The sequence below is a fragment of the Thalassophryne amazonica genome, chromosome 9, assembly GCF_902500255.1.
Source record: "Thalassophryne amazonica chromosome 9, fThaAma1.1, whole genome shotgun sequence".
NCBI classification, from domain to species: Eukaryota; Metazoa; Chordata; class Actinopteri; order Batrachoidiformes; family Batrachoididae; genus Thalassophryne; species Thalassophryne amazonica.
In genome coordinates, this window is record NC_047111.1 from 83,059,463 (window position 1) to 83,203,641 (window position 144,179).

General features: G+C 43.1%; 4 protein-coding genes across 6 annotated transcripts in view; 1 reads left to right on the forward strand and 3 right to left on the reverse strand.

The window, feature by feature from the left end:
• Nucleotides 1–500: 500 nt before the first annotated feature.
• On the reverse strand, nt 501–41,513 carry si:ch211-117m20.4 (sushi, von Willebrand factor type A, EGF and pentraxin domain-containing protein 1). 2 transcript variants are annotated; one of them, XM_034178578.1, is made up of 5 exons: nt 41,094–41,513; nt 21,586–21,753; nt 10,811–10,978; nt 798–998; nt 543–715 (listed from the first exon to the last, which is right to left on the reverse strand). In XM_034178578.1, exons 1-5 carry the CDS (start codon nt 41,188–41,190, stop codon nt 702–704), a joined length of 648 nt encoding a protein of 215 aa, XP_034034469.1. In that variant the 5' UTR covers nt 41,191–41,513; the 3' UTR covers nt 543–701. The 2 variants fall into 2 exon arrangements, with proteins under 2 accessions (XP_034034468.1, XP_034034469.1); XM_034178577.1 differs by having other exon boundaries at nt 501–998.
• Nucleotides 41,514–42,307: 794 nt separating this feature from the next.
• On the reverse strand, nt 42,308–77,906 carry hinfp (histone H4 transcription factor). The gene is made up of 10 exons (XM_034178575.1): nt 77,896–77,906; nt 64,370–64,591; nt 60,536–60,762; nt 60,224–60,335; nt 59,989–60,141; nt 59,140–59,217; nt 50,067–50,187; nt 49,842–49,980; nt 43,176–43,300; nt 42,308–43,086 (listed from the first exon to the last, which is right to left on the reverse strand). Exons 2-10 carry the CDS (start codon nt 64,503–64,505, stop codon nt 42,711–42,713), a joined length of 1,467 nt encoding a protein of 488 aa, XP_034034466.1. The 5' UTR covers nt 64,506–64,591; nt 77,896–77,906; the 3' UTR covers nt 42,308–42,710.
• On the reverse strand, nt 66,065–97,760 carry dpagt1 (dolichyl-phosphate (UDP-N-acetylglucosamine) N-acetylglucosaminephosphotransferase 1 (GlcNAc-1-P transferase)). Its single transcript, XM_034178576.1, has 9 exons — nt 97,335–97,760; nt 95,926–96,043; nt 95,627–95,840; nt 73,283–73,429; nt 69,586–69,670; nt 69,302–69,490; nt 69,098–69,185; nt 67,161–67,316; nt 66,065–67,060 (listed from the first exon to the last, which is right to left on the reverse strand). The coding sequence occupies exons 1-9, from the start codon at nt 97,487–97,489 to the stop codon at nt 66,995–66,997; spliced, it is 1,218 nt and encodes a 405-aa protein (XP_034034467.1). The 5' UTR covers nt 97,490–97,760; the 3' UTR covers nt 66,065–66,994.
• A 2,829-nt stretch (nt 97,761–100,589) lies between these two features.
• Nucleotides 100,590–144,179, forward strand: part of c2cd2l (c2cd2 like) — a 152,565-nt gene continuing 108,975 nt past the window's right edge. For both annotated transcript variants that reach the window (XM_034178579.1, XM_034178580.1), the window contains exon 1: nt 100,590–101,037. In XM_034178579.1, the coding sequence (XP_034034470.1) occupies nt 100,669–101,037 (369 nt within the window). In that variant the 5' untranslated portion in view covers nt 100,590–100,668. The remainder of the gene's footprint in view (nt 101,038–144,179) is intronic.

The window sequence follows — 144,179 nt, forward strand, 5'->3', positions numbered from 1 at the left end:
CCTTTGTTTCAATTGACATCTCTCGTGTTGGAGCCATGATTCATGTCAGTCCACTTGGTGCAACAGCTCTCCAAGGTGTGATCACTCCTTTTTAGATGCAGACTAACGAGCAGATCTGATTTGATGCAGGTGTTAGTTTTGGGGATGAAAATTTACAGGGTGATTCCATAATTTTTTCCTCAGAATTGAGTGAGTCCATATTTTTTTCCTCTGCTTGGTCTAAAAAGGTAACCGTTACTGACTGCCACAATTTTTTTTCTTCATTTCTTATATTGTTTCTTAAAGCCAGAATGTTGCCATTTGAAATGACTTTAGTTTTGTGTTATGTCTGTGATCTGCTTTTTTCTACAAAATTAAACAACTGAATGAACATCCTCCGAGGCCGGTGATTCCATAATTTTTGCCAGGGGTTGTATATGCCGTACTCATAACTTATTTGATGTACGCCCACATATGCCCAGCGTTTTTAATAGGGTCGGCATGCGCTGGCTAAATCATCAAGGTGTGACAGGGATATTAAATTAAACACACAAGATAGTCCTTTCATAGAAAAGAACAACTCAAATTAATTCTGCAAAAATCCACATTTTGGCCAAAAAGAACAATGTCATATAACAGAAGGAAAAAAAACTTTGTAAAGCACATCTGTCGGTTTCTTTCAGCTGGTCGCTCACTCCATCCAAACGGCAGTGTCGAACAGTTTAGCCCACAGATACTAAAAATATAAAGCCACAAATATTAAGGATTAGCATTTAATTGAAAGACAACCTTGCAACATCCTTCAAGATGCTTCTCACCACAAGATGAATAGCAGTCACAAATGCAGGGGACACACTGTGCAAAGAAACGCTGCCAGCTTGTCTGCTTTTTCTTACAGTTGTCAATGCGGATGCATCCTTGTTTAGGAGGTCCAGAGTAGCTCTTGTAAGCACAGCTGGAGGTGCAGGAACCATTGAGTTCTTTCTCACTGATTTCAATGCGGCCTCGCTGACACATCCCTACACACAGAAAACAACAAAGTACTGCACACAAGAGGAGGACAAACACATTTTAGGCAGAATGCCGTTACTTGGAAGAGGAACAATTCAGTATTTGGCCAAAGTCCCCCATATATTATGCTGATTGTACGTGTGATTTGTACATGCAGGTGTGAACAGAAAATTGTGGGCATTGAAACATGAGTTTCTATGATGATATGCCAGACAGAGGCAATTTCAGTGAACAGTACAAATCACTGCTGAAATTGAAGTGCAAGTGTAATTATTACTTCAGACCACAATGTGTGCATAAAAGTGAAATTAACCATTTCTGGAGTCAGATGGTGGCTTTTTACACTAATTGTCATGTTTGACCTTGAGGTCCAAGGTCAAATGCAGTCAGGTTAAGGGAGTCAGGATGCATGATTTCTTACAGGTGTTCAATGATATTTGAAGAGATAAAGTGACAATCTGGGGTCAGGTGTCTTTGTCAGCCATTACCTTGGATGGCCTTGAAAATCTGGGCCAAGATCATATGCCTGGAAGTCACATTTGTGTCTGCGTGCAATATATGGTGCATTCAGAAAGTATTCACAGCGCTTCACTTTTTCCACATTTTGTTATGTTACAGCCTTATTCCAAAAGGGAGTAAATTCATTTTGTCCCACAAAACTGTACTCACAACACCCCGTAATGACATTAAAAAAGTATTTTTTTTTTTTTTAATTTTTGCAAATTTATTAAAAATAAAAAACTCAGCCTCAGTCTTCTTGAATATGATGCCACAAGCTTGGTGGCATCATATTTTTGGGCAGTTTTGTCCATTGCTCTTTGAAGCACCTCTCAAGCTCTATCAGCTTGGATGGGGAATGTCGATGCACAGCCACTTTCAGATCTCTCCAGAGATGTTCAATTGGATTCAGGTCTGGGCTCTGGCTGGGCCACTCAAGGACATTCACAGAGTTGTCCTGAAGCCACTGCTTTGACATCTTGGCTGTGTGCTTAGGGTCATTGTCCTGCTGAAAGATGAACCGTCACCCCAGTCTGAGGTCAAGCGCACTCTGGAGGAGGTTTTCATCCAGGATGTCTCTCTGTACATTGCTGCATTCATCATTCCCTCAATCCTGACTAGTCTCCCAGTTCCTGCCACTGAAAAACATCCCCACAGCATGATGCTGCCACCACCATGCTTCAGTGTAGGGATAGTGCCTGCTTTCTTCCAAACATGACAGCTAGCATTCACGCCAAAGAGTTTAATCTTTGTCTCATCAGACCAGAGAATTGTGTTTCTCATGGTCTGAGAGTCCTTCAGGTGCCTTTTGGCAACTCCAGGTGGGGTGCCTTGTGCCTTTTACTAAGGAGTGGCCTCTGTCTGGCCACTCTACCATACAGGCCTAATTGGTGAATTTCTGCAGAGATGATTGTTCTTCTGGAATGTTATCTTCTCTTCAAAGATGCTGGAGCTCTGACAGAGTGATCATCAGGTTCTTGGTCACCTCCCTGATTAAGGCCCTTCTCCCCCAATCGCTCAGTTTAGACAGGCAGCCAGCCCAAGGATGAGTCCTATTGAATCCGAACTTCTTACATTTATGGATGATGGAGGCCACTGTGCTCATTGGGACCGTCAAAGCAGCAGAAATGTTTCTGTACGCTTGCCCAGATGTGTGCTTTGAGACAATCCTGTCTTGGAGGTCTACAGACAATTCCTTTGACTTCATGCTTGGTTTGTGCTCTGACATGTACAATCAACTGTAGGACCTTATACGAGGTCTGTCCAGAAAGTATCGTACCTTTTTATTTTTTGCAAAAACCATATGGATTTGAATCACGTGTGATTGCATCAGCCAAGCTTGAACCTTCATGCGCATGTGTGAGTTTTTTCACGCCTGTCGGTTGCGTCATTCGCCTGTGAGCAAGCTTTGAGTGAGCAGTGGTCCACCCCTCTCGTCGGATTTTTATTGCGAATAAATGTCTGAACGATTTGGTGCTTTGCTGCATCAAATTTTTAAAGAAACTGTGAGAGACCTCCACGTGGACACCATTTGGAAAATTTAGATGGCTTTCAGCGACGATTTTATGGGGATTACACAGATTAAGGAGTGCTCCAGCCGGTTTAAAGACCGCCCACAGTGTCTGAGAGCGCGGCGCGCTCCGAGCGCCTATCGACGGACTCAAACCCCACTCAAACAACCAGATCATTTCCAACGTGAAGGCTTTGTTGATCCGGGACGTCGTCTAACTTTCACAAAAAAGGCGGAAGACGTGGACATCAGCACTTTTTCGGCACATTGAGACAGACGTGCATGGCGCAAAGCACCACCGTGATGAAGCCTCACAGGACATGTTGAGGCATGTCCAGCTCATCCACAATTTCTTGGATACTCACACGACTGAAAAGCAACCGGAAGTCGTCTGAAAGCCACCTGAAAGCCGTCCTGTGAGACCAACATGGAGGTGGTTTTGTCCCACGCCATGAGCGGCACGGTGGCGCAATCCTTCGCTTCTCTTTCCATGAAAAAAACTGTAACGGTACAACGCTGTGGGTGATCTTTAAACTGGCTGGAGCACTCCTTAATCTGTGTAATCCCCATAAAATCGTAGCTGAAAGCCATCTAAATTTTCAGAATGGTGTCCAGCTGGAGGTCTCTCACAGTATCTGGAAAAATTTGAGGCAGCAAAGCTCCAAAACGTTCAGACATTTATTCGCAATAAAAATCCGACGAGAGGGGTGGACCACTGCTCACACAAAGCCTGCTCACAGGCGAATGACGCAACCAACAGGCATGAAAAAACTCGCGCATGCGCACGAAGGTTCAAGCTTGGCTGATGCAATCACACGTGATTCAAATCCATATGGTTTTTGCAAAAAATAAAAAGGTCCGATACTTTTTGGACAGACCTCGTATGTAGACAGGTGTGTGTCTTTCCTAATCATGTACAATCAACTGAATTTACCTCAGGTGGACTCCAACTAAGCTGTAGAAACATCTCAAGGATGATCAGTGGAAACAGGATGCACATGGGCTCAATTTTGAGCTTCATGGCAAAGGCTGTGAATATGTATGTACGAGGTCTATTAGAAAAGTATCCGACCTTATTATTTTTTTCAAAAACCATATGGATTTGAATCACGTGTGATTGCGTCAGACAAGCTTGAACCCTCGTGCGCATGCGTGAGTTTTTCCACGCCTGTCGGTTGCGTCATTCGCCTGTGAGCAGGCTTTGAGTGAGGAGTGGTCCACCCCCTCGGCGGATTTTCATTGTCAGGAAATGGCGGAATAATTTGGGCTTTTTTTCCATCAGAATTTTTTCAGAAACTGTTAAGAGACTGGCACCTGGAAACCATTCGAAAAATTTATCTGGCTTTCGGTGAAATTTTACGGGCTTCACAGAGAATAAGGACTGTTACTACAACTTTAAGGACGGCTTTAAGGACGCTCGGCGCGCCGCGCTCTGTGCCGCCATCGAGAGCCACAAACCACCGGATCACTTCTAAACGGATGGCTCTGTGGATCCGAGACCATCGTGTGCACTTTCTCTGGTTATCACAAGAGCTGGACATCAGCCATTTTCCGGCAGATTTCACTTTTGACAAGAGATTTTGTCATGGAAAGCCAAGCGGAGGCTTTGCGCGTCACGACCGATTTGCTGATGGAGCGAGACAAAGGAACACCTCCGTTTTGGTCTCACAGGACGGCTTTGAGATGGCATTCAGACAGCTGTCGGTGGTTTTTCCATCGAGTGATTATCCGAGAAATTGTGGATGTGCCTGGACATGCCAGAACATGTCCCGTGAGGCTTCATCTCGGCGTTGCTGTGCGCCATGCGGCACCGCCGCGACGCGCGAAGCCTCTGCTCCTCTTTCCATGACAAAAACTCCTGTAACAGTGGAATGTGCCGTTCATTTCCAAACTGGACGCTGTGTTTTATCCGGGACGTCGTCTGACTAGCACAGGAATTGTGAAAAGACGTGGACATCAGCACTTTTTCGGCACATTGAGACAGATGTGCGGAGGAATTCCGCACTTCTGTCTCAATGTGCTTTTTCCAACTCTGTATTTATCACTTGTGCTACTTCCTGTATATCTGATCCAGAGTAAAATAATGTTGGGTCGTCAGCAAATAAAATGCTACCAAGTACATTAGATATAATCACAAAATCATTGATATACAAAATAAACAGTTTGGGTCCAAGTACCGACCCTTGTGGTACTCCACACATAATATTACACAATTCTGATTTAGTATTATTTATCTGAACAAACTGTTTTCTATTTTCTAAGTAGCTTTTTACCCACTGATGTGCAATCCCTCTTATTCCATATTGTTGTAACTTGTGAAGCAATCTTGAATGATCGATAACATCAAAAGCTTTTTTCAAGTCAATAAAAACACTTACCATATAATCCTTATTATCTATTGTGTTCTTTTGTCTCGCTCCATCAGCAAATCGGTCGTGATGCGCGAAGCCTCCGCTCGGCTTTCCATGACAAAATCTCTTGTTAAAAGTGAAATCTGCCGGAAAATGGTTGATTTCCAGCTCTTGTGATAACCAGAGAAATTGCACACGAAGGTCCGGCTCCACAGAGCCATCCGTTTAGAAATGATCCGGTGGTTTGTGGCTCTCGGTGGCGGCACGCAGCGTGGCGCCGAGCGTCCTTAAAGCCGTCCTTAAAGCTTTAGTAACAGTCCTTATTCTCTGTGAAGCCCGTAAAATTTTCACCGAAAGCCAGATAAATTTTTCGAATGGTTTCCAGGTGCCAGTCTCTAACAGTTTCTGAAAAAATTCTGATGGAAAAAACGCCCAAATCATTCTGCATTTCCTGACAATGAAAATCCGCAGAGGGGGTGGACCACTCCTCACTCAAAGCCTGCTCACAGGCGAATGACGCAACTGAGAGGCGTGGAAAAACTCACGCATGCGCACGAGGGTTCAAGCTTGTCTGACGCAATCACATGTGATTCAAATCCATAAGGTTTTTGAAAAATATAATAAGGTCGGATACTTTTCTAATAGACCTCGTACATGTGATTTCTTAGTTTTTTTTTATTATGTCCACCAATGAAATCATTGGCCTTTATTTATTTATTTGTCTGTCTGTCTGACTGTTAGAAAGATTCCGTCAAAACTACTGCATGGTTTTTGACAAAGGTTTCACCACAGATAGATATTAGACCAAGGAAGACTTTGGAGGTGATCTGGATCTGGTTTCTGGATCAAGTTTCACATTATATAGGCTTTGAAGGATTATGTCAAAACTACTTCATGGATTCCCACTACATTTGCACTACAGATACATATTAGGGCATGGAAGACTCCACTGAATTTTGGAGATGATCTGGCTCCGGATTGCTATTGTTTTTAATAAATTTGCAAAAATCTAAAAACAAAACAAAACAAAACAAAAAACAACCTTTTTCACATTGCCATTATGGGGTATTTTTTGTAGAATTTTGAGGTGAAAAAAGAGAATTTAATCCATTTTGTAATAAGGCTGTAACATAAAATGTGGAACAAGTGAAGCGCTGTGAATGCTTTCCAGATGCACTGTAATGTGGGTGTGTACTATGTATGCAAGGGGTAACAGGGAAATCGAGAGCTCTCAAAATCAAATCAAATCAAATCAATTTTATTTATATAGCGCCAAATCACAACAAACAGTTGCCCCAAGGCGCTTTATATTGTAAGGCAAAGCCATAGAATAATTACGGAAAAACCCCAACGGTCAAAACGACCCCCTGTGAGCAAGCACTTGGCGACAGTGGGAAGGAAAAACTCCCTTTTAACAGGAAGAAACCTCCAGCAGAACCAGGCTCAGGGAGGGGCAGTCTTCTGCTGGGACTGGTTGGGGCTGAGGGAGAGAACCAGGAAAAAGACATGCTGTGGAGGGGAGCAGAGATCAATCACTAATGATTAATGCAGAGTGGTGCATACAGAGCAAAAAGAGAAAGAAACTCTCAGTGCATCATGGGAACCCCCCAGCAGTCTAAGTCTATAGCAGCATAACTAAGGGATGGTTCAGGGTCACCTGATCCAGCCCTAACTATAAGCTTTAGCAAAAAGGAAAGTTTTAAGCCTAATCTTAAAAGTAGAGAGGGTGTCTGTCTCCCTGATCCGAATTGGGAGCTGGTTCCAGAGGAGAGGAGCCTGAAAGCTGAAGGCTCTGCCTCCCATTCTACTCTTATAAACCCTAGGAACTACAAGTAAGCCTGCAGTCTGAGAGCGAAGTGCTCTATTGGGGTGATATGGTACTATGAGGTCCCTAAGATAAGATGGGACCTGATTATTCAAAACCTTATAAGTAAGAAGAAGAATTTTAAATTCTATTCTAGAATTAACAGGAAGCCAATGAAGAGAAGCCAATATGGGTGAGATATGCTCTCTCCTTCTAGTCCCTGTCAGCACTCTAGCTGCAGCATTTTGAATTAACTGAAGGCTTTTCAGGGAACTTTTAGGACAATCTGATAATAATGAATTACAATAGTCCAGCCTAGAGGAAATAAATGCATGAATTAGTTTTTCAGCATCACTCTGAGACAAGACCTTTCTAATTTTAGAGATATTGCGCAAATGCAAAAAAGCAGTCCTACATATTTGTTTAATATGCGCTGTGAATGACATATCCTGTTCAAAAATGACTCCAAGATTTCTCACAGTATTACTAGAGGTCAGGGTAATGCCATCCAGAGTAAGGATCTGGTTAGACACCATGTTTCTAAGATTTGTGGGGCCAAGTAGAATAACTTCAGTTTTATCTGAGTTTAAAAGCAGGAAATTAGAGGTCATCCATGTCTTTATGTCTGTAAGACAATCCTGCAGTTTAGCTAATTGGTGTGTGTCCTCTGGCTTCATGGATAGATAAAGCTGGGTATCATCTGCGTAACAATGAAAATTTAAGCAATGCTGTCTAATAATACTGCCTAAGGGAAGCATGTATAAAGTGAATAAAATTGGTCCTAGCACAGAACCTTGTGGAACTCCATAATTAACCTTAGTCTGAAGAAGATTCCCCATTTACATGAACAAATTGTAATCTATTAGATAAATATGATTCAAACCACCGCAGCGCAGTGCCTTTAATACCTATGGCATGCTCTAATCTCTGTAATAAAATTTTATGGTCAACAGTATCAAAAGCAGCACTGAGGTCTAATAGAACAAGCACAGAGATGAGTCCACTGTCTGAGGCCATAAGAAGATCATTTGTAACCTTCACTAATGCTGTTTCTGTACTATGATGAATTCTAAACCCTGACTGAAACTCTTCAAATAGACCATTCCTCTGCAGATGATCAGTTAGCTGTTTTACAACTACCCTTTCAAGAATTTTTGAGAGAAAAGGAAGGTTGGAGATTGGCCTATAATTAGCTAAGATAGCTGGGTCAAGTGATGGCTTTTTAAGTAATGGTTTAATTACTGCCACCTTAAAAGCCTGTGGTACATAGCCAACTAATAAAGATAGATTGATCATATTTAAGATTGAAGAATTAATTAATGGTAGGGCTTCCTTGAGCAGCCTGGTAGGAATGGGGTCTAATATGTTGTGTGGGCCGCCAGAAGAGGAGGTACTGCTGGCCCACCACCAGAGGGCGCCCTGCCTGAAGTGCGGGCTTCAGGCACGAGGGCGCTGCCGCCACGGACACAGCTGGGGGTGACAGCTGTCACTCATTATCTCATGACAGCTGTCATCCATCTACACTTCATCATTCCACTCCATAAAAACCGGACGTCATCTCCACCTCGTTGCCGAGATATCATCTACCTGTGAAGGTAATATTCTCAGCCTTAACACTAAACTGTGTCTTAGTCTGAACTCTTTTTGCAGCCTTTCCTGTGGTGTTCCTTATCTGAGAGATTGGCGTTTGGTGTGATCAGCGACGGCTTCGCTTCACACCCCAACCAAATAAGTGGTTAGACAGGAGCTGCACAAGTGTGTATTAGAGGTGGAGGTGGAATTCCCACCATTGTTGTTTCTGGGTGTACACGCACCCACATCTGACTGTTTTTGCTCCTCGCCAGCAGTACCAGATCCGACACTCGGAGACGGTGGCCACCTGGGGACCTGGGTTCGGTGGCGGAGGAAATCGTGTAGTTCCGGTTCTTCTCAGGACAGACATCTTCTATCCTCGAGCCTGCCCACACGTCACCTTTGTGGATTGACTGTTTGCTCAAATTCTGTAATCCTCTGTGTTTTTGTTGTGCTCTTTCACAACAGTAAAGTGTTCATATTCGACTCATTCATTGTCCGATCATTTACGCCCCCTGTTGTGGGTCCGTGTCACTACACTTTCCCAACATAATAGACATGTTGATGGTTTGGAGGAAGTAACTAATGAAAATAACTCAGACAGAACAATCGGAGAGAAAGAGCCTAACCAAATACCGGCATCACTGAAAACAGCCAAAGAGAACGATATGTCTTTGGGATGGTTATGAGTAATTTTTTCTCTAATAGTTAAAATTTTATTAGCAAAGAAAGTCATGAAGTCATTACTAGTTAAAGTTAAAGGAATACTCGGCTCAATAGAGCTCTGACTCTTTGTCAGCCTGGCTACAGTGCTGAAAAGAAACCTGGGGTTGTTCTTATTTTCTTCAATTAGTGATGAGTAGTAAGATGTCCTAGCTTTACGGAGGGCTTTTTTTATAGAGCAACAGACTCTTTTTCCAGGCTAAGTGAAGATCTTCTAAATTAGTGAGACGCCATTTCCTCTCCAATTTACGGGTTATCTGCTTTAAGCTGCGAGTTTGTGAGTTATACCACGGAGTCAGGCACTTCTGATTTAAGGCTCTCTTTTTCAGAGGAGCTACAGCATCCAAAGTTGTCCTCAATGAGGATATAAAACTATTGAGGAGATAATCTATCTCACTCACAGAGTTTAGGTAGCTACTCTGCCCTGTGTTGGTATATGGCATTGGAGAACATAAAGAAGGAATCATATCCTTAAACCTAGTTACAGCGCTTTCTGAAAGACTTCTACTGTAATGAAACTTATTCCCCACTGCTGGGCAGTCCATCAGAGTAAATGTAAATGTTATTAAGAAATGATCAGACAGAAGGGGGTTTTCAGGGAATACTGTTAAGTCTTCAATTTCCATACCATAAGTCAGAACAAGATCTAAGGTATGATTAAAGTGGTGGGTGGACTCATTTACATTTTGAGCAAAGCCAATCCAGTCTAACAATAGATTAAATGCAGCGTTGAGGCTGTCATTCTCAGCATCTGTGTGGATGTTAAAATCGCCCACTATAATTATCTTATCTGAGCTAAGCACTAAGTCAGACAAAAGGTCCGAAAATTCACAGAGAAACTCACAGTAACGACCAGGTGGACGATAGATAACAAATAAAACTGGTTTTTGGGACTTCCAATTTGGATGGACAAGACTAAGAGTCACGCTTTCAAATGAATTAAAGCTCTGTCTGGGTTTTTGATTAATTAATAAGCTGGAGTGGAAGATTGCTGCTAATCCTCTGCCTCGGCCCATGCTACGAGCGGTCTGGCAGTTAGTGTGACTCGGGGGTGTTGACTCATTTAAACTAACATATTCATCCTGCTGTAACCAGGTTTCTGTAAGGCAGAATAAAAATATGTTGATCAATTATTATATCATTTACTAACAGGGACTTAGAAAAGAGAGCTAATGTTTAATAGACCACATTTAACTGTTTTAGTCTGTGGTGCAGTTGAAGGTGCTATATTATTTTTTCTTTTTGAATTTTTGAAAATGTGATGGATGTATGGATAGAGTCCATTTCCCCTGCCTTATGTCATGGCAGGGGACAAAAAAACAAAACAAAAAAAAACACAATGGACGACATGATCATACTCACTGAGGCAGGTAGGTTTCGGGGTCCAGGTGCCATTAGACTGACAGGATCTGGTCGAGTTTCCCATCAGCATAAACCCGGAGTGACATGTGTATCTCAGAACAGAGCCCACCCACCAGTCAGTACCATACACTACTCCATTAAAGTCCACATCTGGCTTCCCACAGTTAACTGTGCAAAGCAAACACAAAACAGAGCTTAATTACAGGCTGATAACCCTGAATCATCTAATTATGCCCGCGTCTCAGTGGCACAAAAATATTGTGTAGTCAGGGAAGATAACTTAAAAAAATGTTCAGATTGTCATACAAGCATCAAATTTTTTTTATGTGTTTACGTGGTAGGCCATTAATTCTTTAAAGAGCATTATCCACCTTCTTACTCAGCCACATGGGGTGTGCAGCCATCACATTTCAAGTGGCAGTTCAAAACCCGGATAAATGAGTAGGATTGTGTCAGGAAGGGCATCTGATGTAAAACAAGTCAAAATAAAGATGCAGAGTACAAACTGAATTTCCATACCAGATCAGTCGAGGCTCGGGTTAAACAATGACCGTCACCAGTGCTGTTGCCCAACAGGGTGCCGGCGGAAATTGGGCTACTGCTGGGTGAAGAAGAAGAAGTGGAGTAGAACGTGTCCAGAGGCAGCGGGAAAAGAGGAAAACTCGAAGGGTGGAAGTGAGAGTTGGGACTTTGAATGTTGGCAGTATGACTGGTAAAGGGAGAGAGCTGGCTGACATGATAGAGAGGAGAAAGGTTGACATAATGTGTGTGCAAGAGACCAAGTGGAAGGGAAGTAAGAGCAGGAGTATAGGCAGTGGGTTCAAGTTGGTGTATCATGGTGAGGATGGTGAGAGAAACAGTGTTGGGGTCATTTTAAAGGAAGAATGTGTTAAGAGTGTGTTGGAGGTTAACATAAGTGTCAGCCACACTCCAGAAAAGGCAAAGAGAGTGCAGGATTCTTTGTAACCACCAACTCCACTCGGTGATTTCACTGATTAACAGCAGATGGGTTGACTTCATCAATGAAATCAACTGGTGGAGTTGGTGGTTACAAAGAAACCTAAACCCTCTTTGTCCTTTCTGGAATCAGTTAGACACCTATGGGAAAGTGTCTGACAAGGTGATGAGTGTGAAGTTGGAAATTGAAGGGGTGATGACGAATATCATCAGTGCATATGCCCCACAGGTAGGTTGCGAAATGAAGGAGAAAGAAGATTTATGGAATGAGTTAGCTGAAGTGCTGGAGAGTGTGCACACACATGAAAGAGTGGAGGGTTAGGGTTAGTATAGTAGGGAATTATAGTAGTATAGTTAGTAGGGTTAGTATATAGTTAGTATTCACAGCCTATATCATGCACAATAAAGGCTGTGAATGTGTTTGAGCTTCATGAAGCTCAAAATTGAGATTAGAGGCATCCTGTTTTCACTGATCATCTTTGAGATGTTTGTACAGCTTAACTGGAGTCCACCTGGGGTAAATTCAGTTGATTGTGTTGTGGGTGTGTGTATGTGTGTGAGCACGCTCGGTCCTGCGTTCATGTCTGTGTCTTGCGGTCCATATGCTACCCCGTCACTGTCTGTCATTCAGGTGTGTCCTCTTTGTGTGTCATCCTCTGTCTTTGTCTCGGGTTTGTCTCTCCACTGTCTGTGTTTTGTCTCCCTTGTTCCAAGTTCCCCATGTTATGTTTCCCCTGTGGTCTCCTGGTTACACTCTGTTCTCATTTGTGTTCCATTGATTATGTGCTTGTATTTCTTGATTTAAACTTTGGTTAGTGTTCTGTTCTTTTTGTTGTTTGATTATTTGATTGTCCTCTTTAAAATGTCCATCTTCATGTTAGTTTTTCTGCTGTAGCACTTTTATTTGTATGCTGAGCTCCATGTTGCTTTTCTGTTAGAGTTCTTGACTTAGTCTTTGGTTTATGTACTTTATTTGATTGCCTCTTTTTATGTGTTTGTTCTTGTGAGTTTTTCGCTTATGTTAAACTTTTTACACTTTTGAGTTCCATGGTCGTTTTTACTTTTGTGCACTTGGATTTATATTTTGGTTCTGTGTTTTGTTTTTTGTTTTGTTTTTTTTTTTTACATATTTTCTTGTAATTTACAATTATGTTTTTTCCTTTTCTCACCACCTTCACTTTTTCTCTGTGAGATACTGACAGGCCAAAATGAGGCGGGTGGTAAGGGGTTTTAAGCCACACCACAGTTCCTGTTTATTTGCCGGTTGTTTCACATTGTTACCTGCTTCCTGTGAGTATTCAGAGTTTGACTTTGCTCCTATATCATTCTAAGTGTTTCTTGTTTCATTTCCTTGTGACCCAGTTTAGACTATGTTTTGTGTGTTTTTGGACCCTTTTCCCCAAGTCTCACTTTTTGTCAGTGTTTGGAGTTTTTGACTGTTGTTTGGATAATAAATCACCTGGTTTTTGCACTTACCACCTGCCTCTTGCTGCCTACATATTGTCAGACACTGTATCAAATCTAACAGATTGACAGGATTTGGAAAGGCACACACCTGTGTACATATAAGGTCCCACAGTTGACAGTGTATGTCAGAGCACAAATCAAGCATGAAACATTTATGCTGCTTTGATGGTCCCAATGAGCACAGTGGCCTCCATCATCTGTAAATGGTAGAAGTTCAGATTCACTAGGACTCTTCCTAGAGCTGGCCGCCCGTCTAAACTGAGGGGTTGGGGAGAAGGGCCTTAGTCAGGGAGGTGACCAAGAACCCGATGGTTACTCTGTCAGAGCTCCAGCATTCCTCTGTGGAGAGAGGAGAACCTTCCAGAAGGACAACCATCTCTGCAGCAATCCACCAATCAGGCCTGTATGGTAGAGTGGTCAGATGGAAGCCACTCCTAAGTAAAAGGCACATGGCAGCCCTGGAATTTGCTACAATGCACTTGAAGGACTCTCAGACCATGAGAAACAAAATTCTCTGGTGTGATGAGACAAAGATTGAAATCTTTGCTGTGAATGCCAGGCATTGTGGTTGCAGGAAATGAAGCAGCTTCTTTACAGTGAAGCATGGTGGTGGCCACATCATACTGTGGGGATGTTTCTCAGCAGTAGGAACTGGGAGACTAGACAATGTACAGAGACATCCTGGATGAAAACCTGTACCGGAGCGCTCTTGACCTCAGGCTGGTGCGAGTTCATGTTTCAGCAGGACAATGACCCAAACCACACAGCCAAAATATCAAAGGAGTGGCTTCAGGACAACTCTGTGAATGTCCTTGAGTGGACCAGCCAGAGCCCAGACCTGAATCCGATTGAACATGGAGAGATCTGATAATGGCTGTGTACCGATGCTCCCCATCCAACCTGATGGAGCTTGAGAGGCGCTGCAAAGAGGAATGGGCAAAACTGCCCAAAGATAAACTCGTGGCATCATATTCAAGAAGACTTGAGGCTGTAATTGCTGCTAAAGGTGCATTAACAAAGTACTGAGCAAAGGGTGTAAATAACTTACGTACACATGATTTCTTAGGTTTTTTGTTGGGAAAGTGTCGGTACACGGACCCACAACAGGGGGCGCAAAGGAACGGACAATGGAGTAGGTCAAATAACAACACTTTACTGTTGTGAATGTGCACAACAAATACAACAGATTACAACAATAGATCAGAATCAATCCACAAAGGTGTCGTGTGGGCAGGCTCGAAGATAGGAGACACCTGTCCAAAGCAGAACCGGAACCACACGATTTCCTCCGCCACCAGACCCCGGGAATACTGGAGCCGCCAAGTCCCGAACTCCCAGGTGGCCACTGCCTCCGCGTGTCGGACCTGGTACTGCTGGCGAGGAACAAAAACACAATTAAAGGTGGGCGCGTTTGCACCCAGTAATCCACACGGCAGGAAAGCTACCTCCACCTCTCGTTGGAAAAAAGGTCTGTTATCACTCACAAAAGTCACAAAAGGTTACTGTCAAGCAGTCAGCTGAGAATATTACCTTCCAGGTAGAACGATATCTCGGCAAAGAGGTGGAGACGTCGTCCTGCTGATGTACCCCTGCTGATTGGTAACAGCTGTTGCAGGTGATGCGTGACAGCTGTCACCCTAGCTGCTCCTGTGAGGCGGCTGCGCCCTCTGGTGCCTGGAGCCCGCACTCCAGGCAGGGCGCCCTCTGGTGGTGGGCCAGCAGTACCTCCTCTTCTGGCGGCCCACACAACAGGACCCCCCCCTCAACGGGCGCCTCCTGGCGCCCGACCAGGCTTGTCCGGGTGGCGGCGGTAGAAATCGGCCAGGAGGGCCGGGTCCAGGATGAAGCTCCTCTTCACCCAGGAGCGTTCTTTGGGGCCGTACCCCTCCCAGTCCACCAAATACTGGAAGCCCCGGCCCATCCTACGGACATCCAAAAGCCGGTGTACAGTCCAAGCCGGCTCGCCATCGATGATCCGGGCAGGAGGCGGCGCCGGACCCGGAGTACAGAGGGGTGAGGAGTGATGAGGTTTAATCCGGGACACATGAAACACAGGATGGATCCGCAGTGAGGCCGGCAGCCGAAGCCTCACTGCGGCTGGACTGATGACCTTCAGGATCTTGAATGGGCCGATGTAACGGTCCTGTAACTTGGGGGAGTCCACTTGGAGGGGGATGTCCTTTGTGGATAACCACACCTCCTGCCCAGGCCGATACGCAGGGGCCAGGGTCCGCCGACGGTCTGCATGGGCTTTTGCCCTCGTCCGGGCCTTTAGCAAAGCAGAACGGGCGGCACGCCACACCCGACGGCACTTCCGCAGGTGGGCCTGGACCGAGGGCACACCGACCTCTCCCTCAACCACCGGAAACAACGGGGGCTGATACCCCAGACATACCTCAAAAGGGGAGAGGCCGGTGGCTGAAGACACCTGGCTGTTATGGGCATACTCGATCCAGGCCAAATGGGTACTCCAGGCCGCCGGGTGTGCGGCAGTCACGCAGCGCAAGGCCTGCTCCACCTCCTGGTTTACCCGTTCTGCTTGCCCGTTGGTCTGAGGGTGGTACCCGGACGAGAGACTCACCGTGGCCCCCAGTTCCCGGCAGAAGCTCCTCCAGACTTGCGAGGAGAACTGGGGACCGCGATCGGAGACGATGTCTGTTGGAATCCCATGCAGCCGGACGACGTGGTGGACCAGGAGGTCCGCTGTCTCCTGGGCTGTTGGGAGCTTCGGGAGGGCCACGAAGTGGGCCGCCTTGGAGAATCGGTCCACTATCGTGAGGATGGTGGTGTTACCCTGGGACGGCGGGAGGCCCGTGACAAAATCCAGGCCGATGTGGGACCAGGGGCGATGAGGCACGGGCAGCGGCTGGAGTAAACCTGATGCCCGGCGATGGTCAGCCTTGCCCCTGGCACAGGTGGCACAGGCCTGGATATAATCCCGGACGTCGGCCTCTAGGGACGCCCACCAGAAGCGCTGCCGGACAACTGCCACGGTTCTTCGCACCCCTGGATGACAGGAGAGCTTGGAGCCGTGACAGAAGTCCAGGACTGCAGCCCTAGCTTCTGGTGAGACGTATAGTTTGTTCTTCGGCCCAGTTCCGGGGTCCGGGCTTCGTGCCAGGGCCTCCCGGACGGTTCTCTCTACGTCCCAGGTGAGGGTGGCCACGATAGTGGACTCCGGGATGATGGGTTCCGGTGGATCCGACAACTCCGCTTTGACTTCATCTTCATGTACCCGGGACAAGGCATCCGATCTCTGGTTCTTGGTCCCGGGACGGTAGGTGATCCGGAAGTCAAAACGGCCGAAGAACAGTGACCAGCGGGCTTGCCTGGGGTTCAGCCGCTTGGCGTTCCTGATATACTCCAGGTTCCGGTGGTCAGTGAAAACCGTGAATGGCACGGACGTTCCCTCCAACAGATGTCTCCACTCTTCAAGAGCCTCTTTCACCGCAAGGAGTTCTCGATTGCCGACGTCATAGTTCCGTTCGGCCGGGGTCAACCTGCGGGAAAAATAGGCACACGGGTGAAGGACCTTATCGGTCTTCCCGCTCTGGGAAAGCACGGCTCCTATCCCTGAGTCCGAGGCGCCCACTTCAACCACTAACTGGCGACTAGGATCGGGCTGCACCAGAACGGGTGCAGACGAGAAGCGCTGTTTCAACTCCTTGAACGCGGCATCGCAACGATCCGACCAGGTGAAGGGGACTTTTGGTGAGGTCAGGGCTGTCAGGGGGCTAACTACCTGACTGTAGCCCTTAAAGAACCTCCTGCAGAAATTTGCAAAGCCGAGGAACTGTTGCAGCTTCCTACGGCTAGTGGGTTGGGGCCAGTCTCTCACCGCCGCAACCTTGGCCGGATCAGGAGCGACGGAGTTGGGTGAGATGATAAACCCCAGGAAGGACAAAGATGTGCGGTGAAACTCACACTTCTCGCCCTTCACAAACAGCCAGGTCTCCAACAACCGCTGCAGGACCTGACGTACATGCCGGACATGAGTCTCAGGATCCGGAGAAAAGATGAGTATATCGTCCAGATATACGAAGACGAATCGGTGCAGGAAATCCCGCAAGACATCATTAACCAATGCTTGGAACGTCGCGGGGGCGTTTGTGAGGCCGAACGGCATGACCAGGTACTCAAAGTGACCTAATGGGGTGTTGAATGCCGTCTTCCATTCGTCTCCCTTCCGGATCCGAACCAGGTGATACGCATTTCTAAGATCCAGCTTAGTAAAGATTTTGGCTCCATGCAGGGGGGTGAACACGGAATCTAATAATGGCAACGGGTATCGGTTGCGAACCGTAATCTCATTCAGCCCCCTGTAATCAATACATGGACGAAGTCCGCCATCTTTCTTGCCCACAAAAAAGAAACCTGCCCCCATCGGGGAGGTGGAGTTCCGGATCAGCCCGGCAGCTAATGAGTCCCGGATGTAGGTCTCCATTGATTCGCGCTCAGGTCGTGAGAGGTTGTACAGCCTGCTGGACGGGAACTCAGTGCCTGGAACCAAATCAATGGCACAATCGTACGGACGGTGCGGGGGAAGGGTGAGTGCCAGATCCTTGCTGAAGACATCAGCAAGATCGTGGTACTCAACCGGCACTGCCGTCAGATTGGGAGGGACTTTGACCTCCTCCTTAGCCTGGGAACCGGGAGGAACCGAGGATCCTAAACACACCCGATGGCAGGTTTCGCTCCACTGAACCACCACCCCAGACGGCCAATCGATCCGGGGATTGTGCTTTAACATCCATGGGATGCCCAAAATCACGCGGGAGGTAGAAGAAGTTACAAAACCTCAATCTCCTCCCGGTGGTTTCCAGACACCACCAGAGTTACTGGTTGTGTCTTGTGTGTGAGTAAAGGGAGGAGGGTGCCATCTAGTGCCCGCACCTGCAATGGCGAAGGAAGCGCCACCAGAGGGAGCCTTACCTCCTTTGCCCATCTGCTGTCTAGCAGATTCCCTTCTGACCCCGTGTCCACCAGTGCTCGGGCTTGAAGGGTTAAATCCCCGCTCAGGATTGTGACTGGGAGTCGTGTGGCAATTGTGTGTGTCTCACTTGAATGTCTTGACCCCCCCTTAGCCCAGTCTCTAAGGGTGAGTGTTGACGTTTTGGCCGTTTGGGGCAGTCTCTCTGTGTGTGCTCTGTTGAGCTGCAGAGAAAACACTCTCCACGGATCAGCCTCCCCATTTTGGCCCTGTGCGTTTCCCTAACAACGTCACCAGGGGGAGCTGTTGCCCCACAAAGCGCTGCGGCTGTGGAGCGTGGGGAGGGCGGCCCCTTTTCGAACCCGGAAGGGAGAGGGGTGGCGCGTATCCGGTCACGTCCTTCGCCTCGCTCCCGACGGCGTTCCTCTAACCGATTGTCTAATCGTATAACGAGATCAATAAGCCCGTCTAAATCCCGCGGTTCGTCCTTTGCCACCAGGAGCTCCTTCAGGACCAACGACAGTCCGTTTACGAAGGCGGCGCGGAGGGCAGTGTTATTCCAGCCGGACCTCGCAGCCGCGATGCGGAAGTCGACTGCATAAGCAGCTGCGCTCCGGCGCCCCTGTCTCATTGACAGCAGCACGGCTGAAGCGGTCTCTCCTCTATTTGGGTGATCGAACACTGTTCTGAACTCCCTCACAAACCCATCATATATCAGAAGGAGCCGTGAATTTTGCTCCCAAAGCGCTGTAGCCCAAGCACGTGCCTTGCCGCGAAGCAGATTAATGACATAAGCTATCTTACTAGCATCAGTCGCGTACATGACGGGACGTTGTGCGAAGACGAGCGAACACTGCATAAGAAAGTCCGCGCACGTCTCCACACAACCCCCGTACGGCTCTGGAGGGCTTATGTATGCTTCCGGGGAAGGTGGGAGGGGTCGTTGAACGACCTGTGGAACGTCACTGTTACGCACAGGATCAACAGGAGGGAGAGCCACAGCAGCGCCCTGAGGGCGCGCTTCCACCTGCGCCGCGAGAGCCTCCACCCTGCGGTTAAGGAGGACGTTCTGCTCGGTCATTAAATCCAACCGAGCCGTGAAAGCGGTGAGGATCCGCTGCAACTCACCGATCATTCCTCCTGCGGACGCCTGTGCGCCCTGTTCTTCCATTGGCCGTTCAACAGCCGGTTGACGCCCCTCGGGATCCATGACGCTGGCCGAGATATCCTGTTGGGAAAGTGTCGGTACACGGACCCACAACAGGGGGCGCAAAGGAACGGACAATGGAGTAGGTCAAATAACAACACTTTACTGTTGTGAATGTGCACAACAAATACAACAGATTACAACAATAGATCAGAATCAATCCACAAAGGTGTCGTGTGGGCAGGCTCGAAGATAGGAGACACCTGTCCAAAGCAGAACCGGAACCACACGAATTCCTCCGCCACCAGACCCCGGGAATACTGGAGCCGCCAAGTCCCGAACTCCCAGGTGGCCACTGCCTCCGCGTGTCGGACCTGGTACTGCTGGCGAGGAACAAAAACACAATTAAAGGTGGGCGCGTTTGCACCCAGTAATCCACACGGCAGGAAAGCTACCTCCACCTCTCGTTGGAAAAAAGGTCTGTTATCACTCACAAAGTCACAAAAGGTTACTGTCAAGCAGTCAGCTGAGAATATTACCTTCCAGGTAGAACGATATCTCGGCAAAGAGGTGGAGACGTCGTCCTGCTGATGTACCCCTGCTGATTGGTAACAGCTGTTGCAGGTGATGCGTGACAGCTGTCACCCTAGCTGCTCCTGTGAGGCGGCTGCGCCCTCTGGTGCCTGGAGCCCGCACTCCAGGCAGGGCGCCCTCTGGTGGTAGGCCAGCAGTACCTCCTCTTCTGGCGGCCCACACAACAGTTTTTATTTTTAACAAATTTGCAATTTTTAAAAAAGAAATGTTTTCATGTTATCATTATGGGGTGTTGTTAGTAGAACTTTGAGAGGAAAAATTAATTTCATCCATTTTACGTAGAATAAGGCTGTAACATAACAAAATGTGGAAAACGTGAAGTGATGTGAATACTTCCCAGATGCACGGTAAGAGTGGAGGAAGGTGCACCAACGTGGACTACATTCTTTGTAGGAGATGCAAGCTAAAAGAAATTGGAGATTGTAAGGTGGTGGCAGAGGAGAGTGTAGCTAGATAGCATAGGATGGTGGTTTCTAGGATGACTTTAGAGGTGAAGAAGAAGAGGAGAGTCAGAGCTCAACAAAGGATCAGATAGTGGAAGCTGAAGGACGAAGACTGTTGTGTGAAATTCAGTGACCATGTTGTATGAAAATTTGCTTGAGTAACATTCTTTTATGAATTGGCACCCTATTTTGGATATTTGTGCCGGTAGTATTCATGCCCGTATATAGAGGGGCTGAGAATTCTGCTGATTTTTTTCCTGACCTGGATATCAACGTTATGTATTTTCTTTTCATTGATAATAAGCAACAAGCACTAACTGTTACACAGCTATTATCACACACCCTCAAGTTTCAATTTCCTCTGCCAGAGTAATCCCTTAAGTGATGAAAGGGGAAACTGCTAGATAAACTTTTCCCATGGGGGTTGAGAATTTTTGCTCCCTGGTCCCTATCCTCCTCTGATATCAAACAGATTAGTAGGCTTGTAAATACCCATGTAGACACACAATTACACTTGTCTGGTTTGTAAAAACATGTTTGTATGTATAAGCTGAGAAATAAAGGGAGCTTCTCCTTCCTGTTGCAAATACTGTAAAGGTGCAAATATTCGCGTGGGATTTATTATGCGAATTCGCGAGTTAAACAAGGTCACCAAATTAAATGCCGCTATTTTAATACAATAACGTACATATAAGTACATATTCATAATGTAAACGAGAATATTAATACCACTAAATACAAGGTCTGTTAGAAAACTATCCGACCTTTTTATTTTTTGCAAAAACTATATGGATTTGAATCATGTGCGCTGGCATCAGCCAAGCTTGAACCTTCGTGCGCATGCATGAGTTTTTTCACGCCTGTTGGTTGCGTCATTCGCAACCGACAGGCAGGTATAAAGTTTGCACTAATGTTACCTTGGTTCCTCCTGGGTGGTTCTTATGGCAACTGATCCAATCCCAAGCAAGAACTATTTGTATATAAAAATGTATTTCCTAAAATGATACATTTTGGGTTTCAAATGAATTTTATGTAGCTTTTTACCCCTCGAAATCCTCAAAAAGCTTCTGCTTCGGGGGGCTTCGCCCCCCTGAGCTTCCCCACAAGGGCGTTGCCCCTCGACCCCACTGGGGGCCCTGCGGCCCACTGGACCCCAACTCAAGGATTTGAACCCCCCCTTTCACATTCCTATATGCGGCCCAGGTATTTGCAGTGATCTGCTCCACGGTGGACTTACTTCTGCACAGGGACTTGAAGCCGAGCCAGCAGCAGTTTGAGTCTCCACAGTGATCTTTTCTCAGCTCCTGGTGTTGTGATTTACAGCCTCCTAAACAAAGAGGTGCTGTCCCAGACCAGTATGTGTCATCCACCAGGACACCTGGCTGTGGGGTCCATTCAGTCTCAGCTAAGACAAGACACTTTGTTACAACTCCAAATCAGAAAAAGATGGGAAAGTATGCAAAATACACACACACACACACACACACACACACACACACACACACACACACACACACACACACACACACACACACACACACACACACACACACACACACACACACACACACACACACACACACACACTTCATTTCATTTGTTAAAATATGCACATTCATTACTGCATTAGAGGCCTGAACACATTGCAAAAAAAAAAAATTGGTCTCTAGACAGTTTAGGGCTGGTAATGAGGTATAAAAAAAATTATTTCAAACATGATTTGGTACAAAAACCGTATCCATGAAAGGTTGAGTCTTTGAGGAGCAGAGATTGAATACGAATGCAACTGAAAATAAGCAATACACTGTAGGGTTTTTTTTTTTTCAACTTACAGAAAGCATTCAATACCATAGATGACACCTTATTATTGGATCAATTATGGAAGTATAGTATTAGAAGATTAGATCATGATTGGATAGCTAGTTACTGCACAATAAGTATATCAATGTGTTCATATTGGTGGAATAAATTGCAAGTGCACTTGTGGGGTGCCCCAGGGCTCAGTCTTTGGGCTTTTGTTGTTTCCTTTATATATATTAATGACGTGTTTGGTTTTTAAGTTTGTGAGTTGCATTTTATTTCCCGATGACACGACTGTGTTTTGTAGTGGGGATCATTTAGGACAGGTTCTGTTTCAGACAATGGTTTGATTCAAATAAATTATCGCTTCATTTTGGTAAAACAAAGTGTATCATATTTGAAAATAAGCCCAAGAATTTATGTAGAAATTTACTAGTAAATGGTAAATGGCGCCTGGTGGTTGGGCCCATGGGGTCTGGCCAGGCTCAGCCCGAAAGAGCGATGTGGGCCCACCCTCCTGTGGGTTCACCACCTGCAGAGGGGGCCATGGGGGTCGGGTGCAGAGAGGATTGGGTGGCGTTCGAGGGCGGGTGGCCTGGCAGTCCGGTCCATGCTCACAGCCCCTGGCTGCTGGGACATGGAATGTCACCTCGCTGGGAGGGAAGGAGCCTGAGCTTGTGTGGGAGGTTAAGAGATACTCAACTAGATACTACTAGAGATAGTCGGGCTCACCTCCACGCACAGCTTGGGCTTTGGTACCCAACTCCTGACTCCTGGAGAGGGGCTTCATTTTTCTGGCGTTGCCCACGGGGAGAGGCAGAGAGCTGGTGTTGCATTGCTTATTGCTCCCCAGCTCAGTCGCCATGTGTTGGAGTTCACTCCAGTGAATGAGAGGGTCGCGTCCCTATGCCTTCGGGTTGGGGACAGGTCTCTCACCATTGTCTTGGCCTACGGGCCGAGCGGCAGTGCAGAGTACCCGACCTTCTTGGAGTCCCTGGGAGGGGTACTAGATAGCGCTCCGACTGGGGACTCCATTGTTCTCCTGGGAGATTTCAACGCACACGTGGGCGGCGACAGTGAGACCTGGAGGGGGGTGATCGGGAAGCACGGCCTCCCCAATCTGAACCCGAGTGGTGTTCAGTTGTTGGACTTCTGTGCTAGTCACAGTTTGTCCATCACGAACACCATGTTCGAGCACAAGGGTGTCCATAAGTGCACGTGGCACCAGGACACCCTGAGCCGGAGGTCGATGATTGACTTTGTAGTCGTATCATCTGACCTTCGGCCACGTGTCTCGGACACTCGAGTGAAGAGAGAGGCAGAGCTGTTGACCGATCACCACCTGGTGGTGAGTTGGATCCGCTGGGAGGGGAGGAAGCCGGTCAGACCTGGCAGGCCCAAACATATCGTGAGGGTCTGCTGGGAACGACTGGCGGAAACCTCTGTCAGCGAGGTCTTCAACTCCCACCTCCGGGAGAGCTTCTCCAAGATCCCCGGGGGAGGTTGGAGACATGGAGTCCGAGTGGACCATGTTCTCCACCTCCATTGCTGATGCGGCCGCTCGTAGCTGTGGTCACAAGGTCTCTGATGCCTGTCGCGGCGGCAATCCCCGAACCCGGTGGTGGATGCTGGAAGTAAGGGATGCCATCAAGCTGAAGAAGGAGTCCTACTTGTCCTTGTTGGTAGGTGGGACCCCGGAGGCAGCTGACAGGTACCAGCAGGCCAAGCATGCCACAGCCCGTGCAGTCGCAGAGGCAAAAACTCGGGTTTGGGAGGAGTTCGGGGAGGCCATGGAGGAGGACTATCGGTCGGCCTCGAAGAGATTCTGGCAAACCGTCCGACGCCTCAGGAGGCGGAAGCAGCTCTCCACCAGCACTGTTTACGGTGCGGGTGGGGAGCTGTTGACCCTGACTGGGGATGTTGTCGGGCGGTGGAAGGAATACTTCGAGGATCTTCTCAATCCCATCGTCACGTCTTCTGAAGAGGAAGCAGAGACTGGGGACTCAGAGGTGGACTCATCCATTACCCAGGCCGAAGTCACCGAGGTGGTTAGAAAGCTCCTCGGTGGCAAGGCTCCTGGGGTGGATGAAATCCGTCCTGAGTACCTTAAGTCTCAGGATGTTGTGAGACTGTCTTGGCTGACACGCCTCTGCCACATCGCATGGCGATCGGGGACAGTGCCTCTGGATTGGCAGACCAGGGTGGTGGTCCCTCTGTTTAAGAAGGGGGACCAGAGGGTGTGTTCCAACTATAGGGGGATCACACTCCTCAGCCTCCCCGGTAAGGTCTATTCCAGAGTACTGGAGAGGAGAATTCGACCGATGGTCGAACCTCGGATTCAGGAGGAGCAGTGTGGTTTTCGTCCTGGTCGCGGCACACTGGATCAGCTCTACATGCTCCATCGGGTGCTCGAGGGTTCATGGGAGTTCGCCCAACCAGTCCACATGTGTTTTGTGGATCTGGAGAAGGCGTTCGACCGTGTCCCTCGGGGCACCCTGTGGGGGGTGCTCTGGGAGTACGGGGTCCTTTGCTAAGGGCTATCCGGTCCCTGTACGACTGCAGCAGGAGCTTGGTTCGCATTGCCGGTAGTAAGTCAAACCTGTTTCCAGTGCATGCTGGCCTCCGCCAGGGCTGCCCTTTGTCACCGGTTCTGTTCATTATTTTTATGGACAGAATTTCTAGGCGCAGCCAGGGTGAAGAGGGGGTCTGGTTTGGGAACCACAGAATCTCGTCTCTGCTGTTTGCGGACGATGTGGTTCTGTTGGCTTCGTCAAATCAGGACCTTCAGCGTGCACTGGGGTGGTTTGCAGCCGAGTGTGAAGCATCCGGGATGAAAATCAGCACCTCGAAATCCGAGGCCATGGTTCTCGACCGGAAAAAGGTGCTTTGCCTTCTTCGGGTCGGTGGAGTGTCCTTGCCTCAAGTGGAGAAGTTTAAGTATCTTGGGGTCTTGTTCATGAGTGAGGGACGGATGGAGCGTGAGATCGATAGACGGATCGGTGCAGCATCTGCAGTGATGCGGTCGCTGTATCGGACCGTCGTGGTGAAGAGAGAGCTGAGTAGGGGGGCAAAGCTCTCGATTTACCGATCCATCTACGTTCCTATCCTCACCTATGGTCATGAGATTTGGCTCATGACCGAAAGAACGACATCGCCAGTACAAGCGGCCAAGATGAGTTTCCTCCCCAGGGTGGCTGGGCGCTCCCTTAGAGATAGGGTGAGGAGCTCAGCCACTCAGGAGTCAGTTGAGGTTGCTCGGGCATCTTTTCCGGATGCCCCCTGGACGCCTCGCTGGAGAGGTGTTCCGGGCACGTCCCATTGGGAGGAGGCCCCGGGGAAGACCCAGGACACGCTGGAGGGACTACACCTCTCGGCTGGCTTGGGAACGCCTTGGGGTTCCCCCGGAGGAGCTGGGGGAGGTGTGTGTGGATCGGGAGGTCTGGGCGGCTTTGCTTGAGCTGCTGCCCCCGCGACCCGACTCCGGATAAAGCGGAAGAAAATGGATGGATGGATGGATGCTAAATGGACCATTTACTAGGACATAATAGAAATTTACTAGTACACGACATTGAAATCGAAGTTGTAAATGAAACAAAATTTCTTGGGCTTTTCATTGATGATAAATTAAGTTGGAAAACACATATAAATTATGTTAAATCAAAATTGTCAAAAGACATTGCCATTTTGTATAAGACTTCCTTTCCCAACAAATGGTAAATGGACTTAATTTATATAGCGCTTTCCATCTGCATCAGATGCTCAAAGCTTTACAAATAATGCCCTATATTCACCCTCATGTGAGTCATTAGTTACCATATATCATTCATTACTTGTTCCATAAATGTACTATTGTATTGAATTATGGGGAACCAGTGACCACCTACAAAACAAATTCAGTATTTTTACTATAAAAGAAAGCTAGAATAGAATAGAATAATTCTTTATTATCCACCAAGTTGGAAACTTGTCTTCAGCTCACCAGCACAAAAAAGACAACACTGAAATACAAACAGTCATACATAAAAACATATAATAGACACAAATAAAACAAAGATATAGTAAAATACATAGGAATAAAGGAAGAAATAAAATAAGATCTAGTAAGATAAATAAAACGTAAAATAAGATCTAGTAAAATAAATAAAACAGAAGTAAAGCAGTTCAGGTTTTGTCTGTGGGTAGGTCACTTTGTCGAGTCCATAATGGCGATGGCATTTGGTATAAAATATTTTTTAAAAGAACCTTTGGCCAGAGGAGCTCTGTAGCGCCTCCCAGACTTCAAGAGCTCAAACTGACAGGACAGAAGATGAGAGCTGTCTGCCAGGACTCTCTCAGCTTTCATCCTCGTCCTGTCAGTGTAAATGTGGGCCAGAGGCTTCTGGGGTTTTCCCACAATTTTCCCCGCCATTTTTACAATTCTATTTAGTTCGTCCTTACACTTGCAAAGTGTAACCAAGCTCTAAAATCTGCGGATTGACACCAAGACAGCTTAATCTTCTAAGAAGACTGAGCCGCTGTGAGCAATTCTTAAAAATAAAATCTGTGTTTTCAGAGAAGCTCAAACAACTGTCAAGGACTGTACCAAGATATTTAAAAGTTTCCTCCATTTCAACAAGCTAGCCATCGAGTTAAAGTGGCTGTACTGTCACATTTTGCTTTGTGTAAAAAAAACAAGCTCCTTTGTTTTAGACACATTGATTTCCAGCTGACTGTCGAGACACCAAGCTTCAAGAGCCTTAGTGTGAACGAGATAGGAGGCTTCACCAGAGGAGTCAGATTTCTGTAGTAGGCCGACTAGGGCCATGTCATCCACATATTTAATCAGTTTAAAATTTGTGTCATTAAGTGCAAATTCATGTGTAAAAAGAGAGAAGAGTAAAGGTGAAAGAACGCTACCCTGTGGGCAGCCACTGCTTATGATGAGCTCCCCTGACAAAATGTTATTAGCCCAGACCCTTTGAGGGCGACAAGCCAGAAAGTCTCTGATCCAGAGCATCAGGCCCTTTTCAACATTTAAATCAGCCAGCCTTTTCAGAAGAATGTGTAATTTCATAGAATTAAAAGTTGCACTGAAGTCTACAAACAAAACCCGAGTGAATGCATTAGCAAGTGAAAACTGCTTTGAGATCACGTCTAGCAAGATCAACACGGCATCATCAGTACCTCTGTCCCTCTTATAAGCAAATTGCAGAGGGTCTATCTAGTTCACTGACCACTGTGGTGGTCAGGAGGTGAACTAAAACTCTCTCCATAGTTTTGCATAATATGGAGGTTATGGCAATGGGCTGAAAATCTTCAGGTTTGCTTGCCCCTGGCTTTTTTGGTATAGGCCTTATTATGTAGAATTTCCAACATTTGGGCACTCCTGTGACAAGGAGGGAATTAAACAATCTTCAGAAGACTCCTTTTAATTGAGGAGCACAGTCTTTGAGTAGACAGCCTTTCAGGCCGTCTGAGCCAGTGGCCTTGTTTGGCTTCAGTTTAGAAAGACTTTTAGTACAGCATCCTCAGTGATGGCTGTGGGGGCTCCTGCATGGAGATTTTTACACATCTCATCACATTCCTGTTTATCATCCACTTTATCAAATCTACAGAACTGGTTTAACTCATCAACAAAACATTGATTGATGCTTGTAGGAGTATCACATTTCAATTCAATTTCAATTTAATCATCTTATAATGCGCCAAGTAACAACAAAAGCTGTCTCAAGGCGCCTCACACAGAACAATTCAATATAAAAATTGAATAAATAGTTAAAAATGAATACAAAATTCAAATACATAATTTAAAACAGAAGTAAAAGAATAAAACAAATAAAAAATAAAAACTATTCATAAGAAAGAGAATAAAAATGGGTTTTAAGTGTTGACTTAAAAATGTCCACGGACTCTGACTGCCTCATGGTCGCAGGAAGACCATTCCACAGAGTGGGTGCACGATGAGAAAAACAGAGAACACAGAAGTCCCGCATCCTGCGACTGCAAAGCCCGGGCCGGCACGTAAGGTTCCACCAGATCAGCCAGATAAGACGGTGCCACATCACATTTGTTATTGATTTTGCCCATTAGTGTATTTAGACCTTCCCAGGCTTGTTTTATTATTGCATAATACCGGGTTGATTCTAGCATAATACAAATTATGTGTCAGGGCTCATTGTTGTGAAAGTGTAGGTACACGGACCCACAACAGGGGGCGTAATGAACGGACAATGGAGAAAGGTGAATAACAAGTTTTACTGTTGTGAAACGAGCACAACTAATACAACAAACAATAATTTGGGGTTTAGGTCGAAATCCGCTGGTGTCGTGTGGGCAGGCTCGAAGGTAGGAGACGTCCGTCCCAGTCGAACCGGAACCACCCAGATCTCCTCTGCCACCGAACCCTGGGAGTACTGGAACCGCCAAGTCCCGAATTCCCAGGTGGCCACTGCCTCCGCTCGTCGGATCCGGTACTGCTGGCGGGAGAGAGCAACAAACACACAGGTGTGGATGCGACAGCACCCAGTAAACGGAGAGGGGAGAAGCCGCCTCCACCTCTTGTCACTATACAGCAGGCAGGTGAGTACTTATCCAAGTAATTAGCTTTCAGTAGTCAACTGTCCTGAAAAGGTTTGACAAGTCTTATCTGGTTATGCAGAATATGCGTGCAGAGAACGTTACCTCAATCTTAAGGCGATATCTCGGCACTGAGATGGAGACGCCGTCCTGATGATATACCTCCGTGCTGAGTGGAGTCAGCTGTGTCCAGTAATGGGTGACAGCTGTCACCCTGACTGCTCTCGTAAGGCGGCAGCGCCCTCTGGTGCCTGGAGCCCGCACTCCAGACAGGGCGCCCTCTGGTGGTGGTGGGCCAGCAGTACCTCCTCTTCAGCGGCCCACACAACAGGACCCCCCCCTCAACGGGCGCCTCCTGGCGCACGACCGGGCTTGTCCGGATGGCGACGGTAGAAGTCGGCCAGGGGGGCCGGGTCCAGGATGAAGCCCTTCTTCACCCAGGAGCGTTCTTCGGGGCCGTACCCCTCCCAGTCCACCAGGTACTGAAAACCCCAGCCCATTCGACGGACGTCGAGGAGCCGGCGCACGGTCCAAGCCGGTTCCCCGTCGATGATCCGGGCAGGAGGTGGTGCCGGACCCGGGGTGCAGAGGGGTGAGGTGAGATGGGGTTTTATCCGGGAGACATGAAACACTGGATGAATCCGCAGCGAGGCTGGAAGCTGGAGCCTCACTGCGGCGGGATTGATGACTTTGAGGACTTTGAAGGGACCGATGTATCGTTCTTGGAGTTTGGGGGAGTCCACTTGAAGGGGAATGTCTTTGGTGGACAACCACACTTCCTGCCCAGGACGATACTTGGGGGCCGGGGCCCGCCGCCGGTCTGCATGTTTCTTCGCCCTCGTCCGGGCCTTCAACAAAGCAGAGCGGGCGGCACGCCACACCCGACGGCACTTCCGTAGGTGGGCCTGGACCGAGGGCACACCGACCTCTCCCTCGACCACCGGAAACAAGGGGGGCTGATACCCCAAGCACACCTCAAACGGGGAGAGGCCGGTGGCTGATGACACTTGGCTGTTGTGGGCGTACTCGATCCAGGCCAGGTGGGTACTCCAGGCCGTCAGGTGCGCGGCTGTCACACAGCGTAGTGTCTGCTCCAATTCTTGGTTGGCCCGCTCTGCTTGCCCGTTGGTCTGGGGGTGATACCCGGACGAAAGGCTGACCGTGGCCCCCAGTTCCCGGCAGAAGCTCCTCCAAACGTGTGAGGTAAACTGGGGACCGCGATCGGAGACGATGTCTGATGGTATTCCATGCAGACGGACGACGTGGTGGACCAGGAGGTCCGCTGTCTCCTGGGCCGTTGGGAGCTTCGGGAGGGCCACGAAGTGGGCCGCCTTGGAGAAACGGTCCACTATCGTGAAGACGACGGTGTTTCCCTGGGACGGCGGGAGACCCGTGACAAAGTCCAGGCCGATGTGGGACCAGGGGCGATGAGGCACGGGCAGTGGCTGTAGCAGCCCTGAGGTCTTTCTGTGGTCGGCCTTGCCCCTGGCGCAGGTGGTACAGGCCTGGACGTAGTCCCGGACGTCGGCCTCCAGGGATGCCCACCAGAAGCGTTGCCGGACGACTGTCACGGTCCTTCGCACCCCAGGGTGACAGGAGAGCTTAGAACCGTGACAGAAGTCCAGGACTGCAGCCCTAGCTTCTGGTGGGACGTATAGTCTGTTTTTTGGTCCGTTTCCGGGGTCCGGGTCACGGGTCAGGGCCTCCCGGACGGTCTTCTCCACGTCCCAGGTGAGGGCGGCCACGATAGCGGACTCCGGGATGATGGGATCCGGGGGATCCGACGGTTCCGTTTTGACTTCATCTTCGTGCACCCGGGACAATGCATCCGATCTTTGATTCTTGGTCCCGGGACGGTAGGTAATCCGGAAGTCAAAATGGCCAAAGAACAGTGACCAGCGGGCTTGCCTGGGGTTCAGCCGCTTGGCGGTCCTGATGTACTCCAGGTTCCGATGGTCAGTGAAAACCGTGAATGGCACGGCTGTTCCCTCCAACAGATGTCTCCACTCTTCGAGGGCCTCTTTCACAGCAAGGAGTTCCCGATTGCCGACGTCATAGTTCCGTTCAGCGGGGGTCAACCTGCGGGAAAAATAGGCACACAGGTGAAGGACCTTATCGGTCTTCCCGCTCTGGGAGAGCACCGCTCCTATCCCTGAGTCCGAGGCATCCACTTCAACCACTAACTGGCGACTAGGATCGGGCTGCACCAGAACTGGAGCAGACGAAAAGCGCCGTTTCAACTCCTTGAACGCGGCTTCGCACCGATCCGACCAGGTGAAGGGGACTTTTGGAGAGGTCAGGGCTGTCAGGGGAATAACTACCTGACTGTAGCCCTTAATGAACCTCCTGTAGAAATTAGCAAAGCCGAGGAACTGTTGCAGCTTCCTACGGCTTGTGGGTTGGGGCCAATCTCTCACCGCCGCAACCTTGGCCGGATCAGGGGCGACGGAGTTGGAGGAGATGATAAACCCCAGGAAGGACAAAGAAGTGCGGTGGAATTCACACTTCTCGCCCTTCACAAACAGGCGGTTCTCCAACAACCGCTGCAGGACCTGACGGACATGCCGGACATGAGTCTCAGGATCCGGGGAAAAGATGAGTATATCGTCCAGATACACGAAGACGAACCGGTGCAGGAAGTCCCGCAAGACATCGTTTACCAATGCTTGGAAAGTCGTGGGAGCATTAGTGAGACCGAACGGCATGACTAGGTACTCAAAATGACCTAACGGGGTGTTAAATGCCGTCTTCCATTCGTCTCCCTTCCGGATCCGAACCAAATGATACGCATTCCTAAGATCAAGCTTGGTGAAGATTTTGGCTCCATGCAAGGGGGTGAACACTGAATCCAACAAGGGCAACGGGTATCGATTGCGAACCGTGATTTCGTTCAACCCCCTATAATCAATGCATGGACGAAGCCCGCCATCCTTTTTACCCACAAAAAAGAAACCAGCACCCATCGGAGAGGTGGAATTCCGGATCAACCCAGCAGCTAATGAGTCCCGGATGTAGGTCTCCATTGATTCACGCTCCGGCCGTGAGAGGTTGTACAGCCTACTGGACGGGAACTCACTGCCTGGAACCAAATCAATGGCACAATCATACGGGCGGTGGGGAGGAAGCGTGAGAGCCAGATCCTTGCTGAACACGTCAGCGAGGTCATGGTACTCCGCCGGCACCGCCTTCAGATTGGGCGGGACTCGGACCTCCTCCTTAGCTTGGGAGCCGGGAGGAACCGAGGAACCTAGACACTCCCGATGGCAGGTTTCGCTCCACTGAACCACTACCCCGGACGGCCAATCGATCCTGGGATTGTGCTTTAGCATCCAGGGAAAACCCAAAACCACACGGGAGGTGGCCTGAGTCACAAAGAACTCGATCACCTCCCGGTGGTTACCTGACACCACCAGAGTTACAGGTGGTGTCTTATGCGTGATTGGTGGGAGTAGGGAGCCATCTAGTGCCGAACCTGCACAGGCGAGGTAAGAGCCACCAGAGGGAGCCCTATCTCCCTGGCCCATCTACTGTCTAGCAGATTCCCCTCAGAGCCCGTGTCCACCAGTGCTGGGGCCTTCAGGGTTGAATCCTCAAACAGGATCATGACTGGGAGTCGTGTAGCAATGTGGGTGTGTCCCACGTGAATGTCTCGGCCCACCCCTGGCCCAGTCTCTAGGGGCGGACGTTGGAGTTTAACCGCTCGGGGCAGTCGTTTGCAAGATGCTCGCCTCCTTTGTGCTCCAGATGCCCTAAATGTTGCCCTACTCGTGTCCATAGCTTCGTCAGCAGGGGGAGCCGTAGGCGCACGGAGCGCAGGAACAGAGGAGCGTGGGGAGGGCGGAGCTCGATCGGAACCGGAAGGGAGAGGGACGACGCGTGCCTGGCCACGCCCTTCGCCTCGTTCCCGACGGCGTTCCTCTAGCCGGTTGTCGAGTCGTATGACTAGATCGATGAGCCCGTCTAAATCCCGCGGTTCGTCCTTCGCCACCAGGTGCTCTTTTAGGACCAGTGACAGTCCATTTACAAAGGCGGCGCGGAGGGCAGTGCTATTCCAGCCGGATCTCGCCGCCGCGATGCGGAAGGCGACTGCATAGGCAGCTGCGCTCCGACGCCCCTGTCTTATTGACAGTAGCGCGGTTGAAGCGGTCTCTCCTCTGTTGGGATGATCGAACACCGTTCTGAGCTCCCGCACAAACCCATCGTAAGTATGAAGGAGCCGTGAGTTCTGCTCCCAGAGCGCTGTAGCCCAAGCGTGTGCCTCCCCGCGAAGCAGGTTTATTACATAAGCTACTTTGCTAGCGTCAGTCGCGTACATCACGGGAGGCTGTGCGAAGACGAGCGAACACTGCATCAAAAAATCCGCGCACGTCTCCACACAGCCTCCGTACGGTTCTGGAGGGCTTATGTAAGCTTCTGGGGACGGAGGAAGGGACCGTTGAACGACCAGTGGAACGTCGCTATCACGCGCAGGGTCCTCGGGAGGGAGAGCCGCAGCGGCGCCCGGAGGGCGCGCTTCCACTTGTGCGGCGAGAGCCTCCACCCTGCGGTTTAGGAGAACGTGCTGCTCGGTCATTAAATCGATCCAAGTGGTGAAAGCGGTGAGGATCCGCTGCAACTCACCGATTACCCCTCCCGAAGACGCCGACGCGCCCTGTTCTTCCATTGGCCTTTCAACAGCCGGTTGACGCCCCTCGGGATCCATGACGCTGGCCGAGATATCCTGTTGTGAAAGTGTAGGTACACGGACCCACAACAGGGGGCGTAATGAACGGACAATGGAGAAAGGTGAATAACAAGTTTTACTGTTGTGAAACGAGCACAACTAATACAACAAACAATAATTTGGGGTTTAGGTCGAAATCCGCTGGTGTCGTGTGGGCAGGCTCGAAGGTAGGAGACGTCCGTCCCAGTCGAACCGGAACCACCCAGATCTCCTCTGCCACCGAACCCTGGGAGTACTGGAACCGCCAAGTCCCGAATTCCCAGGTGGCCACTGCCTCCGCTCGTCGGATCCGGTACTGCTGGCGGGAGAGAGCAACAAACACACAGGTGTGGATGCGACAGCACCCAGTAAACGGACAGGGGAGAAGCCGCCTCCACCTCTTGTCACTATACAGCAGGCAGGTGAGTACTTATCCAAGTAATTAGCTTTCAGTAGTCAACTGTCCTGAAAAGGTTTGACAAGTCTTATCTGGTTATGCAGAATATGCGTGCAGAGAACGTTACCTCAATCTTAAGGCGATATCTCGGCACTGAGGTGGAGACGCCGTCCTGATGATATACCTCCGTGCTGAGTGGAGTCAGCTGTGTCCAGTAATGGGTGACAGCTGTCACCCTGACTGCTCTCGTAAGGCGGCAGCGCCCTCTGGTGCCTGGAGCCCGCACTCCAGACAGGGCGCCCTCTGGTGGTGGTGGGCCAGCAGTACCTCCTCTTCAGCAGCCCACACAACACTCATGATGGATTGACGCAGGAAACAGGTGGAGACCAATGCAGACTCTCAGACATAGCTGTTTGTGATGAATAAAAGGCTTTATCTGGTAACCAGGCAGTAGAGTCGGTACACGGGTAATCAGATAACGAGGCAGAGGTATCAGGCAGGGTACAGGCTGAGATGTGGTCAAAAATACAACCTGAGATCATACCAACGGCGTTGAGGAGTATCACAGGCAAAAACAGAGGCAGAGTCAAAATACAAGCTGGGTTCAGGATTAAGGCAAGGCGGAGGTCGGAGCAAAAAGCAAGGTCAAAACACTAAGAAGCAAACAGGACATGAACTAAAGGTGAGAGAGTGAACAAAGTCAACAATCGGGCAGTGAGCTGTGGAACTGTGAGGGTTTTAAAGAGGAGCAAACTAATCACGTTGATGTGAAGCAAATGTGTGGAAACAGGTGTGGTGAAGTGAACAAAGAGGAGAGAAGAAAGGCAAGTGTGGGCAAGAGTGTGCGAGAGGGCAAAACAAAGAGGTGCATAACAAGAGAAGTGAGTGACAGAAAACTGAGAAACATGACGTGTTCAAAAATGAATGTGAACAAAAACACAAAGGGCAAACTTAAAAACTACCATAACAAATCAAAAATGGGAAAACCAGAAAACTAATGATTAAAACTAAAATGGAACTGTAACTGAACGCCACAGAAAAGTGAATACAATAAAATGGCAAAACAAACTATCGGTTAAACCGCAAATAAACAAAACCCAGTGAACACAGAATACTGCAATGAATAAAACAAGATAACTGATAAACAGAAAATGCAATGAACAACAAATGGAACATAATCTGATGAGCAACACCAAAGATAAATAACAAAAACCTGTGAATAAACATTATACAACAAATGTGATAAACAGAACTAAACTAAGACTAAAGTAACTTAAAAGACCCAGAGTGAGCAAATACAAACTACACAATAAATGATAAACAAAGAATGAACCAGTGACGAAAGTGTAACACAAGAAAAAGCAACGAATAACTGAATGACTGCCAACTAAATGACGAGGTGCTGAATGAAAACAGTGACTAAATAATAAACAAAGCAAAACAATAAACAGAACCAAACTGAGACTAACAGGATAAAGTATGAACTAGTGAAAAGTAAAACCAGAAAATCACAAAAGAAATACACCAAGGGCTAAGACCTAAAACCTGCCCCGGGGCTGAGCATGACATTATGTTTAAAGTAAAAAATAAAAATTTACCACAACATGTCCAGGACCTGTTAAAAAAATGAGGGACTCCAGTTATAATTTGCGAAGAACATTATTATTTCAGAAATCAAAGATTTGAAATACTGTAAAAAGTCATTGTGTTTCTGTTAAAGGTGTTAATATTTGGAATAATTGCCCGGATAACATAAAATCACTCGGTAACTTGGTTGGCTGTAAAAGGCTCTACAAAAATTATTTAATTACTTGCTATAGCATGATGAATTAGGTTTATCGATTTTTTGTTTTTGGTGCACTGCTGTTTGCATGTTTGTGTTTTGAAATTTTAGTTCAGTGATTAATTTATATTTTGTATTAGTTATCATGGGGATATGTATTTTTATATACATATGACATTTTTACTTTTTTGGTTAAAGAGGTGGGCATTTATAAGCTTCTGCTTCTACCTACACCCTTTCAGGCACATGGGTGTATTGTTGGATTGTTTTCTTTGTGAGTTTTCTTTGCTATTTTAGGTCTATGTGTACCGAATAAATTCATTCATTCATTCAGAGATGGGCAGAAGATTTCCAGATTACCAGTAAAACTGAGACAATTATTGAAAGGTTTAAAAATAACATTACGCAAAGAAAAATTGTCAGCAATTTACCTATGCAGTACATTCACTGTCTCTCTCACTCTCTCATCTTCAACCGCTTATCCAAGATTGGGTCAGGGGGCTGCGGCCTATCCCAGCATTCATAGGGTGTAAGGTGGGGTACACCCTGGACAGGATGCCAGTCTGCTGCAGGGCCACATATAGACAAATATACACATTCACACCGGCACGCACACCTACAGAGAATTTAAAGTTTTCAATTCAGCTAACCCGCGTGTCTTTGGATGTGGGAGGAAGCTGGTGGTTCTGGAGAGAACCCACGCAAACACGGGGAGAACATGCAAACTCCACACAGAAAGGCCACAGGTGGGAATGGATCTCATGACTTTTTCGCTGTGCTAACCACTAAGCCACCGTGCTTCATTCCATATTCACTTTCTATACCCACTTATTCCAATTAATGGTCATCGGGAAGTTGGAACCTACAGTTGTGCTCAAAAGTTTACATACCCTGGCAGAAGTTTTGCTTTTTTGGCCATTTTTAAGAGAATATGAATGACAACACAAAACCTTTTTTTCATTCATGGTTAGTGGTTGGGTGAAGCCATTTATTTTCAAACAACTGTGTTTCCTCTTTTTAAATCAAAATGACAACAGAAACTACCCAAATGAACCTGATCAAAAGTTTACATACAGCTGTTCTTAATACTGTGTATTTCCCCTTTAACATCAGTGACAGCTTGGAGTCTTGTGGTAGTTTGTGGACGAGGCTCTCTGATGGTAAAGCTGCCACTGAATATGTTTCGGACTTTATTTACATCAATTACAAAGAAGTACAAACAGTATGGCACTTTATGGTAAATCTGCATGGAGTAGACAGTTCTCAAAAACTGAGTGACTGTGCAAGAAGTAGAAGAGTGAGGAAAGCCACCAAGACACCCAGATAACCCAGACGTTATAGGCTTACGTGGCTGTGATTGGAGAAATTATGCACAGTGCAAGCTTTGCATTTTGTATCACCAGTTATCCATTTTCATGATGAAGTATTATAGAGGAGGATTTTCTTAAAAAGAAGACCTGAAAGTTTAGCTACAAATTGCCAGAAGGTACATCTGAGATGCAAGCCTGGATTTGATGTTTTGGTGAAAAAAAAAATCCTTCTCTGCTCTACGCCACTATGAAGCTAAGAGTAGTGATGCAAAATGCAAAACTTACACTGTGCACAATTTCTCCAATCACAGCCACATAAGCTTATAACCTCCTGGGTTGTCTGGGTGTCTTGGTGGCTTTCCTCACTCTTCTTACACAGTCACTCAGTTTTTGAGATTGAGTTTTTGTCATTCATATTCTCTTAAAAATGGCCAAAAAAGAAAACATTCTGCCAGGGTATGTAAACTTTTGAACACAACTGTATCCCAGTGCTCATTGGGTGAGAGGTGGGGTACACCCTAGACAGGATGCCAGTCGATCGCTGGACCACATATAATCAAACACATTCACACCTACGGTCAGTTTTTTGTTGTGAAAGTGTAGGAACACGGACCCACAACAGGGGGCGCAAATGAACGGACAATGGAGAAGGTAAATAACAAGGTTTTACTGTTGTGGAACGTGCACAACCAATACAACAATTGACAATTTGGGGTTAAACCGAATTCCACTGGTGTCGTGTGGGCAGGCTCGAAGGTAGGAGACGTCCGTCCAAGTCGAACCGGAACCACCCAGATTTCCTCTGCCACCGAACCCTGGAAATACTGGAACCGCCAAGTCCCGAATTCCCAGGTGGCCACTGCCTCCGCTCGTCGGATCCGGTACTGCTGGCAAGAGAACAAACACACAGGAGTGGATGCGGCTGCACCCAGTAACACAGAGAGGGGAGAAGCTGTCTCCACCTCACGTCACAAAACTGCAGGAAGGTGAGTACTTATCTTTGAGTAGACAGCTGTCCTGCAATGCTCAGAAAAGGCAATATGATATAGCAGAGAATTGTTACCTCTATCTTAAGGCGGTATCTCGGCACTGAGGTGGAGACGCCGTCCTGCTGATATACCTCCGTGCTGAGTGGAAACAGCTGTGTCCATTGATGGGTGACAGCTGTCACCCTGGCTGCTCCCGTAAGGCGGCAGCGCCCTCTGGTGCCTGGAGCCCGCACTCCAGGCAGGGCGCCCTCTTGTGGTGGTGGGCCAGCAGTACCTCCTCTTCTGGCGGCCCACACAACATTTTTTTTTAAGTTTCTAGTTCATCTAATCTAAATGTTTCTGGATGTGGGAGGAAACTGGAGCACCAAAAGGGAACTCACGCAAACACCACACAGGAAGGAGTGATCCCATGAAATTCTGCTGTGAAGCAGCCCTCAACAGTACAAAATATCATTAAATCTAGAGGAATTTCAGAGCGCTTGTGTACTGCATCAAGAACATGGGCTCAGGATTGGGAAACTTTTGTCAAGCACTACAATATGGAGTTACATTCATAAATGCCCCTTAAATCCTGTTTTTCTTGGTTTATAGGGGTTTAAAAAGGAATAGTTGCACCATCTGTCATGCTTAGTTATCATATTACAAGGTAACCATATGTCACAGAAGCCAAATGGACACTGACCTTGTTTGACCTTTCCTTTAGAGACCAAGTATTTAACACAGTCAAAACTACTCCATTTATTAATCTCATTAGCTCAAACAATAATTAGCATCACTTTTTACCAAAATTGGAGCAACTTTAACTTTTAACACCTGCACAAATGTAAACGGACCTTTGTCATCCCTTTTGCTGTTTTTACCCCATAAATCCATAAAATTCATTCAGATAGTCGAACTGTCTTCACTATCAGACAAATAATGTGGTATATTTTTCTGTACGATTGGAACATTTTTCAATATTCATTTTGAAAATGATTGCCATGGCAGTCATGATTAAAATTCTCAATGGCTCAATCTCCAGTTTTATTTTAAATATCTTTGGCTACATCTCTGCCAAATTTGGTGCCTTTATCACAAAATGCACAATTGTTTTGCTACGCTGCCCCACTAAACGAAAAGGTGTTGACTTCTCTGTGCTCAGAAGCATCTGGGTTCGATGATCACAGTGTAAATGTGTACTGTGGTCAGACAATTCAGTATTCCAGATCTTTAGTGAAAGATATAGATGCTGCTAAAATGCCTTAAATATTCTGAGGAGGAATGGCAACGTTACAAAGTGGTAAATGCTTTAGCATCAAAACCTTTCTTTGGAATGTGTTTCAGGCATTAAATGTAGGACTGTATATATACAGTATTACCAAATGAAAGTTGACAACACAAAACATGACATTTTTTGGTCTCCTACTGTATGCAATAAATTAAAGTCAAAATAGATGTAAGAATCATTGCATTTTTGTTTGCTTGTTTTTATTCCTAAATATGCTGATGGAAATACATGAATGGCAAAAATATAAATTTAAGTCTTAACACATACGTGTATATATATATATATATATATATATATATATCTCAAGTACAATAAAATACCTCACTACCTGAAAATTCTCAACTGGAGGCCAGTGGTCAGTGGAGATGAGTTCAGAAAAAGATTCTCCATTTCAAAATGCTCAAAACATGAAACACACACACACACACACATTATATATATATATATATATATATATATATATATATATATATATATATATATATATATATATCTATCAAGTACAATAAAATACCTCACTACCTGAAAAATCTCAACTGGAGGCCAAACATTACAATAGTGACATCTAGTGGTCAGTGGAGATGAGTTCAGAAAAAGATTCTCCAATTCAAAATGCTCAAAACATGAAACACACATATATATATATATATATATATATATATAGAAGCTTTTACCGTACAAAGAACAAATAAATCAATAAATGAACTGCCCAAACAATGATGATGAAGACATTAAGCAGGTAGTGTGGACACTTCAGTTTAGAAAATAATTGTATGGAAATACAAAAACAAACAAAAACAATGAAAACAGTTACCACAGAAAATGACTATTTCACCACGTCCAAAACAACTGAGGTGACGTGTCGCGGACATAGTCTGGAGGCAAAATCAGCCCAGTGACTTATGTGAGGTTTTGATTGATTTGACTCCTTTAATGGTGTACTTTGAGAAAATGACGTATACAAGTGGAGTACTGCTGGGCAAAACTTAGTATTAAAGATGGTGTCTAAGATGGCTGCTGTATTAGTTTTGATCTTGTAACTTTGTAATAAAATGTCATAAGTAATATCGGAAATCTTCTTTTCTAGGTTTTTGGGTATGAGGAGGATTTCTACGTGAATATCCTGTAAAACTGACTTTATTGACAAAATTTCCTTGCGTGTTTTTGTGAGGTTTATGAAAAGAATCTCCCTGCAGGCATTCATGATACAATCAATGCAAGTATTGAAACAATGGCATACCCTGGGTCTCAAAAACTAGTCACCAACCCTAGTGCGATCAACAGGGCACTGAGCTCAGGGGACTTTGATCTCCCTGTTCTGTTTGCCATCGAACTCTCAGAGGCAGTTACTTCACCATTTACAACCAGAGATAAGATCAGTTTCAGAAAAGTCTAAACTCCAACAGCTTGCTAGCTATAAATCTCAGAACGATTCCCAAGCCTGATGTCACCATTGATGGAGTAATCATGGTGTGAACTATGTACTGGCTTGCTGGTGGGCAAGTGCGTGACTTGGAGAATGGTCCTACAAGTGACCTGCCTTGTCAGCTAATATAATCTGTTCAGGTTGTTCATCTCATTTTGGACCGATATCATGGATTCAGCATCAAGTGTAGTACACGTGCAGGGTATGACCACATCTCTTAATGCTGGAAACGCTCACATGACTGAGTTTGTGCTCACACTGGATTCCCCACTTCCACCAGTCAGTTTCTCTCAATGTGGCAGACAACAAAGTGCGTCTGTTAAGTCTGATCAATGATAATATTTAGAATTTTGTTAAAGGTCACTTATCTGAATACCAGCACATCACTGTCATCATTGCCCAAATAATATTCCTTTGGGCATAAGACTGAGATCAAGCATGAAGATGCTGATGTTCTACAATGATCTGTAAGCCCTACTGGAATCCTACACTGTACAAAATAATAAGAAGTCTTACCACTGCCTTCTGCTTCTCTGATCAGTTCAGGAAACTGCATAAATACCCTCTGCAACAACCCAAACAGTAGTAGGAAACAAAATCCCATGGTGCACATTGTTTGATGCAACCAGTTTCTTGAAAAACGCCTTCAACAGAAAGCAGATCCTATGTGACACTGCTGTCCACAGACTGCATCCTTACAAAGCCTGGACACAGAGCCAATAGGAGCCGTCAGAGTATAGTGTTGAGCAGCAAGCAGAAGTAACCCCTAATATAAACTGAGTGGCGTCTAATCCTCTGCACACAGCTAATGCAACGGCCCATGACTGCAGGTAAAAGCTCAGCAATGGCCGGGTCATCACAAATTAAGTCACACAAATCATCTGAGTTTTTATAAAGCTCAAACCAAAAAGGACAAATGATAATTTGTCAGAGTGATTTTTTCCTTCCCACCGTCACCTGTGTGCTTGATTTAAAGGTGGTAAGGTTAGATCTTTCTTGTGTGAAGCGCCTTGAAACAGCTTTGTTGTGATTCGGTGCTATACACTATATAAATGAAAATAAATTGAATAATTTCATCATTAAGCATAACATTTGGTTACCTCAGCACCCATCACTTATACATGATTATTTTCAGTTGCACAGTTAAATTGAAAAGCAAAAATAACAAAAACGAAAATAAAATAAATCCTCTATTTGAAGATTAAACGCAAATATCCAATAGGGAAAAGTCTCACTAAGTGGATTAAGTGCAACAAAGTGTGCGTTCATGCACACATGCCCACGTGACCTAACACATGCTTCACCTTGTGGACAAACATTTTAAATAAGACTCACAAAAGCAGAATGGAGGGGAAAAAACCACAGAAGTCCAACACAGACAGTCACACTAGAATATTTTAGCTTTGCAGTGACGCTGCACGGTTCCACCCCCAAGAACTCAACCTGTTTAAACCAGGGGTGAGCATGAAGAGCCAAACCGGTCTAGGTTTTCCATGCTGCTGTACACCCTCAGCAGGGGACTTCACAGGTGATCAAGACTTTAAGTGGAGGGAAGGACCTCATTAATACCACTTGCAGACAGGGGAAAAAAAATAAAAAAAGAATACCACTTGCTGATCCATTTTAAGGAAAACCTGCGCCATCTTGGCCCTTCATAGCACGTTCACTCACCCCTGGCTTGGACTGACAGCATCAACATCTGAAGATTTAAAAACAGGAGGCACTTTTTTCTTTTTGCAAATATTGGGAAGTTTATTTAGATTATAAATTAGGCATTAAAACAATCCATAAGTTGATGAGGTAAGCTGTCTGTTGTATTATACACATTTAAGTGAGCCTCAATGCAATCTGGGAGCAGCAACTGGAATTTCCTTCACAAATTTTCAAAAGCCCTTCTATTACAAAAAGAAAATAATAATGTGCATCCACTCAGCAAAGCAGGACCAGTAAACAATTGTATGAAAATGTTAAAATTCATCAACAAATGTGTATAAGCATGTGTCAGCATGTACAAATAATTATAATGTTTGTCTCTAAAATTTAGAAGCAGGTTTTTTTTTTTTGTTTTTTTTTTAAGACCTTAGCAACACTGCTGAAGGAGGTGTCAGTACAGACTAATATTCCACACGATTGTCACTGCTGGCCTTGCTGCTGGGTAGATTCCTGGAGCTGCATCACGACTGCTTCCCCTCCTGCCTCTGATTCCGAAAAGGCTCCAGTGAGAACGTACAACATGCCATCTTCCTGCCCGCCCTCCATAGGGCTGACCAGCTCTTCCTCAGTCCCTCGCTGATCCAGCAGCACCCCTCTCAGTCCTACCTGTGTGTCCAAAGGGGCCACACCTGGGGATTCTTCAAGCTTATCCTGGCTCTCAGCCTGAGCCCCCTCCTCCTCCTCGTCCTCCTCAGGTTGGCAATTCTGCCTTTCCCTCATCAGCTGCTCTGTCAGTTCCACGCTTTCATAGCGAATCAGCTGCAGTCGTAAGAAGCCGTCTTCATGCTCCTTGTACCTACAAGAAATAAGGAGGACACCAGAGCTGAAAGTCTCATATTCACCAACACTGGAACAAGGGATTTACATTCAGAATGTAAAGCCTACCTGAATCGAGGGTGTCCAGAGGGCCACCTGAATTGGTGTTTTTTGTGCAGGTGAACAGTAAGGTTGTTGCCTCTGGTAAAGCACTGACTGCACACATGGCACATGTAACGTGCCACAAAATTCCCCTGATCACACACACACACACACACACACACACACACACACACACACACACACACATTACATTGCATGTACAGGATTAATTCAAAGCATTTCTGTGTGCAATCTTTTAGACCATATGTCACACCAGAATATTAATTGCATCTGTCCAAAAATGTGTCTACAAGAAGAAAACAAACAAACAAAAAAAACCCAAAACATAAGTCCCATCAGACTAAGTCATATTTATTTTTTAAATGAAGCACTGCCGCTTCACGCAACAAGAAGCAAATTTAATTTAACTGGCACATCATTTAGTTATAATGCAAACACTGTGCAAGCAAAGCAGAAACTTACAGGCCAATTAATATTATACACCACAAAAAGAACTCAAAAGTAAACAGCTTCTCGTTGCATCTTAGACTAAAACAACAAAGAGCTAAACATGTACCCTTACCTCAGTAAATGTAAAACTTTGAAGTGCATATCACTGGTAAATGAAATGTCATTTATCATTCTATATTCTGAGCTGACTACTCAAAATACATATATATTGTGAAAATATTGGTGCATTGTGTTTTATTTTCAGTGCCATATGCATGAAGAATGTAGCCTGATTTCATCTACTGTTTTGAAACTGTCAGATTTGAAGAATCTATCTATCTAGTTATCTATCTTTACAGTTGGAATTAGGTAGAGTTTCACGTTGAATATGTCGAAATGGCGAACAGGTGTGTTGTGGGATGGTCCAGCAACACCAGTCGTGATGGCTATTAGGTGCACAGTTTTCCCAAGGATGAGATTTTTGAGGGAAAAGGAGGAGCAATTTTTTTTAAGGGCCTCCCAGAAAGACTGCAGAAATGCAGCCAGCATAGTGTGACAAATGGGCTACAAAAAGCACCAGTCTAAACAAGGATGCTATCCCTTCCATTTGTATGGCCAGCAGAACTCTAATAAAGCGTACTGCCTCTCCGAAAAGCAAGGAACAGGATGTGTTTGGACTGAAATGTCATCTCTCCCATACTACGCCGGGAGCTGGTGAGTCTTGCAGAGCCGCACAAAGTCAGCCATGTGTTTATAAGTATGACCACGAAGAGTCAGAGAGAAAGCAACAATAGGTGACGACAGCAGTCATGTTTGTTTGTGATCATAATGGGAGAGGTGTGACGTTGACACATGACCGCTCCCAGCCGTTTGAGTTAACACCGTGGATGTTTACCAGTTCATTGACTGTGGACAGAGAAATGACAGAATAAAGCAAGACAAATGTGACGATGGTGATCAGATATTTAGCAACAGTCATTTGGAACTCGTACATTTTGGAAGCATCAAAAGGAGATAATGACTTTGTTTACATATGGAGCCATGTGGAACTGAAGCAGCGGCAGACAGAAAGAGTAAAATCAAGGGAAGCAGGTGTCTTGCAGGGTACATATTTATGACTACTTTGTGCTAATTGAATCTTATATTTGTTTTTTTTCCCTGAACAAAGGAGTCAGAAACAGACATAATACGAGAACTTGACTTCAAAGCCAAATTAAAGCGATAACACTTGTATACAAAAAGCAACCTGGATTGCCTGGGAATACAGACATAAATATAAGTATTTTTAAAACGCACTCTGGCTTATTTTATTTTTTCCAGCTATATCAGGACCAGCATAAGTTAAAAACTTGAAAGAAATTATTATAATCTGGTATAGATTTTTTTAAACAGTTGCCTGGAGTGAGAGATGCCCTTTTTAAAACATTAGCTAGCCTTTCCTTAACCTATCCATTCTCCTTGTTGCTGTTCTAGCTATCAATGTTCAAACAAATCATTTGCTGAATAGTATGAAAGTTATTCCCTTCATTTATTCAAGAACATGGGCTTTCAATTTGAGAGCATAACTGATTCATTTCACTCATTCTCCGAGTCCCAACACATCCTCCTCATTCAGATCACCTCCTTCTTAGCAATTGGCACAACTAACTATTAGCACAACTAACCAAAATGTCATAACAGCTAATCAGCTAACTGAAAAGTTATCTTTTATAAAGCTAAACCTATAAACTGGCCAAAAATGTATCGGAAGCTACAGCTAACCGATAACTTTCAGTATTGCTTCCAATACACTTGCAACTATTAAAAAGCTCATTTTGAGTTTTAACACCACGATTGCTTCTGGTAGCATCAAAGGAGACTACAGACCCAAACAATAGGTCAGCACTTCTGTCTTTGTGCACCCTGCCCACTGCTGGAAGCTCTTGTTTACTACATATTTTGCAGCAGTGAAGCAATTGAGAGGAGCTAAGCTCAACTCTACACACACAAATCAAACCATTATTCCTTAACTGTATACAGTTGTGCTGCAGTGAGGCAGAGGTCTTGGAAAATAAAGCAGTTTTGAGTTATGGTTTTGTTTAAAAATCATCAAATTATTCCGGATAGAATAACTCCATTAATGTCAATTCTGTCATTTGTACAAAGTTAAAATATAGCACACATCTTTTAATTTTAAATAATGCACTAATTCTGAAGTTTTGTAACAAACACAGACAGATACCAAAGGGATTATGGATAAATGAGCCTCCGCTAACACTGATTGGTTGACTCATTCATTCTATGTAAAAACCAACATGTTAATGTGAGGTGTGTGTGTGTTGGTGTTTACATATAAATGTGCTTTTGTAAAATATGCCTTTTTTTTTTATTTGTTTAAAAAAAAAAAAAAAAAAAGCCGTTTGCAAAAAGCCAAAAAGTCAAGTTATTATTTGACAACCGTCTGCTATAACCGGGGTCAAAATAAATAAAACACTGCCATCTACTGGCGTCCAGACGCTCATACTGCCATGAACACTACTGGCCAGTAGATGGCAGTAGAGACCGTGAAAACGTGCCAAAACAAAATTCCAGATAATTAGTGTCTGGCACGTTTAAGATGCGTGGAATTTAATAAAGGCAAACTGAATTTCAGACATCTTGTATATATTACTCTGGAACAAAGACGACAGACAATGTTTGACATAAACAGGACTCTAAAGAGCAAACAGGAATCGACTGCAATGATTCCAACTGAAAATAATGGAGAAGCAACCTGGGCTTCTTCTGGTATTTTTACATAAAACAAACACAATGACAGCATCTATAAACCCAGAGAATATATTCACAAGCGTTTTAGGCACAATATACAAAGAGTTTAATGCTGTTGTCCGTGTGGAGCCTGATCAGAGCGTCTCAAATGCATTTCTTCTGTCGTGAATGTAATGAGATTACTCATAATGCATCTGGACACAGCATGTCCACACTAAAACCTTCAAAATTAGTGCATTACTTTAAACTAAAACATATATCTGATATTTTCACTTTATAAAATTTCAGACGTGACGTTAAATCAAATAACTTGTCCGAAATTAGTTTGGTTAAAATTTTAACCATAAGTTAAAACTGTATGCCTCTGGATGACTTGGTGATACTGCCAGCATATCAGTATGGGGTCAAAAGAAATGTGTTTTTTTCTTTTCTGTAACCAGTTCTCCTTTGCCTGCAGAGGATAGAGCGGTTTCTTATGGAACCAGCTCTCCATTTGCAGAACTGCACATCTACTACGTAACAGTTAACAGGCAGGCTTGGGGAGTAATGGAATACATGTAACGGCGTACGTAATTAGGATACACAAAAAAAGGTAACTGTATTCCGCTACAGTTACAGAAAAAAAGACGTATTCAGATTACAGGTATACGAGGTCTATTAGAAAAGTATCCGACCTTATTATTTTTTTCAAAAACTATATGGATTTGAATCACGTGTGATTGCGTCAGACAAGCTTGAACCCTCGTTTCACGCCTGTCGGTTGCGTCATTCGCCTGTGGGCAGGCTTTGAGTGAGCACTGGTCCACCCCTCCCGTCGGAATTCCTTTGTCTGAGAACTTCCTGAGAGACTGGCGTTTTGCTTGATCAAAATTTTTTCAGAAACTGTAAGGCACATCCAAGTGGACACCATTCAAGAAATTCAGACAGTTTTCGGTGAAAATTTTAACGGCTGATGAGAGATTAAGGAGTGTTACTATCGCTTTAAGGACAGCCCACGGCGCTGGACGGCACGCCGCGCCCCAAGCCGCCGTCGTCAGCCTGTTTCAAGCTGAAAACTTCCAAATTTAAGCCTCTGTTGACCCAGGACGTCATGAGAGAGCAGAGAAGTTTCAGAAGAGGTCGGGATCAGCAGTTTATCCGGACATTCCACTGTTAAAGGAGATTTTGTAATGAAAGACATGCAGACGGATTCGCGCAGCGGCACCCAGCCGCTCATGGCGCGGCGCCACAGCAAAACACCTCCGTTGGAAGTCTCACAGGACAAGTTTGAACATGCCCAGCTGTTAAACAATTTCTCGGATACTCACTCGACTGAAAGCCATCGAAAACCGCCTGAATCTTACGAATGGTTATCAACACGGAGGAGCGCCAGTCTCTCAGGATGTTCTCAGACAAAGGAATTCCGACGGGAGGGGTGGACCAGTGCTCACTCAAAGCCTGCCCACAGGCGAAGGACACAACCGACAGGTGTGAAAAAACTCACGCATGCGCACGAGGGTTCAAGCTTGTCTGATGTAATCGCACGTGATTCAAATCCATATAGTTTTTGAAAAAAATAAAAAGGTCGGTTTCTTTTCTAATAGACCTCGTATTTAGTAAAAATGGGGATTAGTTTGCAGGATTACAATTTTAATGCATTTTATAATACAAGTATTATCTGTTTTTTTTTCTTGGAAACGAAAACATCCCTTCATGGACAGCGACATGATGTCGCCTACCCGGGCAAAATATTGATGAAGTACCCGGATGTTAATGCATTTTCAATGGAGATTCGCGACTGAACACACTCAGAAAAATGCTCGCAAAATACGTGTTAAAATGCCATTTTGACCTGGATATTGAGCCTTTAAAATTAAATTACATAAAATTATGTCAGGAAAGTATTAAACTTACTCTGACACTCACACATTCCCAAATATTAGTGTTGAAAGTTACACAGATCTGCGCTGTTCAAGCTGCTGAGCTGAGGCGTCCTACAGCAGCTGCTGCTGTGTTAAACGCAGCGCGGCTCCTAAAACCATTACAATACATTTATATACACACACACACATATATATATATATATACGTATTTTTTAACAGTTATCCTTTACTGACCGAGTTTCATACATGAAGTCAGTGGTGTGGGTATACATCTTTAAGTGAGGGTGTGACTGTGAGCCGCACAGCGCGGGTCATTATAATCTCATTATTTTAAGGTACAAATAAAAAAAAAAAATCCCCAGTCTTGTCGAACAATTTTAAATTACTAATGACAAGTATTTTAACTAGACATTGGTCTAGCAGTGGAAAATATCAACTAGACATAAGTGAAGAGTTAATGGTCCGTGTCATCGGGCGACACAGGTACGGCAGGAGACATACAGCTGTTTATCATCCAAATATCACGGACAAAGTGACAAAACCACTTACTTATGGAAGGAAATATTGTCTCCCTTGTTCCTCCATTTGTGGCTTTGCCAACATGCGCAGCTTTCTGGCATATTCCACCTGTTTCTTGAACTTCCATGCACGCAAATCACTAACTTGCCCGGAATTAAAATGGCGATCACGCCTCCTTACTGACAGTATTTTCTTAATGGTTTTCTTTATGCTGTTGTTCTTATTTTGAAAGTTCAATAAGTGGACTGATATGTTAAACATGGTGTGAATGCTATGTGAAAGACTAAAGTAAGGTCATTTTATGTTTACTGAACAAGTAGCAGAATTTTTTTGTTTTGTTTTGTATATTGTTCTGCAAGCCACTTTTAATTACAAATTCATCCGCACACCGCCTGAGTTTTCATTATCCTTCATTTGTTTGGCATTTTTTGTTGAAAATTTAGCAGGTGAACACTGGGTATGTTTAAAACAATATTGTGGTGCTCTTAATTCATAATGTGAAGTAAAACAGAGCATGCCATGTAAAAGAAACAGTTTTATTTTTGCTTAATAAACTGTACTATGTGGTCAAGACTATTTATATTTAGTTTCTTTTATCTGTATTAGCATATTTGATATTGGAGTAATCCAGAAGTAATTGAAAGTAATCAAATTACTTTACTTTAATATTATGGTACCTGGATTACATTACTGACTACAATTTTCAACAGGTAACTAGTAACTGTATCGAGATACGTTTTTAAAGTAACCCTCCGAACCCTGTTAATAGGTAAGTACTCAACTGACTTTAGACTTAATAAATGTTTGTAACTGTTGTTGCTTTGTTCATCATGCCTGCAAAAATACTTTAGCGGTTTAAAAATTATCAGAAGATGGTTTTCAAAGTTATCTGAAAACCTAATCTGATAATGAAAACATTAGCTTTGATAATCAGCGGTTAGCAGATTAGCTGAACTGTGCCCACCGATTAGCACAAACCTCTGCTCCAGAATGAGATTCCAACAGTAGCTCATTCAGATTAGCATAAAGTCACATCTGTAGACAATACCATCTTGTAGTCATAGACTTATAATCTGGAAGATACAAATTTAAGGAACTTCCTTTTTCTGTTTACCTCATGTTCTCTTTTGTGGTGAAGCTTCATAGTATGAAGTGTACGGGAGGTGAAGTTGCAGCCCGGAACATCACAGCGGAATGCTGGTTCACTGCTGTGAGTATCCAGGTGTTTACGCAAGTCCACCTGATTCTTGCAGCTACAAACACAAAGTTGACAGTGTTACAACGAAATCAAGGAGTGTGCTTACAGCTGAATTTTGACTTGATTTTGAGACTCTAACACCTGTACTCGCAGTATTCACAGCTGTATGGCTTCTCGTTACTGTGGCGGAACTTCACGTGGTTACGCAGTGATGAGGGTGATGGACAGGTCATATCGCACAGTGGGCATTTGTAGTGGCTCACTATATTGACAAAGAAACGAGACCAAAAAAAAAAAGAAAGTGATTAGCCTCCATTACTTTTGAGTAGACTTAAATCCAGCAGAAGCATGTGATTCTAACAACACATCTTAAATTACACTCAACAAAAATATAAACGCAACACTTTTGGTTTTGCTCCCATTTTGTACGAGATGAACTCAAAGATCTAAAACTTTTTCCACATACACAATATCACCATTTCCCTCAAATATTGTTCTCAAACCAGTCTAAATCTGTGATAGTGAGCACTTGTCCTTTGCTGAGTTAATCCATCCCACCTCACAGATGTGCCATATCAAGATGCTGATTAGACACCATGATTAGTGCACAGGTGTGCCTTAGACTGCCCACAATAAAAGGCCACTCTGAAAGATGCAGTTTTATCACACAGCACAACACCACAGATGTCGCAAGATTTGAGGGAGCGTGCAATTGGCATGCTGACAGCAGGAATGTCAACCAGAGCTGTTGCTCGTGTATTGAATGTTCATTTCTCTACCATAAGCCGTCTCCAAAGGCATTTCAGAGAATTTGGCAGTACATCCAACCAGCCTCACAACCGCAGACCACGTGTAACCACACCAGCCCAGGACCTCCACATCCAGCATGTTCACCTCCAAGATCGTCTGAGACCAGCCACTCGGACAGCTGCTGAAACAATCGGTTTGCATAACCAAAGAATTTCTGCACAAACTGTCAGAAACCGTCTCAGGGAAGCTCATCTGCATGCTCGTCGTCCTCATCGGGGTCTCGACCTGACTCCAGTTCGTCGTAGTAACCGACTTGAGTGGGCAAATGCTCACATTCGCTGGTATTTGGCACGTTGGAGAGGTGTTCTCTTCACGGATGAATCCCGGTTCACACTGTTCAGGGCAGATGGCAGACAGCATGTGTGGCGTCGTGTGGGTGAGCGGTTTTCTGATGTCAATGTTGTGGATCGAGTGGCCCATGGTGGCGATGGGGTTATGGTATGGTCTGTTATGGACGAAGAACACAGGTGCATTTTATTGATGGCATTTTGAATGCACAGAGATACCGTGACGAGATCCTGAGGCCCATTGTTGTGCCATCCAAGAACATCACCTCATGTTGCAGCAGGATAATGCACAGCCCCATGTTGCAAGGATCTGTACACAATTCTTGGAAGTTGAAAATGTCCCAGTTCTTGCATGGCCGGCATACTCACCTGACATGTCACCCATTGAGCATGTTTGGGATGCTCTGGACCGGCGTATACGACAGCGTGTACCAGTTCCTGCCAATATCCAGCAACTTCGCACAGCCATTGAAGAGGAGTGGACCAACATTCCACAGGCCACAATTGACAACCTGATCAACTCTATGCGAAGGAGATGTGTTGCACTGCATGATGCAAATGGTGGTCACACCAGATACTGACTGGTATCCCCCCCCAATAAAACAAAACTGCACCTTCAGAGTGGCCTTTTATTGTGGACAGTCTAAGGCACACCTGTGCACTAATCATGGTGTCTAATCAGCATCTTGATATGGCACACCTGTGAGGTGGGATGGATTATCTCAGCAAAGGAGAAGGGCTCACTATCACAGATTTAGACTGGTTTGTGAACAATATTTGAGGGAAATGGTGATATTGTGTATGTGGAAAAAGTTTTAGATCTTTGAGTTCATCTCATACAAAATGGGAGCAAAACCAAAAGTGTTGCGTTTATATTTTTGCTGAGTGTATATGCTTAAACAGGTCATATACACATTTTGTAGTTCAAGTCACCAAACATGTTGTAGCTAAAACATAAACACTTGAGTGAGGATTATAAAAAACATGATCAGGACTCTATGAAAATACCAGTGCCTTTACCACGAAAGGACTGCTGCTCAACACACCCACCCTCTCTTTTAAGGCGGGCCATTTCTCCACCTATCTTGCGCAAACCAAGTGTTATACATAGTTGACCTTGGGTCAGCAAGGAGTCCAAAATGAGCAGTTCCATGAGAAAAGATTAAGAGGAGTGAATCTGTGACGAGAAGGTCAAGGTTCAGTCCCCTGACTAGAGAGCAAAATATGAGTGGGGAAGACAAAAAAAGATGATGCCCGCAGATCCACCTGTTCCACTCTCTGGGCTTGAATCTCCTGTGTGTTGTCTGGCAAACTGTGGCTGAAATTTCATGGTGTCTTCTTAATAAAATCCTCTGTGCCACCCCACCATGAAGTCATATAGTTGATGATGCAACAGACAAAAGTTGCACTATGTATAGTTTCTCCAATCACATCCACAGAAGCCTATAACTCCTTCACAGTTGCCATGGGTGTTTTAGTCGCCTTCTTGCACTGTCACACAGATTTGCCTACTCCATGTAGATTTACCATACAGTATGTATTTCTTAAGGGCCCCTTCACACATAGCATGAATAAGTACAACTCAGGGCGAATCACGGCGGAACAGCTCGTATGAGCAAACCACAAAAACACTGAGCCGACGGGCAGGCGTGAATGATGCCGCAGCATCGGTTTTGTGCACGTGGTAACACAGTGCGACCAGCTGCACAATGTGGTTACACATCGTGCAGCTACTGTGAAAAAAATAAATAAAAAAAAAAAAGAAAGAAAAGAATATATGCTGCGATGGTATCGTGCACGCGGGAACACAGTGCGAGCAGCTGCGCGATGTATAACCACAATGCAAAGCTGCTTTGAAAATAAAAAATAAATGCCACCATGGGATTCGAACCTGCACTTTCCAAAAGCACTGATTGCCAGTCAGAAACCTTACCACTGAGCTACCATCGATGTCCTGTTAAACGTGCAGGAAAATGCCTAATATCAAGAAGGACATTGATTTATTTAAGAAAAAATACAACCACACACCGTGAGTGTGAGTTTGGCCGGAGAATCGGTGCAGCAGGGGCAGTATTGCAGTCGCTCTACCGTACTGTTGTGACGAAAAGGGAGCTGACCCAAAAGGCAAAGCTCTTGATCTACTGGTCAATCTTCGTTCCTACTCTCACCTATGGTCATGAGTGTTGGGTCATGACCGAAAGAACTAGATCGCGGGTACAACCGGCTGAAATGGGCTTCCTCAGGAGGGTGGCTGGTGTCTCCCTTAGACACAGGGTGAGAAGTTCGGTCATCCATGGAAGGCTCGGAGTAGAGTCGCTCCTCCTTCACGTTGAAAGAAGCCAGCTGAGGTGGTTGGGGCATCTGGTAAGGATGCCTCCTGGGCACCTCCCAAGGGAAGTGTTGCTGGCACGTCCATCTGGGAGGAGACCCCGGGGAAGACCCAAGACTAGGTGGAGAGATTATATCTCCACACTGGCCTGGGAACGCCTTGGGATCCCGCAGTCAGAGGTGGTCAATGTGGCACGGGAAAGGGAAGTCTGGGGTCCCCTGCTGGAGCTGTTGCCCCCACGACCCGAACCCGGAAAAGCGGTTGAAGATGAAGATTAGACAACCACACACCATATAAAAACACTGCATTTTATCGAATTCCTCTTATCAAGCAGACAATACAAGTATGATCCATCTGTTCCTCTGTAGATGACCCATGGTCACAGACGTACAGTCATGACATGACATGAATGAGAAGCAGGGCGCTCTTATCATGTCCACATCAGCTGGCGGCGTGTCCAGCCAGCCCTGCGCCTGTCTTGCCCGACATGCGTCTTGTGGACGTTGCGCCGCAGGACAGACACCGAGTCATGTGGAACAGAGCTCACGTGGGTGGCGCTGCGTTTTATGATCTGATGGTCCGTTTCACCTGGGACAGCCTGTCAATGTGCATGGCAGCCCGTCACAACAGCAATATATGGATTTACGCTGTCCACGTGAGGACAGCAAGCAGGCACATGTGCGTCACAGTGGACAGTTGTTAGTTCATGTCCGTCCAAACACAGTATGTGTTTCCCAGCCATGACATCCAGATCCACAGATATCCACAGCTGCTCCTGTGTGCGGACACAAGCGCTGTCAGGTCAGAGCACACACCAATGTGTCACTGTGTCTGTTTGCAAAGCCACAGTCATGGGGACACTTAGACAAATTTCACATCCAGCTCGACAGTGATCATTTGCTAACTGTTGTTGTGTTAATAGTGCAAATGGCCACACATTTTCTAAGTGCCAAGCGTGCGGTGTTAGATGTTCATGTGTGTCAGCTGGAATTTGGCTGACACCTGCCGCGAGAGGGTTTGATGAACTCTCACAGTCTGTCTTTCACACTGTTTTGACAGCTCTTGCTTGCCTCTACTGGTGGTTGGCTCTCACTGCGGTATTGTATCACTTCCTGTTCCGGAGCAAAGCTGTGTTTTGCTGTATCTGTTAGCTGTTTAATCTGCGCACCGTGGAAAATTCTACAGCTAGCCAGGCCCCTGTAGTCGGTGCGGACCAAGGTAGCTTAGCCGCCGTTAGTTTCCCTCTGGCAGATCCCGAGCAGCCGGGAAAGCAGGCCGGCTGGGTGACTGTGAGGAGGAAGCGTAGTTCTAAACAGAAGCCCCGTGTACACCGCCAACCCGTTCACATATCTAACCGTTTTTCCCCACTCGACGACACACTCGCCGAGGATCAAACTCTGGTTATTGGCGACACTGTTTTGAGAAATGTGAAGTTAGCGACACCAGCAACCATAGTCAATTGTCTTACAGGGGCCAGAGCAGGCGACATTGAAGGAAATTTGAAACTGCTGGCTAAGGCTAAGCGTACATTTGGTAAGATTGTAATTCACGTCGGCAGTAATGACACCCGGTTACGCCAATCGGAGGTCACTAAAATTAACATTGAATCGGTGTGTAACTTTGCAAAAACAATGTCGGACTCTGTAGTTTTCTCTGGGCCCCTCCCCAATCGGACCGGGAGTGACATGTTTAGCCGCATGTTCTCCTTGAATTGCTGGCTGTCTGAGTGGTGTCCAAAAAATGAGGTGGGCTTCATAGATAATCGCAAAGCTTCTGGGGAAAACCTGGTCTTGTTAGGAGAGACGGCATCCATCCCACTTTGGATGGAGCAGCTCTCATTTCTAGAAATCTGGCCAATTTTCTTAAATCCTCCAAACCGTGACTATCCAGGGTTGGGACCAGGAAGCAGAGTTGTAGTCTTACACACCTCTCTGCAGCTTCTCTCCCCCTGCCATCCCCTCATTACCCCATCCCCGTAGAGACGGTGCCTGCTCCCAGACCACCAAAAATCAATTTAAGCATAAAAATTCAAAAAGAAAAAATAATATAGCACCTTCAACTGCACCACAGACTAAAACAGTTAAATGTGGCCTATTAAACATTAGGTCTCTCTCTTCTAAGTCCCTGTTAGTAAATGATATAATAATTGATCAACATATTGATTTATTCTGCCTTACAGAAACCTGGTTACAGCAGGATGAATATGTTAGTTTAAATGAGTCAACACCCCCGAGTCACACTAACTGCCAGAATGCTCGTAGCACGGGCTGAGGCGGAGGATTAGCAGCAATCTTCCATTCCAGCTTATTAATTAATCAAAAACCCAGACAGAGCTTTAATTCATTTGAAAGCTTGACTCTTAGTCTTGTCCATCCAAATTGGAAGTCCCAAAAACAGTTTTATTTGTTATTATCTATCGTCCACCTGGTCGTTACTGTGAGTTTCTCTGTGAATTTTCAGACCTTTTGTCTGACTTAGTGCTTAGCTCAGATAAGATAATTATAGTGGGCGATTTTAACATCCACACAGATGCTGAGAATGATAGCCTCAACACTGCATTTAATCTATTATTAGACTCAATTGGCTTTGCTCAAAATGTAAATGAGTCCACCCACCACTTTAATCATATCTTAGATCTTGTTCTGACTTATGGTATGGAAATTGAAGACTTAACAGTATTCCCTGAAAACTCCCTTCTGTCTGATCATTTCTTAATAACATTTACATTTACTCTGATGGACTACCCAGCAGTGGGGAATAAGTTTCATAACACTAGAAGTCTTTCAGAAAGCGCTGTAACTAGGTTTAACGATATGATTCCTTCTTTATGTTCTCTAATGCCATATACCAACACAGTGCAGAGTAGCTACCTAAACTCTGTAAGTGAGATAGAGTATCTCGTCAGTAGTTTAACATCCTCATTGAAGACAACTTTGGATGCTGTAGCTCCTCTGAAAAAGAGAGCTTTAAATCAGAAGTGCCTGACTCCGTGGTATAACTCACAAACTCGCAGCTTAAAGCAGATAACCCGTAAGTTGGAGAGGAAATGGCGTCTCACTAATTTAGAAGATCTTCACTTAGCCTGGAAAAAGAGTCTGTTGCTCTATAAAAAACCCTCCGTAAAGCTAGGACATCTTACTACTCATCACTAATTGAAGAAAATAAGAACAACCCCAGGTTTCTTTTCAGCACTGTAGCCAGGCTGACAAAGAGTCAGAGGTCTATTGAGCCAAGTATTCCTTTAACTTTAACTAGTAATGACTTCATGACTTTCTTTGCTAATAAAATTTTAACTATTAGAGAAAAAATTACTCATAACCATCCCAAAGACGTATCGTTATCTTTGGCTGCTTTCAGTGATGCCGGTATTTGGTTAGAGTCTTTCTCTCAGATTGTTCTGTCTGAGTTATTTTCATTAGTTACTTCATCCAAACCATCAACATGTCTATTAGACCCCATTCCTACCAGGCTGCTCAAGGAAGCCCTACCATTATTTAATGCTTCGATCTTAAATATGATCAATTTATCTTTATTAGTTGGCTATGTACCACAGGCTTTTAAGGTGGCAGTAATTAAACCATTACTTAAAAAGCCATCACTTGACCCAGCTATCTTAGCTAATTATAGGCCAATCTCCAACCTTCCTTTTCTCTCACAAATTCTTGAAAGGGTAGTTGTAAAACAGCTAACTGATCATCTGCAGAGGAATGGTCTATTTGAAGAGTTTCAGTCAGTTTTTAGAATTCATCATAGTACAGAAACAGCATTAGTGAAGGTTACAAATGATCTTCTTATGGCCTCAGACAGTGGACTCATCTCTGTGCTTGTTCTGTTAGACCTCAGTGCTGCTTTTGATACTGTTGACCATAAAATTTTATCATAGAGATTAGAGCATGCCATAGGTATTAAAGGCACTGCGCTGCGGTGGTTTGAATCATATTTATCTAATAGATTACAATTTGTTCATGTAAATGGGGAATCATCTTCACAGACTAAGGTTAATTATGGAGTTCCACAAGGTTCTGTGCTAGGACCAATTTTATTCACTTTATACATGCTTCCCTTAGGCAGTATTATTAGACGGAATTGCTTAAATTTTCATTGCTACGCAGATGATACCCAGCTTTATCTATCCATGAAGCCAGAGGACACACACCAATTAGCTAAACTGCAGGATTGTCTTACAGACATAAAGACATGGATGACCTCTAATTTCCTGCTTTTAAACTCAGATAAAACTGAAGTTATTGTACTTGGCCCCACACATCTTAGAAACATGGTGTCTAACCAGATCCTTACTCTGGATGGCATTACCCTGACCTCTAGTAATACTGTGAGAAATCTTGGAGTCATTTTTGATCAGGATATGTCATTCAAAGCGCATATTAAACAAATATGTAGGACTGCTTTTTTGCATTTACGCAATAGCTCTAAAATTAGAAAGGTCTTGTCTCAGAGTGATGCTGAAAAACTAATTCATGCATTTATTTCCTCTAGGCTGGACTATTGTAATTCATTATTATTGTCCTAAAAGTTCCCTGAAAAGCCTTCAGTTAATTCAAAATGCTGCAGCTAGAGTACTAACGGGGACTAGAAGGAGAGAGCATATCTCACCCATATTGGCCTCTCTTCATTGGCTTCCTGTTAATTCTAGAATAGAATTTAAAATTCTTCTTCTTACTTATAAGGTTTTGAATAATCAGGTCCCATCTTATCTTAGGGACCTCATAGTACCATATCACCCCAATAGAGCGCTTCGCTCTCAGACTGCAGGCTTACTTGTAGTTCCTAGGGTTTGTAAGAGTAGAATGGGAGGCAGAGCCTTCAGCTTTCAGGCTCCTCTCCTGTGGAACCAGCTCCCAATTCAGATCAGGGAGACAGACACCCTCTCTACTTTTAAGATTAGGCTTAAAACTTTCCTTTTTGCTAAAGCTTATAGTTAGGGCTGGATCAGGTGACCCTGAACCATCCCTTAGTTATGCTGCTATAGACTTAGACTGCTGCGGGGTTCCCATGATGCACTGAGTGTTTCTTTCTCTTTTTGCTCTATATGCACCACTCTGCATTTAATCATTAGTGATTGATCTCTGCTCCCCTCCACAGCATGTCTTTTTCCTGGTTCTCTCCCTCAGCCCCAACCAGTCCCAGCAGAAGACTGCCCCTCCCTGAGCCTGGTTCTGCTGGAGGTTTCTTCCTGTTAAAAGGGAGTTTTTCCTTCCCAATGTCGCCAAGTGCTTGCTCACAGGGGGTCATTTTGACCGTTGGGGTTTTTACGTAATTATTGTATGGCCTTGCCTTACAATATAAAGCGCCTTGGGGCAACTGTTTGTTGTGATTTGGCGCTATATAAATAAAATTGATTGAATTGATTGATTGATTTCACCCGCTGGTGTGCGCAAATAGTTGCAGCAACAGCTGTACGAGGCGTTGGAGGCAGCTACGATTTTACACATATCGCATATGATTCCTGCTTCATACACAATTCAACCACATTCATATTATGTGTGAAGGGGCCCCTAATGATTAGTATAAATAAAATCCAAGATGTATTAAGTGACTTGAAAATGTTCATTATCCATCTCATGACTTGTCTCAAGGAAACTTTGTAAAAGTGATTATTTCTATTCATAATAATTCTTGTTTTGTTAGTCCAATTACTATGGCCTCTGAATATAGCAGGACCATGTTTGGAGAAGTCTCAAGATTTCATGTTCACAGTGTAAATTTTTAACCAATCTTAGTGTTACTGTGTCTTAAATAAATAACGAAAGTGTCACTGAGGACTGACCGTGGGTCCTCATGTGGTCTCTCAGTAGTCTTTCTGTTGCAAACCGTTTGAAACAATGAGAACACTGGAACCTCTGACCTAGAAAGACACACAGACACACAATTGTGATATTTAAGAAAAAATATTAAGAACTGAAATGAAGTTGCCAAAAGGAGTTGGTGATAACAACTACAACAGATATTGTGTGTTTCAGTTTTTGGACGGTGACTATATTATGTCACAGTATTATGTTTTGGTTTTTTTTGCACTTTATAAGCCCTTTAATAATTATCTGAACAAAAATTTAACCTGGACTTTTTAAATTTTCACATCTGCTTTTTCAAAGTTAAAATCTGTACAGAAAACTTCACAAATCAATTTTTTTTTTAGTTTTACATTTAGTTGTGGCTGTTTACTTAATGATTGTTAAGGCTTAAATGGGCATGCAGCACAAAATTCTGCTGGTTCACACAACAGAATGACAGTTTAATAACATTTCCAGGACTGAACAAAAGTACTTATCAGGTGTTTTGACTCATGCTTCTAAAGCAGTAAAATACTAAGGCTATGATCATCACAGCCTGAATGCTGCAGTGCTGTTTCAAGCCACAGGGCCATAATAATTATTGATTTCCAAATTAATGGATATTTAATGTTATTTTTCATTATTTTCTCTGCATTATTATTCATTGCTGTTAGGAAAACAAAACAAAACATTCTGGTAGGGACTTTCTTGCAGTGTTGACGGCATTGCACAATCCAGATCATGGTGTGCACTCAAATCTTTACCGATTATGACACTGGTGTACTGGTCACCTCTAGTTGCAAACATGTACTGTCCTTTAAGGTTTCTCTAGGGCACTATGTTACCTTCCATGGCACTCTGTCGTATGATGTGGTCAAACAATTTGGTGTTGCTGGCGTACATCCCCCCACAGCCTGGACATGCCACCAACTTTTCTTGGGTGTGGGTACGCAGATGCTCTCGCAGTTTCGGACGCCCTTTTACAATGCCTTCACAATCTCAAGAAAAACAGTACGACAACTTACAAACTGTCCCACATTTTACACTTACTTTGTTTTCATGAAAATTGTGTCTGATTACCTTTCCATCGACAGCGTATTGGACATTCAGAATCACCTACTGGTATGTCTATGCACAGGGCGTGCATGGCTACATGGCGGTAGAACCAGTCTGGGTTTTCATATGGTGGTTGCTTTAAGCAGAAAAAAATATTTAACAGTTAAGCGCCTTTCATATAAGAAATGACAGGCTGAGATATTGCTTGAGCTTTACTTTCTCTGCAGTGTGGAAGCTCAAACACACATGTAGATTCTGTAATATTCTAGACTTTTCAGAATAATTCTTATTATTTATTTTTTTAATCTAATAGCATCATAGAGCCCAGCCAAGTACCTCACATTTATCCCAAAGGCAGGCAAAATTCTCCGTGATGTCAGGGATGATGTTGCGGTGTTGACAGCCAATGGAGCAGGTTCCAACGTTCGGCTGAGCCTCAAGAACCTGCTGACCCAACTGCTTCAGCTTAGTATGGTAACAATGAAAATACAGATGCCTTCGCAGCTCCTCAGGCCCTTCCACAGAACAGAAACCACAGTCTCCCCACATGCAATTTTGCTCCCCTAGGGACAAAAATAAATAAATACAAGGGCAAAGTTTGCATTACTAAGAGTGTCCTCCTCCTGGAATTAAAGAAATGTATTACGAATTGGATTGAATCGTACATTGGAAATTAAATACATGAAGAGTTATTCTTTTATCCAGGATCAAACTCAGATTTTCTTCAAACATAGCCTAGGTTACCGGAAATACCTACCACCAAATTAGCTCTAATCATTTTGGACAATATTCCGATTGGTGACCTTGACAAATGTCACCAAAAGTCACACCCAAAATTACCAAAATGTGAAATTTGGCGATAAAAATCTTGCCTTTTCCCATTGCTGAGGTTCTCAAAATGCTGGATCATGACAAGGGAAGCCCACCATTTGACCATCATGTCTTATGCTGTGTTCCATTTACCTCTGAAGTCACAAGTCATAACTGGGAATGTTGTCTCACACACACACAAACAATAAATGCTTTCCATTTTGTACACAGGACTGTTAAGTCAGAAAATAAATGGACTGCATACACAGGGTTCTAGTGCAAACTTGCGTTACGGCCCGTTGTGCTATAATTTTGGACCGTTACGATTTTCAATACAGCGTCTGTAATCAACCGTTTCTGCAGCGTGACTCCAGTTTGACGCGTGAATCAAAGCAATGCTTCAATTCAATGGCTCCTGCCTCTTTGATTCGCTGCTCTTCAGAAGCGGTTAGTCCGCTTCTTAACCCCACTGAAAGCCATTAAAATATGACTCATTTTTGTGTGGATTAAAGTCACTAACTGGGACTCTGGTCTTGTTGCAGTCGAGAAACGAGCGTCAAACGCTGCGCGGCTCTCTGCTGAGACAGAGTCCGCTCGGAATTAATAACTTCAAAACGAATCGCCGCTTTAAATAAAATGACACCTCTTACAAACGTTGCAATACAGACAATAAACTACAATCAACTAAAACGTTTTTTCCTCCCAAAATGAGACGTCCTGCATTCTTTATGAACCTGACCTGCAGCACATCTGCAAGAGCTCAGCTCATAGGTATGGAAAGACATTCATGCCAATAATGTCTAAAAGGAAATGCTTTTGACAAAAAGTAACAGATTTTATTTCTGTTTATGTTCAGAGATCAAGGATCAACCATGTAGACTTTATTATGTCCAGAGTTTAAGGATCCAGTAACCAATTTCATATTTATTTACTTTAAGACTCAATAAAATGTTGTTCAATTTCAACTGAATCAGCTTATAAAGTGCCAAATTACAACAAAAGCCGTCTCAAGGTGCCTCACACAGAACAGTTCAACATAAAAAAATTAAAATAAATAAATAAAATAAAAAAATTAAAATCCCTAATTAAAAACAGAAGTAAAAGAATAAAACATAAAATAAAAACTACTCATAAGAAAGAGAATAAAATAGGTTTTAAGTCTTGACTTAAAAATGTCCACAGACTCCGACTACCTCACTGAGGGCCATGTACTGGTAAACCCAGAATGAGATTGCCCACTCAACAAACTTCCCCAGTCTTCTGGACATGATGAAGGGACTTGGGCTGTCTTACCTGGCTTTTCCCCTTTGGGTACCCCAGGAATGGCCAATTTTTAGCTTGAATTTTCAAAAGCTTAACCCCCTTCTGCACCATCCTCCTCCTCCCCTCGGTCGCTTCGCTCCCTCGATATTACCACTACGCTAAAATTTTATCCTAGCTAGAACCCTGATACATATATAGTGCTTTTCCATCTGCATCAGACGCACAAAGCGTTTTACAAATAACGCCTCACATTCACCCCGTTGTCAGGGTGCTGCCAGTGTTGAGACAGACTTCACCCAAACCATCAAATGACAATGATCCTTCCGCAGGTTCACCTACGGAAACCTTGTTATGACTTAGTTCCTCTAGATAGTCAAGTTTGATCGTCTTCTCGGCGCTCCGCCAGGGCCGTGTTCCGACCCCGGCGGGGCCGACCCGAGGACCTCACTAAACCATCCAATCGGTAGTAGCGACGGGCGGTGTGTACAAAGGGCAGGGACTTAATCAACGCGAGCTTATGACCCGCACTTACTGGGAATTCCTCGTTCATGGGAAATAATTCCTCGTTCATGGGAAAAACCTCTTAAATCATTCTAAAGATTGTTTTAAGCAGAAACAAGGCGATAATCACTGAAGCTATGAAATGACAGAGGCACCGTGAACACAGCAGGAGCAGCTCATCATGGCTGCTGCACTCTGATCGCTTCCTCCGTCTTTTATTATGAAGTAATGTTGAATTTATGTGGAAATGATTGTTGTACAAAAGCTTTAGATATCTGTCACCAAGATAGATGATGAATGGAGTGCAGTTTTAAGCAGAAACGAGGTGAAGATCAGTGAACTGCGGCTAATGATGCATGCGCAGTGAAGACAGTGCGAACCAATTTTTAGGGGGGACCGTTGGGTCTGTGACACTGGACTGCTCGGTGGAAAAGAGGCTGAAGTCTCAAAACCAGAAAATGGCTGTGTCCCAATTCAGAGCTGTGTCCCACCCTTCTAAGGGCTGTGTTCCACAAAACACTTCAGTTTTCAGCACAGGCTGGAACAAACCGCTTTGAAATAAGACAGTCTTAGCCCATGGAGGATTTTGCTGTTGCATCATTACATTTCCATGTTCCTACCCCCATCACCGTTGATACTTGCATATGCCAAGCTAGCGTAATGGCTGTAACCTGTAGTTTAATAATCACTTAATCACATACTTGTCAGCTACTTCACAACCTCTGAAATGGGACAGCCTAGTCCAGGGGTGGGCAACGAGGGCCAAGACAGTGCAGGTTTTCCTTTCTACCAATCACCTCAGCAGGTGGATTTGCTGATGAGCTTCTCCCATGAACATAAACACCTGATCATCAATGAAATCATCTTCTGAGGAAAGTGGTAGAAAGGGAAATCTGCACTGTCTTGGCTCTTCAAGGCATACAATTGCCCACCCCTGGCCTAGTCGAACCAGCTATGACATAATCTGCCGACAACTGCAGCCTTACAAGAATGCAGTTGCTGAATTGGGACACAGCCAATGACAGAAGACCTTCAAGACTTCCACGTTTATTCTCATACAGAGGTTGAGGATCCAGCGACATGAATCGCTGAACAAGCTCCACATGGCTGAGTGTTGGAAGTCTGTGAAAGCCTTGATTGGAATCATGAACCTGGGCAATAACAAACCGAATGTTTGATCCATCGCTCATCTTCTAAAGTGCTGCAATCATGATACCCATTGATTCTACAAAGATCACAGCATAATCTTCAGGTCCTTCTCTCACCAACAAATTCTTCACAATCCAACAACACTCAGTCCAGAATTGATCAGAATAGAACAGAACACCAGCACACGTCTGACAAACTATTCACCTGGAAGAAATTAAGATAATCTGCCCCCAATAATCAGCTGCTTCTGATGCCCAGCACTTTACTGAAGAACCTGAGAATTCTCAGGACGTCCAACAGAGCAGCCCAGTGAACTGAAGAACTGTTAATGCATTTCCATTAGATGGACACCAAACATCTATTATGTTTATTAGGAATAAACACTCCAGAGTGTATTGAGATTTTAGAAATTTGGTGCTAGGAAACGAAAGTCTCCTCAGTCATCACCTTCTGTGTCTCCTTCAGCGCTGAGGTGACTCTCGGCGTGTTTGCAGAATTTGTCCATCTCACAGAACGATTCCTGGCACAGTTCCCATTCACACTCCAGTTTGAGTGTTTTCTTGTGTGTCCTTTTGTTTGGCATCGCCGTGATTCAGGTCTAAACAAGCAGATAAACAGCCGCATCCACAGTCACCGGTCGTTAGCGTTAGCTGGTAGCTAGCAGTAGTACTGGTTAATAGTTAAAGAATTAGCATCACACACACACAAAGGTTTCACATGAAGGAATACAAAAACAAACAAAACAACAAAAAAAACGACAGCACTTCAAAAGAGATATTACTGTCACTATTTAGCCTGTGCTCGGAACGCTTCAAAAGTTCCGACGTGCGGCACCGAAATGAGTCCGCTGACTACTATGTTGCCAGGTTGGCAGTCGACTCGCATATATTGCACTTGTTTCCGCATTGCTTGCACATTAAAGTCACAAAACGTATGAATAGGAGCTATTCTTTCTCTGTCTGTGCAAAGTTGCACAAGTGCTGATTGCTTGAACTATACTAAATTAAGGCGTTTGATTCTGACACATTGAAGATCATTCTTGACAGGTGGAAGACAAAAGAGTAGGTCATAGTTCAGCTGCATGGAACACCACAGGGAAGCATACTGGGGCCATCCTGTTTATTAAGTAAACAGTAAATTGGACTGCGTTTCAGAGCTTATCCATGTGATGCAGACACTCAAAGCACTATAAAATCAAGGGCCTGATGAGGACTTGAACCGTGGTGCGTTGTCACAGCTGAGCTCACATGATTATAACTGGATATGTGTGTCAATGCCAAAAAGCCCGTTTTTAAATCAGTGCACAACTCGGTTTACCTTGTTTTCTGAATGTGATGACTATACTCTCTTTACTCCTTGTGATTAGCAGGCCATGCACAGGATTAATCAGAATTAGAATAGCCTTTATTCACCACGTATCTTCAAAAAATACAAGGAATTTGACTCCGGTTTAAACTGTACTCTCCCTGTACATGTGTGTATAAATTAAAACTAAACACTAAAAAATTCACAATAAAAATGTGCAAATAAAACATGCAATAAAAATGTGTGCAAAGGAGAAACAGACTGAAGTTGTACATGAGTTATATGAATTAGTGAGTTTTATGACTTTGCACAGGATTAATAGTCAATAAGTGAGCAGATCCGCAAAATTTCTAAGTAAATCTGCAAAAAAAAAAAAAAAAAAAAAAAACCTCCTGCATATTCAGCTCTGAAATTTTGGTTTCTGATACAGGTGAGGGCCACTGTACTTCCTATTTTAGTCCATAGTGGGATCTTTAAACATACAAAATAAAACAGACCTAATAAGTTGCTTGTGAAGCCTTGTTCCTTAACACACAGTTCTGGTGGCCACTAGTAGATAGTGTTGCTTATATCTATTTGGATATAATCATGTTATTTTTGATTGTTAAACTGGAAGTGATGGATAACTTAACACTATACCTTTTTGACCTTGTTAGTGTTTGTTATCCACAAAAATGTATTTATGTGGTGGAAAGATTTTGAACACAGTAATGTTTATAAGAGTTTAATAATCAAACTGTGAACGTATCATCGATCTGGAAGAAGTATAATTGCATTCCATTACAAATTCCACAAATCCCATTTCCCCCTTGAAAATAATAACGAAAATACAATCTTATATGTAACTTTGGATTTAATTCTCCACTTGAGCCTTGTCTAACAACAGTAAACAGTTTACCATTTGTATTTTACATTCTTTAATACAAGTCCAGTGCTGTAACAAAATGGCTTTACAGTGACCGGTGTTTAACTGTTTGGGAAATACAACAAATTTCACCTATTAAAATAAAAAGATGCATCCATTGTAATTGCAGAAAAGGCTAAATTCAGTCACCGGGACGGTGTGCACCTTAAGAAACAAAAATGTTTTTTCATCATCATTCTGTGCACTTCTTGCTTCATGATAATCTTCCCACCAACAATATCTTATTTTTTCCCACCACCTTTCTGCAAAATTACCATTATGTGCACATTTGAGTGCTCTTGATGTGTGCAATTTCCTCATATCTTCTACAGATTCAACGCAAATTAAACCAAAGTTGGTACATTCTCACACTTGGCATCAAACCACAACTTCATGCAATCATTCTCATGTTTTTAGATCATTTTGCACATTTGACACTGCTGTCAAATGACAATTAAAAAAAAAAAAAAAAAAAAAAAAAAATCAGCCAGTGATGTTGGCCGTTCTGCAGATTTCTCACAAACGTAATGTACTTTTCTTGGGAAACACCAGCATAAAAAACCCCCCACAGCTTTCATTTCATGACTACCCAGGAACCCTTCATGTACAATTAGGGCTCCCTTCCCCAATTTTTAAATCATATTACAATTGAAAGTGGAACTTGGAAAAAAAAAAAAAAATGACATGAAAACGTTTGGCTAAAGTGAAATATCGCTTGAAATCATTCACTGTGTCTTCACTGCAGGTGTGAAACAGACAAAGTAACCGTAAAGCACCAGAACCTATTAACAGGCCAGTGACGCAGCAGCCTATAAAATAGTTCCATCACATTACATTTCCTCTCCACTTTCCCGCAGAGCCGTTTAGCCATCATAGAAGAGACGCACCAGGTGATAGCGGATTCCAAAAGCCACTGCGCTGGCCATCACCTGAGAGAAACAGAGGAACATTCATGTTCATAATGCTCCCTCACACTTTTTCAGAGTATTTTTGATTCAGTAGGAGTTTTTTTTTTTGTTTTTTTAATACCTGTATCATAAGCATGATAACTGTAAGGTTTCTCTCATGGGTGGGACCTAATAATTTCAAAACTAGATTTATTAAGGTCATGTTGTTACACTCAATAAAGTCGCCATCTCGCTCCTGGCCTCGTCGTACTTCTACCAACTTCAATAACTCTGCCACCTGTCAAGCATCACAGAAATCATTGTTGTCAGCTAATACTTATAATCACATTACAATGTCAAGGAGCCGGTGGACCACATGCACACTCAGCTGAAGAAGAACATTAAATAACAACAACAAAGAAACTGTTAAACTGTCTGCCCTTCAAATCACCTGTTTTAGACATTATAAAGAGTCATTTTGGCCCTAACTAATGATTTTGTGTGTTAACACAACATGGAGGTGGGAGGAGTGAAAGTACTTTTGACAATAAACTGTAAACATGTGCAGCCTTTATGAAATTGTATCACAACCCTCATCACCCTGACCTAGACTGTGGAGCGTACAAGGTGCCCAATGCATCATCATACAACATTGTATTTGACAGTGTGAGACATTGCACATATACAGTGTAAATAAATCTTTAGGTACACTAGAACTGTGATAAAAAAAAATGTAATCTTTGATAGGTTCTTTCTCCTAAGCCACCACCCAAGCAGACCACCAGGTAATCCTGACCTACTGAAAGTAGTAATTTATCTGTTGCAGCCAGGCTTTACCTGGACAGCTTCTCTGCCTTTGCTGGTTGCTGGAGTCCTCAATACAGAAACACTGGATCATACCCAGAGAAGTGTGTCACATGGCCAAAATTTTTCAGCTGATGTCCTCTCACAATCTAAGTGGTACAAACCATCTAAATAAGCTTTTATTTGATACAAAGTCATTTCAATAACAACCCAGGATCCTGCAAAGACACATAGTACCTAAGACTTTCAGGCATTGCCTTTGGCCACTGGTTACCATCAAAATCTCACAAACGTACAGTAAGACAGAAGCACCAAAATCCTAAAGGCTTGGACCTTACAACTTCAATAAAATCAGAAGTGAGACTTAGTTTTTGTCTATTTCATGAAAGAATCCAATCAATTATTAATGATAGACAATTTTAGGTCTTCCAAAATTGTCATTTTAAATTTTTGACCCCTATGTAAAACTTCAATGACCCCCACCTGGCTACAACTGCCACTTTAGGAAGATTATTGTACATTTTGTGTTAGCCATGGGAAACACTGTTTTCTAAGTATTTCATTTCCTCACTTTAGATGGTACCAAAACCCAGCTTGACCCATCTACAATATGTGATGTAACAATGCTGTACAAACTCTCCTGATGTTCCATATTGGTTTTGATAAAATTACTAGTCAGCTCAGCGAAATTATGTATTTTTAAAGGTAGTTACAAATTTGATTTATTTATTTATAAATGTAATAATATTAATAATATATAATAATAATATAATATAATAATATTTAGCAAAGCATTCTCTTCGCCTTCTGCAGTCACTGGGGTCTTAGACACTGAGGCACCTGCATGGTGGATCATGCTCAGAGAAACGTGCCCCATGGCCAAAGTGTTTTTAGTGGACGTTCCCTCAAAATGCAAGTACCAAAGACATCATCTAGTCATTGCATTAGGACGCCTGTTAATCATCTGACTGCAGCAGACAGATGGTTACATTTGAGAGGTGGGAACAGATGGGTTGTCTGCCTGGGTGGCTGCCATCAAGGAACCGAAGGCTACTGAGTGGTACCGTGGATGCAGCAACGCAAGGCACCAGTACATGCTCCCAGGCCGGACCTGACATGACATTTAGCACCTTTTCATATTTTTTAAAGGTTTTAGCAAGTTTGTACATCAAACTGAGAATGTGAGTGTTACATACAAAATCAGTGCAACTGTTGAACCAAAGCCCGGGCGAATCACACATTTTCAAACTAAATATTCATGTGTATGTGTTTTACCTTCAGAATAAGATGTCCTAAATTAGAGAGGTCTTTACTTTTGAACTTAGAGTAGCTCATTCCCAGTTTGCCCGTGTCTGGATTCAATCTACAGTTGACATTTAGAGAAAGACCAAAAAATTAAACCAAACAGATAATAAGAGGACACAGTCAGAATACGTGACAAAAGATGAGCAAACTTAAAGGCAGACAGCAGCAGCTTACCTGGGGAGCCGGTGTCTGGGACAGGGGATGATGTGGAAAAGTTGAGGCAAAGAGTAGATAAAATTAATCACTTGAGGAATGAAGAACAGCAGCATTGTTTTGCTGAAATGTCCCAGGATGCCCACAACAGCAAAGGTCATCCCAGCAAAGTAGCAGAAAGTGTCTCCCACAAACACAGATGCCGGGTACCTGAATCCAAACATAATGTTGTCACCAACATGCCAAATATCCTGACGTACTTTTCAAAGAAGAAAGGCTGTTTCTTTGAAACTGCTGTAACTTACCAGTTGTGATAAAAAAGTGCTAATGTAGTGAAGAAGAATGGAATCATAAAGTAGAGGGAGAAGACGTGGTCATCACGGTAATCTCCTGATAAGTAAACAAATACAAAAATGTCAACACTTTTGGAAGCAGGCTCGACTAAATGAATGGTGCTCAGAGAACACACACCTTTGCTGGGGTTATAACGGCCATCTGTTATTACAACTACCAACAGACAACAGCGGTCACAGTTTTGTCTTTTTAAAAACACCTTCAAATCTTTTTAATGTCAGAAAACAAGAGTGGTAAAGAAAGAGGGAAAAATAAAAACCTATTGATAATTAAACAAAACTGAAGCTACAAAGGAAACGTTCTGAAAAAACAATATTTTCTATAATGAAATTATCATGGTGGGAATGTACCGGTGGGAATTGGTCTCCACCAGGGCTGCCCCTTGTCACCAATCCTGTTTGGGATTTGGGACGGGATTTCAAGGTGCAGTCAGGGACTGGAGGGTGCCCAGTTTGGTAACCTCAGAGTTGCATCTCTGCTTTTTGCAGATGATGTGGTTCTGTTGGCTTCATTAGGCAGTGACCTCCGGTGCACACTGAATAGGCTTGAGGCCGAGTGTGAAGTGGCTGGGATAAGAATCAGCACCTCCAAATCTGAGACTATGGTCCTCTGTCAGAAAATGGGGGAGTTACTGCACCAAGTGGAGGAGTTTAGGTATCTCGAGGTCTTGTTCATGGGGGTAAATTGGAGCAGGAGATTGACAGACGGACTGGGGCGGTGTCTGAAATTTTACAGATGTTCTACCAGTCTGTCATGGCAAAGAAGGAGCTGAGCCAGATGGTGGGGCTCTCAATTTACCAGTCGATTTATGATCCTATCCTCACCTATGGTCAAGAACTTTTGGTCATAACTGAAAGAATAAGATCATGGATAGAAGCAGCAGCAATGAGATTCCTCCATCGGGTATCTGGGCTTACACTCCTGGACAGGGTGAAAAGCTCAATTATCCAGGAGGGACTCAGAGTAGAGCCGCTACTTCTTCGCATTGAAAGGAGCCAGTTGAGGTTGTTCAGGTATCTGGTAAGGATGATCCCTGGTCATCTCCTTTAGGAGGTCTTCCAGGCATGTCCAACCAGGAGAAGGTCCTGGGGAACACCCAGGACACACTGGAGAGATTCAGGGTGAGGTATTAAAAAAAAAAAAAAAAAAAAAAAAAAAAAATCTTAAAAATCTCAGAAAATTTTGGGTGTTTAATGTCGAGGGATGCATTCTGGAAAGTTTTTTGATGACTATTTTCTAACACTGATCCCCCCTCAATTTAGCTGTACCGCTTAATGTGTGATGTATTTGTATTTTCTTTTGTACATTTTCACCTTTTCTTTGCCTTTAACCAAAATTGATATCACAGGCTACATGTTTGTTTGATAAGATTACTAACCACAACAGCCATTTCATATTTTTGGCTTCCCTCATCCTAACTGACCTAATTTTAAAGCTAGAACCCCTCTGAGCCTCTCAGAGCCACTATTCTCCCACGATAGTTGAATAAATCCTCTCGTAACAAAAAAAAAAACTAAAAACAAAAACAAATGCTACATGGCTCTTTAGTCATCCTTCATTATTTGGTGGGACCAGGGCTTGACATGATATATATTTATGCCGTAGTGGATGGGGCATTTTTGAGTCGGTGTCTTCAAGAAACAGTGTACACGGAAGAGCTGTGCTCCGCGTTGACCAGTCGGGTCACTGTTGCATCACAGGGCTGCACCTGACATGAAATGTGGCGTAGTGGGTGTGGCATTTTTGAGCCAGTGTCATCAAGAAACGAAGTGTACAGGAGAGTTGTGCTCTGTGCTGACTGGTGGGTTTGCTGGCGCACGGCGCGCCATAGGATTGCTCCTGACACGGGACATATTTTTGCCATATGTGGATGGGGCAGTTTTGAGCCGGTGTCATCAGCAAACTGCACAGCTGGGCCGAGAGGGGCTTCCCTGGCTGTTGTCCACACTGCGCTGTGAGACGCATCTGAGGCTGTACCGGAGGTGAGTTCACATGTTTATTTATGGTGTCATGGGCTGGCGAAACAGTTCTACCGTCATTCATCCGACAGAGTTAGATGGTAAATAGGTCATAATCTGTGTATTATTGGGGTGACATCCGAGTCAGCTGTGTTGCGGACGCTGCGCCGAACCTCTGACGCGCACAATGAGTCATGGACTTGCAGTGACAGACTGTGCTTACATTTTGAGTGCGTAATGTTTGCGTCCACTGCACATGATGAATGCATGCCACATACATGTTGCATATCAACACATCCTTTGCAGGATCCACTGAAAGGGATCCAGTGGAGGTGCAGGTACGTGGCACAAGTGAGACATGCCGGCAGGGTCTGACGTGGCTGATCCATGTCGATGTTCCCCTGACCATGATCAGATTTTTCCGACTGCTGTTTTGAAGCCATGCGAATATGTAGAGTACAGTGAGATTGCACTCAGACAGCACATAGGCTGCTGTTGGATGGGTGTCCCACCTGGACAGTGTCACAAGTGTTTTGCACATGTGAATGGGTCCGCCCATGTAGACTGCTCTGAGACTGCTGACCGACATTTTCAGACTGCACCTCGACACTTTTCGGATGTGGGCCGATTCGCTATTGACGCCATTCAGCCTCATTCATGCTATGTGTGACGGGGGTCTAACAAACAGGCAGGCAAGTAGAAAGTTAAAAATAGCACATCATTATTTGGAGATATTAATCTGTGTCTTCAATGTTCAAGATGATTTATCCTCCTGGTTCTCAAATAATATAGAAGTGCAGAAGAGGCACCTGGGGTGAGCCTGAATGAAGCGTTTGACAACATCCTCAGTTTTAAGTTCCGTCGCCTTTGTATAGTGTACTGCCCGCATGGTCAATCCTGCCAACCTTTCCTCAGACATGGTTGCTCACAGATGTGGTTTCACATGTCGGAGGACAGAGAAAGACCTTTCTGCTTCACAGGACCCTACAGGAACCCCATCTGGTCTTGCAGAGACCCTTGAATTTGGAGACCCGGCTATAAAGGGCACACATATCCAGGACAAGCTCAAGAAAGCGTTGTCTCTTGGGAGAGTGGTGGAAGAACAAGTACATCTCATTGATGATGTCAATCATGTTTCAGAGAGCTTGAACTGAGCATGACTTCCCAATTGCTAGACTCAAAACATGGGAATTGCAATGAGTACAAAATGCGAGGGGGTTCTTCTCCCTGATTAGTGCTTGTGCTCCTTTCACCTGACTAGCCAATGCTGAAGCACCATCGAAGGACTGGCATCGCATGTGCTGCACATCCAATCCATGTTTAGTGAGGAGACCCAGGATAGCGCTGACCACCCTTTGTCCAGTGGCCCTCTCCAGATGGATGAAGTCAATGAAGGCTTCTTTGATGTAAACAAACTTTTTTCTATTCAGATTTTATGTTATTGTGTGAATTTAGGTTCACTGTATTAATACAGTATGTCAGAATGAAAGAAAAACTGTAAAGTCACACAGGTGAGGTTTTGCTGAAAAAAAAAAAAAGAGACACCAAACAACTATCAGAGGGGTATATGCTTGAATGTCTTGCCTCCAATTTTTTGGTTCCTTTTGACTTTAAAATGTGACAAGCATTCAAAGTAACGTCTGCACACTGAAAGTGACCTATAATACTGAGAAAAAGCATGTGCACACACCACTGAGCTCCAGCAGGTTGAAGATGATGATGGAGCCGGAGATAAACAGGGCTTGACCTGACTCGATGCCGTTGATGCCTGCCAGGATGTTGATGGCATTAGTACAGAACACAGCAAGCATTCCCATGTAGACATAGTAGAGAATACCTGCAAACCAAAAGAATTCACACACCATTTCTGTTTCTGTATGGAGAAATTCCCCAGATATAAGAAAACTTGAGGCCTCAAAAAGCTCATTTTAAACTTCTGGAACATTATGTATGTCATGGAAACAATTTTCTGGAGATGTGCTTGCCCACAAGACACAGCCACTGGTGGCAAAGCCAAGAAATTATTAGGGCTGTGAACCAATGTCCACGAGATGTTTTCAGCATTTTAAAACAGTGAATCATTTTTAAAGCAAATTTTTCACACTGTGCGTTTGTTTTGAGCATTTTGAAACAATGAATCATTTTCTCAAATTGTTATTGTTCTTTCAGCTGCTCCCATTTCTTCAGGGTCACCACAGTGGATCCAGCGCACATCCGCATTGGAATTTGGCACAAATTTTATGCCAGATGCCCTTCCTGACACAACTCGTTTCACTCAGATAAACAGACACAGCCTCTGGTCTTCCTAAGAGGTCTCCCATCCAAGTAGTAACCAGGACCCACTCTAGTTATCTTCTGAGGTCTGACAGGATCAGGCTTACACAAAGCAGACTGGCTTGAATTGTTTTCTCAACTAATTGTTGTATTTTGTGTTTCTGAAACAATTACTCATTGTGAGAAGCAAATGGATAGTTTTCTGTTTTAACTGTGTGACAAAAAAGCCCCATCTTTTTGAGCAGGCCAAGTGGCTTGATGGGGTAGCATACCCGTCATATTCGATTTTGGCCGTGCAGGGGATTATAGGAAATGTGTGCCTGCTGCGGATGCACAGACATGGTTACAAAGAAGCGACTATTCGTATGTAGCCGTATTAATAGCATTCGTATGAAGCGTAGTCTTGTTATGGTTACAGTTTTTGGTTAGGGTTATTTTAATGGTTATGGTTACGGATTAGGATTAGTGGTTGAGGTTAACATGGTTTAGGAATCTACATATCAACACCAAATACATGTACAAGTATGTAGCCTCATGATCACGTGCCCTATATTGACCAATGACAGAGACGCTACGTACCAATAGAACTTCACTATATGAATACGGCTACGTACAAATAGACACCGTCATAAAAAAGGCTCAGAATGCAGGTGATTACTTGTTTTGTCCCTGTATGCTTCAATAAACAACACAGAGATAAACATGTGAACGTCTAAGAATGCAACACTTAGAAACAAGTGGATTCACAATATTGGAAGGACTAGAAATAAGAGAAAGTTTAACAGGTTCAAGCTGACATCAACCCACCGAGTCTACAGCAGTCAGAGAACTTACAAACCACTTCAATCAAAACTACCAATACAGTAGTTTTGTCCGCAACTTGCAACAAAATTGTGGCTGCTATTTGCCGCATAACTTAGTAAATGCCTCCCGAAATTCCCCCACCCTTCACCCAGAGCATCTTTCTCCTGCCGCATTTTAGTGTAGAAACAGCTCTTTCTTTCTTTCTTTCTTTCCCCGGAGGTTCAGAGTCCCATCTATCTACAACTGCGTGTGCTTGGGTCAGCACAGAGATGATGCAACGCACACTTACTGATATGAAATGATCTCAAAGATGTGTAGCCATAATTATCTCCATTACAACAGTTTTTCTCCCAGTGGAAAAAGGCCAAATATTAAGCATGTTATGAACATTTGATATATACAAGGTCTCTGATAAAAGTAACGGACCTTATTATTTTTTTCAAAAACCATATGGATTTGAATCACGTGTGATTACATCAGACATGCTTGAACCCTCGTGGGCATGCGAGAGTTTTTTTTTACGCCTGTCGGTTACGTCATTCGCCTGTGGGCAGTTTTTGAGTGAGGAGTGGCCCACCCTCTCGTCGTTTTTTCATTGTTTAGGAATGGCTCAGAGACTGCTGCTTTGTTTGATAAAAATTTTTTCAAAAACTGTAAGGCACAACTGAGTGGACACCATTCGATAAATTCAGCTGGTTTTCTGTAAAAATTTTAACAGCTGATGAGAGATTTTGGTCTGGTAGTGTCGCTTTAAGGACAGCCCACGGCGCCTGACGGCGATCTGCGCTCTGAGGCAGCGTCATCTTGCTGTTTCAAGTTGAAAACTTCCACATTTCAGGCTCTGTTGACCCAGTAAGTCGTCAGAGAACAGAGAACTTTCAGAAGAAGTCGGCATGAGGAGTTTATTCGGACATTCCATTGTTAACGGACATTTTGTAATGAAAGAACGTGCGGGCAGAGTCACGTCGGGCCGGACCCGACCGCGGGGGGTCGCGACAGGAAAAACACCTCCGTTGGAAACCTTAACGGGCAAGTTGGAACATGCCCAAGCTGTTAAACAATTTCTCAGTTACTCACTTGTTGAAAGCCATCAAAAGCCGCCTGAATTTTACAAATGGTTTTCAACACGGAGGTGTTTTTCCTGTCGCGGTGCACACAGATTCGCCGAGTCGTCACGGAAGCAACTAGGTGAATTTGCACGCACGTCTTTCATTACAAAATGTCCTTAACAGTGGAATGTCCGCATAAAGTCCTCATGCCGGCCTGTTCTGAATCTTGTCTGTTCTCTCACAACGTCCTGGGTGATTTAAGCCTTAAATTAGAATGTTTTCAGGTCGAAACAGGCCGACGACGGTGCCTGGAAGCGCTGCGCGACGTCCCGCTCCGTGGGAAGTCCTTACACCGACAGAAACACCCCATAATCTCTCATCAGCCGTTAAACTTTTCACCAAAAACCAGCTTAATTTCTCGAATAGTGTCCACTCGGATATCGCGGCTATTCAGACAAAGAGATTCCGACGGGTGGGGTGGAGCACTCCTCACTCAAGGCCTGCCCACAGGCGAATGACGTCACCGACACGCGTGAAAAAACTCACGCATGCGCACGAGGGTTCAAGCTTGTCTGACGTAAAAACATATGAATCAAATCCATTTATTTTTTGAAAAAAATAAAAAGGACCGCTTTTTTCATCACAGACCTCGTAGTCTCTAAATATGCCCCTCCCGAGGAGCCGGGGTCTAGGACCTTGTGGGGCCCCAGAAACCAAATTAAATTTTCATCTACTGATACATTTTCAACATCTCCTGGAAGAACAAATCTCAAAATTAGTGCATATTTAAATTATCCTACATTCAACCTTTCATTTGAACCGTCAATGATCATGTTGAAATAACAGAATATGATGTGGAAGTAGGACCTGGTATGATTTGCCTTTTAATTGTAAACCAAATTATGCATTAACTCAGAACAATTAAACTACATGAAATTCATGAAAATTGAAAAGACTGTTAAAGTATTTCAAAAACCACAGCTAAAACTTGTAGAATATTTTAAAAATCAGGGTAAAATATCAATTAACATACCTTATTGTAAAAAGCCACACATTCTTGTGTAAATTCCTGTAAATCCACTCAAAGCCACAATGTCTTTTTTCCCATGAAAAAAGTCTACATTAATAAAAACTAATTTACACTGTGTAAATTCATGTAGCCTAAATTCATTCAAAGCCACAACGTCTTTTTTCCCATGAAAAAAGTCTACAATAAAAACTAATTTTACAATGTTGTGTAAATTCATGTTGCCTACATTCATTCAAAGCCGTCTTTTTTTTTTAATAAAAGAAAGTCTAGATTAATGAAAGAAAAAAAAGGCACATAATGTGTTCTGAAATTCTGTTTGAACAGCACAATGTTTATTTTCCAGAGAGAGAAAAACAATTCTTACCAGTTCACTTTTCTCGTTTATCTTTCAGATGTGTTCATGAAGCCAGAAACCATTCCACGGATTCTTGTCCTTATCAGACTTTTTCAAACCGTCTTTCTCGCCATCTTCGCTCTGTATGATATCGCTCCGTGACACAGACATGCTGCAAAATTCTTCTTTTAAAAACTTGAAAGTTCTAAAAGTTTGCGATGTCCACATGCTACGTTTAGCTAAGCTTCGCACAGGAGCCACAGTGTCACCGCAGCAACCAACCAGTCCCGCTTTACGACAACTGTCACAACAGCCAGGCTTTGAGTGGCATTTATTCTTCTCGAAACTCCGCGGATCCGAGGAAACTGATTTGTATCTCTAACACACAGATCAGTGTCCCCGGACTTATAAAACTTGCATGATGTCGTAAAAAACGAACGCTTTGCGATAAGCATTTTAAAAACTCAGTAACGATCACGATTAAAGAGTACAACACTAACACCCCCGCCCCCCTCCTCATGATGAAATCCGCGGAATCCCACGGATCCGCGGAGTTTTCACAGCCCTGTTGGATCCCTGCACAGCAACGTCACTTTGGAACTCCTCGGCTCTCTATTCAGAGGGGGGCTCTGCTACATGCCAGTTAAGTTCCTTCTTGTCTCAGTGGGATCCCGTTCTCACTTGTTCCTGTCTGTGACTACGCTATGAAAAAGAACTGTTCCAAGAACTCTTTCTAAGAACTGCATGAACCCTTATATCAAACTCTATTGAGCCCAGCTAAGTCCTGCTTAACTGTAAGTGCATCACATCACGCAGTACTTGACCTCTGACCTCTGATACAAATGAGGAACTGTGGATACAATTTAAGAACTGTGAACAGTTCCTGAACAGTAAACCTTATTTCCTATGAAGAGAACATTATTTCCACGCCTCTGAAGAATCCTGTGCTAAGCCTTTTGTGAACAGTGACTGACTGGTGGCTTCAGTGTTACGAGTGCATTCACTCACTGTCTGTGCCTTCATTCCCCTAGTTCCTGGTCTCAGAGGTCAGCGTTCCACCTGGTCCTGGTCCCTGAACTGCTTTCCTCAGTTTATCTTTAGCTTATCTTAAGACTGGCTCGGGATACTGCAGCTCCCTATTTTCACCTCCAGGAGGCGGGCCATCTCTCCATTCTGCAAGCACCCCTGCGCAGCATTATTTATTTTATTGTTACCAATAAATGTCTTTTTTCCCTTGTAATCCTTCCCATGTCCTGCCCCCTACCATTTGGGCCTATTGCCTGAAACGGTCGGTTCTGACCGGACCTCCAACTATAACATCCAAGTACATTTTCTGGGTCCAAAATTGGCTTAATAGTACCACATCCCTTGGCTGTAGGCATACAGACTATCCCATGATGCATTGCACGAGGGCTATTTCCGGGCATGCGCACTGACACATGCAATCCCCCCATTCCAGGTATGACCAGTTGAGGCTACTTGTCTGTGTCCTTGGACACAATGCTTTTCCTGCACTGTCCCAGTCCACCGGCTGTGAATGTATCTGACCTATGATGATATTTTGGAAATTAGGTTCATGGAGCTGAATTTCTGACTGCAGGACCTCAAAAGGTCCTGCAACTCTCTTTAGTTGCTTTCATTTTTTGGTTTGGCCTTGGTTGGGTTTGCTTTCACATGGCAATAATTCTAAGCTGAGCAAAGCATGTAAAGGACTACATGTGCGCACACTGGTTGCTCATTGGTCAGACATGATATTTCACCTTCTGTTTCAAGAACTACATGGGTGCAGCCCAGTGGTGGGCACAGTTAAACAAAAAGTTGGCTTTGATAACCGCTAATCCGCTAACTGAAAAGTTAACGTTTATAACACTAAACCACTAAAAAATTTAGCAGAAGTTACAGCTAATTTTTAGCATTGGCTCAGTACGCTGTCGGTTACTGATAAGCTGGTTTTGAGTTTAAGCACTGCAAGTGGTGCTGGGTAAATTCAAAGGTGATCACAGACCCAAAAACAAACAAGCCAGAGCTGTCTTTTTTTATATAATTCTTTTTATTCAGAAATGTTGCCAATCAAAATAGTAAAAGTATGTACAATCATTTACATCATTTTCCATTTTTTTTATTTTTTACACACACACACACACACACACACACACACACACACACACACACACACACACACACACACACACACACACACACACACACACACACACACACACACACACACAATGAACTTGATAAACGTAGCCACACACCCATCCCACCCTCCCACGTACGTTAAAAAAAAAAACCTTTAAGGACAGTGTTGCAGATTAGTAGACAAAGAATACTTGACACCTGACAACTGTAGAAATGACAAACTTAAAATCCATGAAGGTGAGGAAATAAAGACATAATAATAAAAGAAAAATAAATAGTAATATGTCTAGTGCTGTTATTAAGCAGACGTACTGTAGCTTGCACAAAGAAGATCCCACTAAGTTACATTAGGCAGAACTTTGAGTCCTTCCAAATATGTCAACACCGGGTCCCAGATGGAGAAGAATTTGTCTCTAGATCTTCTGAGTATTTTATCTTTTCAAACTGTATAAACTACATGAGGTCACTCAACCACAAAAATACTTTGGGCGGGTTTTTGGATTTCCAATGTAGAAGTATTCTTCTCTGCGCAAACAATGTTGTAAAAGCAACTATATTTTCATGTCCATGTGGTATTGTACAATGTCTTCTATCCATAACACTGAATATGGCAACTGTCACACTGGGTTTCAAATCAATATTAAGCACCTCTGAAAGTGTTTTAAAGAAAAAGGACGTATAGGGAGCTAAGACGGGGCATGACCAAAACATATGGGCTAAGTTGGCTGGAATATGGTCACATCTGTCACAACTAGCAGATATGTTGGAACATATTTTAGACAATCTTGCTTTGGAAAAATGGGTGCGATGCACTACCTTGAACTGTATTATGCTTAATTTAGCACAGGAGGAGCTATCATTTACCCCTTGTAGGGAACTATTCCACGTTTTCTTCTATGTCCTCTCCCAGTTCATCCACCCAATCCTCTCTGATTTTTAAAAGAGTTTTGTTCTTGAGAGAAGATATGCAATCAGTAATCCTTGAGATTAGACCTTTTGTATTCAATGGAATATCTAACATATTGTCTAAACCTGAATGCGAAGGTAAACCTGAAAAATTAGGGTCACTATGTTGAAGGAAATGGTGAACTTGGAAATACCAAAATAAACTGGATCGTGGAATGTCAAATTTAAGTAACAATTCATCAAATCTAGCAAATAGACGGTTTATGTACAAATCTTTAAATTTAAAATACCTTTGCCAAAGAAAATATTCAGAGTCTAATCTGGCTGGGGGAAAGAAATGATTGTTACATATAGTACTGATATGAAGAAAGTTATTGAACCCTAAGTTCTGTCTAAGTTGGACCCATATGTTGATTGTACTTATGACAATTGGATTATTAGTAAAATTAGAAATGGACAGGGGGAGCCTGGACGTGACCAGGGCACTAAGGGATGTTGAGCTAAGGGATGTGGCTTCAAAACGGCACCGGTCTGTATGAGGAACACGAAGCCAATAAAGGATTTTTTGATCCATTGTGGCCCAATAGTAGTGGAGGACATTTGGAAGAGCTAAGCCACCATGTAATTTGGGCCTCTGTAATAGATTTAACCACATTCTGGGCTTCTTGCCACCCCATATAAATGAAATGAAAGCCCCATCAATACAACCCCTGGCAAAAATTATGGAATCACCGGCCTCGGAGGATGTTCATTCAGTTGTTTAATTTTGTAGAAAAAAAGCAGATCACAGACATGACACAAAACTAAAGTCATTTCAAATGGCAACTTTCTGGCTTTAAGAAACACTATAAGAAATAAAGAAAAAAGATTGTGGCAGTCAGTAATGGTTACTTTTTTAGACCAAGCAGAGGAAAAAAATATGGAATCACTCAATTCTGAGGAAAAAATTATGGAATCACCCTGTAAATTTTCATCCTCAAAACTAACACCTGCATCAAATCAGATCTGCTCGTTGACACTGACCCTGTGCCATGACACTGACCCTATGTGTCTTTTTGCAAGGAATGTTTCTGCAGTTTTTGCTCTATGGCAAGCTGCATTATCATCTTGAAAAATGATTTCATCATCCCCAAACATCCTTTCAATTGTCCAAAATATCAACGTAAACTTGTGCATTTATTGATGATGTAATGACAGCCATCTCCCCAGTGCCTTTACCCCATATCATCAATGACTGTGGAAATTTACATGTTCTCTTCAGGCAGTCATCTTTATAAATCTCACTGGAACAGCACCAAACAAAAGTTCCAGCATCATCACCTTGCCCAATGCAGATTCGAGATTCATCACTGAATATGACTTTCATCCAGTCATCCACAGTCCACGATTGCTTTTCCTTAGCCCACTGTAACCTTGTTTTTTTTCTGTTTAGGTGTTAATGATGGCTTTCGTTTAGCTTTTCTGTATGTAAATCCCATTTACATTAGGCGGTTTCTTACAGTTCGGTCACAGACGTTGACTCCAGTTTCCTCCCATTCGTTCCTCATTTGTTTTGTTGTGCATTTTTCGATTTTTGAGACATACTGCTTTAAGTTTTCTGTCTTGACGCTTTGATGTCTTCCTTGGTCTACCAGTATGTTTGCCTTTAACAACCTTCTCATGTTGTTTGTATTTGGTCCAGAGTTTAGACACAGCTGACTGTGAACAACCAACATCTTTTGCAGCATTGCATGATGATTTACCCTCTTTTAAGAGTTTGATAATCCTCTCCTTTGTTTCAACTGACATATCTCGTGTTGGAGCCATGATTCATGTCAGTCCACTTGGTGCAACAGCTCTCCAAGGTGTGTTCACTCCTTTTTAGATGCAGACTAACGAGCAGATCTGATATGATGCAGGTGTTAGTTTTGGTGATGAAAATTTACAGGGTGATTCCATAATTTTTTTCCTCAGAATTGAGTGATTCCATATTTTTTTCCTCTGCTTGGTCTAAAAAAGTAACCATTACTGACTGCCACAATCTTTTTTCTTGATTTCTTATAGTGTTTCTTAAAGCCAGAAAGTTGCCATTTGAAATTACTTTAGTTTTGTGTCATGTCTGTGATCTGCTTTTTTTCTTCAAAATTAAACAACTGAATGAACATCCTCCGAGGCTGGTGATTCCATAATTTTTGCCAGGGGTTGTAGATTTAAAGAAAGATTTTGGAAGATAAAGTGAAATACACTGAAACAAATACGGAAATCTGGGAAGCACATTTATTTTGATATAGTTCACTTTTCCTATCAAAGACAAATGAAGTGTTTTCCATTTCATTAGATCTAATTTAATTTTCTCAAATAGAGGACAATAGTTTTCCTGATAAAGGCACTGCATATCTCTTGTGACATTGATGCCCAAGTATTTATTTATTGTATTTGAAGAGCCAGGTCATTAACAGGGTAACATTCACTCTTACTAAATTTCAGCTTGTAACCCAAAAAAGTGCCAAATCCCTCCAAAATATGGTTAATATAGGGTATGCTCAAAACAGGGTCTGACACATATATTAATATATCATCTGCATATAGAGATACTTTATGCCCCCCCCCCCCCCCCCAATGAATCCCATTTATTGACGGAGATGATTTGAGTGCGACGAATAAGGGCTCAATGACCAAAGCAAACAGCAGTGGACTGAGGGGGCATCCCTAACGAGTCCCCTGTGATAAGTGAAAATATTGTGACTGTTTACCATTTCTTATTACAGAAGCCTTGGGTGAGGCGTATAGGAGGTTTAACCATGAAATAAAATTAGGGCCATATCCAAATTTATTCAAGCATGCAAATAAATATTCCCACACAACTCTGTCAAAACCTTTCTCTGCATCCAGTGTGATAGCCACCTCAGGTACCACACTGGATGCAGGAGAGTGAATAATGTTTAAGAGTTGGCGGATATTTGTAAATGAATGACGTCCTGAAAAAAAAAAAAACAGTTTGATCCTCAGATCTCACATCATGCACTGTGGTTTCCAGACGCATGACTAGATTCTTGGCCAAAATCTTCAGATTGCTGTTTAGGAGAGAGATGGACCACATATAAACCACAGTCAGTGCTAACTTTACCTGGTTTTAACAGAAAAGTAATTGATGCTTCAGTCAGTGTTTGTGGCAGCAATCCACGGGATAGAGAGAGATTAAACATGTCGAGTAATAGTTTAGATAATTTGTCAGTCCTATGCATTGTGGATATAGAGGGGGCCTGGAGATTGTTAAAGATGTTTTCCATTACATTACTGTCATTTGTCGTCAGGTTTGAGTACAACGAAGTGAATGTGTCATTAATTTCTCCTGGGTCAATTTGTTAATTCTCCATTCATTTTCCTTATTTGTGGGATTTGCTGAGCAGCCGAGCGGCTCTTCAGTTGATGAGCTAAAAGACAGGTAGCCTTGTGACCATATTCATAAACATATCCCTGTGATTTTAACAGACGTTGTTCAGTCTTTTCAGTTGATACCAAATTATATTGTGTTTGAAGGTCCACTTTTCTATAGAGTTCAGGGGAGGGTGAAATGGAGTATTGCGCATCCACCACATTAATTAATTTAATAAGCTCTTCCTGCTTATATCTGTTTATTTTATTCATCTTGGCTGAGTATTATATAATCTTGCCCCGATAACATCTTTCAGAGTTTCCCATAGAATGCTAGGGGAAATATTGTCCTTTTGGTTTGTTTCTATAAAGTCATCAATTTTCTGGGATATTAGTTCACAGAGGAGACTATCAGATAGTAAATGTTTATCAAATTTCCAAGGGGGGCGTTACAACTTATAAAGAGGAAATTCAAGATCCAATAAGACAGGGGTGTGATCTGATTCAATTAGGGTGGAATATTCTGCTTTCCTAACATATGGAAGAAGGGTTTGATTGATAAAAAAAAAAAATCTATTGTAGTATATGAATGATGCACAGGGAAAAAAGAAAGAGAATGACTTCTTCTGTGGAAATAAAAAGCGCCAAGGGTCAACACTCCCTATCTGATCCATGAAAGTTGCGAGAACCGTAGCCATCTTTGAAGTGTTCATGACTTTGGGGGTAGAACGGTCCAGTGCAGGATTAATAACACAGTTCAGATAACCACCAGATATTAACTGTTGAGAGGATACATTTGGTATTGATGAGATTATTTTTTTTAAAGTCCTCATCATCCCAGTTTGGGGCATAAACATTAACAAAAATGACAGGTCTCTGAATGAGGAGCCCAGATCCCATTACAAATCTTCCCTGTGGATCTGAAATAACAGCAGCTGCATTAAACTGAATATTCTTATTTACCAATATGGCTGTTCCACATGTTCTAGTGTTAAAATTTGAATGGAACACTTGCCCAACCAACCCTTTTTTAGTCTGTTCTGATCTTTTCCCAGCAGATGAGTTTCCTGGAGAAAAGCAATGTCACATTTTAAGTATTTAAGGTGACTGAATATTCTAGCTCTTTTGAAAGGCCCATTTAATCCTTTTATGTTCCAACTTATGAACGTGCAGAAGCACAACTTGAGTTAGGACTGTCTATCATGTTTAGCTAAAAGTGGAAATATAATAACAACACAAAAAGTTATTAATTAAGATAAAACATATACCTTCATAGACGTTTCTAAGTGCAGGTGAAAATGAGATTTGCATAAATCTAGAAGTGTCCCTTCCCTTAACCCAAACCCTCTTTAACAACAAAACTAAAATAAGAACTAAGCCTATACTTGTCCCTCTCCCTGAGGCAAGCTGCAGGCTACATACTACATCCAAACACTTCTGGTAAAATAGCTTCTGAATCCTTGTACTCAGGAGGTCCCCCAGTATCATTAAAATAACCAATCTGAGAACCTTCTCATATTTAGATTGAAAAACAAACAGGCTGGACTCGAGCAATAATTATATGTATGTAAAATGGTTAGGTGACATATCTCTAGAACAGATAATCACACATATTAGAGAACACACAAACTGAAACAGCAAATAGATTACTGTATAACAGGGAATTTATCTATAAAAACTTAAATCTAAAATAAGTCCAGCTGTAACATCAGTCAGTACCTGTACCATAAATCAGGAGGATGCAAACTTCTTGTCACAGAACCTCTAAGCTTCATCAGGCGAAACTAATGTCAGCGCCGTGTCACGGTACATGACCCATAGCTGGACAGGGTACAGTAGGTGGAACTTCACGTTCTTCTGGTAGAGGGCTTGTTTCACGCCATTGAACATGGCCCGTTTCTTGGCCAGTGCAATGCTGACATCCTGATACACACGGATAGTGACAGTCTGATATTTCATCTTGTGATTTTGGGCCCAGCGCAGAACAGCCTCTTTCTGTTGGAATTTGGAAAAGCAGACCAGGAACGTGCGGGGGGATTTCCCGTGACCAGTCCTGAAGATCGGGGTCCGGTGGGCTCTCTCCAATTCTGGTGGTGCAGGAAAGACGTCGGGGCCCGTAATTTGCATCAACAACTCTGACATGAACTTGACTGAATCTTTACTGTCCTAGCTGCCTTCAGGGATGTTTATTATACATACGGAGGTTGGTTCTCTGTGAACGATTCTCGAGATTGTCCAGTCTGTCCAGGACAGACTGGTTTTGCGTTTGAAGCTCAATGATGGTCGACTCTGTTGCTGCTAAATGTTCAAAATTGTCCCCAGCTACAGACTCCATGGAGGTAAGGCAGTTTTGAAAACAGTCCACTGTTGTTTTAAGTGAATCCAGTGAGGACTGTAGTGGTTTAACCGCTTCTTGGATCAAGAATGAGATGACATCCTGGAGTGAGTTCCTCTGTTTTGCAAATTCTGCAGACAGTTAGTCCATGGCAATGGGCGCAGAAGTTGCGGGCTCTTCAGATGTTGAAGCTTTTGTTGATATCGGTGGGCTGCTAGACACAAACGATGCTAGCTTCCCTGCAGTGCTCGTGGCCGCACGTGTAGCCGGGGTATGTGTGGTGTTAGTTGATTTAAGGTTCTTAGATTTGCTCATTTTTGCAAGATAAACCCTTACACAAGTTTCATAAGAAATATTATGTCATGGTTCTGAGAGAATGATTGGTAAAATAAAGAAAGAAGCAGAAAGTGAAACAGGAGCCCTCTGGAGTGTGTCCTCTCCCTACATCTGGCAACCGGAAGTCCCAGAGCTTCTGTCTTTATGCACCTGGCCCACTGCTACAACAAAAAAGCATCGTTTACTTTCAACCTGCATCATCTCAGACAGTGGGCAGGAGACATGCCCACTGCAAAGCACTTTTTCCTCATGGTTTCATTTAAAAACATCTAATTCCGGACAATTTACTGACATTAACGACAACTCTGGCATGTTTACAAAGTGAAAATATCGCACATATCTTTTAAAGATGTAATGCACTAATTCTGAGGGTTTGAGGGTTAACAGACACACATGGCAAAAGGCATTATGGGAAATGACTGAGTCTCCTCCACTGATATATTACTGGACAGCTCATTGGCCCACACACTCCGTACAATCCCCTGAAGCAAACTGGCGGCCAGCTTGCCATTCGCAACTTATGCAGACCGCACATAGACAGCTTATTAGAATGTCAACAATTTCAAGTAATAACTGAGCTGATTCTTTAATTTACTTATTTTGGTTCTTTGGATAATGTAAAACTGATCCCTCCTAATCTATTCCTGCCATGATTAGCTATTTGATTTCTTTCTTTCTTTTATTACTTTGACACTTTCTTCCCTGGGACAAATACTCAATACTAAAAATGATCATTTTTAATCAAAGTATATACAAGTTTTGTGGAATCATCAGCAAGCTTATATATATATATATATATATATATATATATATATATATATATATATATATATATATATATATATATATATATATATATATATATATATATATATATATATATATATATATATATATATATGTGTGTGTGTGTGTGTGTGTGTGTGTGCATGTATTTGTCATGGTTTGACCCCCTCCGGGCTCCTGTTATGGTTTTGTCATCTGTCTGTGACCCTGCCCGGTGATTTTCAGTTTTTCTTTTGCCTCATAGTTAGTGCCGTTTTAATTTTTGTCTCTGCCCTTTATTTACTTTGTTGATTCTACTTTTCTGTTTCTTTTCAGTCACTGGCTGTACTGTCTGTTTATATACACATGTGGTTCCATACTAGTTTAGTGTTATTTCTACCTGGTTCTTTTTATGTAAAATTCTGCCCCTTACCAAAAACCAAACCATTGTATTCCCCATTTTGAGTTTATTCAAGGTCACGTTAGAAACCAGGCCTGGGACCCTCACAGACAGTGTCCATCTTGTGAAAGGCCCCTAAAATGAGTCCTACAACACTTTTTATACCTTGTGGGTGTTAACATAGGTGTGGTTTAGTCTCACATTTCTAATGTTACTGGCTCCCACCAATAGGGGGAGCTCTCCTCGTGTCTAAAACTTGGACAGATGATAGAGTAAAACTTAATAGCTAACATAAAACAAAGAATTAGCACAGATATTTTCTAACAACTCCCCCTCTTGACATGAATCTATCATGTCAACAATAAAGACCATTTTGGCATAATTCAATTCCCATGTATGATCCGATATTCCAATCAAATCAATTTTCTGCCAAACATATAGGCACATAGGCAACCATCAATCAACCCCATTCTGATGCTCCTTCACAACACCCATATAATAAGTCAGGGTCTCTCTGAGACATTGACGTAATTGTGACGGTGCCTGTTATTTCGTCCCGGGTTTTGAGGTGGGATCTTACCTGTCATAAACCATCCCGCCTTCCATACGCTCCAGACACAACATGCCATCAAGGCAGGGGCAGCAAGGTGTGAGAGGGAACTACCATTCAAGGTGTCATTGTTGGGAAAGTGTAGGTACACGGACCCACAACAGGGGGCGCAAATGAACGGACAATGGAGGAGGTCAAATAACAACACTTTACTGTTGTGAATGGGCACAACAAATACAACAGATTACAACAATAGACAAAAGCCAAATCACAAAAGGGTGTCGTGTGGGCAGGCTCGAAGATAGGAGACGTCTGTCCAAAGCAGAACCGGAACCACACGATTTCCTCCGCCACCAGACCCCGGGAATACTGGAGCCGCCAAGTCCCGAACTCCCAGGTGGCCACTGCCTCCGCGTGTCGGACCTGGTACTGCTGGCGAGGAACAAAAAAACAATTAAATGTGGGCGCGTTTGCACCCAGGAATCCGCACGGCAGGAAAACTACCTCCACCACTCGTAGGAAAAGGGGTCAGCTAAACAACGCACAAAAGTCACAAAAGATCACTGTCAAACAGTCAGCTGAGTACGTTACCTTCCAGGTAGAACGATATCTCGGCAAAGAGGTGGAGACGTCGCCCTGCTGATGTACCCCTGCTGATCGGATGATTGGTAACAGCTGTTGCAGGTGATGCGTGACAGCTGTCATCCTGGCTGCTCCTGTGAGGCGGCTGCGCCCTCTGGTGCCTGGAGCCCGCACTCCAGACAGGACGCCCTCTGGTGGTGGGCCAGCAGTACCTCCTCTTCTGGCGGCCCACACAACAGGACCCCCCCCCTCAACGGGCACCTCCTGGCGCCCGACCAGGCTTGTCCGGGTGGCGGCGGTAGAAATCGGCCAGGAGGGCCGGGTCCAGGATGAAGCTCCTCTTCACCCAGGAGCGTTCTTCGGGTCCGTACCCCTCCCAGTCCACCAAATACTGGAAGCCCCGGCCCATCCTACGGACAGCCAAGAGCCGGCGTACAGTCCAAGCCGGCTCGCCAAAGATGATCCGGGTTTGATTCGGGACACATGAAACACAGGATGGATCCGCAGTGAGGTCGGAAGCTGAAGCCTCACTGCGGCTGGACTGATGACCTTAAGGATCTTGAAAGGGCCGATGTAACGGTCCTGTAGCTTGGGGGAGTCCACTCTGAGGGGAATGTCCTTTGTGGATAACCACACCTCCTGCCCTGGCCGATACACAGGGGCCGGGGTCCGCCGACGGTCTGCATGGGCTTTAGCCCTCGTCCGGGCCTTTAGCAAAGCAGAACGGGCGGCACGCCACACATGACGGCACTTCCGTAGGTGGGCCTGGACCGAGGGCACACCGACCTCACCGACGAAGTGGGCCGCCTTGGAGAATCGGTCCACTACTGTGAGAATGGTGGTGTTACCCTGGGACGGCGGGAGGCCCATGACAAAATCCAGGCCGATGTGGGACCAGGGGCGATGAGGCACAGGCAGCGGCTGGAGTAGTCCTGATGCCCTGCGATGGTCGGCCTTGCCCCTGGCGCAGGTGGTGCAGGCCTGGATATAATCCCGGACGTCGGCCTCTAGGGACGCCCACCAGAAGCGCTGCCGGACAACCGCCACGGTTCTTCGCACCCCTGGATGACAGGAGAGCTTGGAGCCGTGACAGAAGTCCAGGACTGCAGCCCTAGCCTCTGGTGGGACATATAGTTTGTTCTTCGGCCCAGTTCCGGGGTCCGGGCTTCATGCCAGGGCCTCCCGGACGGTTCTCTCTACGTCCCAGGTGAGGGTGGCCACGATAGTGGACTCCGGGATGATGGGTTCCAGTGGATCCGACAACTCCGCTTTGACTTCATCTTCATGTACCCGGGACAAGGCATCCGATCTCTGGTTTTTGGTCCCGGGACGGTAGGTGATCCGGAAGTCAAAACGGCCGAAGAACAGTGACCAGCGGGCTTGCCTGGGGTTCAGCCGCTTGGCGGTCCTGATATACTCCAGGTTCCGGTGGTCAGTGAAAACCGTGAATGGCACGGACGTTCCCTCCAACAGATGTCTCCACTCTTCAAGAGCCTCTTTCACCGCAAGGAGTTCTCGATTGCCGACGTCATAGTTCCGTTCAGCCGGGGTCAACCTGCGGGAGAAATAGGCACACGGGTGAAGGACCTTATCGGTCTTCCCGCTCTGGGAAAGCACAGCTCCTATCCCTGAGTCCGAGGCGTCCACTTCAACCACTAACTGGCGACTAGGATCGGGCTGCACCAGAACAGGTGCAGACGAGAAGCGCCGTTTCAACTCCTTGAACGCGGCATCGCACCAATCCGACCAAGTGAAGGGGACTTTTGGTGAGGTCAGGGCTGTCAGGGGGCTAACTACCTGACTGTAGCCCTTAATGAACCTCCTGTAGAAATTTGCAAAGCCGAGGAATTGTTGCAGCTTCCTACGGCTAGTGGGTTGGGGCCAGTCTCTCACCGCCGCAACCTTGGCCGGATCAGGAGCGACGGAGTTGGGGGAGATGATAAACCCCAGGAAGGACAAAGAAGTGCGGTGAAACTCGCACTTCTCGCCCTTCACAAACAGCCGGTTCTCCAACAACCGCTGCAGGACCTGACGTACATGCCGGACATGTGTCTCAGGATCCGGAGAAAAGATGAGTATATTGTCTAGATATACGAAGACGAATCGGTGCAGGAAATCCCGCAAGACATCATTAACCAATGCTTGGAACGTCGCGGGGGCGTTTGTGAGGCCGAACGGCATGACCAGGTACTCAAAGTGACCTAAAGGGGTGTTAAATGCCGTCTTCCACTCGTCTCCCTTCCGGATCCGAACCAGGTGATACGCATTTCTAAGATCTAGCTTCGTGAATATTTGGGCTCCATGCAGGGGCGTGAACACTGAATCCAACAAGGGCAACGGGTATCGATTACGAACCGTGATTTCGTTCAGTCCCCTATAATCAATGCATGGACGAAGTCCGCCGTCTTTTTTACCCACAAAAAAGAAACCTGCACCCATCGGGGAGGTGGAATTCCGGATCAACCCGGCGGCTAAAGAGTCCCGGATGTAGGTCTCCATTGATTCGCGCTCAGGTCGTGAGAGGTTGTACAGCCTGCTGGACGGGAACTCAACGCCTGGAACCAAATCAATGGCACAATCGTACGGACGGTGGGGGGGAAGAGTGAGTGCCAGATCCTTACTGAACACATCTACAAGGTCGTGGTACTCCACCGGCACCGTCCCTAGATTGGGCGGGACTCTGACCTCCTCCTTAGCCTGGGAACCGGGAGGAACCGAGGAACCTAAACATACCCGATGGCAGGTCTCGCTCCACTGAACCACCACCCTGGATGGCCAATCGATCCGGGGATTGTGTTTTAACATCCAGGGGAACCCTAGAATCACGCGGGAGGTAGCAGGAGTCACAAAAAATTCGATCTCCTCCCGGTGATTTCCTGACACCACCAGAGTTACTGGTGGTGTCTTATGTATGATTAGAGGGAGTAGGGAGCCATCTAGTGCCCGTACCTGCACAGGCGAGGTAAGCGCCACTAGAGGGAGCCCTACCTCCCTGGCCCATCTGCTGTCTAACAGATTCCCTTCAGAGCCCGTGTCCACCAGTGCTGGGGCCTTCAGGGTTAAATCCTCTTAAAGGATTGTCACTGGGAGTCGTGTGGCAATATGGGTATGACCCACGTGAATGTTTTGGCCCACCCCTAACCCAGTGTCTAGGGGCGGGCGTTGGTGTTTAACCGCTCGGGGCAGTCCCTCACTTGATGCTCTATTGAGCCACAAACAAAGCACGCTCCGCGGACCAGCCTCCTCTGTCTATCTGGTGCCCTAAATGTGGCCCTGCTCGTGTCCATAGCTTCGTCAGCAGGGGGAGTTGTCACCACACGGAGCGTAGAGGCCGTGGAGCGCGGGGAGGGCGGAACTCGGTCGGAACCGGAAGGGAGAGGGACGGCGCGTGCCCGGCCACGCCCTTCGTCTTGTTCCCGACGGCGTTCTTCTAACCGATTGTCTAGTCGTATAACGAGATCAATAAGCCCGTCTAAATCCCGCGGTTCGTCCTTGGCCACCAGGTGCTCCTTCAGGACTAACGACAGTCCGTTTACGAAGGCGGCGCGGAGGGCGGTGCTATTCCAGCCGGACCTCGCAGCCGCGATGCGGAAGTCGACTGCATAAGCAGCTGCGCTCCGGCGCCCCTGTCTCATTGACAACAGCACGGTTGAAGCGGTCTCTCCTCTATTTGGGTGATCGAACACTGTTCTGAGCTCCCTCACAAACCCATCATATGTCAGAAGGAGCCGTGAATTTTGCTCCCAGAGCGCTGTAGCCCAAGCGCGTGCCTCGCCGCGAAGCAGATTAATCACATAAGCTATCTTACTAGCGTCAGTCGCGTACATGACGGGGCGTTGTGCGAAGACGAGCGAACACTGCATAAGAAAGTCCGCGCATGTCTCCACACAACCCCCGTACAGCTCTGGAGGGCTTATGTATGCTTCAGGGGAAGGTGGGAGGGGTCGTTGAACGACCTGTGGAACGTCACTGTTGCGCACAGGATCGACAGGAGGGGGAGCCGCAGCAGCGCCCTGAGGGCGCGCTTCCACCTGCGCGGCGAGAGCCTCCACCCTGCGGTTAAGGAGGACGTTCTGCTCGGTCATCAGATCCAGCCGAGCCGTAAAAGCGGTGAGGATTCGCTGCAACTCACCGATCATTCCTCCTGCAGACGCCTGTGCGTCCTGCTCTTCCATTGGCCGTTCAACAGCCAGTTGACGCCCCTCGGGGTCCATGACGTTGGCCGAGATATCCTGTTGGGAAAGTGTAGGTACACGGACCCACAACAGGGGGCGCAAATGAACGGACAATGGAGGAGGTCAAATAACAACACTTTACTGTTGTGAATGGGCACAACAAATACAACAGATTACAACAATAGACAAAAGCCAAATCACAAAAGGTGTCGTGTGGGCAGGCTCGAAGATAGGAGACGTCTGTCCAAAGCAGAACCGGAACCACACGATTTCCTCCGCCACCAGACCCCGGGAATACTGGAGCCGCCAAGTCCCGAACTCCCAGGTGGCCACTGCCTCCGCGTGTCGGACCTGGTACTGCTGGCGAGGAACAAAAAACAATTAAATGTGGGCGCGTTTGCACCCAGCAAGCCGCACGGCAGGAAAACTACCTCCACCTCTCGTTGGAAAAGGAGTCGCACAAAAGTCACAAAAGATCACTGTCAAACAGTCAGCTGAGTACGTTACCTTCCAGGTAGAACGATATCTCGGCAAAGAGGTGGAGACCTCGCCCTGCTGATGTACCCCTGCTGATCGGATGATTGGTAACAGCTGTTGCAGGTGATGCGTGACAGCTGTCATCCTGGCTGCTCCTGTGAGGCGGCTGCGCCCTCTGGTGCCTGGAGCCCGCACTCCAGACAGGACGCCCTCTGGTGGTGGGCCAGCAGTACCTCCTCTTCTGGCGGCCCACACAACAGTCATGTCCAAATTGTCATTAACCTTTAAATTTTCTAAGACCATTGAATGTGAACTGAATTATCTCCCCAACAATCCCCATTTTATTTTGTAGTTTCTGTCACTGATTTCTCTGTTTTGTTCACTTGGTTTCACCCTCCTGCACTCTCTTGCCCCAGCTTTCACTCTGCTTCTGTTTAGTAAAGTTTCACTCTCCTGCACTCTCTTGCACCTGCTGGACTCATCTTTGTCATGTCCTTACCTTCTCCACACCTGACTCTTATCAGGTCCTGATTACCCCACCTGCATTTAAGCCCCGTCTTTCATGTTCTTCACTGCTAGTTCGTTGTGCTCCATGCCTTGTGCTTCTGCCCTTGTCCCGGGCCTTTTTGCTCTTTTTCACAACATAGATTTGACTTTGATCTGGTTGCCTTGCCGTGTATGACCCTGCTTGTGTTTTTTGGACTCTGCTCTCGTCTCTGCCTGCATACTCTGCCTCACTGTGTTTTTGAACATTGCTTGTTTTTAACTAAGCCTCAGCCCAATGTCTGCCTGTTACCTCTGTATCGCTGCCTGCCTACACGTGTACTGAACCACTGCTTTGCCTCCAGATAAAGCCGCTTGATAATTCCCTCATCTCTGCCTTTGGGTCTGCATTTGTGTCCTCCACCTCTTGTGCCACTCGTTCAACAATCCTGACAGTATTGGTACCATATCATGAACAAAAGTGGATGAATAACAAAAGTCATGATGGATAATATAGAAATAGTGGATTTTTTTATATAATTGCACTAAAAGAATAAAACATCACTTAACTAGCTACAGGAGAATTGGTTTTCTCTGCAATGACATTTATTACACACAACTCTGAGCTTCAGCCTAATATAAGTAATAAAGCTCGTAGCAACAATGCCTAAAGCTCCAAAACTATGCACAAGTAGACCTAATGAATGTCTTAAAATAGTTTGTCAAACACAACACATGGCTACACATGTTGAGTTAATAAGCCACTTATTATTATTATTACTATTATTATTATTATCATCTTTGCCTATATGCTTCCCATTTCAATCATACTCACAGGTGAAATGTTCGTCCTTTGAACTGGTGATTTGCGCAGTTTATAGCTGCACATGAAGGCATTTTTTAACAAAATTACAAAGAATAAAGTTGCGTGCGCCTCATCGGGGTGGTAAAATGGCAGCCGGTTTGCTTCATAAATATTGGCCAATGAGCTATCCAGTATTATATAGAGCTCAGTGGTCTCCTCTCATCACTTCCCCACCATCAAAACGCATAGAACACTGCCATCTACTGGATGGGAGTGTGAATAGACCAACTGTAATTTGTGTGTGGTTTTCGCCCTATTGAGGTTTCAAATCCCGCAAAATCTCACAAAATTCACAAAGTTCACATTGAGACAGTTTGATAAGGCTACAATTTAACCGCTGCACATGGACAATAGCATTAACATCGCAACATAAATCTTTGTATATTGTGCCTAAAACTCTCATGAATATATGATCTGGGTTTATAGACATTGTTATTGTGTTTATTTTATGTAAACCTGCGAGAAGCTCGGGTTGTTTCTCTGTTATTTTCAATGGGAATCGGTGTGAGCACATTACTTTAAAATTATATGTGCAATATTTTCACTTTGTAAAAATGACAGTTGCCGTTAATGTCGATAAACTGTCCAAAACTAGTTGTTTTTAAATGAAACCATGAGTGAAAAGTGGTTTACATTTCATGTCTCCTGCCCACTGTCTGAGTCGATGCATGTTGAAAGTAAATGACACTTTTTTTTTCTTCTTCTTCTTTGCAATAGCAGCTGGCAGCCGGTCCGCCTCCTTCTGTTGGGGGAGGACTGAGCTTCTCACAGCGGTCTGATTATTGCAAAACACACGACAGGAACTGATATGTAAGTTTTTAGGTTTTACAGATATTTTTGACTGTTAAGCTTTACTCACTATGCCAGCAAAAAAAAAAAAAAAAAAAAAGTGAGCGGATTGAAAGTTAGCAGAACTAAATTTAGGGGAAGCTAATTGGTCTGCTGATGGTTTTCAAATTTAGCTGAAAAGCTAATCCGCTAATGAAAAAGTTAGCTTTGCTAATCAGCAGTTAGCAGATTAGTGGAACCGTGCCCACCACTGGTGTAGCCTACACTGCACTCATACATGATCTCTCTAATGCAAGACCACAATGCATGATAATCTTCCAAGAGACTGCAGAGATTAATATGTATTTATGACCAATGCTGATAATATAAATACATAAGACTTACCCAGGTCCAAATGCAGCCCCAGCAGTGCTCTGAAGGGTTTAGGCACCACGATAACCGTATTGCCAAAGTTTGTGAAATAAACCATAAGAAGTGGCAGGGAAGCTATAGTGGGAAGCAGAAGCTTGTGTCTCCATCGCAAATTGAGCACGTCATCAGCGAATCCAAGAAAGATCATGCAACATATGGCCAAGAGTGCACCAATCAGCTGCACAAACTGATAAAAAAAAATAACACAGAGTCAGATTTTACATGAAAAGAGAAATACAATAATTATATGTATGATACTTCAGTCAGCTCACCTCATCGTGTGGGAAGCCCATACACTGATCGACAAAGCAGCTGAGGAAAGGCACCGGGATGAAGAAGAAGAGGATGATAAGGAAGACAGTCCCACTGATGACTCCTTGAGACTCTGGACTGCAAAGACGTGCCCACAAAGACACACAAAGTTACAATTTATGCAAGAAAACCAAATGACTTAACAGATTTTACCTTGAGATGACACAACTTTTTTTAAGAGTAAACTGCTGATACAAAGCAAGAAATCTTGTGTGTGGAAGAGATCAGCATTACTTTAAGACAGCATGATCATATGATTACACATCTGTTGTAGTAGTAGTTCATCCGGCTGCTCCCGGTTTTGTTCGGGGTCACCACAGCGGATACAGCCCAATCCGCATTGATAATTGGCACAAGTTTTACGCCGGATGACTTTCCTGATGCAACTCCAGTTTTACCTGGAGAAACAGACACAGCCGCTGGTGTTCCAAAGAGGTCTCCCATCCAAGTACTAACCAGATCCTGCTCTGCTTAGCTTCTGAGATCTGATGGGATCAGGCTGACACAGAGCAGACCGGCTGCTATTACACATCTGTTGTAAAAGGGGCAAACCTTCAGACTATCGGAACTAATTACGTTATACATTGAATAACTTGTCACAAACTTAATTTAATTTACATTTAGCCATTTATCTTTTTGTATTGGTTTAATTTTGCTTTCTTTCTGTTAAATGTGCTGTTTAGAATGATCATATTAAACTTCTTCTTTTTCTTCTTCTGGCTGCTACAGTAGATCATCTGCCTCCATCTCACCCTGTCCTCTGCATCTTCTGTCTTCTTCTATGTGGTTTCCATCACATCCACAAACCTCCTCTTTGGCCTCCCTCTTCTTGTCCTGTTTGGTGGTTCCACCGTCAGCATCCTTCTCACTATATACCCTGGGCTTCCTCCTCTGCACATGCTGAAACTATCTCAGTCTTCTTGCCTCTCTGACTTTGTCTCCAAGCCGTTCTACCTGTGCTATCCCTCTGATTTCTTTATTGCTAAGCCTGTCCATCTTCGTCACTCCCAAAGAAAACTGTAGCATCTTCAGCTCTGCCTCCTGTCTCATTCCTTAAAATCAGAACCAACACACTTCTTCTGCACCTCACAATATATACCTCACAATTTCCAAGACGTTATTAAACAATCTGGTTCCAAATGCCCCTGCCATCTCTCATAAACATTTTTATGCCCCCATATTTAATTTAAGTTGAACATATCTGTAATTTCAGATAATAACAGATTTGGGGTTCCCTTAGTCATTTTTCACAATTAACCTTGCAGTTACAATTTTACCACCAAACTGATTACATTGAGATTTACCAAAAAAGCTGTGTAATGTCCACAATTTTGTCTCATAATATGGAGGCACCAAATTAAGGACTCACACTTCCTTTTTGGATGTTTTGTTTAGGTCCATTCCATACAATCTGGCTGAGATGAAGTGATCTTTGAAAGCAGGAATGAGTTTCATTGTAGCCATGCAGCCGAGGACAGACATACAACAGTTGACCACAATCGTTAGGACCGGTACAGGTGCCATGATTTCTGTTTCTGACACATCAAATCACGTTTCCGGTCAAGCTGACGCTGTCCTTTCAGAGGATCGATGCACGAGCTTCGTCTGTCTTCACTCTGGTTTAAGCCTCATATCACCATTTCACACCAGAAACACTCCAACGACTCTTGTGGAAAAGAAAAATAACTCCGTAGCTCATGGCGGAAACTCATACATTTATTACATGTATTAATTCTGTGTATCTGACTGTTTCAAACTAAGCTAGTTGCTCCGCTAAAACTACACGTCCGTGTTGGAGCGTCGTCAAGTCTCCGGTTTTTGGAAGGAAATAACACTACCGGCCAAATTTTTCAAAATAATGTTAATAATAATAATAATAATAATAAATCCTTAAGTGGAATAAGCGGGTTAAGAAAATATATGTATGGATACATAATCACAAATCCATAACTCCAGGGAGCTGAGGTGAAAGATATGGATTCCTACAAGTACCTCGGGCTGTGGCTGGACAGCAAACTGGACTGGACAACTCACATCAACCACCTGTACAGGAAGGGACAGAGCAGGCTGTACTTTCTGAGGAAGTTGCGGTCGTTTAACATCTGCAGGAAACTCTTGTGGATGTTCTGCCATTCCATAGTAGCCAGCGCCCTCTTTTACACCGTGGTGTGCTGGTGGGGGCAGCACATCCATGTCGGACACCTCCAGGCTGGACAAACTGATCAGGAGCTCTGGCTCCGTATTTGGCATGAAGCTGTACTCTCTGGTGACAGGGGCAGAGAAGAGAACACTGGACAAACTGCTGGACATTATGGATTATGCCATTCACCCTCTGCACTAGAGGTGGGCGGATCGATCCTAATATCGATAATATCGATACCAACACTGGTATTGATATTGAATGATCCTCGTGTAAAAAGATTGATACTCAAGTGTTTTTTCTCTCCCGCATGCACTGACTGATGCGCACGCAGGTTCATCAAAGTCTACTCTCTGTCAGTAAGAGCAGCGCTGCGCTGTATCACACAACACGGAGCAGCGCACCCTTGTATTGTGGTTTGTCAGCCCTCTACCTCAGGAGATTTTAAGTTGTGTTGAGTGATATTTTTTAAACAAAAATGTTGATTGTGATAATAAAGTATTTTATTGTCACGTACAATGTTTGGCGAAATTATATCCTAAGTTTTTTGGATCCTTTGGATCTATGAAGCTTAAATATGAAAAAGTATTGGTATCAGTATCGATATCGGCGATACTGGGCCTGTATTTACTTGGTATCGGATCAATACCAAAATTCCCGGTATCGCCCACCTCTACTCTGCACTCCGTCATCAACAACCAGAGGAGCCTCTTCAGCCACAGACTGCTCCTTCCCAAGTGCAGGACCAAAAGACTGAAAAACTCCTTTGTCCTTCAGGTCATCAGACTGTACAACTCCTCACTCAGGGGGAGGAGTAACAGGAAGACTGAGATCGGGATTGAGAATGAGAGGAACACTAGTAGCCAGTAAACCAGTATTGATCAGTATGTCTGGTATTTATATTGTGTACTGTATTATATTTATATTTGCAAACTGTTTTTCTTTTTTTTTTCACTTTTGATACCCTGTGTGCTTCTTACCCTGTGTGCTGCTATACAATGCTGCTGGAACCTCAATTACCCTGAGGGAGTATTCTCAAGGGATCAATAAAATTCTATCTCAGTCTAATCTAATCTAATGAAACTATTTTACTCAAAAAACATCTTTGTAAAGTTGCTTTTAAAAATGTAAATTTGTTTTTACTTTTGCAAATTTGTTTTCTAATTTGTAAATTTGGTTTGCATTTCCCAGCCACTGTAACTATGACTACTAGGACTGCTGCTTCTGCTTTATTACCTATTGCATGCTTTCTTCTTCTTCTTGTTATTGTTCATTATTTTGTATATTAAAGAAGGCCACATTTATTTTCATCTTAAGACAAATGTTCCCAATGCATAATAATGAGACAACAAATACCTAATGAACAGTGCTGCCACAGTTACTTTGAAAAGTTACTTTATTAGTTACTTTATACAGTTACTTCATTGGCAGCTTTATACTGTTACTTTATTAGCAGCTGCCGACAACTTTTGGGCAGCTGTTGAATGTAACTATTAAGGTAACTAGTAATCTAACTGGTTTACTCTTAAGATTGAGTAATCAGCAAAGTAATCAACCAGAAAGTACTCAGTCTTAAAAATAATCACGTTACTAGTAGTCACTTAATTTCTTACATTCTGCAGCTGCTAATAAAGTAACTGTATAAAGTAGCTGTGTAATGTAACTGTAACTAATAAGTAACTTTTCAAAGTAACAGTGGCAACACTGCTAATGAATAATAATTTGATCCACGTAATGTTTTTATATTCACATAAAATAATTCCCTTTTAAAAATCAAGAGCAGTCGTAGAAGACATTTAGTCGGCTTTAATGTTTTTAATGTTTAATTTAATTATAAATAATTTGACTTTACAAAGAATTTTATTATCTTTATGGCAGCTTTTATTAAAGGTTTTTTTTTTTTGCGCTTTTACTTCGAAGGTCCGTGCACTTTGTTACTCTTTGAATTTGATCCTCTTCCGCCTTCAGCGCCCTCTGCAGGTCGCCGCGGCTCAGTGCCACAGCAGCGTCATTGAGCAGCACGGTGAGCGAGGAGAGGTGAGGTGAGGTGAGGTGAGGTAGGAGTGTGACGACCAGACGCGAATTTAAAGCTCTCGGAGCAGTAAAGCGCTAACGGAGCGCAGGAGGCTGTTTGGTTTTGACTCGGGAGGAGACGGCAGCTGTGGAGGCGAAGCAGCCGAAGCGTGGCTGATGGGACAATTGATGACGGCAGCGTTTCGTGTCACCATGAAAAAAAGCCGCTTCATGTTACAGACTTGACGCTTTACATTCTTTGCTGCCTGCACCTCGGACCGTCTGAGTTAAACGGTGGGTTTGTTTGCACTTAATACGGATTTAGTTTTGTTCGTCCACCTGCGGTCCCTGTTCGCTGATACGTTCAGTGTCCGATATGTTTGAGATCCATCAGTCCGTTCGCAGGGTATTGTGGGATATTTGTCGCTTGTATGTTTAGTATCCAGATGCCTGAGTGTCTGTCGGCTGTCATTCACAGGTTAAAGGAGTCTGACCTGCTCTGACTCGGTCCTGAGCCATCTGGTGATGTGACAGCGTCCAGGACTCTGTGATGGAGCTCCAGGAGTTGGGCTGGCTCTGCCTGTTGGCTCTCTTTTTGGCTTCCCTGCTTATCGTCCTGACATGGCTGTTTCAGTACTCGCACAGCTTTCTGCTGTTGTGGAGGACCAGGAAGACATCCGAGTGGGATGAGGGTGATGCTGCCTGGCAGCAGCAGGTCCCCCTGACACAGTCCCACCAGAGCCAGGCTGGAGGTGTGTGGGGGTTCCTGCTGAAGCTCCGCTCAGGCAGGGATGGAGGAGCTGCATCTGAGGTTGGACTCAAGGGCTTGCTGCGTACTCTGTTCTCCTTCAGATGCTTCAAGAAGCACTGGCAGAGAACCTGGATCGAAGCTCTGAATGAGCAGGCCTGCAGACACGGGGTAAGGTCTTGATTTCCATAAACCAGAGGTGGAGAACCACAATTTAAAGGGGCATACCTGCTATTTTCTGATATCTTTACCCTGAATAGCAGAGATATAGAGGAACAAAATAAAACAAATTTCACTGAAATCCATAGGGGGCACACTGAGATATGTCAAAATGAAAATCGCCAAATATCGCGTTCTTAACATAAAGAGCGCCACCTATGCAAAAGCGCCCTAACTAAGCCACAGCCATTTATGCAAATTTGGAAAGAATTTGTCCCAGTGTATCCAAATATGCATAAATGAGCAAGGCTTATTCAGGGCGCAGGCCCCGGGAGGCTCCCAAATGTAGCCCAAAATGCCAAAAGTTATGAATTAAAGCGCCACCTATAGGCGGCGCCCTCAGTTAGCCTTGAAAAATATAACGCTAAATGGGAGAACTCCATCCATACATTCATATAACCATAAGATCAATGAGGCTTACTGAGGGTGCACAAAGATATTCAAAGGTCAAAATACACATTTTGACTATGTCACTGTTTTGGCCCCTTTAACCCCTATGCTAAAAGGGCCATAATTTTCCACCTGAAGGGATCTTTGGATAAAAAATGTAATTTTTGTGTGTTTGTACAATATATCTTCCCCTAAAAAAAGACTTCAGTGGCCTACTGAAACATGATATATCACCCCCTTCTATAAACCATTCCACAGTTATAGACTATGGCTCAAGCTTGTTGCATGGGAACATGTACACTCATTTATTGTTTCCTGTAACAGAGTAGGTTACATTTTTGTATATCAAAAAACTTGCATCCCAGAGATAATATACCAGTGATGCAGGGCAGCCATTTATGGAATGTCACTACTTAAGGTATAGTTAGGATTGAGTTAGTATTTAGTCAGCTATTTCTTTGAATGTATTTGATACCAGGTCCATTAATGATATACGGACATGGTATGTCACGATTTGTGTATGTCATGCTCTGCAGCATTCCGGTTGTAACAGAACCAGCCTGGAACTATTCCATGAGTTAGATGCGCTGTTGTTTGGCACTCACAATATCTTGGTTTGAACACTTCCACCAGTAGCTAACGGTTCCAAAAAATCTCTCATTTGCTGCACATCATGCTTTGGTGTACGTCACGTTTGTGTATCATGTATTTGACTGGAAATACAGACATGCAGAGTATTCATTTTAAAGAAGTAGACTAGTCATAGTATGGTCCAAGAAACTTCAAAAATGCTTTTTCTTTTTTTTTTTTTTCCCCACAGCAAGGTGATCTGAATATTGAGTCAGCTGTGTCTCCACACTGAGCAGGTATTGAGATCTGAAACTCCACAGGTTAATTTCCCGACACTACCCTTTAAAATGGTATATTACAGTACATACGAGGGCTGTCCGTAAAGTATAGGTCCTTTTTATTTTTTTCAAAAACTATATGGATTTCATTCATATGTTTTTACGTCAGACATGCTTGAACCCTCGTGCGCATGCGTGAGTTTTTCCACGCCTGTCGGTGACGTCATTCGACTGTGAGCACTCGTTGTGGGAGGAGTCGTCCAGCCCCTCGTCGGAATTCCTTTGTCTGAGAAGTTGCTGAGAGACTGGCGCTTTGTTTGATCAAAATTTTTTCTAAACCTGTGAGACACATCGAAGTGGACACGGTTCGAAAAATTAAGCTGGTTTTCAGTGAAAATTTTAACAGCTGATGAGATTTTGAGGTGATTCTGTCGCTTTAAGGATTTTATCCGGATATTCCACTGTTAAAGGAGATTTTTTTAATGAAAGACGTGCGGGCAGATTGCAGCGTCGGCTCGCAGCCGCCGCGACGCTCCGCCACAGGAAAAACACCTCTGTTGGAAGCCTTGAGGACAAGTTGGAACATGTCCAGCTGATAAACAATTTCTCATATACTCACTCCACTGAAAGCCATCAAAAGCCAACTGGATTTTAACAAATGGTTATCAACACAGAGGTGTTTTTCCTGTGCCGCCGGGCCGCGTCGGATGCGTCCCGACGCGCGGACCCGTCCACACGTCTTTCATTAAAAAAAAATCTCCTTTAACAGTGGAATATCCGGATAAAATGCTGAAACCGACTTCTTCTGAAACTTCTCTGTTCTCTCACGACGTCCTGGATCAATAGAGCCTGAAATGTGGAGGTTTTAAGCTTGAAACAGGCTGATGACGCTGCCTGAGAGCGCTGCACGACGTCTCGCACCGTGAAAAGTCCTTAAAGCGACAGAATCGCCTCAAAATCTCTCATCAGCTGTTAAAATTTTCACTGAAAACCAGCTTAATTTTTCGAACCATGTCCACTTCGATGTGTCTCACAGGTTTAGAAAAAATTTTGATCAAACAAAGCGCCAGTCTCTCAGCAACTTCTCAGACAAAGGAATTCTGACGAGGGGCTGGACGACTCCTCCCACAAGGAGTGCTCACAGGCGAATGACGTTGCCGACAGGCGTGGAAAAACTCACGCATGCGCACGAGGGTTCAAGCATGTCTGACGTAAAAACACATGAATGAAATCCATATAGTTTTTGAAAAAAATAAAAAGGACCTATACTTTACGGACAGCCCTCGTATTTCAAGGTACTTCATTTTCTACCCTATGGTGGTCAGAATGTGTATGTATGTGTTCCCCTGCTACAAGCTTAAAAGAAGATCCCCAGTTCCATATTTGTCAGTTTATAGCTTGCTGAAAACAAACAAAAATTTTTGTTAGTGCTTTGGTGCAGTTTTGGCCCTCTATAGGGTGTTTTCATGTCACGAACCCGGAAGTGGCCATCTCGGCGGTACACCGCTATCCGCTCTGTTTATACCAGAATTTTTACTCTGTTCAAATGCTGTCATGGTGAATTATTGTCACGTTGTTGGCTGCCACAGTCAGTCAGATAGAGAGCCAACTTGCATTACTATAGATTGCTGAAGGTGATCAGGAATCAGGGTGAAGTTTGTGAAGAAACTGGGTGAGAATATGAAAGGTGTGTTTTTTTTTTTTTTAACAATATGACCGCTTTAATAATTATCTTATTGGATTTGAGACTTTTATTTTTAAATATGTCCAGTGAACATTAAAATATGGATAACAAATTAATAATTTTGAAACAGTTTTAAACCTGTTGAAGATCTCTGATAGGTCTGTTAATTAACGATTGTTAAGCTGAACAGCCTGAAGGTGGTGAATGCACAAACTCTCACATTTGTGATTTAACAGTGACCGATATTAAAGCAAGTTAACTTTAGTTTGAAAAGTACTGAACATGTATCTTACCAGCATGTGTGGCAGAGCAGCAGGAAACATTAACGAGGGAGAACAACAACAAAAAAATCTGTTCTTTGTGGATATGCTGAAACTTTACTTTTCCTTTCATCCTCCACGATCTATGACACTTTTTGTCTGACCCAGCCACAAAGAAACGGGTTATTCGCCATTTCACAGTTGTGAATCTCGCGCCATCTCGAGGTCTGTGACTCACGCGAGAGGTCAGTTTCAACAGTGTTCCAGTTCAGGGCACAGTGTAATCAAATGTCGTGAAGTATGGACAACAAGACAACATCGGGGCACAGCAGAAGTCCATCACAGGTGCTACACCTCCTCTAGATAACCCTCTCTACTTGGGAGAATGTGTCATCATAATCGCCCTGTGAACTCGCTGAATCAACGCCATCCACATCCTCGCTAGCCATTGTTTACATGTGCTGTGAGATGCTGGAACTCTGCTGGTGCCGCAGTGCATTCTGGGAAGTGCAGGGAGTTGCCAGGGGGATTACGGGAAATGTTAAACTGAATAAACATCCAAGCTTTTGTTGTTTTTCAAGTCCTCTGAGAGGTTCGGGTGAAAATAATGAATAGTTCTTGATGTCCATGTAACACCACGCAGTGAACTCTCACTCTCCGATCAGGCAGATGACGGGATTTCACATGATCTTCATCACTAGTTAACTTCATCTTCATCTCATAATGCAATCCTGTTTCACTGCTGAGTTCATCTCTATATCTCATAGCTGCCTCACAAAGTTTAGTAAAGTTTTTACAAACTTTCACCATCAGAGAGAGTAAAATGTATGCTTCCATAATCTATTGTTTACTTGCCAATACCGCTGACAGTCAAAATGGCTGGCGTGCCAAAAATTCTGACATGAGTGAAAACACTATTTCCATACTGAAGTACATCCATTTTTTCAGATTTTGTTTTATTTCTCATGTTATAGTACTATTTTGGTGACTAAGTATTTTTCTGACATAAATTAAATTTTCTGATGCATTAAAATGAAGCCCGCCTGGAGCTTGCCAAAAGGCACCTGAAGGACTCTCAGATGATGAGAAACAAAATTCTCTGGTCTGATGAGACAAAGATTGAAATGTTTGGTGTGAATGCGAGGTGTCATGTTTGGAGAAAACCAGACACCATCCCTACAGTGAAGCATGGTGGTGACAGCATCATGCTCTGGGGATGTTTTCAGCAGCAGGAACTGAGAGACTAGTCAGGATTGAGGTAAAAATGAATGCAGCAATGTACAAAGACATCCTGGATGAAAACCTTGATGAATGTACTTGAGTGGTCCAGCCAGAGCCTAGACCCGAATCCAATTGATCTCTGTGCACCGACGCTCCCCATCCAACCTGATGGAACTTGAGAGGTGCTGTAAAGAGGAATGGGCAAAACTGCCCAAAGATAAGTACACCAAGCTTGTGGCATCATATTCAAGAAGGCTTGAGGCTGTAATTGCTGCCAAAGGTGCATCAACAAAGTATAGATCAAAGGGTGTGAATACTTACGTACCCCTAATTTATTTTTAATAAATTTTCCAAAAGAAATCAGCTTTTTTCATGTTGTCATTATGGGGTGTTATGAGTAGAATTTGGAGGGGAAAAATGAATTTACTAAATTTTTGAATAAGGTTGTAACATAACAAAATGCAGAAAAATTGAAGCACTGTGAACACTTTCCAGATGCACTGTAGGTCAAAAGCCGCTGAAGCTACAACCCCTGGCAAAAATTATGGAATCGCCGGCCTCGGAGGATGTTCATTCAGTTGTTTAATTTTGCAGAAAAAAAGCAGATCACAGACATGACACAAAACTAAAGTCATTTCAAATGGCAACTTTCTGGCTTTAAGAAACACTATAAGAAATCAAGAAAAAAAGATTGTGGCAGTCAGTAACGGTTACTTTTTTAGACCAAGCAGAGGAAAAAAATATGGAATCACTCAATTCTGAGGAAAAAAATTATGGAATCACCCTGTAAATTTTCATCCCCCAAATTAACACCTGCATCAAATCAGATCTGCTCATTGACATTGACCCTGTGCCATGACATTGACCCTATGTGTCTTTTTGCAAGGAATGTTTTTGCTCTATGGCAAGATGCATTATCATCTTGAAAAATATCATCATCCCCAAACATCCTTTCAATTGTCCAAAATATCAACATAAACTTGTGCATTTATTGATGATGTAATGACAGCCATCTCCCCAGTGCCTTTACCTGACATGCAGCCCCATATCATCAATGACTGTGGAAATTTACATGTTCTCTTCAGGCAGTCATCTTTATAAATCTCATTGGAAAGGCACCAAACCAAAGTTCCAGCATCATCACCTTGCCCAATGCAGATTCGAGATTCATCACTGAATATGACTTTCATCCAGTCATCCACAGTCCACGATTGCTTTTCCTTAGCCCATTGTAACCTTGTTTTTTTCTGTTTAGGTGATGCCTTTTGTTTAGCTTTTCTGTATGTAAATCCTATTTCCTTTAGGCGGTTTCTTACAGTTCGGTCACAGACGTTGACTCCAGTTTCCTCCCATTCGTTCCTCATTTGTTTTGTTGTACATTTTTTGATTTTTGAGACATATTGCTTTAAGTTTTCTGTCTTGACGCTTTGATGTCTTCCTTGGTCTACCAGTATGTTTGCCTTTAACAACCTTCCCATGTTGTTTGTATTTGGTCCAGAGTTTAGACACAGCTGACTGTGAACAACCAACATTTTCTACAAAATTAAACAACTGAATGAACATCCGCCGAGGCCGGTGATTCCATAATTTTTGCCAGGGGTTGTATAAGGTTGAAATTTTCTATGGTGTTTGTGAGAGTATGAAGCAAATCAGAGATGGTCAGTCAGGAGGCCTCCAGTTATTTCACATGTACTGACCCTGCTGAGATAAGTATTGTGTGTGTTTGCATGCAATAATGGATCAGCCGGCTGATTGTCTGTCTCATCAGAAAATGTAGCTGTGCCTGATTAATGCATTCACATTTTAGCATTGGTGCAAGATAGCAGGTGCTGCAGAAATTTGTATTGCAGAAGGGAAAGGAATACATATGAGAACAACATCTCAAGTTATCCTGCTGAGAAGCATCATAAGTGGTTCAACAAAGCCTGGTTCTGATTGTGTGGTGTGTGTAAGCGGGGAGGTAGAGGTGTGGGAGCTGGAGTGTCAGTAATCAGGATAAGGAAGGAGGATGGGGAGAGCCTTGTGTAACAGCTGAATCAATGCACATCAGAGCGAGTGGGACGGACCAGCTGGGATAGCCACAGCATGAACACTCACACCTTATAAAAATAGTCTCACGTTAAGGTGTGTGTGTGTGTGTGCGCACGTGTGTAATGTGTTATGTTAGGAAATGGCTAAATCTCTGTTACAATCAAGCGGCAACATCCTGTGGTGAAAAATGAAGCCAATGCAGAATTGCCAAGTTGTCCTTCCTTCCTTGGATGGCCACTTGAGGCTGGCTCCAAAAGAGTCATTCCGCATAGAAGCCCATGTTAAAATGCTCAAATTTAAGGCAGGAATAAATATGTTTATAGCCTGGTAGAAAAAATTATTTAGGCTTCTGTAGCTAGTTTCTCTGTTCATAACAACTGTAGAGGGGTGACTTTTATGCTATTTTAAGCCATAAAGTTAGGAAAAATGCGGTGTGCGGATGCTTTGGGTAACAACAAATATGCTCTGGTGGGTCGAAGCAGCCACTCACTGCTGTGGACTCAGTGCATTTTCTTTTCTGAGCATTTTAATACCAACATCTTCAATAATGTGGCTGCAGGTAATTGTGTTAATGGACCATCTATGAAGCCTGTGCAACAGTATTTCTTGGTAAAATTGTAGTATTGTTTAATTTGATAATCCTCTTCCTTTTGATTATCTGTTATCAATAGTATGGTGACAACATGCCCACTGTTACTTCATGGTTCTTAAGGCAATAGGATTTTTTAATAGCCATACCCAAGTCACCTGCTATAAAAATCACTGCCCAGTCTGCAAAAAATATGCTTTAATCAAACACCCAATCCTAAATTAGTGTGTTAGCTTTAAGACATGGGTGTTTGTGTTTCATTTGTCCTTCCCAGGTCATGCAGGCCTTGCCCACGTGCCACCTCTTTACCCATTTATGGATTGGCCAGTAGTTAGGCTACAGTATTTTCTGGACTATATGTTGCACTGGATTAATAGGTATACTCAACAAAAATATAAACGCAACACTTTTGGTTTTGCTCCCATTTTCTATGAGATGAACTCAAAGATCTAAAACTTTTCCACATACACAATATCACCATTTCCCTCAAATATTGTTCACAAACCAGTCTAAATCTGTGATAGTGAGCACTTCTCCTTTGCTGAGATAATCCATCCCACCTCACAGGTGTGCCATATCAAGATGCTGATTAGACACCATGATTAGTGCACAGGTGTGCCTTAGACTGTCCACAATAAAAGGCCACTCTGAAAGGTGTGGTTTTGTTTTATTGGGGGGATACCAGTCAGTATCTGCTGTGACCACCATTTGCCTCATGCAGTGCAACACATCTCCTTCGCATAGAGTTGATCAGGTTGTCAATTGTGGCCTGTGGAATGTTGGTCCACTCCTCTTCAATGGCTGTGCAAAGTTGCTGGATATTGGCAGGAACTGGTACACGCTGTCATATACACCGGTCCAGAGCATCCCAAACATGCTCAATGGGTGACATGTCCGGTGAGTATGCCGGCCATGCAAGAACTGGGACATTTCAGCTTCCAAGAATTGTGTACAGATCTTTGCAACAATGGGCCTCAGGATCTCATCACGGTATCTCTGTGCATTCAAAATGCCATCAATAAAATACACCTGTGTTCTTCGTCCATAACAGACGCCTGCCCATACCATAACCCCACGCCACCATGGGCCACTCGATCCACAACATTAACATCAGAAAACCGCTCACCCACACAACGCCACACACGCTGTCTGCCATCTGCCCTGGACAGTGTGAACCGGGATTCATCCGTGAAGAGAACACCTCTCCAACGTGCCACACGCCAGCGAATGTGAGCATTTGCCCACTCAAGTCGGTTACGACGACGAACTGGAGTCAGGTCGAGACCCCGATGAGGACAACGAGCATGCAGATGAGCTTCCCTGAGACGGTTTCAGATAGTTTGTGCAGAAATTCTTTGGTTATGCAAACCGATTGTTCCAGCAGCTGTCCGAGTGGCTGGTCTCAGATGATCTTGGAGGTGAACATGCTGGATGTGGAGGTCCTGGGCTGGTGTGGTTACACGTGGTCTGCGGTTGTGAGGCTGGTTGGATGTACTGCCAAATTCTCTGAAACGCCTTTGGAGACGGCTTATGGTAGAGAAATGAGCATTCAATACACGAGCAACAGCTCTGGTTGACATTCCTGCTGTCAGCATGCCAATTGCACGCTCCCTCAAATCTTGTGACATCTGTGGCATTGTGCTGTGTGATAAAATTGCACCTTTCAGAGTGGCCTTTTATTGTGGACAGTCTAAGGCACACCTGTGCACTAATGGTGTCTAATCAGCATCTTGATATGGCACACCTGTGAGGTGGGATGGATTATCTCAGCAAAGGAGAAGTGCTCACTATCACAGATTTAGACTGGTTTGTGAACAATATTTGAGGGAAATGGTGATATTGTGTATGTGGAAAAAGTTTTAGATCTTTGAGTTCATCTCATACAAAATGGGAGCAAAACCAAAAGTGTTGCGTTTATATTTTTGTTGAGTGTACATTCTTTTGAAGTATAAGTTGCAGGACTAGTCAAACAATGTTTAAAAAAGGTGCACGTTATCCTCCAAAAAATACAGTAGGCAGAGTCAAGCACTTCCAGGTGCACCTGCTCTGCTTTGTGTAAACCAGATCCCGTTAGCTCTCAGAATCTAAGCAGGGGAGGTCCTGATCAGTTATTGGATGGGAGATCTCTTCGGAAGACTAGGGACTGTGTCAGACTGCAGTTTTGTCAGGAAGGATATCTGGCATAAAACCTGTGCCAAACCCACCTGGAAACGTTTGCATGAGAAGGTTTGCAAACATGGCATGAACATTGGATGAACATCATATGAACAAAGAATGAGGACAGGTAATGTTTGCATGCAAACATTTAATGAACATTATACAGATGTTCACAAACATCATGTGAACAGTTGAACCAGAACATTAAATTAACATTTGTAGAATGTTCGAATGCTAACATTACCTGTCCTCATTTTTTTGTTCATATGATTTTCGTGCAATGTTCCTGCTCAATATATCTACAATTTTTTTTTTGATTTTTCCTATTGAGAACTAAAAATGATGTAAAACAAACTTTATAAATGTTTTAAAATTGAACAGGTTTTATTCAAATAGTAACTTGCAATGTATTCATGGAATTCACATATAAAATCAATAATGCAGAAACTTTTGAAATCACTTACAGATTTAATGATGGACTTCATCTTTACAGAATTAAACATAATGCTCAAAAATAAAAAAGCACATAAAATGAAAAATTTTCAACTTTACAAAAGATTTCTTACATGGCATACCACTGACACTACTCCAAAAGATGTTCAGACAAAAGAATAAGTCTTCGAGAAATAATAATGAAACCTAAAAAACATTCATCTATTGATCTACAACCAACTACACATTTTAGGAGCAAAAATAAATTCAGCTTACATCTACATACAGTTAATAATACTTTATGATATTTAAGAGCAAAACTGTGGACAGTTTTAAAACAAACATTACTCTCAAATTCCCTGAGAAAATTCCTATGAAAAAATATTAATATAAAGTTTGTAATCACAGATTCGAAGACTCAGTATGACATTAGTCAGATTTGACAAAGCAACTTGCTGAACACATTTTTAAGAGCGAAACTGAACAGTTTAACACAAACGCATTACAATCAATAAATTTCCTGAGGAAATTCACATGACAAAACATTAAGTTTTTATCACATAGAAGTATGACAGTCAGATACGACAATATAATTTAACACAATTTTAGCAATTTAAAGCAAAATTGAACAGTTTTAACACAAACACATTACAATAAAATTTCCTGAGGAAATTCATGATAAAAAAAATATATATACAAAAATAATTTAAAAAAATTAATTTAAATTAATGTTTGATCACCAGAGAAAAAGTTTCTCCGGAAGTAAAATAAAATTTTATCAAAAATATTCCATGTACAATGCAAATTAAATTCTGCTGCTAATCTGCTCATAAGCTTTATTTTGAAATATAAACACAATGCTGAAATACCCTCAGCCGTATGAGGATTGTCTTCTTAATAATTACTTAATTGGTATCCCAGTGTGTATATGTGTATATATATATATATATATGCACGCCCTTTATTGTGTTATCTGTGTATCACTAATATATTCGCCTCTGTATGTTTATATTGGTGTTGTAGGATAAACTCAATGACATTTTAATGGCATCCAAAGGAGATCATGCGTGTGCACATGTATGAGCTTCTGAAAAATGTGGAAGTTACCATCGACTGCAGGATGTGTGCACACTGTCTGCGAGATGTCTTGTGTTATCAGGTTGTGAAAACAGCGTTTTCCGTTTTCGAAGTATTTTTCAGTAGCTTTACATAATATATGATAGACATGTTAGATTTACACGGAAATTAATCTGTTTTGTAGCAGATTCTACCATGTTGCATTAGCAGCCAGAGAGAGACCAGACATCATGGTGCCTCTCTACTGTGACTGGGTGTCACCCCCCCCCCCCCCTTCCCCAAAAAAAAGACAGATTTGCAAGATTGTTTCTCAAACCTGTAATCTGGGTCAGGAAGAAGTTCAGGATGGTCCCGTCTGTACTTGTTCTGCTTGGATAGGACATCTTCGGATTATGGCACAATTGTAGAAATGATGATTGTGATATTTATTGCAGCCTCCATAACAACTAAATTTGTGGCACGTCCCTGGCAAGGCTGCCTTTGACGGTTCCTGACTTGCCCTGACTGCTGAAGCACTGCCAATGCTTGTTACCGTATTTGTTTTTCTTCCCTTGTTCCATTCCAGGGGTGTATGCAGTCAAGGCATTGATTAGGGCATTCCTCTGGTGCTTGGTTCACTTGTCCTCGCCATCAAGTCTGTTATTAGCACTCTTGAGCTGCAAGTTGAACATTTCCATTGTTAGTCATAAGCAATTATATATACGAGGTATCTTATAAAACTAACCGGCAGTTATATAAAAAAAAAACTATATGGATTTGAATGACATGCGATTACACCAATCATGCTTGAACCCTCGTGCGCATGCGTGAGTTTTTTTCACGCGTGTCGGTGACGTCATTTCCCTGTGGGCAGGCTTTGAGTAGGCACTGGTCCAGCCCTCTCGGCTGAATTCCTTTGTTTGAGACGCTGCTCGAGACGGCGCGCGTTGCTTTATCAAACTTTTTTCAGGACCTGTGAGGGATATCCGAGTGGACACTATTCGAGAAATTCAGCTGGTTTTCGGTGAAAAGTTTAATGGCTGATGAGAGATTATGGGGTGTTTCTGTCGCTGTAAGGACTTACCACGGAGCGGGACGTCGCACATCGCTCCCCGGCGACGTCGTCTGGCTGTTTCGAGCTGAAATCATCCTAATTTAAGGCTCTGTTGACCCAGGACGTCATGAGAGAACAGAAGATTCAGAAGAGGCCGGCATGAGGAGTTTATGCGGACATTCCACTGTTAAAGGTCATTTTGTAATGAAAGAACGTGCGCGCAAATTCGCCGAGTCGTTTCCGTGACGACGACGCAAATCTGTGTGCACCGCGACAGGAAAAACACCTCCGTGTTGCAAACCATTTGTAAAATTCAGCCGGCTTTTGATGGCTTTCAACAAGTGATTAACTGAGAAATTGTTTAACAGTTGGGCATGTTCCGTTGCCCGTTAAGTTTTCCAACGGAGGTGTTTTTCCTGTCGCGACCCCCCTGCTGTCGGGTGTGGCCCGACATGCGACTCTGCCCGCACGTTCTTTCATTACAAAATGACCTTTAACAGTGGAATGTCCGCATAAACTCCTCATGCCGACTTCTTCTCAAAGTTCTCTGTTCTCTGACGACTTATTGGGTGAACAGAGCCTGAAATGTGGAAGTTTTCAACTTGAAACAGCGAGATGACGCTGCCTCAGAGCGCAGATCGCCGTCAGGCGCCGTGGGCTGTCCTTAAAGCGACACTACCAGACCAAAATCTCTCATCAGCCGTTAAAATTTTCAACGAAAACCAGCTGAATTTATCGAATGGTGTCCACTCAGTTGTGCCTTACAGTTTTTGGAAAAATTTTATCAAACAAAGCAGCAGTCTCTGAGCCATTCCTAAACAATGAAAAAAATCGACGAGAGGGTGGGCGACTCCTCACTCAAAGACTGCCCACAGGCGAATGACGTAACTGACAGGCGTGAAAAAACTCTCGCATGCCCACGAGGGTTCAAGCATGTCTGATGTAATCACACGTGATTCAAATCGATATGGTTTTTGAAAAAAATAATAAGGTCGGATACTTTTCTAATAGACCTCATACTTTCCTGTTCAAGTCATAACTGGTATTCAACTCAACTGCTTATTGGACAGGCCCTATATTTTTAACAAGCTGTTTATTTGCTTGCAGAATTTTTCTCAGGTTAGTTATCAGCGAGGTATACCACACAGGTGAAAGCAGATCAGACAAAAATGATTAATCCTCTGTACCGCATGCTTGGAAGTGTCAGAGGCATCACAAAACGGTCTAAAAAGCATTATTTTCATTGAAACACGTAGCCTTTTACAGGCGTTAGAAGTGTCGCGTCAAAAGCTGAGCTAAACAGATTCTTCTACCAGGAGTGTGCGCATTCCTGCTTGTCAACAGAATGACGTTCAAAGTTCAACCCAATCCAACTTTTGGCGCTCTGAACTGTGACAAAGCTTTGCACTGTCCAATAGAAAGGTGTTGGGTCCAAACATGGAAGACTCGTGGAAGAAACCACTGATCTCTACAAAACAGAAACGTGTCACAGGGCTGCTCATTTGTACAGAGCAGTTTTCTGAAGAAAAATCCTTGCAAATGTTTTTTAACCCAAAAATTAATTTGATTGTGAAATCAAATTGCTATATTAAAGCTTTTTCTTGGTTCATCGACACACATACAACATGGCGATCATTCAGCTTTCCTCTGGAAAAAAAATCAGAGTGAAAATCTCCACACACCCCCCCCCCCCCCCCCCCCCCCCCCCGCTGCATGTGTCACGTCAGGGCGTAGGGAGGCGTTGACACAACGTGACTGACGACACATTGGGAGTTGTTGCCTGACGCGTATAAAACATGCAATGTGAAAGGCCCTTTAGTTACTAGTTTCCATAAATACAGCATGTTTATAATACACTGTGTAAAAAAAAAAAAAAAAAAAAAAAGCAAACTTTATTGAAGTGAAGAGGATCTAACAAACAGAAAACACATTAACTCACTTCTTTGAGTGACTTTACTGGAAGCCCCATTACTTCCAGGCACTGCTTGTAATTGCCTCAAGCACACACTTCTGGTTTAGCTGGCCAACCTTCGGATAATCGTGTCAGCAGCATCCACATTGTTCTCTCTCCTGGTATGTCTGGGAGCCGACACTTTCAGGGATGGTCCAAGGCTGTAGTGCATCAACTTTGTCATTCAGCTGTTCGATACTGTGAATGATGTCATTTTGCTTCTCCTGGAACACAAAATATATATAGATCCACATGTTACAACCTTAATACAGACATTCCCACTTTTTTATTAAATCCTATGCTTCACAAATGATTAAGCCAATGCTGTTGACCTTTCATCATGAGCACGAACAAATCTGTGAATGAACTGAGTGATGAAAGTGAGCTATGGAAAAAAAAAAAAAAAAACTTGAAAGATCTTGAAAAGGCCCTGGCGGGGTCTGGTGGTTGTCCCCCAGAAAAATGTGAAATCTCAAATGCATTCTGGTGCTTACTCAGTTCTATTCCAAAAGAATCTCAAAAAATAATTTTTTTTGTTGGCACAGGTCAGTTTTTCCACCCCAGATAAGGTGGTAAACCTCAGTAGTACAGCATAGAAGTCCTTATGTTTCAAGTGTATGGTACCATAGACAGTATGCACACACTATGCAAATGAAACATTATGCAAGGGACACAGAGTTTTTTATATAAGAAATTCTGAAACTTTATATCAGCAATAAATATGTTTATTGAGCAACAGGGCCTGTAAATGATTTCTTTAAGGAAGGAAAATTAGCATATACATCTTCATTACTAACAGATTTTACTCTATTTTCAAATTATATCCCAAATAGAAGAGAGTATTTCTTGCCAGAAATGTTTGAATATTTTGCTTGCTGAACATGAATTTTAGAATCTACTGGCATAAGACACTATACAGTCTTATTTAACCATTATAGTACAAACCTCTGCATAATTGGGCTGATGTGAATCAACTGCAGGCACACACTCAACCCACTGATCAGATGGAGGATTCACTGATTCAACAACTCTTATGGCAGCCGGCATGGTTGCTGTTGGGGGGGAAACAAGCAATAATCCAAAAATATTATCACAAGCTTATCTTCATAAAGTCTCTTTCTGGGCACTGACATTACTCAAATTTCAAATGCGTCAACACCTAATAAAAGAGAGTATATATTTTAGTCATGTTTTAGTCAAAATATTAATTAGGCCTGTGCCTCTCTGTGGCTAACGTTAGCTCCATGCTAGTCAAAAATGTGTTGGTTTGGTTCCTATTAATCCATGGCTGGCATAATCAACCTTCAAGCAAGTTTTGTTATTTCTGGCTAAAACGAATTTGTGCTCACATCAGGTTCCGTTACCTTCTTTTGATATTCACAGCGTCGATATCACGGCACAAAGGCCCAGCCATTTGAAGCTAGCTGCTACCTCATGGGTAGCTATGTGGTGGTTCTTTGTGAGGAATCCCAGTCGACGGGCGTCCAGCATTAGTCTCCTCTTCTGCTCTCAGTGGTCTCTTAATCACAGTACAAGGTCTGTGATAAAAGTAACGGACCTTATTATTTTTTTCAAAAACCATATGGATTTGAATCACGTGTGATTACATCAGACATGCTTGAACCCTCGTGGACATGCGAGAGTTTTTTCACGCCTGTCGGTTACGTCATTCGCCTGTGGGCAGTCTTTGAGTGAGGAGTGGCCCACCCTCTCGTCATTTTTTCATTGTTTAGGAATGGCTCAGAGACTGCTGCTTTGTTTGATAAAAATTTTTCAAAAACTGTAAGGCACAACTGAGTGGACACCATTCGATAAATTCAGCTAGTTTTCTGTAAAAAAGTTTAACAGCTGATGAGAGATTTTGGTCTGGTAGTGTCGCTTTAAGGACGGCCCACAGCGCCTGACGGCGATCTGCGCTTCGAGGCGGCGTTGTCTCACCGTTTCAAGTTGAAAACTTCCACATTTCAGGCTCTGTTGACCCAGTAAGTCGTCAGAGAACAGAGAACTTTCAGAAGAAGTCGGCATGAGGAGTTTATTCGGACATTCCATTGCTAACGGACATTTTGTAATGAAAGAACGTGCGGGCAGAGTCGCATGTCGCGACAGGAAAAACACCTCCGTTGGAAACCTTAACGGACAAGTTGGAACATGCCCAAGCTGTTAAACAATTTCTCAGTTACTCACTTGTTGAAAGCCATCAAAAGCCGCCTGAATTTTACAAATGGTTTTCAACAGGGAGGTGTTTTTCCTGTCGCGGCGCACACAGATTTGCGTCGTCGTCACGGAAACAACTCGGCAAATTTGCGCACGTCTTTCATTACAAAATGTCCTTAAACAGTGGAATGTCCGCATAAAGTCCTCATGCCGGCCTGTTCTGAATCTTCTCTGTTCTCTCACGACATCCTGGGTGAATTAAACCTTAAATTAGGATGTTTTCAGGTCGAAACAAGCTGACGACGGTGCCTGGAAGCAGTGCGCGACGTCCTGCTCCGTGGGAAGTCCTTACAGCGACAGAAACACCCCATAATCTATCATCAGCCGTTAAACTTTTCACCGAAAACCAGCTTAATTTCTCGAATACTGTCCACTCGGATATCCCTCACAGGTCTAGAAAAAATGTTGATAAAGCAACGTGCGCCGTCCGCAGCGGCTATTCAGACAAAGAGATTCCGATGGGCGGGGTGGAGCACTCCTCACTCAAGGCCTGCCCACAGGCGAATGACGTCACCGACACGCGTGAAAAAACTCACGCATGCGCACGAGGGTTCAAGCTTGTCTGACGTAAAAACATATGAATCAAATACATTTATTTTTTGAAAAAAATAAAAAGGACCGCTTTTTTCATCACAGACCTCGTATAGAGACTGAACAAGCAAATGAACCTGTGGAACACAAACTCTTATTTGCTAAAACAGAACGGAGTTGAGTGCTGCAACTCAGCTAAGTCTTCTTCTTCTGCTCTGTTAAACAGCAGGTTTTAACCCAAATTGGTGCAATACTGCCACCAAGTGGTGCATGAGCAGCACTGCAAGCAACTGTGAAGCAGCAAGCATAATGTTAACAAAATAATTTAATAGTAAATAGATCTGTGTACACAAACTACTTTAAATAAAATGAATTCATTTGAATTGTATCCTCTGATAATGTTGGTCAAACATGTTTTAAAATAAAGCACTGTAGTGTTTCAGACGTTCTGACCCAATTATTACAGTAGTTTTGTGAGACAGCATTTCTCTGAGCTGATAAATCTGCACCTCTGCCTTTACCTTTAACCACGAAGGAACGAAACACTTATACTAGAAATTTTTTAACTTAATTGGCAATACTTGAATGTATAATGTGTAACGTGTACCACTGTAACGTCTATGACTGCTATATTCGTCTCATGTTCAGCATGTTTGTTTAAAAACAGGTTTGAACTGCAAGTTGTGAAGTGACCAGAAAAAACATTATTTGTCTGTGAGCTGTTTTATTTAAATGTCAATGCTTCCTGCTCATGCATGTTGAAAACATTATTTTGTAAATCAATTTTTAATAACTTTAATGTATTTTTCCTTATTTACAAAAATGCTAAAGATAGCCTTTTTTTTAAATTTGGCAAAATGGATGTAATTCAGGTCTGTGGGACGTCTGGATAATAAGATGCCATTGCAATCTGTTTCCATAAAAAAACATTTTGGTAGCTGACAATCACAGTCTGTAGTGATGTAAATTATTTTGCAAAAATTAATATTCTAATAACAGAGTGCATGTTTATGCAAGTTGCACAAAGACATGTTTCGGAGTTAGCTCTGTCAGTTTATTACAGTAATCTTGAAATTATACAGTATATTCAGTAGGCCTGAATAAATCATAAATAGACAAATTCTTGGTTACCATGGTAGAGTGCTTAAATTATTTCCTATTGTTCATTCTACCTATGTTTGCACACATAATTTAAATGGAGTCCAACATTAACTTTCTGAATGCCATAAATGATATTTAATGTTTTCCTATAATGTGAAATATAAATATATATATATATATATATATATATATATATATATATATATATATATATATATATATATATACGAGGGCTGTCAATAAAGTTATGGTCCTTTTTATTTTTTTCAAAAACTATATGGATTTCATTCATATGTTTTTACGTCAGACATGCTTGAACCCTCGTGCGCATGCGTGAGTTTTTCCACGCCTGTCGGTGACGTCATTCGCCTGTGAGCACTCCTTGTGGGAGGAGTCGTCCAGCCCCTCGTCGGAATTCCTTTGTCTGAGAAGTTGCTGAGAGACTGGCGCGTTGTTTGATCAAAATTTTTTCTAAACCTGTGAGACACATCGAAGTGGACACGGTTCGAAAAATTAAGCTGGTTTTCAGTGAAAATTTTAACGGCTGATGAGAGATTTTGAGGTGATTCTGTCGCTTTAAGGACTTTTCACGGTGCGAGACGTCGCTCAGCGCTCTCAGCCGCCGTCGTCAGCCTGTTCAAGCTGAAAACCTCCACATTTCAGGCTCTATTGATCCAGGACGTCGTGAGAGAACAGAGAAGTTTCAGAAGAAGTCGGTTTCAGCATTTTATCCGGATATTCCACTGTTAAAGGAGATTTTTTTAATGAAAGACGTGCGGACGGGTCCGCGCGTCGGGACGCAGCCGCCGCGACGCTCCGCCACAGGAAAAACACCTCTGTTGAAAGCCTTAAGGACAAGTTGGAACATGTCCTGCCTGTTAAACAATTTCTCATATACTCACTCCACTGAAAGCCATCAAAAGCCGCCTGGATTTTACAAATGGTTATCAACACGGAGGTGTTTTTCCTGTGCCGCCGCACCGCGTCGGCTGCGTCCCGACGCGCGGACCCGTCCGCACGTCTTTCATTAAAAAAATCTCCTTTAACAGTGGAATATCCGGATAAAATGCTGAAACCGACTTCTTCTGAAACTTCTCTGTTCTCTCACGACGTCCTGGATCAATAGAGCCTGAAATGTGGAGGTTTTCAGCTTGAACAGGCTGATGACGCCACCTGAGAGCGCTGCGCGACGTCTCACACCGTGAAAAGTCCTTAAAGCGACAGAATCACCTCAAAATCTCTCATCAGCTGTTAAAATTTTCACTGAAAACCAGCTTAATTTTTCGAACCGTGTCCACTTCGATGTGTCTCACAGGTTTAGAAAAAATTCTGATCAAACAACGCGCCAGTCTCTCAGCAACTTCTCAGACAAAGGAATTCCGACGAGGGGCTGGACGACTCCTCCCACAAGGAGTGCTCACAGGCGAATGACGTCACCGACAGGCGTGGAAAAACTCACGCATGCGCACGAGGGTTCAAGCATGTCTGACGTAAAAACATATGAATGAAATCCATATAGTTTTTGAAAAAAATAAAAAGGACCGTAACTTTATTGACAGCCCTCGTATATATACACACACATACACACACTTTTATTTAGAGGCAAGCTTTATACATACAACATGAACATTATGTGAATGTTGAACATTAAGCATACATTCTATGAACATTTGATTTTTTGCAAATGTTTCCTTACATGTTTGTCTGTTTGCTTCCATGCAAACATTAGACAAACATCACAAACATTATATGAATGTTCACAAACTTGCTGAACAGTAAATGAACATTCTATGAACGTTCAGTTGATGATCGCAAATTTTCACCTCCATGCAAACATTAGACAAACATCAAAAACATTACATAAACATTCACAAACTTGCTGAACAGTAAACAAACATTCTGTGAACATTTGATGTTTGCAAATGTTCGCTTCCGGGTGGGAATGCCAATGTGGGTATGTACTGCTCTGCTGTGGCGACCCTGAACAGTATGGGGACAACAAAAAGACAAATGATGACGACAACAACAGTCAAGCACTGCCAAGATGGTGAAATACAGTCCATTTACCATTTAACACAGGGGATTTTGAATGGCTGAGAGGCAAACTATACACAGCTGTTATGAATGAGAATCGGGTGCATGTAGTGTGCAGTCACTGTGTAGAGAGATACGACTCCTTAAAAATTCTGTACAGACTTATCTTTCCGTCCATGAAGGCTGCACCTCAGTAGGGGGTACAGAGGATCAATCTCCCCTTCTGGCACTCAGCCTTGTGACAGACTCTGATACGCACAGATCAAATGAAGCACTTAAAAGGAGAAAGACCTTTAAAAGTGTCTATAACCTTCCAGTACTGTCTGACGCTGCTGAATGCAACAACTGTTTCCTCCAACAAATCACAGAGGAGGGCAGAAGTTATGTGATCACCTATGAAAGCATCTGGTGATCAAAATTCAAATGAAAAGGCATATTTGCAAATTAAAAAGCATTAGCAGAAATGCTTTTACATTTTCAAAACATGGACTTATTTGACTCATAAATAAAATTAAAATCCAATCATCCTATTTGAATTGTTATTTTCATCCTTAAGTATGCGCATTCTATTTATTTTTTTATTTAATCCTTTATTTAGACATGAAAATCTCTTGAGACTCAATGTCTCATTTACAAGAGAGACCTGTTTTAATGATATCTATGATATAATTAGAAAGGTCATTTGCTTTTTAATGGGAAAAAAGTGCTTTTTTTTCATAAAAAAAAAAAGCCCTGCATTTCACAGAAAAATGCAAATGTATTATTCTGTGAAATTATCACTTTTACCAGTGAGTGGTATATCATATAGAAACAACCATGTGAGCATATTAATACAATAAAGTACATAAGTATTTGGACAGGCAGCATAGTGGCCTCTGCTGAGGTGCGACCATATGGTCAATGCACTTGCTTCCAGAACAGAAGGTTCCCAGTGCAAGACTACCCGTGCCCATTCTCTGTGTAATATGGTAATTTTGTCAGGAAGGGTATCCGGCATAAAACTTGTGCCAAATGAACATGCAGATCCATATCTGATTTGCTATGGCGACCTTGAGTAAAAAGGGAGAACCCAAAAGAAGATCAAACATAAGTATTTGGACAGTTACATAATTTGTCATTTTGTCACTATACACCACCAGAATGGAGTAAACAATCAATATCTGCTTGTAGCATAGACATTCATCTTTAATTAAAGGGGTTCATAAAATATTGCATTAAAAGTTCATTAGTAATTTAATTAGTATTCATTCTATCTCATTAATATTGAATTAGAAATACAGCCATTTTTGCACACAGTCATTCCATTTTCAGAGGCCATAAGTACAGTATAGTTCTGAATATAAGACTAAGTATAAAGTTGTGGTGATGAATGGAGCAAAGTCATCAAACAACTTTCAAGCAGCCAAGAAATATAGTGTAATGTCAGAAGATGAAAAGGTCAAAAAGACAGTATAGAAAATGCTAACGGTCAGTAAAGCTTACAAAGGTCCTAAAAGTAGCCACTTTCAAGGAAGTTTGAAGTGATTTTGTCAGTATTTTGGTGAAAAAAGAAGTGAGGTGGTGCCCAAAAAATGTGCATTCATAAACATTATTTTCAAACAATAGCATTTTCTTTGATAAAAAATAAAATAAGTAAATAAATTTGGTCTTCAGAAAGTGTTCTTCCAAAAATGTATATTGGAACTATGGAGGATTTTCATGCAAGAAAACTGATCAGCTTTAGGCTCCTGTGTGCCTTCTGGTAAACTGTAGCTGAAATTACACACATTTTTAAGAAAATGCTTTGAATAACCCAGTGCATATCAGTGTAGGTTTGACGAGGACAAAAAGTAAACACCCCAGTAATATTGATGCTTTGCTATAAACTTGAAACATGGAAATATAGAAATATGACGTATTTGAGAAGGTTAAAGAAAGTGTGTGTCAGGGGAGGGGGGGAGAGAATCGTCTTGTTTTTATTTTTCTCAGTTCACTCTAAAATGTAATTGTTTACCCCGGCCCATTCCTCACCATTCTTTACCTCTCCATATTTCGTGAGATTTGCTTTGGTTTTTCTGTAATTCCGCTAATAATTAAACCAACAAAGGTTCTACAAAGGTGGTTCTTTGTTGGTTTAATTATTAGATGTGTGGATGACACAAAGTTCAAAAAGCTCATAAATTTGACATACTTGCGCTGCTCTGTTATGGCAAAAATCAGAATCATTATTATTTTAGCCCAGCTTGAAAATGCATTTATGTAACACAGTTACTCATTGACTTTTGAAATATCCTGTTTATTGAGCTTAAAAAAAAGCTTTCATTTCAACAGTGGATTTTCTTGAAGTATAACTTAAGTTTTACATATCATCCAACTAATTTTTCACATTGTCATAAAATAGTCATGTGTCCTCCACCCCCCACCCCCCCAATATATATGTATACAGATATCATGCAGAGGGAAACTAGCTACAGACGAAAACTGATTTTTGTTTAATAAACAGCTATAAGTAAGTCCGTTCGGCCGCTCCCTTGTTTTGCATTCGGGGTCGCCACAGCAAATCTTTGGTTGATCTGCATATTAAATTGGCACAAGTTTTATGCCAGATGCATTTCCTGACACAACTCCACATTACATGAAGAAATGTGGCTTGAACCAGGCTATAAACATATTTATTTCTGCTGTAAAGTTAACATTGCAGTCCAGGATAGAATAGCATATAGCCTTTATTGGGCAGCGCAGTCTTGTTTGAGGGCAGGCGCTAAAGGGGTAAAACATGACGCATATAATGTAATTTCTCTACTTCCGGGGACAGAAACATGGCACCTTCTGAGTTTTTGGGCAAATTGCATGAAACAAAGTGAAAATGCAAAGAAAAAGTGATGAAGCAGTGGAAAGTGGACATGTGTTGTGGTTTGTTTATGACCCAGAGCTCAAACACGTCAAGGCGGTTGTGCAGCTGAGAGAACACAGCTACTCTGTTTAGCTGTGTATGCTTACAGTTACTGACACAACCTCTCCCATTTACCTCGTCTTCCTTTCTCCACTGGGAACTGAAAAAACTGCACTTTTCACAACTGCTTTCGTGATTGCAGCTGAAAACAAAACAGTGCACCATTTTCTCGTTAGAATTGACGCTGTTTATGAAAGAGATTAATACCTAGCCCGAGTGCTGGCACGTCTTAAACTAGCAGGTCTGCTAGGTGATGGCGAGGACACTTTTAAGTTTACCGAACAAACCTGAATGGTTTGTGCTGCAACTCCCACACTCCGTCCTGGGATTCTCTGCCGTGTTCTTGGTGGGTGTCCCCATATGTGGTCATATCACATAGGGGTTCAAACAAGACTGCGCTGCCCTATTGTCATTGTACATACATACAATGAAATTTGTTCTTTGCATTTAACCTATCGTAATTACAGTTAGACACAATCCAACCAGTAGGAGCAGTGGGCAGCCACAGTCCGGTGCCCGGGGACCAGCTCCAGTTGTAGAGGTGCTGCCTTGGTCAGGGGCAGAGAAAGGAGCAGACCCTAAATAAGCATGTTTTTTGATAGTGGGAGGAAACCAGAGTGCCCGGATGAAACTCACACAGACACAGGGATAACAACCAAACTCCATACAGAAAGGGTGGGAAGCGATCCCACGACCTTCTTGCTGTGAGGCACCAGTGCTAATCACTAATCCACTGTGCTGTCTGTGGGGTTAGGGTGACTGATTATGGTGCAAGCCTCACGTGGCTATTCACGAAACTGCAAGTTTTTCCCACTTACACGTTTGCTTCTTTTTTCAGCACCAGAGGTTTGCAGCTTGGATTTATCACACAGAGCAAACACAGAGCGTCATTGTGAAACAGAATACAGAAAAACACGTTATTTTCTTGTGGAATTTATAATCGTAATTGAAATCAAAATTCTATTTACTCAGCCCTAAGACAGACACTATTCAGCATATGTAGTTTATGATAAAAGGAGGAAACAGCAGAGTGATAAGAGGATTCAGCGAGTGAAGCTGTGAGTCTAACTGCCTATTAGAGACAGGAACAAATGGCAGTAATTGGGAGTGGACCAGTTGTTTCACAATAGACTCATATTTAGCTGATTCATTCTGGCTGTTTTTATTGGTGGTTACTAAGAAACGGCACAGTGTCAGAGTGAAACTTGGAGTCTGTGTTTAAGACTATATATATTAGGGGTGGGCAAACATAAAAAATCTTAATCGCATTAACTCAATGACTTTCTGTGATTAATCATGATTAATGGCATGGTAAATGTGAAACCCAAAAATGAATTCGAAAGCCGCTTAAAAGCACAGTTTTATTTGAAAATGTAAATGAACATTGCATAAATTTGAAAATGTAAATTTCAACTGAAACACACTAATGAAATCAAATACAAAACCACTGGCAGGTCATTTGTTATCCTGTTTCATATCAAAATAACAATATTCATGTCCATGACTAAATGTACTAAAACAAATCCGTCACAATTGTACACATACCACAATTTGGTATGTGTACAATTGTGATGTATTTTAGTATATTTAGATTTTGTTGTGATTTGGCACTTTATAAGCCGATTAAATTGAATTGAAATTGAACATTTTATTGAGTCTTAAAGTAAATAAATATGAATTTGGTCACTGTATCCTTAAACTTTGTACATAATGAACTCTACATGGTGAATCCTTGATCTCTGGACATAAATACGAATAAACAAAATCTGTAGTTTTTGTCAAAAGCATTTCCTTTCATACATTGGCATGAATGTGTTTCCATATATCTGAGCTGAGCTTACAGCTGCTGTGCTTCACTTCAGGATGTAATTTGAAAAGAAAATACAGCACGTTTCATTTTGGGAGAAAAAAAAAAAGTTTGTCGATTGTAGTTTCTTGTCTGTATTACATTTGGAAAGAGGTGTCATTTTATTTAAAGCGGCGATTCATTTTGAAGTAATTCCGACCGGACTCTGTCTCAGCCGCGCAACGTTTCGAGCTGTGTGAACGGAACGGAGGACGATTCTCGTTTCTTGACAGCAACATGACAAGAGTCCCAGTTAGTGACTTTAATCCACACAAAAGTGACTGACGATATTTTGTCGTTTCTGAAGAGCAGTGAATCAAAGAACCAACGAGCTACTGGATCGAAGCATTGCTTCAATGGTTCATGGTTTCAGAGTGGAGTCGTGCTGCAGAAATAGTTTATTACAGTCCAAACCCTGAATATCCGACTTTATTTGTACGTCCGTATGACTCTGAAACTCGGAAAAATCCATATAATTTACAGACTATAGGTTGACATGAAAACCACCGAAAAGCTGTGTTCACCGCGGGGGCACGTTCGGCTATTCGAGATTATTCAAGTTTTTTTTTTTCCGATGACGAACGATGCGTAAAAAAAAATTCGGTCCAAACCGGTCTGGCTCCGGGCCTGATCCTGTAGAACTTTGTACCGAAAATGTCCATTCAAAAGTTCGGCGTCTTTCTGCATTTTGTTTTGTTGTGCATTGCATAGCCTGTACTTTTCTCGATCCTCGTGTCGTTTTCTGTGTGAACTCAGCTATCAGCAGGAAGCAGCAGCATAAGCTCGCCCCCGACTGACGCTTTCAAAATAAAAGGCAACGAGCAACAGTCATAAAAGGCTAAAAAAAAACAAAAAAAAAACCGCAGCGTTAAGGGGAAGAACAAAATTGTCGGCGATAATGACCTCAATAATTAACGCAACGTTAGCGCGTTAACGTTGCCCAGTCCTAATATATATATATATATATATATATATATATATATTATACACACACGAGGTCTGTTAGAAAACTATCCAGCCTTTTTATTTTTTGCTAAAACCATATGGATTTGAATCATGTGTGATTGCCAAGCTTGAACCTTCATGCGCATGCGTGAGGTTTTTCACGCCTGTCGGTTGCGTCATTCGCCTGTGAGCAGGCTTTGTGTGAGCAGTGGTCCACCCCTCTCGTTGCATTTTTATTGCGAATAAAATGTCTGAACGATTTGGAGCTTTGCTGCATCAAATTTTTCCAGAAACTGTGAGAGACCTTCAGGTGGACACCATTTGGAAAATTCAGATGGCTTTCAGGGACAATTTTATGGGGATTACACAGATTAAGGAGTGCTCCAGCTGGTTTAAAGACCGCCCACAGCATCTGAGAGCGCGGCGCACTCCGACTGCCGATCGACAGGCTGAAACCCCGCTGAAACAACCAGATCATTTCCAAAGAGAAGGCTTTGTTGATCCGGGACGTTGTCTGACTTCCACAGAAATGGCAGAAGATGTGGACATCAGCACTTCTTCGGCACATTCCACTGGTACAGGAGTTTTTGTCATGGAAAGAGAAGCGGAGGGATGCGCCACAGAGCCGCTCATGGCGCGGGACAAAAGCACCTCCGTGTTGGTCTCACAGGGCGGCTTTCAGATGGCTTTCAGACGGCTTTCGGTGGCTTTTCAGTCGCGTGACTATCCGAGAAATTGTGGATGAGCTGGACATGCCAGAACATGTCCTGTGAGGCTTCATCACGGCGTTGCTTTGCGCCATGCGGCTCCGTCCCGACTCGCGAATTCCTCCGCACGTCTGTCTCAATGTGCCGAAAAAGTGCTGATGTCCACGTGTTCTGCAATTTCTGTGGTAGTCAGACGATGTCCCGGATCAACACAGCGTTCAGTTTGGAAATGAACGGCACATTCCACTGTTGCAGGAGTTTTTGTCATGGAAAGAGGAGCAAATTTATACATAAACAAATACAATGTACGATTTGTACGAATACAAATTTAAGATTTTATATATATATATATATATATATATATATATATATATATATACACACACACACACACAAATGAAGAAAACAACAAACCTTTTCATATTAATATAAATATGATTCTTGTTGTTTAACATTTCAGTGCATGATTCCGTAAACACAGTAAGTGATTTAATAACCAATTATTTTATCAGCTTGATAAATTGGAAAGCCATGGGATTGTTCCCTCAACAAATGTCTGTGTTAAAGCTAAAAGTAGTCACATGCCTTTTATTTTGTTTAGTCTGTAATACTTGAAGGACGTGTCGCACCAAAATCACAATTTAGATTTAGGCTGTTAGTGACCATCTGATGATCCCCCGGGATTACTTTGTGCACTTCTGTGACCGGTTTAAAAGTATACGATATTCGCAACAAGCAACTATGGACACATCCGAAAACAAAGTACTTGTGAGTACTCGGGTGTTTCTGACAAATGACATCGCAACTAGAGCATCCCAGCTTGTGCTTCAAAGGAATGTAGCTGATAATGTTAAGAACGGAGGCACAGATTAATTCCAAAGTTTACATAAGTGTGATGTCGTGTTATGATGACTCATTTTTAAGTGATAACTGTTTATTTTGCTGCAGTCACGGTAAACACTGCAGCTCCAAGTAGGTTGATGTGCTCCTGCAACCACGAGTCATAAACGCAGCCTGTCAGTAACCATCTCTGCTGCAGGATCATTTTTGTGCACGGTTAATTATGAGTGTTGTTATCAATAAAATCTAAAAAAAATACATCTGCTGCCAGGTGTAAAACAAGCGTCTTGTCTGCTGCACAGTGCGCACACACACAGCAAGCTTCGCAGCACACATACACAGCTCCAAATTTACACTCTCTCAAAGTTTAAAAAAAAAAAATAGAAATCTAGCCACAAAACACAAAAAGGGGTAAAATGCTGAACATGCTAGACTCACAGTTATGTTATGGATTAATTTCCAAATGTAAACTTCACGTGGTCAAAGAAGCGCACGCGCATGAGATTGCTGCACCTCTGCCTCTCTCTCGATTGTGGCACATAAACTAATGTCCATGAACTCCTGGAAATAATGTATTATGACTTTTTCCAATGTAACAAATCCATCTCTGTGTCCAGGCAGTCTGCTAAAAACAGAGTCAGATGCCCTGCGTCCATGTACACAACTTCAGTAAACCAGCATCCACACAAACAGCGCTTCACTTTAGGCTCCAAAATCTGACACTCTGAAAAAGTTAAGTGTTTCAGGGTGAAGCGTGTCATCTGCTCTCTGTAAATCTGAGCCATCACTTTCGAACAGCAGCTTAGAAGCTTTGTTTTTGGACAAAACAGGTTCTTTTCCCTCGGTCTGTCAATCATTGAGATGTTTCTGTTTTGCTAATTAGGACGTCACACACTGAAAAATGCGGAGAGTTGCAGAGTGAAATGTTTTCCAGAAATGCCCTTGCTAACGCTCAGAGTGAGAGGATTACTAATTATTAGCACATGTGTGCACAGACACTTACAGTCATGAGTACTTTTATGTTGTGTTACTAACTGGAATGTTAAACGTGAGACATGTCCTTTAAGCCCCTTTCACACCGGGCCTGCATAGAGTTGTCTGCATCAGTTGCGCGCAGCAGTGGGGAAAAGCTTGGCTCCAGACTGCCTGGAGACGCAGATGGAGTTGATACTTTGGAAAAAGTCAGAATACATTATTTCCAGGAGTTAATGGACTTTATTACTGATTTGTCTTATCGGATTTCTCTTCTGGTTTATCGTTTTTCCTGTGCCGTGCTACAGGTGTGCGCTCTGATGTGTGTTGTGACCATGGAGCTGTAGCTGGCAATTGTACACACAATCCATCCGTGGGGGGACATGGAGATGTCCTCCGTGAGTGGACGTGGACATGTCCTCCGTGAGGAGATATACTGGATGTGGACATGTCCTCTCGCTGGCTTTCGGTCTATGAGCAGGAGTTAATGGACTTTATTTAACACAATCAACTTGAGGAGGTGAGAGTGCTGAGGAGCTGCAGCCAGGCTGCAATAAGCATTTTTTTCTTTTAATCGTTCACTTGTGCAGTATAGTTTTACTGCATGGTATAAAATGTTCGACAACACTCCTGCGTGATTTATAGCTCAGCAACAATGGAGCACAGCAGGAATCATAAATTGGCATCGGGTAGCGTGGTATTGTGTGGGTGTGGCGTCTAGTCATGTTAACTACATAACGTTGCTTCAGCTTGCGTGAAAACTACTTCCTTTCTCCATCCAGTGCTCTATGCCGAAAATCTGTGATAAAATTAAACATGTTTAATTTTTTTTGCACCCGTTTCGCATCGCCCTTTGTGTCCCTCAGCATATTGTGCTGTTAGGCTGCATAAACTCTGTGTCCTCATGACACTGCATGACGCAACTCTATGTTGACCCCTTGCGAAAGGAGTTTTAGCGCTCTTTATTGTAAGTTATTTGGTATTTTAAAGCTTTTTATTACTTCTGCAGCATCTCTATTTTGTATTTTTAAAGTTATGTCTGATCATGTTGCAAGTCATTTTGCTAATTTTGATTTGATTTTAATTTTGTTCTGAATCTTCTCTGTTCTCTCACGACATCCTTGGTGAATTAAACCTTAAATTAGGATGTTTTCAGGTCGAAACAAGCTGACGACGGTGCCTGGAAGCGCTGCGCGACGTCCTGCTCCGTGGGAAGTCCTTACAGCGACAGAAACACCCCATAATCTCTCATCAGCCGTTAAACTTTTCACCGAAAACCAGCTGAATTTCTCGAATAGTGTCCACTCGGATATCCCTCACAGGTCCAGAAAAAATGTTGATAAAGCAACGCGCACCGTCTGCAGCGGCTATTCAGACAAAGAGATTCCGATGGGCGGGGTGGAGCACTCCTCACTCAAGGCCTGCCCACAGGCGAATGACGTCACCAACACGCGTGAAAAAACTCACGCATGCGCACGAGGGTTCAAGCTTGTCTCACATAAAAACATATGAATCAAATCCATTTAATTTTTGAAAAAATAAAAAGGACCGCTTTTTTCATCACAGACCTCGTATAGAGACTGAACAACAAATTAACTTGTGGAACACAAACTTTTATTTGCTAAAACAGAACAGTCTTCTTCTTCTGCTCTGTTAAACAGCAGGTTTTAACCCAAATCGGTGCAATACTGCCACCAACTGGTGCATGAGCAGCACTGCAAGCAACTGTGAAGCAGCAAGCATAATGTTAACAAAATAATTTAATAGTAAATAGATCTGTGTACACAAACTACTTTAAATAAAATGAATTCATTTGAATTGTATCCTCTGATAATGTTGGTCAAACATGTTTTAAAATAAAGCACTATAGTGTTTCAGACGTTCTGACCCAATTATTACAGTAGTTTTGTGAGACAGCATTTCTCTGAGCTGATAAATCTGCACCTCTGCCTTTACCTTTAACCATGAAGGAACGAAACACTTATACTAGAAATTTTTTAACTTAATTGGCAATACTTGAATGTATAATGTGTAACGTGTACCACTGTAACGTCTATGACTGCTATATTCATCTCATGTTCAGCATGTTTGTTTAAAAACAGGTTTGAACTGCAAGTTGTGAAGTGACCAGAAAAAATATTATTTGTCTGTGAGCTGTTTTATTTAAATGTCAATGCTTCCTGCTCATGTAAGTTGAAAACATTATTTTGTAAATCAATTTTTAATAACTTTAATGTATTTTTCCTTATTTACAAAAATGCTAAAGATAGCCTTTTTTTTTAAATTTGGCAAAATGGATGTAACTCAGGTCTGTGGGACGTCTGGATAATAAGATGCCATTGCAATCTGTTTCCATAAAAAAACATTTTGGTAGCTGACAATCACAGTCTGTAGTGATGTAAATTATTTTGCAAAAATTAATATTCCAATAACAGAGTGCATGTTTATGCAAGTTGCACCAAGACATGTTTCGGAGTTAGCTCTGTCAGTTTATTACAGTAATCTTGAAATTATACAGTATATTCAGAAGGCCTGAATAAATCATAAATAGACAAATTCTTGGTTACCATGGTAGAGTGCTTAAATTATTTCCTATTGTTCATTCTACCTATGTTTGCACACATAATTTAAATGGAGTCCAACATTAACTTTCTGAATGCCGTAAATGATATTTAATGTTTTCCTATAATGTGAAATATTTATATATATATATATATATATATATATATATATATATACACACACTTTTATTTAGAGGCAAGCTTTACACATACAACATGAACATTATGTGAATGTTGAACATTAAACATACATTCTATGAACATTTGATTTTTTGCAAATGTTTCCTTACATGTTTGTCTGTTTGCTTCCATGCAAACATTACACAAACATCACAAACATTATACGAATGTTCACAAACTTGCTGAACAGTAAATGAACATTCTATGAATGTTCAGTTGATGTTTGCTTCCATGCAAACATTAGACAAACATCACAAACATTATACAAATGTTCACAAACTTGCTGAACAGTAAATGAACATTCTATGAATGTTCAGTTGATGTTCACCTCCATGCAAACATTAGACAAACATCAAAAACATTACATAAACATTCACAAACTTGCTGAACAGTAAACGAACATTCTATGAACATTTGATGTTTGCAAATGTTCGCTTCCGGGTGGGAATGCCAATGTGGGTATGTACTGCTCTGCTGTGGTGACCCTGAACAATATGGGGACAGCAAAAAGACAAATGACGACGACAACAACAACAGTCACGCACTGCCAAGATGGTGAAATACAGTCCATTTACCATTTAACACAGGGGATTTTGAATGGCTGAGAGGCAAACTATACACAGCTGTTATGAATGAGAATCGGGTGCATGTAGTGTGCAGTCACTGTGTAGAGAGATACGACTCCTTTAAATTCTGTACAGACTTATCTTTCCGTCCATGAAGGCTGCACCTCAGTAGGGGGTACAGAGGATCAATCTCCCCTTCTGGCACTCAGCCTTGTGACAGACTCTGATACGCACAGATCAAATGAAGCACTTAAAAGGAGAAAGACCTTTAAAAGTGTCTATAACCTTCCAGTACTGTCTGACGCTGCTGAATGCAACAACTGTTTCCTCCAACAAATCACAGAGGAGGGCAGAAGTTATGTGATCACCTATGAAAGCATCTGGTGATCAAAATTCAAATGAAAAGGCATATTTGCAAATTAAAAAGCATTAGCAGAAATGCTTTTACATTTTCAAAACATGGACTTGTTATTTGACTCATAAATAAAATTAAAATCCAATCATCCTATTTGAATTGTTATTTTCATCCTTAAGTATGCGCATTCTATTTATTTTTTTATTTAATCCTTTATTTAGACATGAAAATCTCTTGAGACTCAATGTCTCATTTACAAGAGAGACCTGTTTTAATGATATCTATGATATAATTAGAAAGGTCATTTGCTTTTTAATGGGGAAAAAGTGCTTTTTTTCATAAAAAAAAAAAAGCCCTGCATTTCACAGAAAAATGCAAATGTATTATTCTGTGAAATTATCACTTTTACCAGTGAGTGATATATCATATAGAAAAACCATGTGAGCATATTAATACAATAAAGTACATAAGTATTTGGACAGGCAGCATAGTGGCCTCTGCTGAGGTGCGACCATATGGTCAATGCACTTGCTTCCAGAACAGAAGGTTCCCAGTGCAAGACTACCCGTGCCCATTCTCTGTGTAATATGGTAATTTTGTCAGGAAGGGTATCCGGCATAAAACTTGTGCCAAATGAACATGCAGATCCATATCTGATTTGCTATGGCGACCTTGAGTAAAAAGGGAGAACCCAAAAGAAGATCAAACATAAGTATTTGGACAGTTACTTAATTTGTCATTTTGTCACTATACACCACCAGAATGGAGTAAACAATCAATATCTGCTTGTAGCATAGACATTCATCTTTAATTAAAGGGGTTCATAAAATATTGCATTAAAAGTTCATTAGTAATGTAATTAGTATTCATTCTATCTCATTAATATTGAATTAGAAATACAGCCATTTTTGCACACAGTCATTCCATTTTCAGAGGCCATAAGTACAGTATAGTTCTGAATATAAGACTAAGTATAAAGTTGTGGTGATAAATGGAGCAAAGTCATCAAACAACTTTCAAGCAGCCAAGAAATATAGTGTAATGTCAGAAGATGAAAAGGTCAAAAAGACAGTATAGAAAATGCTAACGGTCAGTAAAGCTTACAAAGGTCCTAAAAGTAGCCACTTTCAAGGAAGTTTGAAGTGATTTTGTCAGTATGTTGGTGAAAAAAGAAGTGAGGTGGTGCCCAAAAAATGTGCATTCATAAACATTATTTTCAAACAATAGCATTTTCTTTGATAAAAAATAAAATAAGTAAATAAATTTGGTCTTCAGAAAGTGTTCTTCCAAAAATGTATATTGGAACTATGGAGGATTTTCATGCAAGAAAACTGATCAGCTTTAGGCTCCTGTGTGCCTTCTGGTAAACTGTAGCTGAAATTACACACATTTTTAAGAAAATGCTTTGAATAACCCAGTGCATATCAGTGTAGGTTTGACGAGGACAAAAAGTAAACACCCCAGTAATATTGATGCTTTGCTATAAACTTGAAACATGGAAATATAGAAATATGACGTATTTGAGAAGGTTAAAGAAAGTGTGTGTCAGGGGAGGGGGGGAGAGAATCGTCTTTTTATTTTTCTCAGTTCACTCTAAAATGTAATTGTTTACCCCGGCCCATTCCTCACCATTCTTTACCTCTCCATATTTCGTGAGATTTGCTTTGGTTTTTCTGTAATTCCGCTAATAATTAAACAAACAAAGGTTCTACAAAGGTGGTTCTTTGTTGGTTTAATTATTAGATGTGTGGATGACACAAAGTTCAAAAAGCTCATAAATTTGACATACTTGCGCTGCTCTGTTATGGCAAAAATCAGAATCATTATTATTTTAGCCCAGCTTGAAAATGCATTTATGTAACACAGTTACTCATTGACTTTTGAAATATCCTGTTTATTGAGCTTAAAAAAAAGCTTTCATTTCAACAGTGGATTTTCTTGAAGTATAACTTAAGTTTTACATATCATCCAACTAATTTTTCACATTGTCATAAAATAGTCATGTGTCCTCCACCCCCCACCCCCCCAATATATATGTATACAATTATCATGCAGAGGGAAACTAGCTACAGACGAAAACTGATTTTTGTTTAATAAACAGCTATAAGTAAGTCTGTTCGGCCGCTCCCTTGTTTTGCATTCGGGGTCGCCACAGCAAATCTTTGGTTGATCTGCATATTAAATTGGCACAAGTTTTATGCCAGATGCATTTCCTGACGCAACTCCACATTACATGAAGAAATGTGGCTTGAACCAGGCTATAAACATATTTATTTCTGCTGTAAAGTTAACATTGCAGTCCAGAATAGAATAGCATATAGCCTTTATTGGGCAGCGCAGTCTTGTTTGAGGGCGGGCGCTAAAGGGGTAAAACATGACGCATATAATGTAATTTCTCTACTTCCGGGGACAGAAACATGGCACCTTCTGAGTTTTTGGGCAAATTGCATGAAACAAAGTGAAAATGCAAAGAAAAAGTGATGAAGCGGTGGAAAGTGGACATGTGTTGTGGTTTGTTTAGGACCCAGAGCTCAAACACGTCAAGGCGGTTGTGCAGCTGAGAGAACACAGCTACTCTGTTTAGCTGTGTATGCTTACAGTTACTGACACAACCTCTCCCATTTACCTCGTCTTCCTTTCTCCACTGGGAACTGAAAAAACTGCACTTTTCACAACTGCTTTCGTGATTGCAGCTGAAAACAAAACAGTGCACCATTTTCTCGTTAGAATTGACGCTGTTTATGAAAGAGATTAATACCTAGCCCGAGTGCTGGCACGTCTTAAACTAGCAGGTCTGCTAGGTGATGGCGAGGACACGTTTAAGTTTACCGAACAAACCTGAATGGTTTGTGCTGCAACTCCCACACTCCGTCCTGGGATTCTCTGCCGTGTTCTTGGTGGGTGTCCCCATATGTGGTCATATCACATAGGGGTTCAAACAAGACTGCGCTGCCCTATTGTCATTGTACATACATACAATGAAATTTGTTCTTTGCATTTAACCTATCGTAATTACAGTTAGACACAATCCAACCAGTAGGAGCAGTGGGCAGCCACAGTCCGGTGCCCGGGGACCAGCTCCAGCTGTAGAGGTGCTGCCTTGGTCAGGGGCAGAGAAAGGAGCAGACCCTAAATAAGCATGTTTTTTGATAGTGGGAGGAAACCAGAGTGCCCGGATGAAACTCACACAGACACAGGGATAACAACCAAACTCCATACAGAAAGGGTGGGAAGCGATCCCACGACCTTCTTGCTGTGAGGCATCAGTGCTAATCACTAATCCACTGTGCTGTCTGTGGGGTTAGGGTGACTGATTATGGTGCAAGCCTCACGTGGCTATTCACGAAACTGCAAGTTTTTCCCACTTACACGTTTGCTTCTTTTTTCAGCACCAGAGGTTTGCAGCTTGGATTTATCACACAGAGCAAACACAGAGCGTCATTGTGAAACAGAATACAGAAAAACACGTTATTTTCTTGTGGAAGTTATAATCGTAATTGAAATCAAAATTCTATTTACTCAGCCCTAAGACAGACACTATTCAGCATATGTAGTTTATGATAAAAGGAGGAAACAGCAGAGTGATAAGAGGATTCAGCGAGTGAAGCTGTGAGTCTAACTGCCTATTAGAGACAGGAACAAATGGCAGTAATTGGGAGTGGACCAGTTGTTTCACAATAGACTCATATTTAGCTGATTCATTCTGGCTGTTTTTATTGGTGGTTACTAAGAAACGGCACAGTGTCAGAGTGAAACTTGGAGTCTATTAGGGGTGGGCAAACATAAAAAATCTTAATCGCATTAACTCAATGACTTTCTGTGATTAATCATGATTAATCGCATGGTAAATGTGAAACCCAAAAATGAATTCAAAAGCCGCTTAAAAGCACAGTTTTATTTGAAAATGTAAATGAACATTGCATAAATTTGAAAATGTAAATTTCAACTGAAACACACTAATGAAATCAAATACAAAACCACTGGCAGGTCATTTGTTATCCTGTTTCATATCAATCAATCAATCAATCAATTTTTTTTATATAGCGCCAAATCACAACAAACAGTTGCCCCAACGCGCTTTATATTGTAAGGCAAGGCCATACAATAATTATGTAAAACCCCAACAGTCAAAACGACCCCCTGTGAGCAAACACTTGGCTACAGTGGGAAGGAAAAACTCCCTTTTAACAGGAAGAAACCTCCAGCAGAACCAGGCTCAGGGAGGGGCAGTCTTCTGCTGGGACTGGTTGGGGCTGAGGGAGAGAACCAGGAAAAAGACATGCTGTGGAGGGGAGCAGAGGTCGATCACTAATGATTAAATGCAGAGTGGTGCATACAGAGCAAAAAGAGAAAGAAACAGTGCATCATGGGAACCCCCCAGCAGTCTACGTCTATAGCAGCATAACTAAGGGATGGTTCAGGGTCACCTGATCCAGCCCTAACTATAAGCTTTAGCAAAAAGGAAAGTTTTAAGCCTAATCTTAAAAGTAGAGAGGGTGTCTGTCTCCCTGATCTGAATTGGGAGCTGGTTCCACAGGAGAGGAGCCTGAAAGCTGAAGGCTCTGCCTCCCATTCTACTCTTACAAACCCTAGGAACTACAAGTAAGCCTGCAGTCTGAGAGCGAAGCGCTCTATTGGGGTGATATGGTACTACGAGGTCCCTAAGATAAGATGGGACCTGATTATTCAAAACCTTATAAGTAAGAAGAAGAATTTTAAATTCTATTCTAGAATTAACAGGAAGCCAATGAAGAGAGGCCAATATGGGTGAGATATGCTCTCTCCTTCTAGTCCCTGTCAGTACTCTAGCTGCAGCATTTTGAATTAACTGAAGGCTTTTTAGGGAACTTTTAGGACAACCTGATAATAATGAATTACAATAGTCCAGCCTAGAGGAAATAAATGCATGAATTAGTTTTTCAGCATCACTCTGAGACAAGACCTTTCTGATTTTAGAGATATTGCGTAAATGCAAAAAAGCAGTCCTACATATTTGTTTAATATGCGCTTTGAATGACATATCCTGATCAAAAATGACTCCAAGATTTCTCACAGTATTACTAGAGGTCAGGGTAATGCCATCCAGAGTAAGGATCTGGTTAGACACCATGTTTCTAAGATTTGTGGGGCCAAGTACAATAACTTCAGTTTTATCTGAGTTTAAAAGCAGGAAATTAGAGGTCATCCATGTCTTTATGTCTGTAAGACAATCCTGCAGTTTAGCTAATTGGTGTGTGTCCTCTGGCTTCATGGATAGATAAAGCTGGGTATCATCTGCGTAACAATGAAAATTTAAGCAATACCGTCTAATAATACTGCCTAAGGGAAGCATGTATAAAGTGAATAAAATTGGTCCTAGCACAGAACCTTGTGGAACTCCATAATTAACTTTACTCTGTGAAGAAGATTCCCCATTTACATGAACAAATTGTAATCTATTAGACAAATATGATTCAAACCACCGCAGCGCAGTGCCTTTAATACCTATGGCATGCTCTAATCTCTGTAATAAAATTTTATGGTCAACAGTATCAAAAGCAGCACTGAGGTCTAACAGAACAAGCACAGAGATGAGTCCACTGTCTGAGGCCATAAGATCATTTGTAACCTGTTTCTGTACTATGATGAATTCTAAACCCTGACTGAAACTCTTCAAATAGACCATTCCTCTGCAGATGATCAGTTAGCTGTTTTACAACTACCCTTTCAAGAATTTTTGAGAGAAAAGGAAGGTTGGAGATTGGCCTATAATTAGCTAAGATAGCTGGGTCAAGTGATGGCTTTTTAAGTAATGGTTTAATTACTGCCACCTTTAAAAGCCTGTGGTACATAGCCAACTAACAAAGATAGATTGATCATATTTAAGATCGAAGCATTAAATAATGGTAGGGCTTCCTTGAGCAGCCTGGTAGGAATGGGGTCTAATAAACATGTTGATGGTTTGGATGAAGTAACTAATGAAAATAACTCAGACAGAACAATCGGAGAGAAAGAGTCTAACCAAATACCGGCATCACTGAAAGCAGCCAAAGATAACGATATGTCTTTGGGATGGTTATGAGTAATTTTTTCTCTAATAGTTAAAATTTTGTTAGCAAAGAAAGTCATGAAGTCATTATAACTAGATCAATCTAACTGCGCAGATTAAACTGCTAACAGATACAGAAAAACACCGCTGTGCTCCGGAACAGGAAGTGATACAATACCGCAGTGAGAGCCAACCACCAGTAGAGGCAAGCAAGAGTGAATCTCAAAATAACAATATTCATGTCCATGACTAAATGTACTAAAACAAATACGTCACAATTGTACACATACCACAATTTGATATGTGTACAATTGTGATGTATTTTAGTATATTTAGATTTTGTTGTGATTTGGCACTTTATAAGCCGATTAAATTGAATTGAAATTGAACATTTTATTGAGTCTTAAAGTAAATAAATATGAATTTGGTCACTGTATCCTTAAACTTTGTACATAATGAACTCTATATGGTGAATCCTTGATCTCTGGACATAAATACGAATAAACAAAATCTGTAGTTTTTGTCAAAAGCATTTCCTTTCATACATTGGCATGAATGTGTTTCCATATATCTGAGCTGAGCTTACAGCTGCTGTGCTTCACTTCAGGATGTAATTTGAAAAGAAAATACAGCACGTTTCATTTTGGGAGGAAAAAAAAAAGTTTGTCGATTGTAGTTTCTTGTCTGTATTACATTTGGAAAGAGGTGTCATTTTATTTAAAGCGGCGATTCATTTTGAAGTAATTCCGACCGGACTCTGTCTCAGCCGCGCAGCGTTTCGAGCTGTGTGAACGGAACGGAGGACGATTCTCGTTTCTTGACAGCAACATGACAAGAGTCCCAGTTAGTGACTTTAATCCACACAAAAGTGACTGACGATATTTTGTCGTTTCTGAAGAGCAGTGAATCAAAGAACCAACGAGCTACTGGATCGAAGCATTGCTTCAATGGTTCATGGTTTCAAAGTGGAGTCGCGCTGCAGAAATAGTTTATTACAGTCCAAACCCTGAATATCCGACTTTATTTGTACGTCCGTATGACTCTGAAACTCGGAAAAATCCGTGTAATTTACGGACTATAGGTTGACATGAAAACCACCGAAAAGCTGTGTTCACCGCGGGGACCCGTTCGGCTATTCGAGATTATTCAAGTTTTTTTTTTCCGATGACGAACGATGCGTAAAAAAAAATTCGGTCCAAACCGGTCTGGATCCGGGCCTGATCCTGTAGAACTTTGTACCGAAAATGTCCATTCAAAAGTTCGGCGTCTTTCTGCATTTTGTTTTGTTGTGCATTGCATAGCCTGTACTTTTCTCGATGTGTCGTTTTCTGTGTGAACTCAGCTATCAGCAGGAAGCAGCAGCATAAGCTCGCCCCCGACTGACGCTTTCAAAATAAAAGGCAACGAGCAACAGTCATAAAAGGCTAAAAAAAAACCAAAAAAAAAACCGCAGCGTTAAGGGGAAGAACAAAATTGTCGGCGATAATGACCTCAATAATTAACGCAACGTTAGCGCGTTAACGTTGCCCAGTCCTAATATATATATACACACACGAGGTCTGTAAGAAAACTATCCAGCCTTTTTATTTTTTGCTAAAACCATATGGATTTGAATCATGTGTGATTGCCAAGCTTGAACCTTCGTGCGCATGCGTGAGGTTTTTCACGCCTGTCGGTTGCGTCATTCGCCTGTGAGCAGGCTTTGTGTGAGCAGTGGTCCACCCCTCTCGTTGCATTTTTATTGCGAATAAAATGTCTGAACGATTTGGAGCTTTGCTGCATCAAATTTTTCCAGAAACTGTGAGAGACCTTCAGGTGGACACCATTTGGAAAATTCAGATGGCTTTCAGGGACAATTTTATGGGGATTACACAGATTAAGGAGTGCTCCAGCTGGTTTAAAGACCGCCCACAGCATCTGAGAGCGCGGCGCACTCCGACTGCCGATCGACAGGCTGAAACCCCGCTGAAACAACCATATCATTTCCAAAGAGAAGGCTTTGTTGATCCGGGACGTTGTCTGACTTCCACAGAAATGGCAGAAGATGTGGACATCAGCACTTTTTCGGCACATTCCACTGGTACAGGAGTTTTTGTCATGGAAAGAGAAGCGGAGGGATGCGCCACAGAGCCGCTCATGGCGCGGGACAAAAGCACCTCCGTGTTGGTCTCACAGGGCGACTTTCAGATGGCTTTCAGACGGCTTTCGGTGGCTTTTCAGTCATGTGACTATCCAAGAAATTGTGGATGAGCTGGACATGCCAGAACATGTCCTGTGAGGCTTCATCACGGCGTTGCTTTGCGCCATGCGGCTCCGTCCCGACTCGCGAATTCCTCCGCACGTCTGTCTCAATGTGCCGAAAAAGTGCTGATGTCCACGTGTTCTGCAATTTCTGTGGTAGTCAGACGATGTCCCGGATCAACACAGCGTTCAGTTTGGAAATGAACGGCACATTCCACTGTTGCAGGAGTTTTGTCATGGAAAGAGGAGCAAATTTATACATAAACAAATACAATGTACGATTTGTACGAATACAAATTTAAGATTTTATATATATATATATATATATATATATATATATATATATATACACTCAACAAAAATATAAACGTAACACCTTGGTTTTGCTCCCATTTTGTATGAGATGAACTCAAAGATCTAAAACTTTTTCCACATACACAATATCACCATTTCTCTCAAATATTATTCACAAACCAGTCTAAATCTGTGATAGTGAGCACTTCTCCTTTGCTGAGATAATCCATCCCACCTCACAAGTGTGCCATATCAAGATGCTGATTAGACACCATGATTAGTGCACAGGTGTGCCTTAGACTGTCTACAATAAAAGACCACTCTGAAAGGTGCAGTTTTATCACACAGCACAATGCCACAGATGTCGCAAGATTTGAGGGAGCGTGCAGTTGGCATGCTGACAGCAGGAATGTCAACCAGAGCTGTTGCTCGTGTATTGAATGTTCATGTTTCTACCATAAGCCGTCTCCAAAGTCGTTTCAGAGAATTTGGCAGTACATCCAGCCAGCCTCACAACCGCAGACCACGTGTAACCACACCAGCCCAGGACCTCCACATCCAGCATGTTCACCTCCAAGATCGTCTGAGACCAGCCACTCGGACAGCTGCTGGAACAATCGGTTTGCATAACCAAAGAATTTTTGCACAAACTGTCAGAAACCGTCTCAGGGAAGCTCATCTGCATGCTCGTCGTCCTCATCGGGGTCTCGACCTGACTCCAGTTCGTCGTCGTAACCGACTTGCGTGGGCAAACGCTCACATTCGCTGGCGTTTGGCACGTTGGAGAGGTGTTCTCTTCACGGATGATGCGAAGGAGATGTGTTGCACTGCATGAGGCAAATGGTGGTCACACCAGATACTGACTGGTATCCCCCCCAATAAAACAAAACTGCACCTTTCAAAGTGGCCTTTTATTGTGGGCAGTCTAAGGCACACCTGTGCACTAATCATGGTGTCTAATCAGCATCCTGATATGGCACACCTGTGAGGTGGGATGGATTATCTCAGCAAAGGAGAAGTGCTCACTATCACAGATTTAGACTGGTTTGTGAACAATATTTGAGGGAAATGGTGATATCGTGTATGTGGAAAAAGTTTTAGATCTTTGAGTTCATCTCATACAAAATGGGAGCAAAACCAAAAGTGTTGCGTTTATATTTTTGTTGAGTATATATATATATATACACACACACACACACAATGAAGAAAACAACAAACCTTTTCATATTAATATAAATATGATTCTTGTTGTTTAACATTTCAGTGCATGATTCCGTAAACACAGTAAGTGATTTAATAACCAATTATTTTATCAGCTTGATAAATTGGAAAGCCATGGGATTGTTCCCTCAACAAATGTGTGTGTTAAAGCTAAAAGTAGTCACATGCCTTTTATTTTGTTTAGTCTGTAATACTTGAAGGACGTGTCGCACCAAAATCACAATTTAGATTTAGGCTGTTAGTGACCATCTGATGATCCCCCGGGATTACTTTGTGCACTTCTGTGACCGGTTTCAAAGTATACGATATTCGCAACAAGCAACTATGGACACATCCGAAAACAAAGTACTTGTGAGTACTCGGGTGTTTCTGACAAATGACATCGCAACTAGAGCATCCCAGCTTGCGCTTCAAAGGAATGTAGCTGATAATGTTAAGAACAGAGGCACAGATTAATTCCAAAGTTTACATAAGTGTGATGTCGTGTTATGATGACTCATTTTTAAGTGATAACTGTTAATTTTGCTGCAGTCACGGTAAACACTGCAGCTCCAAGTAGGTTGATGTGCTCCTGCAACCACGAGTCATAAACGCAGCCTGTCAGTAACCATCTCTGCTGCAGGATCATTTTTGTGCACGGTTAATTATGAGTGTTGTTATCAATAAAATCTAAAAAAAATACATCTGCTGCCAGGTGTAAAACAAGCGTCTTGTCTGCTGCACAGTGCGCACACACACAGCAAGCTTCGCAGCACACATACACAGCTCCAAATTTACACTCTCTCAAAGTTAAAAAAAAAAAATAGAAATCTAGCCACAAAACACAAAAAGGGGTAAAATGCTGAACATGCTAGACTCACAGTTATGTTATGGATTAATTTCCAAATGTAAACTTCACGTGGTCAAAGAAGCGCACGCGCATGAGATTGCTGCACCTCTGCCTCTCTCTCAATTGTGGCACATAAACTAATGTCCATGAACTCCTGGAAATAATGTATTATGACTTTTTCCAATGTAACAAATCCATCTCTGTGTCCAGGCAGTCTGTTAAAAACAGAGTCAGATGCCCTGCGTCCATGTACACAACTTCAGTAAACCAGCATCCACACAAACAGCGCTTCACTTTAGGCTCCAAAATCTGACACTCTGAAAAAGTTAAGTGTTTCAGGGTGAAGCGTGTCATCTGCTCTCTGTAAATCTAATCCATCACTTTCGAACAGCAGCTTAGAAGCTTTGTTTTTGGACAAAGCAGGTTCTTTTCCCTCGGTCTGTCAATCATTGAGATGTTTCTGTTTTGCTAATTAGGACATCACACACTGAAAAATGCGGAGAGTTGCAGAGTGAAATGTTTCCAGAAATGCCCTTGCTAACGCTCAGAGTGAGAGGATTACTAATTATTAGCACATGTGTGCACAGACACTTACAGTCATGAGTACTTTATGTTGTGTTACTAACTGGAATGTTAAAAAACGTGAGACATGTCCTTAAGCCCCTTTCACACCGGGCCTGCATAGAGTTGTCTGCGTCAGTTGCGCGCAGCAGTGGGGAAAAGCTTGGCTCCAGACTGCCTGGAGACGCAGATGGAGTTGATACTTTGGAAAAAGTCAGAATACATTATTTCCAGGAGTTAATGGACTTTATTACTGATTTGTCTTATCGGATTTCTCTTCTGGTTTATCATTTTTCCTGTGCCGTGCTACAGGTGTGCGCTCTGATGTGTGTTGTGACCATGGAGCTGTAGCTGGCAATTGTACACACAATCCATCCGTGAGGGGACATGGAGATGTCCTCCGTGAGTGGACGTGGACATGTCCTCCGTGAGGAGATATACTGGATGTGGACATGTCCTCTCG

Excerpts from the sequence above, each read along its gene's own strand:
- dpagt1 (XM_034178576.1), bottom strand. The coding sequence starts at position 97,489 with ATGGCACCTGTACCGGTCCTAACGATTGTGGTCAACTGTTGTATGTCT. Across the intron at positions 69,186-69,301 it reads CCCAGACACCGGCTCCCCAG|ATTGAATCCAGACACGGGCA; the intron begins GTAAGCTGCTGC and ends TGTCAACTGTAG. Across the intron at positions 67,061-67,160 it reads TTATCATGCTTATGATACAG|GTGATGGCCAGCGCAGTGGC; the intron begins GTATTAAAAAAA and ends TGTTTCTCTCAG.
- hinfp (XM_034178575.1), bottom strand. The coding sequence starts at position 64,505 with ATGCCAAACAAAAGGACACACAAGAAAACACTCAAACTGGAGTGTGAA. Across the intron at positions 60,336-60,535 it reads GCCTTTGGGATAAATGTGAG|CAACCACCATATGAAAACCC; the intron begins GTACTTGGCTGG and ends TTCTGCTTAAAG. Across the intron at positions 59,218-59,988 it reads ACGACAGAGTGCCATGGAAG|GTCAGAGGTTCCAGTGTTCT; the intron begins GTAACATAGTGC and ends GTGTCTTTCTAG.
- si:ch211-117m20.4 (XM_034178577.1), bottom strand. The coding sequence starts at position 41,190 with ATGTGCACCATGGGATTTTGTTTCCTACTACTGTTTGGGTTGTTGCAG. Across the intron at positions 10,979-21,585 it reads CTTCAAGTCCCTGTGCAGAA|TTAACTGTGGGAAGCCAGAT; the intron begins GTAAGTCCACCG and ends TGCTTTGCACAG. Across the intron at positions 999-10,810 it reads CCCGAAACCTACCTGCCTCA|GGATGTGTCAGCGAGGCCGC; the intron begins GTGAGTATGATC and ends TTCTGTGTGTAG.